At 56.7% G+C, this 136,202-nt stretch overlaps 2 protein-coding genes across 8 annotated transcripts; both read right to left on the bottom strand.

The window, feature by feature from the left end:
- Positions 1-10,318: 10,318 nt before the first annotated feature.
- Positions 10,319-71,480, bottom strand: CAMSAP1 (calmodulin regulated spectrin associated protein 1). 7 transcript variants are annotated; one of them, XM_048223205.2, is made up of 19 exons: positions 71,373-71,480; positions 71,065-71,224; positions 49,614-49,876; positions 48,430-48,591; positions 37,691-37,771; positions 36,663-36,695; positions 33,677-33,818; positions 25,588-25,727; positions 25,406-25,502; positions 23,286-23,460; positions 22,822-22,913; positions 22,243-22,327; positions 19,060-21,439; positions 18,092-18,228; positions 17,633-17,841; positions 17,445-17,550; positions 15,945-16,060; positions 15,436-15,554; positions 10,319-12,320 (listed from the first exon to the last, which is right to left on the bottom strand). In XM_048223205.2, the coding sequence occupies exons 2-19, from the start codon at positions 71,222-71,224 to the stop codon at positions 12,018-12,020; spliced, it is 4,800 nt and encodes a 1,599-aa protein (XP_048079162.1). In that variant the 5' UTR covers positions 71,373-71,480; the 3' UTR covers positions 10,319-12,017. The 7 variants fall into 7 exon arrangements, with proteins under 7 accessions (XP_048079162.1, XP_044245443.1, XP_026370114.1 ...); XM_044389508.3 differs by having other exon boundaries at positions 17,445-17,547; positions 71,373-71,479; XM_026514329.4 differs by lacking the exon at positions 36,663-36,695 and having other exon boundaries at positions 17,445-17,547; positions 71,373-71,479.
- Positions 71,481-88,754: 17,274 nt separating this feature from the next.
- UBAC1 (UBA domain containing 1) lies at positions 88,755-107,996 on the bottom strand. Its single transcript, XM_026514331.4, has 10 exons — positions 107,784-107,996; positions 104,167-104,287; positions 103,180-103,253; positions 99,823-99,930; positions 98,759-98,861; positions 98,344-98,452; positions 97,486-97,714; positions 93,977-94,063; positions 93,185-93,323; positions 88,755-89,331 (listed from the first exon to the last, which is right to left on the bottom strand). The coding sequence occupies exons 1-10, from the start codon at positions 107,919-107,921 to the stop codon at positions 89,216-89,218; spliced, it is 1,224 nt and encodes a 407-aa protein (XP_026370116.1). The 5' UTR covers positions 107,922-107,996; the 3' UTR covers positions 88,755-89,215.
- Between the last annotated feature and the right edge of the window lie 28,206 nt (positions 107,997-136,202).

The following is a 136,202-nucleotide window of genomic DNA, read 5'->3' on the forward strand; positions in this document are numbered from 1 at the left end:
CCTGGCCCAGAGCCTGGGGTCTTCGGGGTAGTAGCCACCTATGCTCGCAGCATCTGCAAGGGCCCCCGCCTGGAGGGGGTCGTGTGCACAGGCTCCCCCGCCGCACGGGCAGGTCCCTGGGGTCTCCGGGGCCCACAAGTGGACCCCTTCTTGAAGGGGCTCTTCAGACAGGGCTCCCCGGAGGTCTTCGGCGTGCCTGGCTCCCAGGCAGGGCTGCTCACAGCCGCCGGCACCGTGCCGCCAGGGTCCCTCTGGGGCTGCCTGGAGGACTGTCCACCATGCCACCCTCTTGTTGCCCTGAACCTTGTCCCGAGACGCTGCGGACTCCAGACTTGCTCTGGGCATCTGCCACAGCTCCCTCTTCCGTCCCATCTCAGGGTCCTGGCCCTTCAGGGCAGAAGGGGTCCCGGGGCGCTCATCACCCACCCTGAGCTCTGACGTGGCCCCAGTGGCTGGAGCCCAGCTGTCCTGCTGTCCATGTGGGCTCATGAGTCTTCCAAGGGGAGCTCCTTCCCCCAGCACCTCCTCTGAGAGCTGGCGCCGAGCCCTTGGGTCCCCAACAAAGGGAGCTGAGATGGACAAGAGGCACCAGGGGCCCCAAAGCCCCTCTCCAAGCCTGGAAGACGGGACCACAGCAGGCACCAAATTCAGGGCTGTCTTGTCCTTGGTCCCCAAATGCAAACCCAGAATCAGTGGATGAAGCTGCACGCTAAGTCTCTGGGGACTTGTGCGTGGGACGGCATTCCATTCGTAGACCCACGTGGGTGACGGAGCCTCCCCAGCTGAGCCCTGGCCACTGGCCTGCTTCCAAGTGTGTCCTAAGTGACCACAAGCATCCTGCGTGTTTCGTACTGGGCTTCTTCCCGGAGACTTCCTAGTCTTACTGCTCCGTGACCCCTTTGCACAATGCATTTCCTGACACGGTTACGCGTGGGTCCAGAAATGGTTCACCTGCTGGATTGTTACCAGCCACCGCTCTGGAGTCCAATACTCATTATCTGTTCATTTTTGCTTTTCTAAGATGACTTTCCTATTTCTACAAATAACCATTTGGGTTTTTCTTTTCCTACTTTTTAGTTGACCTTGAAAAAAAAAAAAAGCCAGTTACTTTATCAGCAAAATGAGTTGAGAATAGCAGAGAATCACAACTCAGGACGAGTGGCGTATGGTGAGCCAAAGGCCAGTCCGGCAGCAGCGGCCAGGAGAGGCTGCTTCGCCGCGTTCCCACAGGCCCCCCTCCTTCCGCCGGGGATGGAGAACCGGACGGACTCCTGTCACAACACGAGGGGAGACGCCGCTTTTAATGAGGTTTCCTTTGTTTACTTTCACGTCATACCTTATTTTTCTTCTCTTATTACGATGGCTCGGATGTCCAGTTAACGCCTTGGCTAGTCACGGTGACCGAAGGCAACCTGGCCTCCATCCTGACCCACACGGGGATTCCTCCTGCGTCAAATGTGGGGTTTACTGGAGGTCTCTGGCAGGTGTGGTCAAACTACAGAAGTTCTAACTGCAGAATCAATGGGGACGTCTTCAGTGTTAGCAACTGTTTTCACAGACAGTTTTTCTCTTTTATGCTATTAGTGTGGATTATGCCAAGACGTTTTCATGCCCGTGGAATGCGACTGAGCACGGTGTCCTAATCGTCAAAAATCACAGCTGGGCCCCCTCTACTACTTCAGCTCGGCTTCTGTATGTCTGTCCATTGGTAAAGCAGACCACAGTCTTACACTCTCGTGCTGCTTCTGGTCGGGCTCCGGTGTGCGGTCACGCTGGTTTCACCGACCAGCTGTGCTGTGTTTGGGTCTCTCATCAATGTCCGCTTTTCACACGCAGAATTTCTTCCTTCCACTTTCTATTATCTTAGCCTCCTTGGTGAAAGCTCGTTTTTTTCCATCTTTCTTAATTCTTAACAAAGACGCGTAAGACTGCAAACTCCCGCGGACGGTGCTGGGAGCACATACGCAGTGACATGCAAAAGGATTCGAGAGATTCCTGACGGGAGTGGCTGCTTTCCCAAATACCACGACCCATGAGCAGGCCACAGGCAGTAAGACCCGTGCAAGGTGGCGCAGAGACACAGGCAGCCGGCGCGTCTCTGACCGCTGCGAGGAGCGGCCAAGGCGCAGCAGCTTCCAGCACCACGAACAGATGCTCTCACCAGTTCTGGGGGGTCAGAAATGCAACCCAGGCCTCACGGGATAAGGTGAAGGGGTCAGCGGGCTTCACCCCTTTCGGGAGGCTCTAGGGGGAGGATCTGTGTCTTGCCTTTTCCGGATCCTGGAGGCCACCCATGTTCCTGAGCTCCTGGTCCCTTCGTCCACGGTCAAAGCCAGCCACATGGCACATTCCCACACCCCTCTTCTGTTGCCACAGCTCCAACTCTGATGCTTGGCTGCCTCCCTCTTGCACTTCGGAGGACCCCTGTGCCACCCTGGGCTCCATGGACAAGGAGGGTCACCTCCCATCTCAAGGCCAGCTGAGAAACAAGCCCAATTCCCTCTGCGGCCTTAACTCGTTCACCATCAACCAAGCACAGTCACACACGGGTTCTGGAGACGAGGCTGTGGACACCCGAGGGGTCGTCACTCTGCCTCCTACGTGCACCAGCAGGTTTGAAGAGACCACAGGAGCCACATCACAGCACAGGTGGGATGCTGGGGCAGAGGGGTACGCTCCAAAGGGCTCTGGGTCATCCGACCTCCGCAGGGAAATGCTACGGGGCTTCCACCTCACAGGTGGCCGTGACAGCCAGCTCCGGGTGCACAAGGGCCCAAACACAACAGCCCAGAACCCAGGCTTTACGCGTTCATTTCAAAAACACCTTCATAAACTCACGGCAGCTCTAATAAGAACAATGACAATTGGGCCAAATAAACCTGAATAACGTGTGTTTATCACGACACCAACAAAACCAAGGAAAATCACAGACCGGGCCGTTTATATTATCTTTTCTGTATTAGCTTTCAAAAATTTACCTTCTGTAAATTACTTAGAAAAAAGACAGACAACTCAGCAGAAAAAGGGGCAAAACACTTGAATAGACGTCTTACAAAAGAGGAAACTCAAAATGACCACCAAAGACACGGACACGTGCTCTCTTCCGCCGGGATCAGGGAAACGCTCGGTAAAAGCCCCAGAGATGTGTTCCAAACGCCAACTGCCATCAAAAAGCCACAATTCGGCAAATGTGCAGCTTCCGTCATTAAAGATTCCTATTTATTTTTAAAATTTCCATGAATCAGCAACAAGTACTACTCAGGGAAAGCAATCCACTCAAATGCGGCACAGAAAACGAGCCGGAGGCTCCCAGGAGAGGAAGCACGGGTGACCCACGCGCCTGGAAAGAAGGCTCCCCCGCGAGGGTTCCACGGCGAAACCGTCGGGGCGGCCCACGTGCCCTGAAGCCCGGATTCCCGGGGGGCCCCGTGAGCCTCCGAGCTGTGCTTGGGCGCCCAGAACGTGGAGACGCCGCCCTCCCCTCGACCTGCCCTGAGATGCCAGGGCTCCCAGGCGCGTCTCCTCTCCCCCCGCGCGGTCTGCTCGCAGGGTGCCCCCACCTGCTTCACAGGTCTGGGATGTACTCGCCACCTCTCCCCCAACAGCGGACTGGCACGGTCTTACTGGCGCATTTCTTTCCTGGAGACTCAAAGTAACGGTGCGTCTGGAAACCGTCTCCACAGCTCCACGAGGACAGGGCCCGCCACGCCCAGGACAGCATGAGCAGTGCCCGTCTGCGAGGGGAGGCGCGGCTCTCCACGCTCACCACCGCACCTGTGAGCTAGCCACGCATCTCCTACTTTCCACAAAACTGCGTTTTTAAAGAAACAAAAATCAAATTTAATTGTCTGGAAAGCAGGGATTGTTTTATTCAATGAATCCACTCCCAACCCAGGCAAGGAGAGTAATTCCACGTGGCGGGCGGAGCAGGCTCCGGGTGGCGGCAGGCCTGGCCGCCCCGGCCAGAGCTGCCCCCTTGCGAGAAGCCCACCTCCCCGGCTCACATCGTCTGTGCCCCCATCCTGAGCGACAGAGCTGCCACCTCTATGGGGCTTGTAAACAACGTCTGCATGTTTATCTGAAAGCAAAAAGTCAGGACTGCAGTGAACAACTGCTTATAAACGCTCATCTTCAAACACCACCGCCTCCAGCTCTTGATCTCCAAACACAGGACCCGGGCATCTCTGACGTGGCTGGCGGGGGAGCGCGCAGCGCGACGTCGGCCTTGAGCTCGGCATCCGCACACGGAGTTCGCGTGACGCTGCCATCTTCTAGAGAACGTCCTTCCCAGAAAGCTGTGACGTTGCTGAAGCCCTGGCTGCTGACACGGGAACATCACGTCCTCGCTCTCCTCCCTGCCCTCCGGCCCAGCTGACGATGGCTGTCGCCAGGCTTAAGGCCGACTAGGTCCGAGCCCGCAGCGGTCCGTGCGCGGAAGGCGACCAGAGCAGGCCCAGCCGCTCTAGAGTGCCGCCCCCTTGTCACCATTTACAGTCACTTGGGGCCTGGCCTGTTTCCCACCCCGGCCCTGCACAGAGGCCTTCTGGGTGCTGCTCCTGGAGGCCCACGTGCTCAGAAGGCCAGGCCGTCCAGCCACATCCCTCCTGCCACCCGTTACTGGGAGGTACACTGACTCTGTGGCTGTCTACTCCCACCCTGAAAACCCCCGTGACCTTCCTGTAAGGAAGACTCCAGGTAAGAAGGGCCCCCACCAAGGACACGCCCCAGGAGCATACATCCTTCCCTCCCTCCTTGTGGGACCGCCATCCACATCTGACCAAGGCGGTGGCTCTGCTCAGCCTCTGTCCGGGCTGCACGGGCCGTCCACGCTACGGTGCTCCGGTCCCCATGGAGTTCAGTGCGGTCCTCTTGGCCCCGTGCCTCCCCCAGCACCCAAGCACGCCCAGGGTCGCACGGGATTCCTCCCACAACCTTCCTCGCAACGCTTCAGTCCAGGAGCAGGAGCAAGGCCTCGGTGTCCCGGACCTGCACCCGAGGGGAAGCTTCCCCCACTTCTACCGAATGCCCATCTGGAGGCCGCCGCCCAGCCGGAGCGCGAACAGCGAGGGAAGATGTCCTCTGCGGTCCCTCCAGGAGCCTGTGCCCGCCCCAGGCCCCCTCGCCCGGCTCTTCGCTTCCCTGGCCTGGTCCGACCCTCGGGTCTTCGGACACTGCACTTCCCACCCAGAGGAGGAAGAGCCGGTGTGACCCTAAGGGAAGGACACCCCCGGGCAGTCTGCACTTAGCCCGTGACGGCCCACAGCCCCCGGGGTCCGCGTGTGCCCAAGCAACGCGCGCTCCTGGACCAGGAACTGACTGCCCGTTAAACTCAGGGGTGTTTGCCGGCTGCAGGAGCGTCTGACCTGAACAAACACACACACACAACAATGAAACACGGTGCCTTGCAACCCCGCCAATGGTCTCCGACCGCACTTCACCTTCACGTCACCCCAGCGCCGCGGCAGCGGGGACACAGCCGGTACTCGGACAGACAAGTTGACGATGGGTAACAGAACGTAGGAGCAAAATGGCCTAGGGAGAACTTTGCTGACAAGTATTGGGAACTTTTCATTTAAAAATCTTAAAAGGGGGGGGGGCGCCTGGGTGGCTCAATCGTTAAACGTCTGCCTTCGGCCCAGGGTGTGATCCCAGCGTTATGGGATCGAGCCCCACATCGGGCTCCTCCACTGGGAGCCTGCTTCTTCCTCTCCCACTCCCCCTGCTTGTGTTCCCTCTCTCGCTGGCTGTCTCTATCTCTGTCGAGTAAATTTTAAAAATCTTAAAAAAAAAAAAAAAAATCTTAAAAGGGGCGCCTGGGGGGCTCCATCGGTTGAGCGTCTGCCTTCGGTTCAGGTCATGATCCCGGGGTCCTGGGACTGAGTCCTGCGTCGGGCTCCCAGCTCAGCGGGGGGCCTGCTTCTCCCTCTGCCTCTCTCTCTTTCCCTCATGAATAAATAATCTTTTTAAAAAAATAAACAAAAATTTAAAAAAGAACTTTGTGGAAATTGGGCTGCACACTTGTGATTCATTTACTTTTCTGTAGGTATGTTCTGCTTCGGTTTAAAAAACAAACAAGGAGAAACAAAAGATAAAATGAATTTATGGGACTTCATCAAGATTAAAAGTTTCTGCACAGCCAAGGAAACAGTCAGAAAAACTAAGAGGCAGCCCACGGAATGGGAGAATATATTTGCAAATGACACTACAGATAAAGGACTGGTATCCAAGATCTACAAAGAACTTCTCAAACTCAATACACGAGAAACAAATAAATCATAAAATGGGCAGAAGATATGAACAGACACGTTTCCAATGAAGACATACAAATGGCTAACAGACACGTGAAAAAATGTTCAAAATCATTAGCCATCAGGGAAATTCAAATCAAAACCACACTGAGATACCACCTTACGCTAGTTAGAATGGCAAAAATAGACAAGACAAGAAACAACAATTGTTGGAGAGGATGTGGAGAAAGGGGATCCCTCCTACATTGTTGGTGGGAATGCAAGTTGGTACAGCCACTCTGGAAAACAGTGTGGAGGTCCCTTAAAAAGTTAAAAATTGAGCTACCCTATGATCCAGCCATTGCACTACTGGGTGTTTACCCCAAAGATACAGACGTAGTGAAGAGAAGGGCCATATGCACCCCAATGTTCACAGCAGCAATGTCCACAATAGCTAAATCGTGGAAGGAGCTGAGATGCCCTTCAACAGATGACTGGATTAAGAAGTTGTGGTCCATATATACAATGGAATATTACTCAGCTATCAGAAAGAACGAGTTCTCAACATTTGCTGCAACATGGACGGCACTGGAGGAGATAATGCTAAGTGAAATAAGTCAAGCAGAGAAAGACAACTATCATATGATTTCTCTCATCTACGGAACATAAGAACTAGGAAGATCAGTAAGGGAAGAAAGGGATAAAGAAAGGGGGGTAATCAGAAGGGGGAATGAAACATGAGAGACTATGGACTATGAGAAACAAACTGAGGACTTCAGAGGGGAGGGGGGTGGGGGAATGGGATAGACCGGTGATGGGTAGTAAGGAGGGCACGTATTGCATGGTGCAGTGGGTGTTACAAGCAACTAATGAATCATCGAACTTTACATCGGAAACCGGGGATGTACTGTATGGTGACTAACATAATATAAAATATCATTTTAAAAAAATAAATAAATAAATAAAATAAAAAAAACAAACAAGGACTGTTTTGTAATGAAACCAACAAAAATTGGAATAAAAAGGCAAAAAGTAAACTCTACCTCTTGCAAAACTCAAGACTAGAGTGTTTCATCAGCTCGACTGAAAATAACTGCTTGTCAACACAGCACATGCAGGCCCCTCGACGCCTCCCGTCGCGGCCTGGGGCCCCACCTGCCACTTAACCCACAGGTGAAGCAGCACCACGACCACCACGTGACTTCCTCTCGTGACGACGTAAGACAGCCCAGGACGATTCTGCGCCATTCATCCCAGAACAAGAGCTGAATGACACAAGATCGCCTCGTTCCTGGTACCGCGCGCGGGCTTTTCCCCACCTGGGCCTGCGGTGGCAGCCACGGCATCCTGAGAACACCACTGCCCGGGGCCTTGGCGTGGCACACACGTGCAGACCCACCCGTGGTGTGTTCCAGCAACCCCAACGCCGGCCAGCCGTGCCGAGGTCAGAGCCTTGACTCCCCGGGGCTGGCACCCCAGCGCCAGGTGGGCCGGGGGCGACCCGCGGAGAAGGCGTGGCAGTTTCCCGCCAGGACGGCCAATCCGCGGACGCCGCGTCCGTCAGCCTCGGCCCTCGTGGCAACACGCGGCAGCCTTCGCTTTTAGGGAAACAGTTTCATGCTGTTGCTGCTTCTCTGCAGCGGAAGCAGCCCAAGGTTTTCAACGCCAAGAAATGCTTCTGCCTGAAAACTGCATGCCTGTGTGTGGGGTTTGTTTTACTGTGGTTTTTACTACATTTCTTTGCTCTCTTACTCATTCCCATTAGAAATGGCTGTGGCGAGACAGTCCCCCTGCTATTCAGATCATTCAGAACAGGTAATGTGCTCTCTCTAAAGCAGCAAGGACCACGTGAGGTGGAGAGTGGGGACCATCGCTCTCTGCTGTCAGACGAACGAGTGCACGGATTTTCCCGGGACAGAGAGAAGCAGAGAGCAGGACAGGGACACGGAGACGCTCTTCAGACCAAGTGACTCCCCGAGATCTTAGGCCACGTCCACGGCTCGGGCTGCCATGTGCGACTGAAGACAGAACCCCCAGCACAAGTCCGCTGGTGACCGCGGGCTCAGAGGTGCCACCAAGGAGACCGCAGCCAGGCACCCCGAGCTGCCGAGGAACGATGCCACCCTGGGTACGAGCTGCTTCTCGGCCGGTGCTGGCAGACGCGAGCAGCAATGCAGCCGTGTCCCCTCCATGCGTGACACACTCTGACACAAAGATGTTCCAAGTCAAAGCCCACTCCACAAAAGTCACCACCGATCGTCAAAGGTGACCAAGCCAGTCTCGACCACATGCGTTCCAAAAGGCAAGTTCCTTTCAGGTCGACACCGTCCCCTCCAGAGGATAACCGCAGTCACAGCAGCAGAAGTACAACCCAGGCGTGACTTCGGAATGATTCTCCTCACCTCTGCCTCATTGAACAGCAGGCCTGGGGCCTCAATATCTGACCAGAGACGGCTCTGGAGCGGCGCACGGAGGACACAGATGGAGGGCCCCACGGGCAGACAGGCCGCCTGTGCGCGCGCACACATCCGTCATCTAGACGCCCGTGCACACGTGTGTACGGACACGAGAGAACTGTCGACGGAGGACTCCCTTGCTCGACTGTCATTCACCTTAAACAGCAACGCTCCGGGCTCCGGGCGCTCTACACCAAGACCCAGGACGCACGGCAACCCTCCGGGCTCCGGGCGCTCTACACCAAGACCCAGGACGCACGGCAACCCTCCAGGGTCCGGGCGCTCTACACCAAGACCCAGGACGCACGGCAACCCTCCGGGGTCCGGGCGCTCTACACCAAGACCCAGGACGCACGGCAACCCTCCGGGGTCCGGGCGCTCTACACCAAGACCCAGGACGCACAGCAACCCTCCAGGCTCCGGGCGCTCTACACCAAGACCCAGGACGCACGGCAACCCTCCGGGGTCCGGGCGCTCTACACCAAGACCCAGGACGCACGGCAACCCTCCGGGGTCCGGGCGCTCTACACCAAGACCCAGGACGCACGGCAACCCTCCGGGCTCCGGGCGCTCTACACCAAGACCCAGGACGCACGGCAACCCTCCAGGGTCCGGGCGCTCTACACCAAGACCCAGGACGCACGCGTCCTTCCATCATCTGGTTGACATAAACTCTGTGGCTAGGCGAGGGCGGCTTGACCTCACCCCGTCAGAATTCCAAGAGGCAATAAGAAGATGTGCCTTTCCATCATAAGAAATTTGCAACACGACACAAATACCGTAGGGGCTTCGGAAACCGAAGTGTTAATAAAGCTGTAACGCATCCCATAGAACTGAACGTTAATAAAGCTGTAACGCGTCCCACAGAGCTGAACTAGTTTGCCACATCAAGCCAGAAAGGACTAAAATCTCGAGCACAAGATGCATCCCACGTGTCTGAAATTTCTCATAGTAAGACAGTTCGCTACACCCAGCAATGCACAGAGAACCCACACACTCCTATCAGCCGATTCAGCGCACGCTGGCCTGCAGACAGGATATCGGAGATGTCCGCTGCCGGGGCGCCTGGGGGGCTCTGCCAGTGAAGCGTCTGCCTTCGGCTCAGGCCAGGATCCCAGGGTCCTGGGATCGAGCCTTCCATCAGGCTCCCTGCTCAGTGGGGAGCCTGCCTCTCCCTCTGCCTCTGCTCCCCCACTTGTGCTCTCTCTCTAATAAATAAAATCTTAAAAACAAAAAGTCAGCTGCTAAGTTAGAGCTTGTTGCATAACAGACACTGGAAGGACTGCATGAGGACCATGTCCGATATTCCGTATGTTGACTAATGACATCAAGAAAATCCAGAATTTACCCAGAAGTCTGGCAGGAACGTAATTTCCCAGCTCTCTGCCGGAAGCACCGGAGTCTGTCTGAAAAGTAATCACGTTCCACTGACGTCAAGAGGACCGTGTTCTCGGTCGGCAGACAAGCGGTCACACGCCAAGTCCACGAAGGAGGCAGTCAGAAAGCCTCCCCACTCCACGAGACGGAAGGACGCGATGTGTGCTGACACAACGGGAAGCTCCCTAAAGCAAGGAGCCGAGACAGCCGCCAACAGAGGGGCGCAACCCCTCGCCCATGTGATTAATAAAAAGCAAATTCGTTCACGACTTTATTACATTTTAGTGATTTCTTAAAATAAATAGAATAGAATATCAAACATACAGTGAGAAATAAAGCACACGAGTGAAAAGCACGGGGACAAGAAAGTCCACTCAGCACCCTTTAGCGCTCCGCTTCCAGAATCACGCGGCCCCCACTACTTACAGGACGAACTGCTAGCACAGGACTTACAAACTTGTGTGTCCTCGGGGCACGGAGCGTGGAGACGGGCGAAGCGGGAGGAGGGCCTACAGTCCTTCCCGTGTCTCGTGGCCGGTTCCCTCCGTCCTCAGATACAGACCTCACTTACCTTTATCTACCTGAAGTTAGGGAGCAGTGACGTTTTCCGGCTTTCTCTATGGATCTTTACGTTTCCTGCAGTTCGAGATAGATTCAAAGAATACTCCGAAGAAAACATGTGCAAAACTAACACAAGTGACCCCAGAATCTTCCGGCAGTCGGCTCAAATCAAGGCTCAGAGCAGCTGGTCAGTCACACGGCGTCCGCAGGACCGCAGCCCCATGGAGGCCAGGCGGGGCTGGGCGCACCTGTCTCCCGGGAGCATCTGGTCAGGAGAAGCGTCAACGACCATCTGGACCAACATGGGGAGAATCCAAAGCCGTTTCGCTCACTTGGAGTCCCAAAATAACTGCGGACAACCGCCTCATTGTTTCTACATACGCAACGGAACACAACGATCGATCTGAACAGAGCACCGCACGCTCGTGGGGCCTGCTGCTCTTCAGAGCAAGAATCGGACGGACAAGTCAGGATGTCCTAAAGCCACTAAAAAAACCGTCAGCTTAAGTGCATCACCTCTCCAGAGAAACATGCTCAGAGTGAGAAATATTCTACTTTACCAAAATCTGTCTTTATTAAAGTGAACAAATCATTAGGACTATCCAAAACTTCACGAGCGATGGCTGTGGTTTGCTCAGTTTGCCTATTTCCAGTCAGGCAGACGCCGGCTGACAGTACCGTTCGCCACTCTCATGATCGTGAGCCGGCAAGGAGCATCTCCACGTCTGTAAACGTCATCTTAGCAGAAGACAGACTTTGCAGATTTTCAGTGCTTTTAGTGAACTCGTATTTTCAGTAAACGTTTTCTGAGCAGCAAAGAACAAGAATTTTTTTCAGAAATCTCAGAACTGGATATAAACATTGGCAGTAGACACAATCAATAAATATCATACAATTTCTCAAATGAACAAGATTCCCCCAATTCAAATTCCTTTCCTAAAGACATTCAAACACCCTGACCCGAGACCGAGCCTCAGCCCTATCATCTCACGGGATTACAGCCGGCCAGCACGAGGGGGTGTCAGGTCACGTGCAAGAGGGGGTGGGGTAGGAGGTGAGAAAGCGAAGGAGATCACTTTCCATTCACACTGAAGGAGAACTTCAAGTAAAGGGATCCACGGCCTGGAGACCTCGCAACACGCGTACCCCTCGTCTGACCCTCTGCGGTCAGCAGCGGCCGCGGCATCCATGAGCCACTCAACGTGGGGCCGCCGCCGCCTCCTCGCTCCGCCCGGCCTCCTGTGTGTGCCAGGAGCCCAGGGAGGGTTTTCTGTGGTTCACTGGAAGCCTCTCTGGAAAAGGTCTGTGACTATGCACACTTCGTACCCAAACGGATGAAAATAATAAATATCGATCCCGTCCGCGCACCCTTCAGACTCGCCCGCCGGCGCCGGGGTCATTTACGAGTCTGGGTCTTCTTTGGCACCGCGGGCCGCTTGGGCTGCCACAAGTGGTTGTGAATAGTGAGCGCGTCCACACTGACGGACATGGTTTTGGCTGGGATCAGGTTAAACTGTTTTCGGTCTGAGCTGTATTTATACAGCTTGTCAATCATTTTCTTGGTGATGCTCTTTGGCCCCGTGCCCGTTAGTTTGTAGATCTCCTCCGTGTCGGGATAGTAGCAGTAAAGTGCTCTGAACTGGCAGCCGGCGTCCCGGAACAGTATGATGTAGTGATTGGCGTCACACTTCTCCAGCTCCTGTATCGAGGGAGTAAAGGAAAAAGAGACGAGGCCTTGAGAGTCGCGCCAACAGCCAGAGCCGCCAGCGCTCCACGGGCGCCGCCCGAGGCCGGCTGCCGCCTGGCCACCCGCTCTCAGGAAGGCCTACCCACAGCCCGGGGCTCCAGTCTTCCCACTCGGACAGTCGTGCAGCGGCACCTGCCACTGGGACTTAGGAATCTAGGTGTGTGAGAAAACAGGCTTCTGACATTGAGTGAAAAATCACACAGGACACCATGAGCCACCAGAGAAACGCAAATCAAAACCCACACTGGGACAGCACTCCCGCCCACAAGGAGGGCCACAACCTAGCAGGAAGACGACAGCGAGCGGGGCTGGGGGTGTGCAGAGACCAGAGCCCCCCACGCGGCCAGAGCGAACGGAAATCAGTCGGGCAGCTGCTCGGGACGTGAAGCAGTCACCCTGTGGCCCAGCGGTTCTTGTCTGAGGCAGGGACACGAGAGGGGCTGAAGCTTCCACACGAAACCTCGGACGTGAATGCTTACAGCAGCATTCTTCATCATCGTCAAAAAAGCAGAAAGCCAGACGTCCTTCAACTGGAAAACGGACCCACGAACTGGGGCACGGCCACACAACGGAGTAGGATGCGGCCATGGAAGGGGGTGAGGCGCTGACACGCGCCACACGGGGACGGGACAAACCCGTGATGCCGTGGGGCAGAAGACGGCCCCCCAAGGCCCCCCCAGCACGGCGTCTTCTTCACGGGACACGTCCAGGAGAAGCCCATCCAGAGACAGACGGCAGGATGGTGGGAGCCGGGGGCCGGAGGGAGGGCGGGGGCGTGGCTCATCGGGACAGTTTCTTTCTATGCTAGATTAGTGCTGACAGCCGTACTACTCTGCAAACAGATGGAAAACCGCCGGACCGACCCAGACGGGTTTGTGCGTGGGAACGACACCTGAGGGACGCGGTCACAGGCAGGAGCCCAAAGCAAGCAGCATCGTGGGTAGGCACTACAGTGTCCACTGTGCTGGGCTCTGGACTGCAGAACGTTTTCGTGCTGCAGCTCTAGTTGAACCGCCTGCCCCAGCACCTCTCCCCGCCAGGGGTCTGCGAGCCCAGCGCCCTCCCGCAGCGGCGGCCAGGCTCTGCCTTCACCCTCTTGGCCCAGCGTGCAACGGGCTTTCCCAGAGGCGGGTGACAGGCGTTCCTGTGACAGACTGCCAAGCAGACAGGGACCCAGCCGTCCTCCACAAAGCCAGGGATTTAAAAGATTTGTAAAAAATGTAAAACAAAGCCACTCTTCTAAGTATTTTTGCTTTAGAAAATATACTTATTTTTCATAAAAACATATTAGTTTGGTCAGAATATAATAAGCTTGTTATTAACTCCAATAAATTAACACGTAAATATATATTTTAAAAGATTAAGTGGGAAAACCAGAATCCAAAAGTGTATATAACACGGACTTCAACTAAATAAAAATTCTATTTAAACACGGAGCAAGACGCAAATAAACAGCACCTCGAGACACGGGCCTTCCTGCCCGCTCCACGCCCACAGCCCGTCCCAGTCACCGCCCTGCTTGCGTACCCCCGCTCCCACCCTCGCTCCCCTCACGTCTGTCCTCCGCCTGCAGTCCACAGGCCACTCGGAAGGCAGCCTGCTTCTGGGCCCCGCTCTGCCCACAGCAGTATCCACCACTTCGCTGAAAGCAAAGCTGGGTCCCTCCGCCGACAGAGGCCCTGCGGGCGCTGCCTCATGCCCTCTGACCTCCCCCGAGCTCCTCCAGCCCAGCGGCTCACCACCACATTGGTGCCCGTGCGTGCCACGCTCCCACCTGCCGGCAGCATCCTTCCCCGGGCCCTCATCCTGCCCTCCTCCAACTCCCCTGGGCTACTCATCACTTCCTCTCACACAGCACAGGCCACGCGTGGCACCACCAGCTGCTGTGAACAGTTTCATGGGGACAGAGCCACGCCCACTCGTCCATACACAGTCTGTGCCGGTTTTCAGGCCACAGCATCAGAGTGGAGCCCCATGGAGCAGGCACCGTTTCCCGTCTAGCCTCTCCCAGAAGCAGCCTGCAAACTCCTCTACCAGGGGACGCCTCACCCCCCAGAATGTCGGCTTCACAGCCCGGACCTCCAGGTTTGCTCCCTGACTGATCCCCAGCATCTAGACCAGCATGATGACACCGAGGGAGAGGCGTCCCCCGCCCCTGCATGACGCACAGAGCATCACCCACCCCGACACGGAGCGCCAGTCAGACGAAGGGCATGCAAGTCCTAACCTTGACCCTCCACCTCCAACGGCCTCGCAGACTGTCTTCGTGCCAAGACCACCATCGGCTCACCTTAAAGTGACCAAGGCCCAACAGCACTCTCGCAGCACGGCTGACCAGTGCCGCCCGCACGAAGACACCGGTCCGCGCAACAGAACCAAACAGGCGTGTTACCGCCCAACGTCCTTCCCTCCAGTGACCCGAGAGCTGAAACTGGAGCCAGGCCCGCCGTCGCGCTCCCCATCATCCCTCAGGACACCCCTGCCGACTCCTTCTTGTCTCCAGTGGACACCACCTCGGCCACGGGCGTCGGAGTGCGGAAGCCCCGGTCCCCCCGCCACCTGCAGTCACCCTGCCCTCGGCTACCCCGCCAAGGCTACCAGTTCTCGCCACTTGCTTAGCACCAGAGGGCCCTGCCGTAGACTCTAGCTCTGTCCCAAGTGCAACAGCCTTGAGTCTGGCTCGTCTGAAGCCTGCTCTTCCTCCCGCCATCCCTCCCCCTGCGCCACAGAGCGCCATACGGACGGCTCCCGTGCGAGTGCGCTCTCCCACACACCAACAACGGGGCCCGGGGCTACAGGGCAGCCAAGCCACACCAGGCGACAACCTGCACCTGTGAAGGATGAAGTGCTGCTTTAGGAAAAGCCCTTATTTCACAAACACTCTCATTCTGCATAAAAACTTAGTGGTTAAAAACACTGTGCACCGACTATATTTCACTTAAAGATAAAGAAAAAAATGTAATGCTGACATTTGATACTTGCCTCTAACATTGAACCCTTGTGAGGCTCGTTCACTTTCCCAGCCAGACAGCAGTGGGAGACAGCATGGTGAACATTTCATACTTGCCTCTAATATTGAAGTCTTGTGAGGCTCGTTCACTTTCCCAGCCAGACAGCAGTGAGAGACAGCGTTGTGGATGATGGGCTTGTTTGACTTGCTACTGGGCTCCTTAAAGAGCTTGGGACCTGTGAAAGCAGGCGACATTCACAAAATTACACTCGGGGGCACGCACACGCACAGCAAACCCCCGCTTCCCAGAGCCAAGCAGCAGCCAGGCTGGGTCAGCGAGGTCCATGCTTTTGAAAAGGGAAAGTAACAGCCACTTCAAATATGAAAGAACTCATTCCGAGTTATGACCTTTAGATAAACTGAGGAAAAGATCACAGTGGTTATTAGTTTATCCCCTTTCTAGTTTCACGGACTTGGATACATAAAAGACAAAACCAAGAAACAGTTCTAAGGTTCCCCATGCCAAGACGCACCGCTCAGCGTGGGACCACAGGGAAAGAATGGCACGTCGGCGGCCACGCGGGCAGAGACGCGCCTGAGACTTGCGCGGGGCGCGAGGCTGTTACCTGTGTACTCGGCCACGGAGGCGAGCGAGGACGCTGCAGACGCGGTTTCCCAGTCTCTGTCCGTGCTCCTGCTGGGGTTGCGGCTCAGCGTGGGCAAGGCTTCCAGTGACTCAACTCTGCCAATGGAGGGGGGTGACGGGGGCGGGGGTGGGGCTGGTCACGGGCACCCCCTCTCGCCCACGGCCCACGCCAGCTGGCTGAGCCCACCCTGACACCAGCCAGCCCACGCCATCGGGCAGGAAGGACTGTCCGCAGTGGAGGAGACCCGCGGCAACGCAGGGGAGCAACCCCATCTGTTCCACCCTCCACCCTCCAACCTGCAGAGCACAACTATAAACTCTGGGCAAAATACAAAAGTCAGACACCTCGGGTACAACAGAGTGACAAAAGCAGACACCCTGGGGGGACATTGACCTCCATCAGAAGTCTGTTTGAGAGAGCCACCCCGATGGAGCGGGGAAGCAGCACTGGGTCCCTGCTGGCTCAGGAAGCTGCAGGACATAGTCTGGGACATCTGTGCTGCTGACACTCAAGAGACAAGACACACAAGGGAAGGAGGAAGGGAGGGAGGGGCTGAGTCCAAAACCCTGGGTCTCGACGACTCTCCAACCCCGGGGGGGCCTGAGGGCACCCCTCGGGGCAGTCTCCACGGAGCCCAGCAGAAGCCTGTGGTGGCAAAACGGCACGTGGCTGCTCCCAAGGGGGCCGACCAGCCCAGGTGACCGAGCGGTAGAACAAAACCCCAGCCGGGATCCAGAGCCCCTGACGTGGACCCTGCGCAAGGCCCCGGAGACAGGAAGCCACCAGCCACGTGAAGAGGGAGGACCATGTGGCCACGGCCACAGGATGCCACACACAGTAAAGGACAAAGGACACACAGGGGCCAACAACATATGACGAAGGGACAAGGCCATCGGTGGTGGTACCAACGAGGTTCCCAGCGCATCCTCCCAAATTACTGTCGAGTCACAAGGGAAGTTTTCCCGTGCCACAGAAAACACCATCTCACACAGGCCGAGGAAGCACAACACACCTGCTGGCTGCAGCGCCAAACACCAGCACCAGAGACGTGCGGGCTGACCCGCACCCGGGCCAAGACCCAGCGAGGGGCGGTCACCACAGGAACCACAGCCAGGTGACGGAAGACACAGGGCAGAGGACCGGTCTTGACTAAGCAGGCCCACAATTCAGTGCCATGCATGGTCCTGAGCGGGGTCCTAGGCCCTCAAGGACACTATAGGACAGCTGACGACAAGAGTGTAGACTAGAGGCCCCACCGAGGCGCCGTCTGGGAACTGTGGGTATTTAAGGACGCGTCCTCGCTCACAGGAAAGACAAAGCCCTGCACCGGAGGCTCCGGAGCCAGAGGGCTCCACGGCTCCGATGCAGCCTGGGGGACACGGGACGGGGCAGACACGAGTCCCCGGGAAATCACCCCAGAATCACAGCACACAACCTGCCCCCCGCGTTCGCCCCCCACGCCCCCCGCGCCCCCCTTACCGCTGGGAAGGCGTGCCCCCTGAGTGCACACTCTCGGGCTCGGTGGTCGCCGCAGAGGCCAGGGACAGGCTGGAGCCCGACTGGGCCCGGCTCAGGTGGTCCGCTGCTGAGAGAAGAGAGCTGCCGCGAGGCCCGCCTCGGCCACCCCACCGCAGCATGCGGCCGCCCCGCACGCCCCGCCTGCTTACGGGTTGAGGAGCACTTGGTCCCTGAATCGCTGCAGGACTCTTCGCGATGGACGGACTTGGGCCGCGGCTTCTTCGGCTTGGCTTTCGGCTTCCCCAGCCCCTGCTCCTCTAGAATCTGCTGCTGCTTCCTGCGCAGGTACTCCTGCTTGATGAGCTCCCGCCGCGCCTTCTCCTCCTCCTTCCGGATCCGCTCCTCCTCGGCTTTCCGCCTGCGGGACACGCGCGCCACTCAGACGCACTCGGCGGGGCTCCGAGGGCCGGCGGCCACCGCGCCCCGCTCCCCGCACGGCGGTGTGGCCCCAGGACCGTCGCGAGAACTGAAGGGGATGAGCCCAGAAGTGCGTAAACCAGAGCCCGGCGCAGCCCAGCCCAGCAGGGCGGGGGGATGGGGCCGGGGGACGCCAAGGGGGACCTGACCGTGGGAGCGGGAGGGCCGGGCGGGGGCAGAAGCCAGGTTACCGGGCCTCGTCTCTCTTGAGCTCCACCTCCGCCTCCAGCTGCTGCTTCCGCACACGCGCCTCCTCGGCCTTGCGCTGCTGCTTCAGGAGGAAGGCCGCCCGCTTCTTGGCGAGCTCGTCCTCCGCCTTCTGCTCATCCTGCAAGCAGGCGGCGCGCGTCACCCCGCAGGCCGCCGCCCCGACGCCCCGCAGTCCCCGGGAGCAGACCTGCACGCGCCGACGCCGGGCTCCTGCACAGTCCACACGTGTTTTCACCTTTTTCGTGGAGGATGAGGCCGTCCTCACAGATACTAGAATTCTGGGGAACACAACCAGGCCACCCAGAAACCAGCCCCACCCGTCACCTTCCTTTCTGCAGGTCTCCCACCGCGTCCCGTTTACCTCAGTGTCCACACGGGAGCGGACCCCTGGACTGATACTCACTCGCTTACGTTTTTAGAGCGTTAAGCACCAAATAAAGCGTGCTTGCTTATCGGAGGAGACAGGCCCTACGCTCTACACCCTGACGGAGGAAAGCTCCCACAACCTGTCTCCCCCTCCTACCTAAGAAAACACTACAAGAAAGGCACAGAGACCAACAGGAAGCTTCCTCAGAGACGCCCTCCCGCCCAGCCGCTCTCACAGGCTCGGCAAACCTTGCCCTGGAGGCCGGATCCAGCCCACCCCCACCCCCCAGCTGGCCGCTTCTGCGGAGCCCGCGAGCGAAGAACATTTATGTTTACTGAACGGTCAGAAAACCATCAAAAAGAAATACCACACTTCTGACCTGTGACAATTACATGGAATTCCCATTTCGGGCCCAGCACTGAAGCTTCACGGGCACACGGCCACGCTCGCTCCAACAGGCAGTGCCCGTGGGTACTTCCGGCGGGGTTGGGTCCCGAGTGCAAGCTTCTAACACACCTGCACAAGCAAGGGCAAGAGACGACCCCTGACACCCACCCAACACGGCCGCCAGCGGCAATTTACCTTGAAGAAGAAGCCGACCCCCGGCTTCTGATCGCCTTCGCTGGTGAGATCCACCGAGCTCTGGGGGCCCTCCGTCTCTCCGTCCTCGTCAGGGGCCTTCAGGTCCGAGAGGTCCACCTCGATGAGACTGGCCTTGCTCCTTGGGGGCTCATCCGCAGGGACGTTCTCCTTCCCCGAGATCGCCGGGGAGCCGAGCCCCGCCTCCTTCACACTGCTCTCCAGAACTTCTTTGAGGCTCATCTGTTCTGACAGGATGTTTGCATCTTTGGAAGAGGATAAGACAAATGTCCGCTGGTTGCTTTCATCGTGGAGCCTGTAGCTGTCGAACAAGCACTTGTCATGAGGGTCGTTTCCAGGCTCTGCAACACCGTCCCAGCCCGGGTCGGAGGGGGTCCGAGGGGGGAAGGCCCGTAAGTGAGGGAGGGTCTCCACACTGGGCGTCGGGGTCTTGCTTCGGGAGGAAGCCTGCTGTCTGTCTTTGGGCACCTTCAGCTCAGCTGGTCTCCCTGAGCGGGAATTCCGACCCTGCCCAAGACGCGCAGGTCTGCGGTGCCCCGTCGTCCCGGGGGGAGAGAGCGGCTCCACAAAGTGGATGGCCGCCCTGACCTTCTGGTCCGGGGCGTTCTGCTTCGTGCCCGGGGCCGGGGCCGCGGGGGGCTTCATGAGCAGCTGCTCCTGCTGCTGCGAGATCCTCAGGATGGCCTGCTGCAGCGTGCTGATGGTCTCGTTCAGCTTCTCGATGGACAGGTCACACTCGCTCACGTCCACCGCCTCGCCCGCGTCCTCCAGCAGGGCGGCGGAAAGCGCTCTGCTCTTCTCCAGCTCGTGCAGGGCGGGGGCTTTCGCTCTGTGCTGCTGCAGGAGCACCAGGCCCTCCGCGTCCGCGTCTGGAGACGGCAGGACGCCTTCCCGCCCCTCCTCCTTCAGGAGAAGCTCCTCCGCTCTGCAACCCCCACCCTCCAAGTCCTCCCCGTTGTGCTGAGTGTAGTCTCCCGCCGAGTGGTCCGCCTTCCGCGGCTGGGGGGTGCCGTCAGCCTTCCCCTTCTTGACCACGTGCAGGAAGGCGGCCTTGCCCAGCTTCAGTCGCTGCCGGGCCGACAGAGCCTCCATCTTCTTCTTCTGCGCCTCGATGGCCCTGCGCTTCTCCTCCAGCTGCATGTGCAGCTGCACGAGCTCGGAGGCCAGCAGGCTGGCGTGCTCCCTGCTCTGCCGGCTCGGGCTCTGCTCCCGCCTCTGCTTCCAGGTTGTCAGCGGGGCTGGGCAGCTCTCCGAGGCGTCGGGCGTGGTCTTCTGCGAGCTGCTGGTGCTGGACTTGGTCTCGCAGCTGCTGAGCCTCTGCAGCTTCCGCTCGGCGAAGCTGGTCATCTTCACGCTGCCGCTGGCCATGGACACGCTGCTGACCTGAGACACCGTGCTCAAACACGGGCTCGAGCGGCCGCTGGCGTCGTCCTTGTCCTCGTGCTCCTTCACCTTCATGTCCTCCTGCAGCTTGGCCGACTCTTCCTCGCCAACATACCTGGCCATCACCGCGGGGTGGTCCTCGCCCACGAAATCCTGCTCGGCTTCCTCCAGGTCTGCGACATCCGAGTCCGAGTCCTGCCTCAGGACAGCCCACGGCTCTGCGTCACGGGCACCGGGGCTCCTGGCACAGCTGACGCAGAGCCTGCCCTCAGTGTCCTCATCAGCTCTGGCTGTGTGAAGGAAGAAGCCATCGGCAGACTGTCCCTGAGGTAACAGATCGAAACCGCTGCTGGCTGGAAGCCCACCGCGGGCGTCCCCTGCCACCTGCGGCCCCGGCTCCGTGGGTCCGGGATCCACGCCCACGGGAAGTTCTGGACAGGAGATCGGGGTGAAAGTCCTGCTCAAGTCACGACCACTGTGACTGCTGGGCGCCCTCTTGCGCACCAGGGGCTGGTGACCCTCACTGGGCCTCTTGGACGTGAAGCTCCGTGGCCGCCCCTCTCCGCACTCTTCCTCCTTGGCAATCACCTGCTTCTCCTTGGCTGGCCTAAGCACAGCCGGCATCAATGGCTCCAAGAAGAAACTGTCAGGCTTACTTTCCAGGGTGTCTGCCAGTCTCTGGGGAGATCTGGCATTTGTCGGCAGGCCCCGATCACCACTATGGGGAGCCACATCCGTCCTAATGATGGCCACAAGCTCTTCATCCTCGTCCTCGATATCAACATTGTTCAGAAGGCTTTTCCCATCGGTCTTTAGCGCTGTGGGCTGTGGCTGGTTCTGCGGAGTCAGGTTAATGATATTGGAGGCCAAACTATCCTTGCTGATGGAGCGAGCCAGGCTGACGCTGTCACCGGAGCCGGGGTCCATGTCACAGCTGGATGCATGATGGAGAGCGAAGGGTGCCGGCTGAGATACAGGCCTGCAACGTAGGGAAAGAAGCCGCTGGACATGCCACCGTCTACAAGCGGTGATTCAAACACACTGAGTGACAAGACACTAGTGACGGAAAAAGAGTACAAATCTGAAGTCTAGGGGATTTAAGCAAACTCTCTCCCACAGCAGGGGACAACCAGAGACCAGTTTAAGTTCAGCAATTCTCAAATGTTTCAGTCCTGGGACCACTTTACACCCTTGAAAATCACTGAGGACCTCAATGGGTTTTTATTTATTATATATTTATCAATATGAAAATTTATCATAGTACTAGAAATTAAAACTGAGACATTTTGGGGCGCCTGGGTGGCTCAGCCGTTAAACGTCTGCGTTCGGCTCAGGTCATGATCCCAGGGTTCTGGATCGAGCCCTGCATCGGGCTCCCTGCCTGGCGGGAGGCCTGCTTCTCCCTCTCACACTCCCCTTGCTTGTGTTCCCTCTCTCGCTCTGTCAAATAAATCTTAAAAAAAAAAAAAAAAAAACCCGAGACATTTTAAAAACGATTAAAAATTACAATAAGAAACCACGTTCTGTGAAAAATGACCATATTTTCTAAAATAAAGAAGTTTATAATATGAAACACTTTTGTACTTGTCCCTGCTGTCCGCCCGGACTCCCACGTCTGACTCCGATTCAATGTGTCACCAAAGCGAGAAAAGCAGACAAGAGCCCGGCACGGTGAGGACGTGGCTCTGACTGCGGCGCCCGGGGACGGACCCCGGCGGGACAACCGCTAGGTCAGCCTGATGAGCGCTTCACACAGAAACGTCTCTGAGACACAGGCCTCACCTGTTCTTCTTCTCCGGCCACGCGACTGCTGCACCTCGTGGCCGCGCATCAACCCGGGTGAGAGAGCTGGACCGGTGTCTCTGATCTGCGTGAGGAAGCAGGATGCTCGGTGTTAAGCAACTCATTCCATAGCATCTGAAGTTCTTTCAACAGAATAACCATTTCTTAAGGAAATGCATCACAAGGCAGGACACCGGAACTGCCTGAGAAAAGCACATCCTCACAACAGTGCCGATTTCGATGCTCTCAGTAAGCAACACCTGACTCGGTCATTAGTCCAAACCAGGATATGAAACAGTCAGACTCCCAAGTAAACAGCAACACAGACGTTCTCGCTTAGGTACGACACAGCAATTTTCTGTACACTGCATATAGTTGATTACCTTTCAAAGATATTTTCGCTACAGAGACTGAAATTCTGAAGAACATCAATACAAATTAAAATTTACTCTACCACATTCTTCCTCACTAAAACAACTACATCACAGTAGGACATTCGACTTGAGAACGATCATTTTCATAAGCTGCAGGACGAAGACCAGAAGACGAAGGAGGACGAAGGGGAAACGGCGCTCTTACCGGGAGGGCCCTCCCCCTGCACGGCCTTCTGCTGTCTCTGTCTCAGAGGCAGTAAGGGATGTGACGGGCTAAAGGCAGAGGCCCCTTTCCCCCTAAATGGGAAAGAACGGGAGAGAGAATCACTGGCTTAGTCTGCAAGGTCAGGGGCAAATGCGCAATACGCAGAGCGTCCTGAATTCACAACTATCAAGGACAGAAGATTCACAGGGAAAAATTAAGTACAGAAACAAGCCAAGAGAGTGCCAAGAACTTCAAACCTGGGATCAATATCCCAAAACTGCAACTTGGGGATCAGTGACCTATGGTTACCCTCTGCCTGCCTGGGGGGTCCTGGGGGCAGAGGGCAAGGCGGAGGGAGGCCCTCCCGCTGCCAACCCCCAGCACCTTCTCCCTCACCCCTTCAGAAAGACACCGCAACTCAAACTGCGAAGCAACTGGAAAAGGGCGGCGGGACGGGGACTCACAGATGCTCGGGCTCATCGTGCACACGGTGCCTATGGCCGCCCTCGGCCGGCGGCTGCGCGGGGGACTGCGCGTCGGCTGGGCTTGCCGCTGCGGGGCTGCCCAGGAAGCTGCGCTTGGTGGCGTTGGAGATAGGAACGGGAGGCCGACTGCTCTTGTGGTGAGACACTGTTTTAGCTGCAGAAATGGCAATTTATAGAACTGTTCACATTACGTACAGGTACTTAAAACATCAGCAAGAAGCGCCTTAAAAAAAAAAAACCTGCAGCTTTTATAAGAACTAAAATACAATGCAACTTTTACTTGAACTTCACACGGGCTCGCGTGTGAAGGAGCCAGAGGCAGAGGCAGGCATACGCCTGGCAGGAGAGAGGCAGCACACAGCCCCGCAGAGGGTGCCGGTCCTCGAGGAGGCCAAGTGACCGCTTGGTGCCGTGTCCATTCTAGCAGGCCCACGGTGGCAGGACCAGCGAGTCCTGTAAGCAGACACACGTATCCTGCCGGGAGGCTCAGCCACACCAGTAGCCAGAAGTTCGCAGCACGCCCGGGCTGCGCAGCACCCACACCGCGAGCATCGGACCAGGGGCACACCCTACAGAAGAGAGGGGCCCGGGGGGGCCCCACTAGCCAGGCCACTTCCTACAGTGAGCTCACACGGACTCCCTTTCCCTGCACTGCTGCCTCCAAGCCTCCCTCCCGCTTTGTCTGAAAAACCACCCCCCATCCTTCGGAAGCCAGCTCTTCCAGGTCCGAGCACACGTCCCAACACCGAACGGTCACCCACGACACATCTTCCCATCAGCACCTCTAGCGCCAGCCCTGCTCCAGAGCTGATGCCCCACGCACGCTGCTGGGGGGGGAGGCTGAGACTCCTGCGGGAGCACAGCAAGGTCCGAGACACAGAGAAGGGTCACGTGCAGTGTGCAACCTCACAGGTCACGGTGGGAAGGAGAGCAAGTGAGGCAGGAACTAGGACGGGGCCCGGCGGGCAGAGGCAGAACAGGCTACGGGCCTCTCAGGCCAGAGGGGTCGCTACGGTTCTTGAGCTGGGGCAGCAGTGGGGAGGGGAGGGAACCGAACCCGCTTTCTTGCCCCAGCCCCGGCATTGCTCGACTGTCTTACGGTCAATCTGCTGGGGGTGTCTGTCAGCACTGTTGTCTTCAGTGTAAGTAGGCTAAGCACCTCTCCACCTGTATTGAGCGTCTGCAGTACTACTTTCTTGAACCATGTATTCAATTCTTTTGCTCATTTTTCTATTCTTTTTTCTTACTGAAATGCATGAGCTTTTTATATATTCCGGGTACCCACCGGGCACCAGGGACACGCTCCGGGTACCGGCTACACACCGGGCACCAGGGACACGCTCCGGGTACCGGCTACACACCGGGCACCAGGGACACGCTCCGGGTACCGGCTACACACCGGGCACCAGGGACACGCTCCGGGTACCGGCTACACACCGGGCACCAGGGACACGCTCCGGGTACCGGCTACACACCGGGCACCAGGGACACGCTCCGGGTACCAGGTATCTTTTGTACATGTTATAAGTATCTCCCCGCCTTGTGCCTAGTTTTCTTTTTTTTTAACTCTTTATCTTCTTTCAATGAAAAAAAATCTTAATTTTAATATGGCTAAGTTTCTAATTGTTTCCTTTCTGGCTTTTTAGATTCTTTACAAGGAATCACATAGACACGAAGATATCCTCTCATACTACCTTCTTACATCTTTGTGGATTCTCAAAGGCCAGCAGATTTATCCTACCCCGTGGTAAACAGATTTTTGCTTCCTCATGGACAAGAGTGGAGTTTATACTTCCCAACCAAGGAGGCTAAGCAGAACCCTCCAGAAGCTCTTCTCCAAATAAGCTAGGATTCTGATTGTGCAGGACAAGCACAGGCTCAGAGCGGAGAAGCTCTTCGAGTAACTGCTGTGGGCCACGAGGCAAAAGCAGCAGACAGGCAGCGAAGACAGCCACACAGGTGTCCGTGTTCCCAGAAGCAAGCACTTCCACACCGCCTTGTAGGGAAAGGCAGAGACCCCTGATGGGCGCCTTCTGAGCACCGTATCTGGCACCTCTCGGACAAAACCGCTATCAATTCCCAGAAGGTTTGTCACTCACCATCTTTCAGTTCCTGAACGTCCCTGGGCTGAACGAAATCTGGCTTAACGTTCTCGAACCACCAGAAGAGCTCGGCGATAAACACCATAACGTTCGGCTAAAAGAAAACAAAAACAAGGACACGGTAAGTAGCTTATTCATTAATGGGTTTAAAAAATGTGTCTTTAATAATTCCTGGTTACCTTCAACACTAAGGGAGCATACAGCATGTCTTCTAAGGTGAGATAGAAGCATTTGTTCAGATACTCGTTTGAGAACTCCCTCAGAAGCCGGATGTTGTACAGGCTGTCAGCCATCGACGTCACCTCCTTCAAGCATATATCTAACGAATAAACACAAAAGGACAATTCACATGAAGAAAGATACTCTGCTTTGTAAGCGTGTGTACACGCATGTATGTCTAACTCTGCCCTCAACACATCTTAAATGGAGGGAATGGTGGTATTTAAAAGGGTAGCATTAAGATTTAAACATCATAGCAGGGTCGCCGGGGTGGCTCAGTCGGTGAAGCATCTGCCTTCGGCTCAGCTCATGATCCCAGGGTCCTGGGATCGAGTCCCGCATCAGGCTCCCTGCTCAGCGGGGAGCCTGCTTCTCCCTCTCCTGCTCCCCCTACTTGTGCTCTCTCCCCCCGCCTCTCTGTCAAATAAATAAAATCTTTAAAAAAAGAAAAGAAAAATAAACATCATAGTAAACAAGTGACACTAGTACACTGAGGAAACACCCAAGAAAAGGATCTGAGAATCTCTAGGATCTGAATTTAACTGTTACCATCTAAAAAGCGTAACAGAAACTATTTGAGACTTGAGACTGGGGCTCCGAAACGGACAGCAGCACCACCCTGCAGTCTCTAAAAGGGCCTTGCTGCACAACACGGGTTAACGTTTTACCAAGTTTCCTTCACCAACTGGAAATCCTCTGCATGAAGTGATCTCTACTGGGGAGGCACAGGGGGACAGACCAGGAAATGTCAGGCTATCCAAGGAACACTACCAAATACTACTAATCACAAAAAAAAAAAAAAAAAAAATCAGGAGACAACACATAGCAGAAGTCTCCCTCCATGAAAGAGGTTGGGGACTGCCGGCCACTGGCATCTGGGGCGGGACAACTTCCCAGGTACTGCTTTGCAGGATGCCAGACCCTTCCAGCGGTCAACTCGTGCTTGGGCCTCAGGTCCCAGGAGTCCGACTGCTGGAGGGCGGGGGGAGGGGAGCCGGCTGCTCTGGGACGAACGCGGAAGGAGCTGCACTGGGCACTCACAGTACTTCTGCCTGCAAACTGCATACGTAAGAAAAGAATGCCAGAGGTAGAACTTATTTTAAAATAACTCTTTTTAAGAAGAAGCCACTGCCAAGAGTGTGGAAGCATGACAACTGAGATTTGCAGTGGTCACTGAGGAACCCGGGCTGCTGCCACGCCCACTGCCAACTCTGCAGAGAAACCTGTTCGAAGCTGAGGAACTTGCACGCTGACAGTGCTCAGAAACCCGTCCTTTAAATTCGGATAAGAAAACATTACAAAGATAAGGATCAGATTCCCGGGTGCCCTCTGTGCAGATGGAAGAAGTGGTAACATCATATCTTATCGGATTCAGATCTTTTCTTCCAGTGATAAAATACCACAGACAGTGTCGAAGCCCACCCGCACCCCCAAGGCAACGGCTCTCCTCCAGCTGCGGGACCCCCTCCCGCACGGGCTTCGGCGCTGCCACGAACGCAGTGTGTCCACCCACACGACACTGCTGACCTGGCTTTCTTTCATTTACATTCGTAACATGCTCTGCCTACCATTTTGGGCCTGTCTTTCCCCAATCTCAGGTTTACATTTCCAAGTGGGAGCAGACTTCAGTCCTCGGTGCGAACGGCTAGACGGCATCCTACAGTTCTCACCATTACACCGTGAGAACCACATTTGCGTGCGCGCCCTGCACCTGCAACACTCCGAGAAGGGGCTGGAGGGACCACGACCTACGCTCCGCACACCCGGCGGCCTGCTCGCGGCCCCCCCACCACCACCGCCTGGGCATTCGCAGGCCTCGGGGTTCCTGGCACCTGGACGGGTGTGAGATCCCCCTTCTTAAACGGCACCTCCCTGAGCACGGGCGTGCTGTCATTCTTGACTCCCTCTTCCACCAAAAGCCTGTTCTTTCTCTCTCTCTCCAGGCTGTTCATCTTTTTCTTACTCACTTGTACAAATTCTTTACTCATGATGGTTACGAAAGGATTGTGTGACGACCCTTGGTCAGTTTACGTTTGTTCCAAACATTTTTTCACGGTTATCATTTATCACTTCATTTTGTTCACACTGCTCCTTCGTCAGCACGCTGAATTTCAGTATGGTTAGATGAAATAATCTTTTCTATTGCTTGTGCATTTTTGTAATTTCAGTAATCCATCCCAACACTGATGTCCTAAAAATATTTTCCTGTCTTCTCCTCTCAAAATTCTTAAGTTTTGCTTTTCAGGAGCAGATCTTTCATCCAAGGCAGGGACGCCCACCTCAGGTGGACTGAGACCTCACAGCCTCCCGCAGACGGCCACTCGTCCACAGCGCCGTGAGCCTCACCGACACCAAGCCCCTAGAACACCGCCAGTCCAGCTCCTCCAGGCCACATGACTCTTTGGCCGATGTAAAGTTCAACAAAACGTGGTCTTTGTAGAGCCCAGTACCCACGCTCTTATTCTTCACAATTAACTTGCCTGACACCTGCGATCACCCACAACAGAAGAATGAACACGTGTTACAATCTGCTGGATAAAACAAGAGCCCGTGGGACCCTCCTGACAGAAATCAACATGTAAGTCAGCGGCAAGCACACACGCCACTCCCCCGCAGTGGCGGGCTAACGGACAAATAGGAAAGGCCAGAGAGAGAAAACCACAAATGGACGGGACCACCGGTAGGTCGAAGTCTGATGAGAAACAGGCTTTCAGTCTCAGAGCCCCTTCCCCAAATTACTAATTAATGAGAAAGCAAAACCGAGTGGTCTCAGCCTGGAGAAGCCCCGGGACACCTCCTGAACCAAATGACCCAGAGGGCCGCCAACACCAGCCCACCCTGGGGAGACACACCACTCTGGGGCATTCTTGCTAAAAACGGATGCCCTGAACCTCATTAGGAGGGTAAAATGGACAAATCCAAACAAGGGACATCCACAAACTAAAGGACCTGCTGTACTCTTTGAAAGGTCAAGGCCAAAAAAGGCAAGAAAGACTGGGAACCAGCTCCCGACGACAGGACACCACGAAGAGGGCTGACGGCTACCTCCGGTGAGTGGTGCGGGGCTCGAACCCCCGCTGGGAGCAACAGCGGACAGCGACGCTACGGGGACGACTGACAATGTCCTCGGACCCTGAGTCAGTGCTCTAGTGCCGCTAACTCCCAACGCTCGCTGTGATGAGAGAACGCCTCTGTCATTCTCAAGTGGTTCAGAGAGAAATCCAACATACACCCGACTACATGTAACGGGACGTGGGTAAAACTACAGCAGAAATTCCTTGTACGTCCTCTGTACATTTAAACATATCCAAATAAAATGCTGCAAAACAGTCATTTTGTCCCTTTGGCCTTCACTCTTCCAACTGAATTTTTCTGTTACTTTGTCCACTTCTGTAAAAATTCATTTATTGGACTGGCAAAAATGAAAGAAATCACAATTTTTATACTGATTCTCGGCATCTAAGAATATGGTTTAAAACTTCTTCCAAGGACTATAAACAGGTCCTCCTTTGTTCAGGACTCAGGGCAAGGTGCTCCTGGAGGCAGGGCAGGAGCGGGGCAGGACCCCAAGCCAGGACCCTAAGGGCAGGACCCCAAAGGCGAACCACAGCGGTGGGGCACGAACCGGCGGGCTCCCAGGGCGTCCATCACAAGTGGGCAGTGGCTTCGAACAGCCTGCGTTCTGCACATTTTGTACTTGTCCGGGGTAAGTTCTCCCGCCTTCCTGTCCTGTCTGTCCAGACAGAGCCTCTCAGTGTTCCACATCTTCTCTCCCATTGTCCACTTGGTTTTGAGCTCTGCTTTCTGGGAGAGCTCTTCAAAGTTGTCCTCCAGCACTTCAGCGAACTCTGAAATTTCAGCTGCCACGTCTTATTTCCAGAGCCCATCTGCGCGCAGTTACACCGCACACCCGCATTTGACACCGTCCTTCAGACGGTCTCCTCCAGCGCCCTGGCCACAGATCCACTGTCCCCCCTAATCTCCCGTGCTCTCTCCTGCCCTCCTGTATGGCCTCTGCTGACTCAGCTGGTGCCTTCCTCACATGTCGGGGGATTGGCGGCCACCCAGAGTCAAGGGTAAGGCAGCAGGAAGTAGGCTTTGCAGAGGGGTTGCGGGTGGCGGGCAGCGAGCAGCGGACGGCAGCCAGGGCTCTCTCAGAGGACCGCAGGAGGGCAGCAGCTGTGAGAGTTCTGCCCAAGGCCAGTTTCTGCAGAGAAGAATCCTCCCCCATTGTTTCTTTAGCACTGTATATCCGTTTATTTATTCAATGATATAAAAATTGTCATTATGCCATGAAATGAGATATAAAACACATGCTCACTTAAAAATTACTAATACAAAGAAATGCTGGTAAAAATTAAATGTCTTCAAACGCATTAATGTATTCCACTTGATATGATGACAGTAAGCAAGACTGGAGAGAAATTAGCGAAACTTTTTTTTAATATTTATTTTTGAGAGAGAGCGAGCGCACACGAGCGGGGCAGGGGGGGAGGCGGGAGGCACAGAGGGAGAAGCAGACTCCCCACTGAGCAGGGAGCCCAACACGGGGCTCATTCCCAGGATTCCGGGTTCATGATCTGAGCCGAAGGCAGACACTTCACCGACTGAGTCTGGTGCCCTAGCACAACTTTCTAAAGTACAGTCGACGTACAACATTACAGCAGTTTCGGGTGCAGAGCAGAGTGATTCAGCAATTAGACACATTATGAAATGCTCACCACGGTAAGTATGGTCGCCACCTGCCACCGCTCGGGGCTGTTGTGATACTGCTGACTGTATTCCCCGTGCTGTACGTCTCATCCCATGACTTTTTTTATAACTGGAGATCTGTACTCTTCATCCCCTTCATCCAGTTTGCCCACCCCCACCCCTGGCAACCACCAGTTTGTCCTCGATATTTATTTCTGTTTTGTTTTTTACCTTCCACACATAAGTGAAATTATACACTATTTATCTGCCTTATTTCACTTTGTGTGATACCCTTTAGGTCCATCCATGCGGTCGCAAAAGACTGGATGTCGTTCTTTTTATGGCAGCATAACACTCCATTGTGTGTGCGTACCGTGTCCCCTCTACTCATCGGTGAGTCCTTCCCCGGTCTGAATGTACGCGGACTGGCGCCGTGGAGCCAAGGAAGGAAGGAGGCTCCCTGCGACAGGCGAATGGAGAGGAGAAGCAGTCTCACCTTCCAGCAGGAAGGACTGTACACAAGGCCCAGCTCAGTGAGCTCCCTCGTACCCGCCCGTGCGTGAGACATCAGAGAGAGAGCTGACCGGCTCGGCTTCCCCCAAGAGCGGTCGCCCATCTCCTGAGGTGTATGGGGAGGAGGTCACCGCTGCCCGACGGAGGCGAAGGGACTGCACCCTCACTGCAGGCTGCGAGCACCCCCGCCAAGTCCCTGCGGTGTCCCACGTCCTGAACGCGTCTGTTCTGCTGCCTTTCTGGGATTCTAGACGAGCGAGCCAGCCTCCTTCCCGGGCTTGAGCTCCTCCGCTCTGCTCGTCACCACTCGCTCCTTAATTAGGTGCTTGCTGCTCAGAGTCCAGATGTGTCCTGCTTTCCTCCAAGATGGAATCTGCAATTCAGCTCCTTTGTGTCAGGGACTTCTGACTACAGAAGGAGAGGGAGAGCTACGCCTTGTTCTCCTCCTTTCAACTTTCTTTAGGCTTACTTCTTTCCAAATGCACTAAGTCAACCTAGCTCATTAATTTTCAAAAGTCCTCCTTTTCCAGAATGTGTCCTGAGGCCACAGGTCTGCCTTTCCCTGGCCCCTGCGGCTGCCCACCACAAGCTCTGGCGTGTGTGTCGTTCACTCGCTGTGCAAGTGTCTACCGAACACCAACTTGTCCTCGGCACGAGTGACAAGGGTGGGATGCGGCACTGAACAAAACAGACAGAAACGTGGGGAGCTCACATCAGAGAACCCCATCAGGAGAGCGACGTTGGTCCACAAATATTCCAAAGCATCCCCTTTGGTTTCTAAGCATTAAAGATTTTAGAGGTTTGGAGAAAGCTTTCTCATTTTACTGCATTGTGGGGAGAGTATCAATTCTCTGCAATCTGTTGAAGTTTCTTTTGGGGCCTTAATGAAGCTGATCTTTTACACAGGCTTCTGGGTCTGCTCATTTTAAAAGAGCATACTCCACAGCAGTCAGTGCGCTGGGCCAGGACTCTTGGCTTCGCGCCCGAATCCTCCATGGCCTTCCCCCACTCATGTCTGCACTTCATCAATCAGTTTCTGTGACTGAACCTGGGAGTGCGACTCTGTCCGTGCCTCCTGTACCTCTGTCACTTTTAAAACCCATGCTGACACGCCGCTGTCGGATGCAATGAGGCTCGCCACGGCCACGTCCCCCTGTGGCTCCACCTCCCCTGTCCTTGGGACTCCCTCCCGCTAGAAACTCGTTGTGTCCTAAGACCCCCAATGGACAGGCCAGAGGAGCAGGCCAGATACAAGTGAAGCAGTCTGCACTGTGAGCCAGAAGGCAGACCTGAGAACTATCTAGAACACAGAGGGCAGCAGGGACGGAAACACAAAATGAGGTCCTGAGGGCACGGGAAAGTTCCGGCACACACGGAACAATCCCGTTCCCCCATCTCTCTTAGGGTTCCCACCTCTTCTTTCTTGTCCTTCATCATTTTGAACATTCCGCGTTCTCATTCCAACATTCCTTTCCACTCATGCCAGGGTGCCAAACTTGCCTGCGTACCTGCCGGTTCTGCACGGCCGTTTCCCCACATGGTCCTGCTCTCCCACGGAGGTCGTCTTCAGCAGTGGGGTGGCTGTTCTCCACGGGTACACAGTGAGCCCTGGCTCCTGGAGGTGCCCCCCATCAGCAGACCTCCACTCTCCCTCCTGCCATGGCCCAAGGCTTCCACTAGTGCGGGACTCAGATGAGGAAGAACCTTCCCCTTGCCACGCGGGCAACACACACATCAACCCCTTCGCACCCATGATGCATCCGGGCAGCTCCATTTCCTTAAGAAAGATCTCCACCCCAGGCCCAGGGCCACGGGCATCCAACAAGTCTCCTCCATCTTTCCAAGGCCGGTACGTGGGCCTTTCCTAGTCCTTTCCTTGGTCTGGTCACCATGCTCCCAAACACACATGGCCCTGAGGCCAGACGAGCATGAGAGGCCCGATGGACCCCGGGGCGAACAGGTGTCAATTCGGGGTTTTCTCTCCAAGATAGAGACCCTCTCTGGAACCTGAGACTCTCCCTTTCTTTCAAGTTCAGCTATTGCTTTAGCTATAAAAACTACATAATCCAGCACTCTTGTGCTTGAGGCAGGACCAACTTCAGCTCCATCCCCTGGTGCCAGGGTCTCACACAAATGTTTCACAGGTAAGAGAGTCATTCAGGCGTGCTCCTGGCCTGTACCTGCCTCCCTCAGAAAGAAGGAAGGATGCTTAGCAAAACCTAAATCAGAATTCCTGTTCCCAAGGCCCCCGCAGACTTCCGCTGTTGTGCGGTCCACGGAGCCGTTCTTGTCTCCTTCCCCACCAGCGGGCTGTGAGCGCCTAAGAGACGCATTGGCCTGTCACCAGTACCATGCGTGCAGGAGTCGTTCATAAACGCATTCTGCACTTGCCCAACCCCAAACTAGGTTCTAGATGGTTTTGGTTCTGTTTATTAAGTAGGGCGTGGAGCCCAACGCAGGGCTTGAGCTCAGGACCCTGAGATCAAGACCTGAGCTGAGATGAAGAGGCGGATGCTAAACCGACTGAGCCACCCAGGCGTCCTGGTTCTAGATGTTTTAAACCAATTGTAGCAAGTCGGACAAAACCCTAACCATTCTGAAATGTAAGAAAAGTGACATATATTTAAGACTTCACCCAAATACTTTCAAAGTCCAATTTCTTCATTAGATAAAAATGCAGGTTAAGTATAAGCACATCATCCTTGTCTTTTTTTTATCTACACGCTACTATCCCAGCTGGGATCAGGACTCGGCCTGCTACTCCCCGGCTGTACACACGTCTGGACCCGGGTGCGTGGGGCGCTGAGGGGCTCAGGGCCGCTCCCGGGGGCACGCGACACTCACCGTCCAGCTTCATCTGCTCTGGGCAGTAGTAGTGGACCACGGCCAAGAGCGCGGCCCCGTCACTGCCGTCCCGCATCAAGTCCTCCAACACCGGGAAGTAGGGTGGCTGCCTTGTGGACGGGTGCTCTCGGCGGTAGCGTACCTGCAGTTGGTAAAAGGAAAACGGTCTACACACGAGATGCCTCCACGAGCACCGCTGTCACAGGCAGGCCGCTACATCAACAGCTAACGTAAAGCCTGCTGGGTGATGTTTACAACAACGGCAATCACACGGTAAAAGCTCAAACGTCGGGATGACACACTCTGCCTTGAACACACATGCCAAGATCCAGGGAACTGAGCGCCACGGCCACCTGGGGCGACAGCGACTAGCTGCGGAAGTGCCGGACTGTCCACTGTACGCGGCACACGAGAGGAGGCCGAATGCACGGCCACACTACCGAGAGCCGCACACTCCGAACAGATGAGAAACAAGTTAAAGGGCGAACAAGCGAAGGCTCGGAAGACCCGCCTTACTGCTCCTTTTCTCAGTATTATCAGCAGTAACTTCAGCCATTAAGAAAAGTACAAAACAACATTAATATATGCTTTGAGAAATTCCCCAAATCAGGGTAGACAAAATTTCCTAGAATACGTCAACCAGGCCCTCTAATAAATGCAACAAAGCATCAGGAAACAGAATGCAAGCAAGGTGCAATCTGAGACAAGTGGTTTGTCACGGTTTCCATACTTCTGCCTTTGGAGCAGAGGGTGTGTGCGGTGTTCCGAGCCACCCCCCGCCCCCCAGCGCGGCCCCCACCGCTGAATGTCAGGTGACGAGTGTACAGACACACAAGACACCAAGGGGAGGGGATCCACATGGGCGCCTGTCCCAAATGTCCTGCTGCGCGCTCGCTTAGTTTCTTCTGCATTAACGTTCACAATACAGCTGCCTCTTCTCCGGGGGAAGAAAATACGGGAGACAAACCGGAGAAAGAAAACCAGCAGTCCATACGAACGACTGTGGATTTCTGAGACCTATGCAGAGGGGTTCAGCCCAAAGAAAAACCATCGCTCAGCAATTGAGAATTTAAAGTCTGAATGAATATGCAGGCTGGGATCATCAATACTGGTACCCGGCATGACACACATCTAACACACTCGTTCAAGCAGGAATGGGATCCGTTTCATGTCCCTGAAGTCTGTGTTGACGGAGACTTTAACTTGTTTCTCAGGGCCCGCAGCAGCGGTTACGACGGGCGGCAGCGCACACGGCCCGCGGGGCAGGGGCCGGGGCTGCGGCATGCAGAGCGTGAGGACATGCGCCAGGCCAGGCTCGCACACACACGACACAGCACACACGGTGACTGACCACGGCATGCAGTCAGGCAATGGTCTCCACTGAAGATGGATGGCATGGGTTTAAAATCAGGGAAAACAACTGAACTGCAGGGTCCAGTCAGGTGTCTAAACCCTCAGGCTGCGGGGCACCACGGCGGAATGTCTAAGCCTGCCGGGCCCGACCACACCTTCCCGCGCTCGTCCTCACTCGCCGATCTGCTGGGCACTGGAGGCACAGCCCTGGCTACCAGTGTCTACAAGGGAACCCGAAGGGTCACTGCTCTGGTCACATCTTTCAGATTCTACGAGACTCTCTGCTGAGACTTGACTTCCCACAGGACAGCTCAATTTTTGACAATACCCTCACTAAATAACATACCTTAATATTTAGCTCTGTGGCCCTCAGGATTCAAGTGAAGAGATATGTAAATACTCATAACAAGGTTGTCCTCTTCTTTGGTACAAATACATCTCAAAGAGAAGCAAAATTATCCCCAAAGTTGGCCACAGGGCAGAATATATCACATGGAGCCACTGACCAGCTTACAGCCACGATTATTTCCCTTATGACAAAATTCTAAGGACTCTCTGGTCCGAATAATTCAGCTAAAGGAGCGGGCAGTGAGAGTCTGCAGAAAGTTGTGCCCCACAGCTCCACTCTAAAATGCACCACGGGGAGGGCCAAGTGCTTTTCCACCGGAACGGGGTAACAAACGGATTCTGCTTCCAGAATGCATCACCAACGGGAGCACAGCTAAAATTGGAGATTCAAATCACTACTTTCTAACTTTGTTCTTATGGGAAAATTCACACTGAATGTTAAGCTGGATTCCAGAAATCCTGTATCCCTGCTGATGGAGTTCAGGCCTCTGCCTGGCTGCCCCTTTCCCCGCCCCGGGGCGGGGGGGTGTTCTGCACACCCCAGGAGACGTCTCTGCAGAGGGAAGTCCTTCTCTGCCACACGAGCAGCCTTCCACGAGGCACGTTACCAGCATCCATCACGTGACATGTTACACTTACTAAGAGATGTCACGTTAAGTATCACCGTTAGGGAAGGTACTATCAGAAGGACAAACTGTCGAGAGTAACTTGGAAATCAGACTGTCCCTTCTGGTATCTGTTTAAGGCTAGAGATGGATCCTCTCATTTATGTTTATGTTCATCACATAAAGAAGTAAACAGGGGGCTCCTGGGCGGCTTAGTTGGTGAAGCGTCTGCCTTCAGCTCAGGTCATGATCCCGGGGTCCTGGGATCGAATCCCGCATCGGGCTCTCTGCTTCTCCCTCTGTTGCCCCTCCCCCGCTCATACTCGCTCTCTCTCTCTCCCCCTTCCCTCGCTTGCTTTAAATAAAATCTTAAATAAATAAAATAAAATTAAAATAAAATAAAATAAAATAGAAGTAAATAGGTGTCCATAAGAAGAAATACCAAACTCTCTCTGTAAAATTACCTAAGAAATTGGGCAAAACCAAACTGGATGTGGTCTACAAAAAGCCTATTGAGCCCGGAATCTGGACATTGCTCGTACTGTAGAAAAGCAGTAACAACATCAAAGAGGACATTTAAACACAAGAAACAGGCTTGAGTGTGAGCAGCTGTTTGATGGAAGCGAGTGACTGCAACGGACGGCTGTCGGATGCAGCTGGCGCGCGCGGAGTTCACTTACGGGCACTAACTTCCAGTACCACTTGGAGGGGGACTGCTCGGGAAGCAGGGGAGGAAGCAGGAGAGAGTGTCAGCAGACAGGCCACGGCTGGACCGCGTCCGACACTGTCACACAACATTCACGGGAGAGCCGGACGTCCTCTGAGAACTAAGGCCTGTCGGGCGCACATGACCTGGACACCCTCCTATCGTCACACGACTGAAGTGGACGGTCACAGGCACCGCCACAACACTAGCCTCTGCGGGAGCAAAGTACACCCCGGAAAGGGCACGGGCCGGGCACCACGAAGGACAGACGCCAACTGCAACTCGGAGAGGCGCTCCGTGCGTCGTCTGTGCCCATCTGAAGAACAAAGAGGCTCACAAAAGCCTGGCCCAGGGTGTGGTGCCCATGGCATCCCCAGAGGCCAGGAGCACATGGAGGAGGCAGAGGGATGCCGAGACCATAGACGTGACCGAGCCACATCGTACATGCGTTAAAGGGATGTGGATTCAGTCACACACCTGCTTAGCAAAAAAACACGATCACAGGGGAAGGAAAGGACAGAAATGAGCAGAAAGGATAAGGCGCCATCTGTGTCACTTCATAAGACACGTGACGTTATCTGCCTGAATTCCATGCAGGGTTTCAGAGATGCACCACCAGCCACCCTGGACCTCACGGGCAACAGAAGGGGTTCTCAAGGGCACCTTTGACAGTAGCAATTTTCTCCTCCACTGGTGAAATCTAGAAGCTAATTCCCAGGGAACGCTGTACGCCCCCCATTCTTGAGCTTCCGATACCTCCCAACATCTCCCTCACCTCCCGCGTGAAATACAAGCCCACCCCCCACCAGGGAGAAATGAGGAGCGCACTGGCACGCCCACCACCGAGGCCCTCGTGGAGCCAGTCTGCCAGGAGACCTCGGAGCCTCGCTCCGCTCTGAGGGGGTGCAAATAAAGAATAAGCAAGTAGTGAACACTGACACAATTTTTTAAAACTGGGAGCAACATTAACCAGATGCATTCCAGAATAAATGTACCCTTTACCTTTTGATGAGCTGGACTTTCCAATAACTGCTGTTTTAACTTAACTTCTTTCTCTGTTATCTCTCTCATTTTAAGATTTACCTGAAGTAGAAAAAAATGCATTAAAAGGGCAATGGCTTCCGTATGTTCACATCCACATCTTTGCTCCTCCACCTAGAGACCCCTCCTCGCTTGTTTGCGTTCCCTTAGACACAGGGATCATTTAGGCCAATAACACGTATGCAGGAATGTATGGATTCCACACGGCCGGCGCTCGATGTGGAGACCAAAGCTGGCCTGCTACTCCAGAAAATACTCTGTGCCTCTGCACACCACTGTGATGCTCGCCACCTCGCCACGGGGTCAGCGGGCCACGTCGCTGAACGCCTGGGGCGCACACAGAGTACTAGGTGTCACCATCAGCAAACGCCACTGCTGAGACCATGTGTCTGGACGGCCCGCTGTAGAGCCTAGCGGGGGGCTCATGTGTTCCCCACCCGTTCATACATGAACCAAATCAACTTTAATCATAAGATTTAACCGTACACCCTTTAACAATGAATACAACTTATTAGAAATTAGAGTATTCTCTCCTGAATGATTAACCCAAAGATAAAATCAAAATTGCGATTATAAAATAATACCATAGAGGGGCGCCTGGGTGGCTCAGTCAGTTGAGCTTCCAACTCTTGGTGTCGGCTGAGGTCATGATCTTGGGGTCCTGGGATCGAGCCCCAAGTCGGGCTCTAAGCTCAGCAGGGAGTCTGCTTGAGGATTCTCTCTCTCCCTTCCCTCAATCCCCCACCCCACCCCTGGCACACACGCACGTGCACGCACACACTCTCTCTCTCAAAATAAATAAATCTTTAAACAATAAATAAAATAAAATAAAATAAAATAAAATAAAATAAAATCATGGAGAAAAATACTCATCAATGCTTCAAGGGACATGATCAAAGCTATAATCGGATAAAAACACAGAACTGAATGTCTTATTAAACAAGAATACAGGGTGCCTGGGTGGCTCGGTTGGTGCAACGTCTGCCTTTGGCTCAGCTCCTGAGCCTCGAGTCCCGGGACCGAGCCCCACGTCAGGCTCCCTGCTCAGCGGGGAGTCTGCTTCTCCCTCTGCTCCTCACCCCATTCATGTTCTCTCTCTCCCTCTCTCTCTCTCAAATGAATCTTTAAAAAAACAAGAATACAGATAAATGAACTCATGCAAATCACATCAGGAAGGTAGAAAATTTGTTTTGAAAAGAAAAAGGTGGAAGAAAAATTAACACAGACGAATTTTAAAATAAATGAATGAGAATAGATGAACGGATGGCTAAGTAACAGTAAATACCATAAAATGTTAAATGTAAAATCTAAGTGTTGGGTACATGCGTGTTCTCCATATAGTTTTTCATGTTTACAATTTTTCGTAATAAAAAAATCTTTGGAAAATGTGTTTCTGTCATTCACTACACGGCTTTCTAGTATGGGGAGGATTTTACAATTAGACTGATGGTGGCATTAATGAGTGTCATGTTTGAGTCTGTTCATGAAGTGTGGGCTCACTGGGAAGACCCACACAGCTCCCCGTGACACCATGTTCCAAATGGCCCATGTATCAGTCACAGTCGTGGTGAGGAGCAGGACCAGGAAGGACACAAGAACCATAAGTGGACTTTAATATAACCACAGACAAAAGTCACTGACTTAATATTTGGAACATACAAAACAATTCTTATAACAATAAAAAGACAAAGAATCTGATGTCAAAATTGGCAGAGGATCTGAAGACACGTTTCCAGAGAAGACCTGCGAATGTCCGACACGCACGTGGAAATGAAAAGGGGCTCCCACCGTGGGATGATTCATGGGATGATTCGGACTGAAGCCATGAGACACCACTTCACTCCCTCGAGAACGGCTCAAATCGAAAAATCAGAAACCAAGTGCTCGTGAGGACGCGGGACGCTGGAAGCCGCAGACACCGCGGAAGAAACGTACGATGGTGCACCGTTCTTCAAGAAGGTAAACGCAGAGCTCCTGCGTGAGCAGCAGTTCCGTCCCCAAATACCCAAGAGACACGGACACACATCCACAAAATCTCATACACTCGTGACCCCAGCAGCACCGTCCGTGACAGCCAGAGAGGGCACGCACCCCGAATCCCCTCGGCTCGGGAGCACACAACGGAGACCCGCGCAGTCGTACGAGGGATAGAGCGCTGGGGCGAGCTACGACACGGGTGACGGGAGAACACGGGGCGCCGAGTGGAAGCAGCCAGACCCAGAAGGCTGCAGAGTATACGCTCCTGCTGGTACGAAATGCCCACGGTCAGCAAACCCGCAGAGACAGGAAGCAGGTCCACGGCAGTCGGGACGGGGGTCGGGCCGGGGAGTGATGCTGATGGGGACTTTCTTTCTGGACGTGATCAAACTGTTTGGAATTGATGAGGACAACTGTACAACCTTGCGAATATATTAAAAACCATGAAACTAATTCCATGGAACCATGGAATTAAAATAGTGAATTTTTTTTTTTTTAAAGATTTTATTTATTTATTCGACAGAGATAGAGACAGCCAGCGAGAGAGGGAACACAAGCAGGGGGAGTGGGAGAGGAAGAAGCAGGCTCCCAGCGGAGGAGCCTGATGTGGGGCTCGATCCCATAACGCCGGGATCACGCCCTGAGCCAAAGGCAGATGCTTAACCGCTGTGCCACCCAGGCGCCCCTAAAATAGTGAATTTTCTAATGTGAATTTTATCTCAAATTTTTTTTAAATTGGTAATAGTTTCAAATCCCATATCGTGCTTTAACCTTTGAGAAACGACTACTCGTCAAGTTTTGGTGTAGAATCAAGAGATGCGCGATGGACTTGCGGGAAGATGGCAGAGTAGGGGTTCCTGAGCCCCCCTCACCCACGGATACATGCAGGTATCATCCACATCATGTAAAAACCCAGAAAATGGCCCACAGACTAGCGGCGCGGACTCTCACAGCTCGCGGTAGAGAAGAGGCCGCGCCGACAGCGGAAGCAGCATGGCATTCTGTGACACGTCATCTCAAAAACATCCAACCCCCCCCCTCTTCCACACGAAGCCGGATTTCTTCACACACTTCAATACAAGCACACTCTGGCAAATTACATGCAAAAGCAAGGAAGAGAAGCCAGCTCTTCTTCCAGGAAGCCAGATGTTAAAGAAACGCACAAAACTGTAAAATATCACTTTTTCTTCCAAAAAATAGTTATTTTTCATAAAAATATATTATTTCTATTAGCTATTAGCATGACATTAGTTTACTGAACTTTTAAGCAAATCAAATGTTGATATTTTTTAATCCTTTAAAATACACGGCAATTTTTAGAAGTGTAATGGGGACCTGAGACCAAAAGTTTGAGAACTCTTTATCTATGTAAAAGAATGATGTGCAAAAACAAAGGATAAATATTCCCTATTTTCAATCACTTTAAAAGATATCTAGGGGAGCCTGCGTGACTCAGTCAACTGAGCGTCTGACTCTTGATTTCGGCTCAGGCCATGATCTCAGGGTCATGGCGGGAGTCTGCTTGGGATTCTCTCCCTCTCTCCCTCTGACACTCCACACCCTTGCTCACGCCCATGCTCGCTCTCCCTCAAATAAATAAATCTTTTAAAAAAATAATAATGATGAAAAAACAGAAGCCATCTAACTGTTGAAAGCAGAAGCACTATGTCTGAGAGTACAGTAAAGTGAATGAGAGCAGCATCACGGAGGCCGGGAAGGGAAACGATGTTCCTGACATCACTTGTGAAATGGTATCGCTTTATCTGAAGGCCAACTGTAAAGAACTAAAGATGCATATTGCAAACCCTAAACCAGCCCCCCAAAACCTACTGGATAAAACGGAGTACTAACAAACACCCAGCCCAAAATTAGCCATAAGAGAAGAAAGAAAAGGAAAAAATGAGATAAACAGAAAGTAGGTTATCAAACCCAGGCATCTCAATAATCACATTAAATGTAATTGATCTCAACACTTCAAGGATAAGTCAGATTCTCATTTTAAAGAGAAAAACAAGAGAGGGGTGCCTGGTTGGCTCAGTGGTGGAATCTGAGACCCTTGATCTTGGGGGATTGTGTGTTCGAGCCCCACATTGGGTGTAGAGATTCCTGAAACTAAAATCTTTAAAAAAAAGTAAAAAGAAAAGAAAGACAACAAGAGAGTAAAAAAGCAAAAATAAGAGAAAGGGAAAGGATACAGCCTAGGTACATTAGTGGTTAGAAAGCTGGAGCAGCTGTGCTACAGGAAATGAAGGAGCCCCTGGGGACAAGGACTAGCGCCTGTGAGAGACAAATTTTCATGATGACAAAAGGGTTATTAATGCATCCAGAAGATATAAAACTCCTAGAAATTGTAGATGTAACAGCAGACTGCAAACACCAACACAGGAGAGTAAAACCGATGGCGGACGCTGGAGACCTCAAGTCCCATCAGCGTGGCTGCAGGACAGGGCACCCACAGCCAGTTCACGCCCACACGCAGAGCACCCTGCCCAGCCCCGGCACAGCACGCACCGTGTTCAGGTGCACACGGGACACCCTACAAAGCCATGCAGTGGACTGCAGAACAAATCTCAATAGTCCGAGGGCTGAAATCAAGGACTATACTATCTGAGCACAACAGAATTAGAAACCAAAGCACTCAAAGAGATCTAGAATCACCTCCCCCAGCTGGGTGGAAACTAAACTACAAACTTCTAGATAACCCATGGAAAAAGTAGGACCGTGCAGGTAAAACTGAAAATGGTGCAACCAGAAGGACGAGCACCCCAGCATGCAAACGGGGGAGGCTCCTGCTCTGAGGAGCCAGCAGCTTGAAATGAAGAAAGGGCTGAAAGAACTCACTTTCTACCTTAAACTAGAAAGGAGAGAAAATTAAATTCAAAATAAATAGAAAAAATAATTAAAAGTTAAGATAAGTTAAACAGAAAATAGAAGAAATCAGTAAAAACCTAAAGCAGGTTTTTAGAAGATTAAGAAGATTGACAAACCAGACCAAACCAAGGAAAGAAAAAAAAGTGACAGAGCAAGAAACAAGAGGAGACATCACTACAGACATACGCACATTTAAAAGATAACAATGTAATTCCATCATTTAAGTAAAATTGAGAAATTCCTTGAAAGTCACAAGTCACCAAAACTGACACAGAATTATACAAAACCTAAAACTGGGCAAAATATTTAAACATGCACCTAACCAAAGAATATACACAAATGTCTTCAGCCGTTAGGGAAATGCAAACGAAAACCACCATAAGACAGCTCTACACAGCCACTCAAATGACTCCCACTAAGAGACAGACTACGCCGAGTGCTGGCAACGGTCCGGAGCAACCGGGGCTCCCTCACTAGTGGGAGCTTCAAAGGGTGTCATCACTTTGGAAGATACTCTGGCAGTTTTTCTAAGGTTCAATACGTCCTTGTTGCTGACCCGGCAATTCTACTCCTACATATGCTACTCAAAGAAATGAAAACCCATCTGCATGTAGACTCGTACACAAGTGTCCCTAGCAGCTTTATTCACAGGAAGACAGACACTGGGAACAACCGTAGCGTCCATCAACAGGGGAAAAGGGGAAACGTGCTCTGTTCATAGAACGGAATTCTCCTGAGTATAAAAAGAAAACCACTGACAGATGCACTAATATGGATCAATTTCAGAATCCTTTTACTCCGTGAAAGAACCCCGGCCACAAAATGAGCACATACACACGATCCATTTTTATCAAAACCTAGAAGAGGTAAAACTAACTTCCAGTGAAGAAAGGAGATCAGTAGTCATCTGGGCTGCAGGATTAACTGCAAAGGGACACAAAGGAACTTTTTTAGAGTGATGGAAATGTTACCTTGATTGTGAATGTTAAACAGATAGCCACTTGTCAAAACTCAAAGAACTGGACCCATTTATTGCATGCTAATCGATTATACAGCAGTGAAGCTGGGTTTTGTTTGTTTGTCGGGTGCGACTGGGTGGCTCAGTCGTTAGGCGTCTGCCTTCGGCTCAGGGCGTGATCCCGGCGTTCTGGGATCAAGCCCCACGTCAGGCTCCTCCACTGGAAGCCTGCTTCTTCCTCTCCCACTCCCCCTGCTTGTGGTCCCTCTCTAGCTAGCTCGCTCTCTCTCTCTCTCTGTCAAATAAATAAATAAAATCTTAAAAAAAAAAAAAAAAAAGACTAAGCAACCAGCTAGGCATCAAAAAAAATGTCAAAAGCCACAGCAAGATGGGTCCTGGTAAAACTCCAGAACTCTGGGGACACAGGACAGCTCAGTCACACACAGCAGAGAATCTGGAGAACAGCTCTGTGGTGAGTCCCAATCCCAGGGAGGGCAATTCCCCACCCCCCTCCAGAGTGCCTGATGATCCAGGGGAGGGAAAGGGGCTTGTTCAGGAGCTGGGAAACGCTGGCAAGGCTGCAGCCTTTCTGAGCATGCTGCCATGTCCAGACATGCTCCCAGCACAGAGGCTCCGGCTGAGAGCGAGGCAGGTGCGAGCTGACAGACAGGCAAGAGCCAATGTAGCAACCACTGAGCCACCTGGACTGGGCAGGACAGTCCCTAGAAGTGATGCAACACAGAAAAAAAACTCACACAGGTCGCCTGACAGGCCTGTGACTTCAGAGTGGCTGAAAGGGCTGACAGCATCCAGACACAGAGTCAAACACGGAAAGGAAGTGAACCCACAGAAATACCTTCCCAAATGAAAACAGGCCAGCGTGGCAGTGAGAAAAGCTTAAATCTGTACTCAAGTGTAGTCACCCAGCAGGAGTCTTGGGAACACTATCTACAACCACAGCTTCAAAGAAGATTCAGATATCTTATGAGGCATCGAAGATCGATGCAGGACAGAAAACTTTCCTACGTGAACTCTCAAGAGCCCAAAACTTATTAAACATGCAGCAGTTTTCAGTGGGGAGAAAACCCACCTGCAAAATGAAGGTGGGAAGGCTTTCAGGCCCAGCTGTGAGCCGTCAGGCGTCAGAGGACCCACAGCCACTGGAGTCCACGTAGGAAAGGCTTTGGGGAGCTCACACCTCATCACAGTTCAGGGAAAAACCCTCTGAGTGCAGAGAGCATGGGGGCACATCTCACCCTGCCTCAGAACTCACATCTGAGAGGAGCCTCACAAGCAGTGAGTGCCAGAAATCTGCTGAGTGAGCACACCCCTTATTTGCCACCTGCAAATCCACGCTGGAGAGAAACTGCATGAAAGCAGTGAGTGTGGGGGGAGCCCTTGGCCAGAGGTCACCGCTCAGTCAACATCAAAGCACACATGAGGGAAAACCTATCAATGTAAGAAACTTGTGTTCATAGGGAAATGCTAAAGAACTAGCAAAACATGGAAAAAACATTCAATAAAAATGTAACTATTGGGCAAGGACCAAAAAAAGGTCACAAAAAACTGAAGCAAGTATTAACTCCAGGAAAACCAAAGTGTGGCACGAGAAAAGGGTTGCGAGCTGTGAAAATGTTGTTCCTTGCCATAGTAATGTCACATCTGACCACAGATCCAACCACAGCAGGCCATGTGACCACAGGAGGCCTGCAGGGACCTGAGGGGAAGGTCACATGAGCTAATAGCAAATTAGAAGGCAACGCCTACCAGAGGCAGAGGCAGTGCCAGAAACAGAGTGCATTTCTTTACGATACCGGACAGCACATATGCACAGAGAAAAGTGATGCCGCTGGACCACATGAAGATCACCTTCCACACACCAGCCAGGGTCCAAGGTCAACCAAGGCAGCAATGACCACATGAAGATCACCTTCCACACACCAGCCAGGGTCCAAGGTCAACCAAGGCAGCAATGACCACATGAAGATCACCTTCCACACACCAGCCAGGGTCCAAGGTCAACCAAGGCAGCAATGACCACATGAAGATCACCTTCCACACACCAGCCAGGGTCCAAGGTCAACCAAGGCAGCAATGACCACATGAAGATCACCTTCCACACACCAGCCAGGGTCCAAGGTCAACCAAGGCAGCAATGACCACATGAAGATCACCTTCCACACACCAGCCAAGGTCCAAGGTCAACCAAGGCAGCAATAACCTGGAAAACCACACCTAAGACTATGGCACATGGAGGGGCGCCTGGGTGGCACAGCGGTTAAGCGTCTGCCTTCGGCTCAGGGCGTGATCCTGGCGTTCTGGGATCGAGCCCCACATCAGGCTCCTCCGCTATGAGCCTGCTTCTTCCTCTCCCACTCCCCGTGCTTGTGTTCCCTCTCTCGCTGGCTGTCTCTATCCCTGTCAAATAAATAAATGAAATCTTTAAAAAAAAAAAAAAAAAAAAAAAAAAAGACTATGGCACATGGAGAACACCCTTAATATACGAGAAACGTGATCGGGCAGGGGAGAAAAGGAATACACCCCACCCCCAAAGAAACATGATCAAAGATAACAAACAAGCACTTTACCAAAAAAAAAAAAAAAGGAAATAGCCAAACATATACTCTATTTTTAAACTCCGATTTGACCAATGAATGGAAAAATAAAAGTAAAAGGAGACACGATGTTTCACCTTTAAAACGGCAAGCTTTCTTTAGTAGTATCTAATTTATGGGAAGTCATGGGATAAGACACCTCCACAGACTCACAGTATGAAAAACAGTACAATCATAAGGTCAGAAATTTGGCAAAAACCAGTCTAAAGCCTTTAAAAATGAACCTCGGCTACACGGCAACCACTGCCCACCGGTTGTGTGTGGGAGGAACATGGCCGCCTATGGAGCCGGCACCTGGAGACAAGAGCAGGTGGGCAGCACAGCCGGCCCGAGACCCCATCCCCAGCCTGCCAGAGGCAAGCCTCGGCTTACGGCCCAGCAGCTGGAAGCACCTAATTGTGCTTTTAAGCCTATATATCACGTCCAAATGAATAAAAATGACGAGAATTTATATGAACACACTACGTTTCCAGGTGGTAAGATTACAGGGAATTTATATTTTGTTTGTTCATCATGTTTCCTACACTTTCTGTAAGGACTACGTCATTTCGTTCATAAGGGGAAAAATTCAATAAAAGTTATTAGAGAGAAAAAAAGTTAAAACTTGCACTTGGGCAGGGATGAAAGGTGTAACGTAGGGAATATGCTCAACCCCAGGGAGGCTATGTGGTGACGGACGGTAGCTACGTTTGTGGCACCCACGGCACGATGTACAGACTTGCCGAATCACTATGTTGTACACCTAAAACTAACACGGCACCGTATGTCAACGAAAAAAAGAAAAAGACCTGACCACAGTAAACTCATGTTGAGACTTACAGAAATATCACCCAAGAGCGCCTGCTTGAGAGTCTCTCTCTCCCTCTCCCTCTGTCCCTCACTACCTCCCTTCCTCTCTTAAAAAAAAAAAAAAAGGAAAGAAAGAGTCGCCCAAGGTTCAGTTGCCTATGGAAACACGCACCAGTCCCAAACATCATTCTTTAGCCAAGTTCTTGTGGGTGCTTCCCACATGCACGGGGACAAGTAAGACATGGTGTCCCCCACCAAGACACAACCTTCTGGACAATGGCCAGCTTCCAGGTTTAAAGCAGGATCCAGAGGGGCGCCTGGGTGGCACAGCGGTTAAGCGTCTGCCTTCGGCTCAGGGCGTGATCCCGGCGTTCTGGGATCGAGCCCCACGTCAGGCTTCTCCGCTATGAGCCTGCTTCTTCCTCTCCCACTCCCCCTGCTTGTGTTCCCTCTCTCGCTGGCTGTCTCTATCTCTGTCGAATAAATAAATAAATCTTTAAAAAAATAAAATAAAATAAAGCAGGATCCAGGGATTCCGGTGAACCCTGGAAAAGCCCCCTCCCTCACTGAGCAGAGATTTAAGGTCATCTGCCCCTATATTCGCTTCCCCTGACCCAATCTGGGTAGGAAACCAAGTAAACAACAGGGGTCTTAGCTAGAAGTCACAACACCACTTGACATAGGCCTTGCTTCTCACCATGGAAGCCCTTCCAAGGGAGCCGACACACACACCATGGCCTTTGCCTTGTTCTTCGACTACTTCCATGGCCACTGACTTTGACCTTGCCTCTTATTAAATAAAGCCTCACTTTACGAATACACGTGCCAGCTATGTAGCGAAATCATTTCAAATCCGCGGCACACTAACACAACTTCACAGCGCACTGCTCCGCCTTGTTTCCTCTGCTTCCTTAGCCAAGCGTCCCTCTCTGCACACCTTTTTGCAAATAAGGATGCTTAAAAACCAAAAAGTGTTGGTGAGGTAATCCTATAAATAATCGCATGCCACTAAAAATACTCTTTCTATACATTGTATAAAAGATTACGCTGTAAGCTTTTAAACTTAAAAAGAGAAAACAGCACTTAGGAAAATACCACTTTCCTTAATCTTATCAAAACACCTTGTGAAATCAAGCACTCCTTTAACGCACGGAGGTGCTGAGATACAACTCCACAGAACGTGACCATTCAAAGCCTGAGCGCACCCCGCTCCCCGCACCCCGCTCACACCCTCCCTCTTCATGTCTGGGAGCAGACCTGTTGGCTCTGTCTGCGCAGCAGCAGACGCGCTGCGGGACACAGCACTTTCACTTACTGCGTCCGTAGCCCCTCCAAGGGCAGGTTCTCAGCGTGACACACGAGGAGGGTGCCTCCCTTCCTCGGGGGGGAAAGCACCTGCCACCCAAGGAGCACCCCCACCCATTCACACTGCTCGGGGAGACAACCCACAGCCCCCTGTGCCCGTCCTGGCCACGGCTCCCGGCACTCACCTTGTTCACCCAGAACACCATGGCATCCTCGAGGTCGTAGGGAAGCTCTTTCGAGGCACTGAACGTGGAGAAGCGCTTGACGCTGGCCACCACCTTCTCAATGCTGATCATCTCCACGGTGTAGGCCATCATGAGGGCGTCCACCATCGCCATGTGGGCGCTCTGGACGCAGAGACAACAGTCAGCGTGGCCCAAACCCACCTCTCCTAGCAGCTTCAACACAGAGACCCTGCTCACAAACTCTGACCCAATTCCATTGTTTCAAGGTCGATATCTGCACGTTACCCGTCCCCAGGGTCCAGCCAACTCGGCACCCTGTGGTGTGGAGGGCTCCGTGCCTCCTTTCTCGTCTCCATGGCAACCTGGAGAGCCCCAAGGGTGGCATCTCTACTTCATGGCTGAGAGAAAAGGTACAGAGGGAAGAGATGTGCCTGAGGCTGCAGGACCGGGAACAGGTCCCCGGGTACCAGTCAGGAGCCCTGAACACGAAAATCACACCACATCTTTGCACCGTCTCGTCCCAGAACCTGAGGAACATCCTCTTGACTCACAACACATCATCGCAAAGCCCACGAGTGAAAAGCCACAGAATGCGAAATGCCAGTGAACAGGCAAAACAACAACGCGGGAGGCACCAAAACTCGCTGACCCAGAGTGGTCTAGAAAAGTCATATCAGTGGTGTGGCTTCCAGAGAAAAATGGGGAGAGGGAGAAAAAGGCACCTTTACTTCTTTACCTGGACACAAAAACACGATGTGCGTGAAACAATCTAACAGGATAGGCAACAACCACTTAGCATAACCCCTGCAAAAAATTTGCCTCCAAATGTTTTCATTAATATGCCTCAACTTAAGCTTGGCATCCACAGAGCACTGCCGATGCGGAAGAGAGCAGAGAGGAAGCGGCTCTTTTCCCCTTTCTCTGCAATCACAGGCACTGAAAGAGAGGCACAACAGCTCAGAACCTCATGGCAGACACAACCCCGGCCATCCTGTGGGACACTCATGCTCATGCCATCTGCGCCTCAAGTTTCAGGGCGACCTTGCCGCCCGCACGCCACCGAGCTGCAGAGGGACAGCTGGCAGCACGACAGGCCGGGGCGCCAGGCGGGCGCCCGTGGCCCTAGAAGCGGTCCCCGCTGGCGAGACACAGCCCCTGCCCCCGCAAACGTGCAGGAAACTCACCATCTTTATGGGCGCGTGGCTGAGGTCGGGATCCATCACAGGGGTGTCGTCGCTCTCCATCACGTAAATCCCTTTCCGGGACAGAGCCTGGATGACGGACTGGTGTCCCTGTAAGGCGGCCACCTGGTCCCCCTTCAGGATGAGGCTGCACACACGGCAGTAGAGCTCGCTGGACAGCAAGAGCTTGATGACAGGCGGCTTGATGTGCTCCTGCTCATACTGGTCAGTGTAAAAGGGGTCCCTGAGGTCCTCGGGGATGTTATCTGAGCCAAGGAAGAGATCACCACGTGAGCGTGACACGTCCACTCCAACTGCTAACAGAGGACTGAGCTGCCACTGACCACGATGGGTGACTCATCACATACTCGCACATCTCCCCCGGCAGAGGCAAACAAGCTGCTTACACCACCGGGGCGGGGGGGGGGGGGACGCGTGGGCAATGCACACCTTTCAGCAACTTCACCACCACAACCCCAAGGAGCAACCCTCCCTGACGGAGGGGAGCGGGAGGCAGGTGTGGGAGCCCAAAGTGGGTAGTGGAGCCAAGGCAACCAAGACTCAGCCAGACTAGGGGAGCAGGGCATCTGGTCACACCACGGGGGCCACAAGCAGCACCCAGGGCCACCCAGCACCTGGTCGCCCTGCAGGACGGCATGCAGCACACCCAACATAAGTGCTGGGGAGGGAGTCAAGTGCATCTTTTTTCTGACGTCCAGCTGGAGAGGACAGCAAGGCCGAACACCGGGGTCTTTAGAGAACGCCAGGCCTGCAGCCACCGTGGCAAAGCCAGGGCAGCGGCACCAGGCCTCCACCTGACTTCGGACCAGGAAGCATCAGTGCCACGCGAGCCGTGTCAATCAAGCATCACCACAGTTCCATCAAATCGAGACTTTTGTCCCCGCGTTACAGACGGGGAAGCAGAGGCACAGAGAGTACACCATGTGCTCAAGGTCACCAGCGGCAGAACCCAACCGTGCACGCACCCGATTCAGGGTCTACACCACCTCCCACACAAATACTCCCACCATCTGTGTACACTGGGGACACTCACTTTCTAAATGGCTGGCATGGCTTCCCCAATGGTGTCCCTCACACTTGCCCTCCAAGATGTCAACTGCTGTCCCCCAAGAGTGGGGGACACTCTGTACTCAAGTAGACTGGGAAACACTAAATTAAACAGAGTTAGGCTGATCTCTTCGGGTAGGGCCCGTAGACCGTTAACTCTCCAGCCCGGAGACTTCCCCCATGGTCAGGTTCTGGAACCATCCCCACCTGTGGAAGAGTTCAGACAGGCCTAGTCTCTCCAAAAAGGCCGGTGAAGGACACCCGTGCCACTCACTGCTGAGACCCGGGGCTGCCAGCACACCCTCTCCCTGCACGGTCCAGGCACCGCCTGAGGAAGAGGCCAGTGACCCCCAAAAGCACCCTCCGCCTCTTCCCCTGGCCCCTCACCCTCTTCAGCTACAGGCACTATTCTCAGAGCCCTGAATCGCTTCACTGTGGGTCTGGGGCTCCTCCGTGTTTCCCCACAGTCTCCTTAGCGCTTCACACCAGTTCTTACTTCTAACAACACTGCCGCCCTTTTGTTTTCAAGCACCGTGGTTCAAAGCTCAAAGCTCGGGGAGAGCACCACCGCAGCCCAGCAGGCACAGACGGCCAGGGCCAGAGGGACACACCCTTGCCTCGGGAACAAAGCAGCAAACGGCTTGTGAACAGACCCTGTCAGAGACTATCCTATTTTGAAATCAGCAGGAGTCCTGAAACACACAGATCATACCAATAATAAAAGAAGTGAGTCCCAGTACAAGACACAGTGGGACGATTTCTGCTTTCTTGGTAGGTGACGGTGACGCATGAGTGGGGGGCTAAGGGGAGGGACAGGAGCCGTCCCAGGCAGCAGAGAGCAGCCTGGAAGGACACACGTGGAGGACACAAGGCCTGGTCCCAAGAAGGATGGATGTCGGGAGAGGACACCGAGCCAGGGAGTCCATGGTCTGAGGACGCTTTCAGGGGGGAAAGACGCAAGCAAGGCTGACCTGGGCAGGGGCAGTCGGACCAGCCTCCACCCCAGTCCCCCGCCTCTCTCCGTGACTGCCCCACCTCCCTCCCCTCTGCTAGTTACCCACCATTTCTCCATACACTGGAAGGGGCACTTCCCACCTCAGGTGGCAGGTGACCTCAGTCATCTGCACATGCACATCCTGACCCCAGCCACTCCCCCGAACTCCTCCATCCCTCTGCCTCCTTGAGAGGGGCAGGTAGAGGCTGCTGGCCAGGGAGCCTCATCTGCCTGTAGGTGGACTCCACCTCCCCCACCAGCCCCTCCTGGGCTTCGTCTCAAGGTCAGCTGCTCAAACCAAGAGCTTCAGGGTCATCCAGTTCTCTTCCTGCCAACCCCCTGGCAACCCCGGCTGACTCTCCCTTTGAAATATATCCAGAAAATGACAGCCACTGCCACGCCACAGTCCCCCTAACCCCAGCTCCTCTCACCTCTCACTTAGGTACCTGATGGGCTCCCTCCAGGAGAGCAGAGGCCTGCAGGCCTCAGCAAAGAAAGGTTCCCCGGGGTCACAGCTCTGAGAGGAGGGGATGGGACACAGGCATGGTGGGGGGCTGGCCCTAGGAAGGACGGGAGTCCCAGGAACCCCGGAACCCAGCAAGGCTGGACAGAGCACCCACCCTGGCTCTGCAGCTGCCTTCCCTTTTCCAATCGACTGGGTGGAAAGGTTTTCCATGGGTGGCCCACTTAGTGGAAGCTTCAAAAATAACCAATACAAATCGATTCACATAAACCACTTTTTAATTACGTCTAACTGTGAACATGAGTCACACAACCGATTCACCTAAGCTGCAGATTCGGGACCCCGTGAGTTACGGGGAAATGACGCGTCCGCTCCAGGTAAACGCTCCGGACTCCCACGAAGGCCTCCTGCTGCCCGTCCCTGCCCAGGCACCAGCTTCCTACCCCCACCCTGAGCGAGGCCAGGCTCCCGCCCCTGCCCTCACTCGCCAGCAGAGCGGAGCGGAGCCAGCTACCCACAGCTGACCTCTGCTTCAGGGGGTCGACTCCTGCCGGGACTTCCTGGGCAGTTCTGAAATTTCCCCTCAGTTTTATTAAAGTCAACAACTATTTTAAACAAAAAACTCTGTCGACGCCTTGAACCTATTAAAGTGACTTATTCTTCCTTTCTTCTACAAACCAAAATCAGCTTGTCAGAATTATTCTTCTGTCTAGTCACTATTTACTGAGCACCTCCTGTGAGCCAAAAACGCACAGAAATGAGGGGAGTCCAATGAGGCAGAGCCCCCTCCCAGGGCAGAGCTCTTAGACTAAGAAGGCACCAGGCGACACGCACACAAGGCACGGGGCGCCACACAAATGGGGACGCGGTTGGGGATGGGGTGCTGTGGGGCGCAGACGAGCCACCGAGCCGGCACCGCGGGGCAGGAGGCGGCCAGGCTGCCTGCAGCCGTGGAGCAGGAAGAGGGGGGCAGGGACGACGACACATGAGGAACATGCGAGGGAATGACCCTGACGAGAGGATTCTGGGAACCTGCTGCTCGGAGCCACAGGAGCAGCGAGCTGCACAGGCCACTTCTACACTCGCCCGACAGACACTCGACGAGGTACCTGCCAGTACCCCGCACCAGGAGGGACTCGGGGCATCAGTGGGGGCCGTCAGGGACTGAGGCAGGCACAGGTGCTCTGACGGCCTGGAGTAACAGGTGGGACTGGCCCGGGGCGGGGCCGCTATCTGCCGGAGCCCCAAGGTGGTCAGAGGCCTGAGTGACGACGGGGGGCCGGCTGTGAACAGGGAGCACCGGGAGGGGCACGGACACCCAGGAGCCAGTGGCATCGGGGCTGTGGTACGACCCAGAAAGACAGATTTCCCACTCTGCCAACGAGATGCAGGACGGTGCCTTCTGTTAACACAGGAACCAGAAGCATGGAGGACAGTCAGGGGAGAAGGACACTCTATTTCAGGCATGACGTCTCTCAGGTGCCTGTGGGGCCCTCGCAGAGATCTCAGAAGAGGCAGAAGAACACAGAGATCAGAGCAGAAGAGAAAGGGGCCGGCTGGAGACATAGCCTGGAACCCTACTACGCATCAACCATCATCGCAGCCACGGGAGCGCACGGAGGGGCACACCCAGCGAACGGCCACGCATGGGGCAGGCCTGGGAAGAGACGCCAAACAGCGACGCGGAGAAGTGACCAGAGAAGGGGGTGCAACAGAAGGTGGGGTCGGAGAAAGAACATTTCAAAGCAGGAGTGATCGGTGAGACGAGACACAAGGAGCCCAGAAGGTGTCCGTGCATTTACAACCAGGAGGCAGTGCTGGCCTTGGGAAGAGCAGGGAGAGGAAGGTGAAGGACGAAGGGGCCGAGGAGAGGGCCAGCACCTCCTGCTGCTTTGAGGGAGGCAGCGGGGCCAACACGCGGCAGCAGGAGCAGGTGTAACCGACCGTGGAAGAAGAGCCAGTGGACCGAGGTCTGAGAGCGACAGGAGGGAGCGCCGCTGCTAGTGGTGGCAGCGGCCGTGTCTCCGGCTGAGAGGATGGACAGAAGGAAGGAAGAGGAAAGAAGGACGGAGGAAAGCGGGAAGGGTGAAGCAGCAGGTGAGTGTGAGGGCAGTGGCCACAAGCTGAAGGACCCCCATCAGACACCTGGAAAGCAGGAGGCTCCTGAGCGGGAGGGCAATGCCTGGCAATCAAGCAGGACTGCTGGCGGGGCCCCAACACGGGCCGAGTGCCAGAAGAGCACAGTCTGGGGGACAGCGGTGCCAGTGACACGGGCCTGCAGTGGCAGCGTGTACAATGTGGCTGGCTGGCGATGCAGGGCTAGGACCCTGCGGGTGCATGGGACACAAAGGCGGTATGAGGGATGGGAGGGTTCTGGCCAGCCTGCACCACAAAGGGAGGGCACTAAGTGCAGAAGGAAGTGGAGATGGACAGCAGGTGCGCAGGGGACAGAGGGTCAGAGCCCCCTACTACGGGGCCTCCCAGAGCCTCAGGCATGAAGAGGGCCTGTCCTCCCATCCCCCAGGTTGGGGCAAGTTCAGTCAAGGCAGGGATACAAGTCACGGTGCTGAGGGCAGAGCTGGAGCCCACGCGTCTCACGCACGTGTTAGCCGTCACTCTCATCCACACGACTGTCCAGAGGCTCCAGAGACTCATCAAAGAAGCGCCACCGCTGTCCGCCACACCGCGCTCCACCCTGCAGAACTGGCGCCACATCCCAAGAGACGCATCAAAGAAGCACCATCGCTGTCCGCCACACCGCGCTCCACCCTGCAGAACCGGCGCCATCCCTGCACCCAGAGCTGGGCAGGGGAGCCCGCCGCCAATCCCCCAAGACAGCCCCCCACTGAAGCCTGAGACCCCAACAGGCTCCAGCTGGGTCTAAGGACAGCAGAGACCACCACCCAGCTGCCAGCGACCAGCAGATCGCACCTCAATCTGGGGCTTTCAGCAACCCCGCGGTGCCCCACCCCAGCCCAGCCCATCTCCCACCACGTGTAGAAGCCCACACGTCAGCATTCGCACCACTGACTGAGAAGTGCCACTACTGAGGCTCCAGAGGTGGCTGTGCCCGTCTCCGTGAAGAAGAGCTACGACGCTTCTCACGGTGGGCACGCGCAAACAAGCCTCACAAATCATCATAAGGGCGGTAACCCTGGCCAGAGGCCTTCGCGTTCTGCCCACACCCAAGCCTACGCTGGGGACGTCAGACAGAAAAGAAAGAAAAACAGCTGTGCTGGGCAGAGCCCAGTGACTTTCCTGCCCTACGCCAGGCAAGCACCAATAACAAAGCCGTCACAACAGTCGCAGGGAACAGGACGCCCTGTGGGCTCTTCTCTGCCCCGCTTTGCTGAGGCAGGCTCAGCTGCAGGAAGCACAGACTCGTCTTCTGGCCCAGACCCTGGGAACCTGCCCCCACCCCCACCGGAAAGCAGGAGGGGGTGCTGGATAGCGAATCCTAAAATCTGTGTGTATGTCCCAGACGACCCGAGTCGCCCCTATGTGACACCAACGGGGATCGGCACAGCAATGACTGGAGAACTACACTGGGGCCCAGGTTTCACCGGGTGTCCCGTGGCCAGGCCAGAGCGGCCCAGAGGCTTTCAAGACTAAACCACCACTGAGCTAAGGCCTACGCAAGGCAGGTCATCGGGACTCAGTCTCAGCCTAACCGGGCTGGCTACCTGTTTAAAAAAAAATTCTCTAGATTTTAACAGGATCCAGAGTCTCTCACATGTAAGAGTCAGAATGTCCAAGATACAATCCAGATTTACTCCACGAAGAAAACAGAAGGAATCTACAACTGTTGGAGGAAAGGCAATCAACAGACCCCAACCCTGCGATGGCCCAAACGTCAGACTCATCTGAGAAGGACGTGACCAGTTTTTGTAAGCATGCTCTAAGAAGGAAGAGCAAACATTTTTTACATGAATAAAAAAACTAACACAAAACTCTTAGCAACTCCAGGAAAAAAGATGTCCCAGGATGGAGGGAAACCAAAGACCAGAGCAGAGGAGGGCCGGATGCTGGTGAAGATAAGAGTGGGCTGCAAACTTCACAGCACTCCTCCCCTGTGAGGTGGAGACACAGCGGCACTGGGCCAGCACACAGCGCTGCTGGGTACCACTGGGAAGCTATGGAAGCCAAACTCAGGTGGGAAGCTATCAACCTATCAACCCTCAGCACGCCCCTCCTCCTCCTCTTCACCTCCACCTCGAGGCCCAGAGTACAACTCGGAGAACAGCTCTCTTACCAAGGACGGTGCCGAGGGGAGGGGAGGGGTGGGGATCAACAGGAAGGGCCGAGCACAAACCCTAATGCCAGCGTCCTGGCAAGACCCTCCTCACTCACACCTCAGACTCCCCAGGAAGTGCTAGTCCCCCCCCCCAGAGAAGAGACAGCGCGTGTAGCTAACACCCCAGGGATTCCACCACAGGCACCAACAGCAGGACCAACGCGAAGGAGGTGCAGACTGAGTACCCATATCTGACAAGGGAAGATTCGTGGCCAAACGTGACCAAGCGCAGAGTCAGGATCTTTACACACCCGCGTGGAGAGCTGTCCAGCACCGATGAACAGCATGATCCAGACGGTACACAGAGAATTAACCACCTTCGAGGGTCACCTAGCTGACTGGAGGGCAAGATTGCTGGAACATGTTCCAGAGAGCCCGGGCTCCTGCAGCACGCTCACCGGACGGGGTGCTCCATCCTGTGTCCCAGGAGGACCTGTGCCTCCAGGGCAAGCATAAAGAGGGCAAGCCAGGGCGCCTGGGGGGCTCAGTCCATGAAGCATCTGCCTTCGGCTCAGGTCATGATCTCAGAGTCGTGGGATCGAGCCCCACATCGGGCTCCAAGCTCAGTGGGGAGTCTGCTTCTCTCCCTCTGCCCCTCCCCTCGACTTGCACATGTGCTCACTGGCGCTCTCTCTCTCACTCTCTCAAATAAACATAATCTTTAAACAAAAACAAAAAAAAAAGACGGTAAGCCACATTTCTGGCACCTTTCAAGTTATAAGGGCAAAACTTGCATTTACAGGGCCGGACGAAGACAGCAGGGAACCCTGGTAACCTCGCAGATACTCTCAGCTGGGAACCCCAAGGTCTGCACCCTAAGAATAGGCTTGACTGGGAAGCACAGCAGCCCCTGAAAGCACTCAGAGCCGCACGCTGGAGGGAGGGGTCAGGGGCTGGGGCCGCGTCTACAAACTCGAGTTCCTCCCAGAGGAAGGCGCCATCTCAGGCCTCTGATGATCCCTGCCATCTTCAGAGACCTCAGCCAGTCAGCACGAATGAAACTAAGCAGAGGAGCAAAACAATGGGACACCCTACATAAAGCCCGCAGACACAGCCAGCAAGAGAAGCAGGGTCCCAGGCCCGCGGTGCGGCCAGGCTGAAGGAGGGTCAGGACAGCCTTTCCCCACTGACCACCATGAACTCTGCACCAAACCAAAAGCAGCCACACGAGGATTCTAAACGCCAACAACAGCAGGCAACCATGGGAGCAGAAGCAAAGCCTGAAGAAGCAACACTTACGGGGTCCCCAGCTCTGTACCCACCTCCTCTCCTGCCTCTGACCCGAACGCAGCCCGACGCAGCACCACACGAAAGGCACACAGCCAAAATTCTGATGGAAACCGGGACCTTCCAGCCAGAGGACTGGGAAAAGGGCTCTGCAAGCTGGACAGAGGGAGGAATCCCGGGCTTTATTTCCCTTCTCTTCCAGCTTGCCCTGGTTACAGGAGGGTGGTGACAGTGCAGGCAGCCGGAACGCTGAGAGGGGACCGGCCTCCGTGGTCTGAAGACGTGAGACCACCTGTTGTTTCCGTCCTCACCGCACCGCCCCAGGCATGCAGAGCTGCACGATGATAGCACGGGCAGCTAGGACTCCATGTGAAGCCCTCTTTCTAGCCAGAGGAGAAGCGCTTCTTGGAGCCAGAAAGTGTAGAGGGAATCCAAGAAAGGAGAGAGCCGGGAAGGGGACCCCTAATTCCATGGATGAACCCACACAACCCTGAGCTACGTGCATGTGGAACAGACCCAAAGAACCAAACTGACCTTGAAACCAGTGCACACAAACGGCACAAGAGACCCATGGCCTGAACCTAAAGGTGTTCACTACCACCCAGCTACAAAACAAAGCACCAAAACATATCCGCAGGATCTGGAAGACTTTAGCAGTACCCAGAAAACCACCCCACAATGTAATATGCAAAATGTCCAAGACACAATCCATAATTAATCAACATATAAAAAACAGGAAAGGGGTACCTGGGGGGCTCAGCTGGCTGAGTACCTGACTTGGTCTCAGCTCGGGTCGTGATCTCAGGGTCATGGGATCAAGCTCCAGGATCCATGCTCAGCAGGAAGTCTGCTTGGGATTCTCTCTCCTTCTCCCTCTGCCCCTCCCCCCCACGCACTCTCACTTGCGCTCTCGCTCTCTCTCTAAAATACATAATATATCTTTTTTAAAAAATAAAAATAAAAAGCAGGAAAATGTGAGCAATTCTCTGGGAGAAAAAGTCAATCAACAGAAGCCAACCCTGAGATGACCCAGATGTCAAAATTATCAGACTTTAAAGCATGGATTATAACCAGGCTCCATGAGGTCAAGGTCACGACTCTTGAAATAAATGGGAAGATAAAAGTTCTCAGCAGAGAAATAAAATTAAAGAGAAAAAAAAGAACCAAAATTTGAGAACTGAACAATACAGTGTATTGACGAAACGTTCCCTGACCAGGGAGAATGAAGAGGACGGGGAGGTGGGTCAGCGAAGTGGAGACACATGCGTGAAATCATCGAGCTGAAGGCACAGACTGCAGAGAAGAGCCTCAGGGAGCATTGGGACGGCTTCAGAAGTCGAACGCCTGTGCTCCTGCACAAAAGAGACTGGTGCCCAAAAGCATCTCAAGAAGTCACCGCCGAAACCTCCCCGTACCTAGTGAGAGACACAGATTTACAGGCTTCGGAAGCCCAAAAAACCAAACAGAACTGACTGGAAGAAAACAGTGCCCGACACTTCCTAACCAAACTGCAAAGAAACAAAGACGAAGAGGAAGTAACAGGCTCTCGGGACCCATGGCTGAGCAATTAGCTACAGACCTCCCCTGACTATCCTTTAAAACAACGAAAGGAAAAAAGACAAGAGGAAGGGGCGCCTGGGCGGCTCAGTCGGTGAAGCGTCTGCCTTCGGCTCAGGTCATCATCCCAGGGTCCTGGGATCGAGTCCCGTGTCGGGCTCCCTGCTCAGGGGGATGCCTGCTTCTCCCTCTGCCTGCCGCTCCCCCTGCTGGTGCGCAGGCTCTCTCAAATAAATAAATAACTAAATTCTTTTAAAATAAAATAAAAATAAAAAATTTAAAAAAGACGAGGAAGCATTTTGGCAGAAACACAATTTGGAAATTACAAAAAAAGAACTTGGCAAATTAGAAAAATGACAAAGCAGAAGTTCTAGAACAGAAAAATACAGTAACTAAACTTCATTTCATAGACTGGACTGGTGAACAGCAGACCAGCCACCAAGGAGAACATACAGTCGAGAAGGTAAGTGGCAGGCCCTGCAAGTGTCACAGCAATGTGACTGGAGGCCCACAAAGGCAGGAGAGAAAACACGGGACAGAAACTATATTTCAACAAATAGGAATTTTCCCATACTTGTAAAGTTCATGAAACCCAGCAGAATAAAAAAGGAGATGTACACACCAAAGAACATCGTGGTAATACGGATGAAACTGAAAAACAAAGCAAAACTCAGAGCAGCCATGAGGGCCCTGTGGTCAAGGACAAGGTGGCACAGACTTGTCCCTCCCTGCTCCCCTCCACTAAGTGTAGCAACCATAAACCTTGGAAGTAAGTCAAAAGGCCACCACAGGAGAATCTGAAAGCTGCCCGAGGACGGCAAACTGTTTTGGGACCCCTAGACTAGAGGTACAGCACAGGCACAGGGCACCTCATACCCTTCCACCCGACAGAAGGTGGCCACACCTGGTTTTCTTGACTCTCAGCCTAGCAACAGAAGGCAAGCCAAGTGGGCTCGTTCCCACCCCACACTGACCGGGAGGCCTTCTACAGCGGGCCAGCCTGGCAGAACCAGTAGGGTTGGACAGGAAGGGCCGCTAATAAGCAATCTGAACACCTACTTCCACAAAGCCCCCAGCCCGGAAGTACTCTCTTTCCCCACCCTGCCTGAGACACACACCACCACCCCAACAGTTTGTGCAGGGGGACCCCACCACAACAAGCACCCGGTCTGGGAAAGGCTCTCTGTTCTCCAGAGGCTCCAGGCAGTCCCGCGCCAGGGAGCTCTTCTGCCTCCTCAAAGCAGCGCCAGCAGCGTCAGCAGGAGCCCCTGAGGCTGCAGACACACCAGGCACATGTCCCGGCACCACTGGGCTCCAAACGTTAGACTGTCATTGGCACCACGCTGCACAAAAGTAGGTCCGGGCCCGCGTGCTGCACCTGGCCCGGGAGGCTGCTGCTGCAGGAACTGTGAACGGGACCCAGAGGCTCCCAACACAATACGCAGAGTGACCAGAAAACGATGGAAAAGCACCACACCCAGAACCAGGAAAATCATGACTTAATGAGGAAAGACCAGCACCTGACACCAGCACCAAAGCGAGTGAATGTTGGAATTCTCTGACAAGGGCTTTAAAGAAACTATCGTAAGAGTGATTCCACAAGCAATTACCAATCCTCTTGAAACAAGAAAAATAGAAAATTTCAGCAAAGAGAAAGAAATTATAAAAGAACTGAATATAAAGCTGAGTACTAGAGCGACCAACTGCACCGGCTGGTCGGGCTCAACAGTGGACACGCGGAGCCTGCGGACAGAGAAACCAGTTCCCTGACCTGCACAGACAGAAAGCACGCTGAAGAAACACAAGTGGGGACGAACACGAGAGCCAACATTCGTGTCACTGGAGTCCCCGAAGTCACTGGAGTCCCCAAAAAGAGGGGACAGTGAGTGGGGCTGAAAGAGTATTAGAAGAAATCATGGCTGAAAACCTCCCAAATATGGCAAAAAATACAAATCCACAGGTTTCAAGAAACCGAGTGAACCCCAAATAACACAAACCCAAAGAAATCTACACTGAGACATATCATCACTAACTTCTGAAAATTAAAGACAAAGAAAATATTTGGAAGCAGCTGAAGAGAAACGCTGGGCCAAAACCAAGAGTCGGATGGATGCCCAACTGACTAAGCCAGCCAGGCACCCCTGAACAGAGGAAACCTTGAAAAAAATAATAATTTCCAGGATGCCTGGGTGGCTCGGCCAGTGAAGCATCTGCCTTCAGTTCAGGTCATGATCTCGGGGTCCTGGGATCAAAACCCACATCAGTCTCCTTGCTCAGCGGGGAGCCTGCTTCTCCCTTTCCCTCTGCCCCTCTCCTTGCTCTCGTGCTCTCTCAAATAAATAAATAAAATCTTTTTTTAAAAAGTTTTTACATATTAAAAAAAATTTTCTAGCAAACCGTAAATGATTGTCTAAAGGAAGTTCTCCAAATAGAAAGAAAATGATACAAGAGGGAATGCTGGAGGCTCAGGGAGGAAAAGTAACAGAGAGGTACAGACAATTTGTGTAAATACAATAGACTGTCCTACTCATGAGTTTTCTAAATTACATCTGGTGACAAACAAAAACCCCAACACCTTCAGATACTCATGACAATGGTATTTAACGGTAGAGAGAGCAAAAGGTGGAAAAAGGTTTTCCACACCTCACTCGGAATGGCAGAACAATACCAGTCAGCTGGTGTAACTCATACATACTGTGATACCCAGAGCAACTACTAAGAAAACAGTAGACACACACCCAAAAACAATATAAATAAATCAAGATGGAATCTTAAAGAGTAGTCCAGTAATCCACAGGAAGGCAGGAAATGAAAACAGGAACCAGAAACATAAAACACAATAAAATGTCAGACTTAAGCCTTAAATACCAACAATTACATTAAATATAAAAACTCTAAGTACACCAAATAAAAGACAAAGATTGGCAGAGTGGATTAAAAAAAAAAAAAAAAAAAAAAGCATGGGGTGCCTGGGTGGCTCAGTTGTTAAGCATCTGCCTTTGGCTCAGGTCATGATCCCAGGGTCCTGGGATCGAGCCCCGCATCGGGCTCCCCGCTCAGCAGAAAGCCTGCTTCTCCCTCTCCCACTCCCCCTGCTTGTGTTCCCTCTCTTCCGGTCTCACTGTCAAATAAATAAAATCTTTAAAAAAAAAAAAAAAGTAATACAACTATCTGCTGTTTACAAGAAACTCCCCTCGAACTTGATGGCTTAAGTAGGCTGAAAATAAAGGGATAAAAAAAGCTATACCAGGAAAACACTGTTATCAAACAAATGCAGGAACAGCTATAACAGTATCTGATAAAAGAAAAAGAAAACTACTAAGGACAAAAAGCTATGTTACATAACAGTAAGAGGGTCAACCCATCAGGAAGACCTTACAATCCTAAATGTGAATGCATCAAACTACAGAGCCTCAGGACAGGAGAGAAAACGCAGAGAGCTGAGAAAAGAAACAGACAAGGGCGCAAGTACAGTTCTGGGCTCCAACACCCCTGTCAGCCACTGAGAGCTGCTACACAGAAATTACCGAGGACAGAGATCTGCACACCACCACCAACCAAAAGAACCCAGCTGTACGTGTGGACACTCCGCCCAACAACAGAAGACACATCTCCTCCAGTGCCCACGGAACATTCCCCAAAAAGACCTTATCCTGGCAATAAAATAAACTCTAACAAGTTTTAGAGAACAGAAACCCTACAGAGTATTACCTCACCACAACAGAACCACACAAGAAATAATAACTAAAAAACAGGAAAATCGTGGAAATTACAGTCGTAAACAAAATAATTCAGGGTCAAAGAGAACCATCGGAGGAAATAAACTTCATAGAACTGAATGAAAATGAAAATACAACATACCAAACGTATCTGGGACGTAGCAAAGGCAGTACCAAGTGGAAAATTGATAGCACCAAGAGCTTAGGCTCGAAAACAAAAAGGGATTAATAATCTAAGTACCTACCCCAGGAAACTAGAAAAAGAGCAAACTAACCCCAAGGCAAGCAGAAGGGAGGGAGGCAGGTGTGGCTATAAAAGGCAACAGAACATAAGAGGTCTTTGTGGGAACGGAATGTTCTATATCTACCTTATACAATGTCAATATCCTGGCTGTGACACCAAACTACGGTTTTGCAAGAAGCTACCACGGAGAGACTGGGGAAAGGGTGCCCAAGACCTCTCTGTGTAATTTCTTACTAATGCCATGTTAACATACAATTATCTCAAAATAAAAGATTAATTTTTTAAAACATTGGCCAAAGACCTGAAACCACTTAACGACAACAACAAAAAGATTCACATGGCCAATAAGCATAATAGAAAACGCTCATCACCGTGAGTCATCAGGGAAATGCATACCCAAACCACGGGAGACGGCACAACCTGTATGACTGAGTGACTAAAATTAAAAAGACTGACAACGCCATGCGCTGGCAAGGGTGCAGATCAACTAGAACTCTCATGCTTTGCCGGTGGAAACAGAAAGGGGACACGCCGACCTTGGAAACCGGCGGGGCAGTTAAGCACACTCACGTGACCCAGCAAGTCCACGGCCAGGTGTCCCCCAAGACGACGGAAATGGAGGTCCACACACAGCTGAGTCCGTGAGTGCTCACAGCGGCGTTCCCCGCGGCAGGCCGAAGTCCCAGCAGCCACGCAGGAGCAAGTGGGCAGCCAGGCAACGGAGCCCCCCCCCGGCCCCGCCACGCAGGGAGTAGCTGAGGTGTGGGGAGAGGCACCTGAGGCTGGAGAGAAACCAAGCTCATCCACAGCCCCTGGAGCACATCGGTGAGGCGCTGGGCCGGGACCCGCTGGAAGGGCCCGCTCAGAGCCCTGGAGACAGCCCGTGGAGAGGGCTCACCTTGACCGTGCTCAGACCCCTCTAACTACACTCCTGGAACGTGTGCGCTCCGCTGTACGAAGGATGTAAGTGTCCCTCCACAAAGCTGATTCTCCCAAAGGTCAGAACGAAAACTCTTCACTGCACACCTGCCAAGTGACGGGCACTACCCTACCCTACAGGGAGTTCTCTGAGAGGCACAGGTTTCAAACGTCTCTTCCCTCCTCAGAAAGCTTCAACAGCTCCCCAGTTCACACACGACAAATCCCCACCCTGCCAACCACTAGCCACTCAAGGCGCTCCAAACCTGGCCCCAGGCACTTCTCCCAGCGCACCCTCGCCTTCCCGCCACGCCGCAGCTCCCTGCCCCCAGTGCCCGCGCCACCCCCAGCTGCAAGGCTGGTCGGCCCCTGGGCAGGAAGATGCCCACATTCTACCCGCCTCTTCATCCTGGCTTCTGTCTGTGCCCTTACCTCCGCCCGGTTCTTACCCACCTAAGCCACAAACTTCAGACTCACTTACTTGAATGGAACATTCTGGATTCCCTCAGGAGAGTTTCGCCCTCCCCTTACCTGCTCTGCCCCAGCACTTGTTCCTTTCCCAGGCTCCCGTCTCCTCGGCCTTGCATCACAGGTGTCTGAGTGTGCGGCCGGGTCGGGCACTACCTGCGCCCCGAGAGGCCTGTCAAGCACCCCAGAGTTCACAGCACATGCTCACTGAACTGACGGAAGTCTAATTTTGTGTGAGTGAGTCTGAAGTGAGTAGAGGGCAGTCAGCGAGGAGCACGGAAGTGAACTGGTTAGCACGCACAGTATAAAGAGCTCAGCCAGACGGAGGACTCAGAAAGAGAAGCTTACAGGTGAGTTTCTGCCATGAAAGCAGAAAAGCTCTGTAGAATGAGGCCTGAATATTCCCATCAAGGGAGCCTGTGCAGGCCCACCTCCCACCCCGACATCAGTCAAGCCCGTCTTGGGGGCTCTGCTTTCCTAACACCTGCGGCTCATCCGCTCTGTCACCCCCACTGCAGACCAACTAGGCGAGGCCTTGGCACATCAACCGAAATGACAGCAGCTCTGCTACGGACTCAGTGTGCACCCTCCCAAACTCACAGACTGACAGCCAGTCCCAAGGTGAAGGAGTGAGGAGCTGAGGAGGCTAACAGGGTGGAGCCCTCACGAGTGGGATTAGTGCCCTTAGAAGAAGGTTCCAGAGAGCTCCCCCGCCCCTGCTGCCCCATCGAGGAGACAGCCATCCCCAAGCCAGGAAGCAGCCTCACCAGGACGCCGACGCTGCCGGCACCAGGATCCTGGACTTGCAGCCTCCAGAGCTGGGGGGACAGATGTCATCCAGGCTACGGAACGTTGTCGTGGCAGCCGAAACGCCCTGAGACATGATCCCGGTATTCCACCTGACTACAGCCTCTGCCCACTCCAACCTGCTAGAACAATCTTGCCAGGCTCTGTCTCTCATCACACCACTCCCCCTACACAAAAACCTTTGCAGGCACACACCATGAAGAAATCCCTAGCCAGCTTGGAACACCACAGAACATCTGGTCCAGACCGTTTCCGAACTAATCACTACTGTTCCAGTCCACAAATCCTGTCATGAGGTTACTCGACTCAGTGTTGAGCACTTCTTCCCCCGCACATGACACAGCCCAATGCCCTCCCCTCTACCCCTGGAGGGGCTACCCACACCCTACCCATCCTTCAGAGCCTCTGACCCACGCAGCCTCCCCACTGCGCCCTGCAGCCCATCCCCACCCGGCAGCCCCCCGTCTGCCTCCAGACAGCTATGGCACTGCCGCCACGCTGCACTCGTTCGTGTCCCTTCGCACACTGGACGGTTCACGTGGACTTGGAGCCAGTGGGAAGACCTCGTCCCATAAGCGACGCCTTGCGCGACGTCGTGTGCACAACGATGACGCACACAGCAGCTGCGTGGGTATCGCTGGCTCCATCCTGGCCACGCTCACATCAGATGAAAGAGGAACGCTGCCTGAGCTGTTCAACAGTTCAACTAGGAAGTAAAAAGAACACGGTACACATATGGTACCACGGCCACAGAAACAGATCCACCGCAGGAGCAGCGAGGAGCCAGCGGGGGGCTAAACGTAGCACAAAGGAGAAACACCAGGGGATTTCCGGGCGAATACGTGAGGAAGTTTAACACGCTGCAGCATGAGGGCCGCCAACTGTCTTGGGGGTCGCTCCAATTTAAAGGATCGGGACAGTATGAACTGAAAGATGGACGTCCGTTCTCCAGTTAACGTTTATCTGCTGGCATCAGGACAGGAAAGACAATGTGTGTAAACTGCTACAGCTTCAGAAACACAAACTCATCCACGTTATGGCCACGAAGACAGAACACAGATCGTATCTCTACGTACTTCAACATGAAAGCAGGAAAGCTCTGTAGAATGAGGCCTGAATATTCCCGTCAAGGGAGCCTGTGCAGGCCCACCTCCCACCCCGACATCAGTCAAGCCCGTCTTGGGGGCTCTGCTTTCCTAACACCTGCTCCAAGAGGTTTCCAACTCGAGCATCCATTGGACAAGTAGCTGAGCACAGCAAACAGGGCATCCACCGGGACAACCATGACCCTGACATCACAGACCCCAGACAGTCCTCAGCGCACCCAAGCAGAGGGAAGGTCGTGCCACAGGCCAAGCAGTGGCCCCTTCAGTATCTAGAAAACCTGGCAGGTGCATCCACACTGCCCTGTCACCTTCATCTCTGAAGCCCCCAAATCTCTTGCCAAGAACAAATGACTACTAAGAAATACAATCAAGGGGCGCCTGCACGGCTCAGGTGGTGAAGCGTCTGCCTTCGTCTCAGGTCATGATCCTGGGGTTCTGGGATCAAACCTCGTGTTGGGCTCCCTGCTTCTCCCTCTCCCTCTGCAGTTCCCCCTGCTTGTGCTCTGTCTCTCTCTCTCTCAAATAGTCTTTAAAAAAAATTTTTTTATATATAAAAAAAAAATACAACCTGAACTCATAAACCAGGAATCTGAGTGAATCACCAGGTAAAAAAATGACTATTTGCTTGCAAAGGTGGACCTCCGCACTAAGACTCATACCGGCCCTATTCCCCCAGCAGCCCGGGGACGATAGCAGCAGCCGGCTCCGTTTCCAGTCCTGGGGCCTGGAGACGGGTTCCAAGTACACAGTTCATTTTCACCAAAGGTCACTGACAAAGCGAGGTGGTGACCCCTGGGGATGACAACAAGGAGATGTTGCTCCTAATATCCATAAGCAGCCAGTGCAGGCTATCCCTGCGGTCTGTGTAACGAGACCCCGGCAACGGCTCCACTGCAGAGACCCGAAACGGCCAGAAGGACTTCCCATCCCGATCTGTTGTCTGATCACTCCAACGCGAGAGTGAGAGGGCAAGAGTGTCGATCCCTCCCCAAGGGTGGGCTCTACAGGCCCCGTGGGCTCTCTCCAACCCGGGGAGCTGCCCTGGCGGCCCCTCCGGGCCTGCCCGGCTCAGGCAGCTTAGCCCTGGCCATGGAGTGCTGAGGTGTGGTCAGTGTCAGCCTGGTTTCCAGGGCTCCTCAGACGGGAAAATCACCACCACTCGGCCACATAGCAACAAGTCTGCAAACAGCTGAGTGCCTTCTAGTACTTTCCCTGGTTGTTGTTTCAACATTGTCCTTGGGAGAGAACAAAAATTATACCGTCCCACTATCCCCTGCAACCAAGGCCTAGAAACCTTTAAGTTTCTAAGGTCATGGGCTTAAATCAAAGCCAGGAATGCAGTAACCCCTTACGGCACTCTGCTCTGTAAACAAATGGCACTTCAGCTCGCTCCTTTTTTACAAATTTGTTACAACTTTCATCCAAAAAAGACATCACAAAATATTCCAGCTAAGCAGGTTCTACTTTTGTTTTCTTGCTATTTTTTTTTTAAGATTTTATTTATTTGACAGAGAGAGAGAGCGTGCACGCGTGCGCACACACGGGCAGCAGCAGAGGGAGAGGGAGAAGCAGGCTCCTCGTTGAGCAGGGAGCCTGACACGGGACTCAGTCCCCGGAGCCTGGGATCATGACCTGAGCTGAAGGCAGACGCCTCACCCACTGAACCACCCAGGTGTCCCCTTTTTTTTTTTTTTTTTTTTTTTTAAGTAAGCTCTAGGCCCAAGGTGGGTCTTGAACTCACAGCTCAGATATCAAGAGCCGCATGCCAGCCGGGCACCCAGGTTCTACTCTTTTCTTGCAGATACTTCTAAATGAACAACCTTTAGCATATGCAATATATTATCTCTGAGAAAATAATGAAGCCACTGTCAATGAAACAACAGCCACCCCAAAGATGGGGGGGCAAAGCAAGTACAAGGTGGCCCCCAGCTCTTGGCGGCAGCAAGCTGGAGGAGCCTTTCGGTATCACCACACGCCACCACCAGGCCTGGCCCAGGGAAACTCTCCGGAGCCTCCCCATCTACTACAAACAGCAGACAGTGACCCAGGGGGACACCGAGAGTCCCAAAAGGCAAACACAGAACATAAAGGCAGCCTCAGAGCACCTCGCCCTAGTGTGTCTGCATGTTTTCCATTCCTGCACAGTTTCAATTAGCTACTTAATGACAACTGTAACAAGTAAAATATTGAAGGCACTTTCACCATCATACCCTCCCAACACTGACTCACCACTGAAGTTGCAGACTGAAAGAACCATGTCTAATTAACTGTAAACTAAACTGGAGAGATACAGGGAAATGTCCCAAAGAAGAAACAAAGAACAGGCCCCTGGATTAGGAGAATTTGGGGGCGGGGGGGGGGGCAGGAATCTAAACTATCCTACCAAAATCCACCCCCCTCCACCTTTCTGCTCTCCTGAAAGACCAGACCGTGTGCTGGGTAGCAGCAGTCTCCCACCCAGGCTGTGACCGCCACACCAATGACCTACACGAAATCACTCCAAGCTGAGCCAAGGTGAGTCTTCTGGATTACGTGAATTAGGATCTCCCAAATTTGTAAATTTAAAGGGACTCTCAACTAGAAAAAAAGTCTGTTCCCCTTCTGAATCAACATACAGAATGGAAAAGCCTTCTTGTTCAGCAAAACTGAATGAAAACCAGACCTCCTAAACTCAGCGTTTGCCGAGCGCACCACTGCGACGGGAGAGTGACCGAGTAACCGACAGGCAATGTGCAGTCCAGTCTTAGATCCTCGGACAGCATCTACTCTCCTTCAGCTCCTGCTCACGTTCTGCTCTATAAATACCCACCCTGGATAATTTCAAAACTGTAAGGCCTATTTTAATATGAGTCTTTGAATTAATTACCTGATGAGTCAACAAGTATTAAAGAGAGATCTGGTACTGGAAATAAAACTAGACCAACCCTGAGAAACGCACATTCATTTCCAGATAGCTGACAAATCCCACACTGATCGCCAAAGCCAAACACAACAAGATAAACATGCATTTGCTTTGCTAAAGAAATTGGAAAGCAAGCAACGAGAGGGCTTTTAAAAAGTATTTGTGTCTATATAGAATTCAATACCAGAACCGTAGTCATTTCCATACATAAAATCTTAAAATTACATATGAGAGTGAAACCCTGCACGTATGCCCCAGGAGCCGTACCCAAGAATACACTGTGCTTCTGAGCAAAGAACTGGAGCCTGGCCAGTGCCCACGCACGGCGAACGGGCCTCCAGTGAAATACTACACAGCCGTGGAAAAGCAAGAAGTCTGGACGAAGCTAGGAAGCTCCAAGAACGTCACATGAAGGAAAGCCGTCTCAGAAGACGACAACGCTAGGACAGGTGGCAGAACAGGTAAGACTAAGTGTCGCGGGTTAGCGATACACACTAACATGGTGACCCGCAAAGAAAAGCCAGCCAACAGCCCACTAGAGGCATGAGGCCGGCCACCAGCAAAGCCGCAAAGGTCCACCACGCTCACGGGCTTTTCCTTAACCTGACTGCAAGGTACTGAATGGCCGCTCTGGGTATTCCTCTTTGCATCTCTCTCTCAAGTCCTGTACAGTTTTTACCGACCCCATGCTTTCCCTAAAATCATGTAAATTCACGTGTGCGGCGGTGTTCCCCCACCACACTCCACAGAAACCGCAAAGGCTTCAGTGCAGCTATATACGAACACTGCAAAACTGAACGCTGCAAAATCAAGGACAACGCGCTGCTTGCATGCTATTCAACCAACTTAAAATAAGGCGACGCACGGAGGCTGTGATTGCAGGCGTGTTTATCCTCATGACTAACTGAGCCTCCCCCACCGCACAGGCCACTCCAACTGGTGCGATCCTGTCACAGGGCCACCCTGCTCGGGGGCTGTTCACACCGGGTCCACCAAGCTCGTCTCCAAAGGGCGCTCTCCCCACTTGGGTGCCGCTCTACAAACAGGGATGTCTGCACCAGAGTAAAAGCCATTTTAAAAGAGCCTTCAAATAAAAAGGCAGATCACACAGTATTAGCTCTTCAGTGTGTACCCAAAACAAAAGCCCCAGATATTACTAACGCCATGACGAGAATCACTTGGTCTGTAAAATTCTGAGAGCTGGAAATAGGAGCGTCTTAATCCACTAAGCACATTAGGGCCTAACAAACTGGATTCAATAACAAGGTTACCTAGTTCTTCAAAACGGGAATTAACCAAAGGTAAGGATGCTCGTTAAGCACAATCCGTTTGAAACACAATTTCTCGTTGGGGAATTCCGCGTGTGAGGTTCCGAGCGCATCCCGAGCGCTGGGCGTCCAGGGCTTGCCCCCGCACTTAAGCCCCGCACCCACCCCTGGGCAGCGACCGACCGGCAGCGACCGACGCGCCGACTCCTCGCGGCACCTGCCGGAGGACCCCCGCCCGCGCCCCCGCCCCCGCCCCGCGCGCCCCCGCCCGCGACCGGCCGGCTCCGGAGGCCACCCGCGCGGCGCCGTGCGGCCCGGGACCCCGCGCACAAAGGCGGTCCCGGACCCCGGCCCCCCGCCCCGCCCCGGACTCCGGACCCCGACCCCCGGACCCCCGCCCCGGCCCCGCCCCGACCCACCTATGCCGTAGGCCTTGGCGCAGATCCACTGCAGGTTGGCCGCGATCTTGGCGCGGGCCGAGTCGTAGCGGTCCAGGGGCACGATGTCCACGGCGCCGTCGGGCGCGGCCTCCATCCTCCTCCAGCCCTCCCCGGCCGGGCAGCCGCCCGCGTCCACCATCTGCACACAAAAAGCCCGCTGCAGCGCGGGCGGCGCCCGGCCTCCGCCGCAACAAAGGCGCCGCGCCCCTCGCCGCGCCGGGACCCGCGAGGGGGCCGGGCCCGCGAGCACCGCCGCCCCCGGGAGGCCGCCCCCGCCCCGGCCTCACCTCACAGCCGCCGCCGCCGCCGCCGCCGCGGGTGCTGCTGCTGCATGCTGCGGGGCCGCGCCGGGAGGCCGGGGCGCCGGGAGGCCCGGAGGCCCGGAGGCCCGGAGGCCGGGGAGGCGGCGAGGCGAGGGGCGCGGGCCGGGCCGCGGGCCGGGGCGGGGGGCGCGTGCGCGGGCCGGGGGCGGGGACGGCGGTGGCGGTGGCGGCGGCCTCTGAGGAGGCGGCCAACCGGCGGGAGCGCGCGCGACGCCGAGGCCTTGCGCACGCGCGCTGGGTGCAGCCCGCTGCTCCGCCGCCCCGCCCCCCGGCCCGCGCTCGCCCCGCCCCTCACCGCACGCGCAATGGGAGCAGTCCACCTCCCGGCCCGCGCTCGCCCCGCCCCTCGCCGCACGCGCAGTGGGCCAGTCCGAGGCCCCGCCCCTCTCCGCCAGCGCCGGGCGCGGGGTCGCGCGGAGCGGGCGGGCGCGGGCCGGCAGGAAGGCAGGCCCCAGCGGGTCCCGCAGCAGCCCTTTGTCTGGGCCGCGCCTCCTCCGCCTCGGTCCCAGGTCCTCCGCCCTGGAGGTCCCAGCCGCCGCCCGACGGGCCGACTGCCACCTCGGGAGGACGACACCCCCCCCACCAGGGCAGCCCCGGTGGCCCCCCCTTCCAGAGAGCGCCGCTGCAGCCGGGGCCGCCCCGCCCACAACCGCGGGGCCCGGACCCCAGGGACCCCGAGCCCGCTGGGGGCGCCCCTGCCGCCCTCGGGAGACAGCGTGTGTGCCCTGTGGTCCCCCACGGACCCCCAGAGACCCGGGGCCCTCGGACAGGGAAGGCCGCCACCCTACACCATAACGAGTTCCCCGCAGTCACTGCACAAGCACGCGGCAGAGAGCCCTGGGCTAGGTTCCCCGGGCGGCCGGCAGGGGCAGGGGCAGCCAGGGACGAACGCGCGGGGGCATCGGAGCCTGCAGGGAGTGAGGGCAGGCTGGGGCGTCCGGGGAAGCGCCGCCTGGGCAGGGGCGCGGCAGTGCGGGGCCATGAGCGACAGGGAAGCCACTGAGTCCAGAGCTCTGGAGGGAGAGACACCGCTAGGAAAGGGGGTTTGGGGTCGGGGGGTGGTGGCAGGCCAGCACAGTAAGCTCTGACCTCCGAGATGGGGAGCCATAGGGGGACTTGGAGCACAGCGGAGGTGGGGGGGGGGTTGGTGACTAATCCTGCGGAGGTCAGGGAACAGGTGGTGGGCAGGGCAGGGAAGGCAGCAGGGAGCCCATGCCCTGACACAGGATGTGGAGTGGGGGAGAAGGAACAGGGGTCAAGAGTGACTCCAAGGGTTTCAGTATTGATCTTGTATCCTGCTACGGTGATGAAGGCATTATTAGTTCCAACCGTGTTTCAGTTGATCCCTAAGGATTTTCTGTATAGAAGATGATGACAACTGTGGACACAAATACTCCTACCTCTTACTTTTCAATCTGGACGTCAGTTTATTTCTCACCGTTCGTTACCCGATGTCCCTGGCCACAGCTCCAATACTCCGTGCAGTAGAGACAGCAGAGTAGAGGTCCTTGTCTTGTTTCTGCTAAGGAGAAAAGCATCCAGTCTCCCACTGTCAAGTACTATGTTAAATGGGGGTTTTCCGTGCTTATCAGGTTGAGGAAGTTCCCCACTATTACTATTTTGCTGAATGTTGTACCATGAAAGGGTGTTAGGTTTTGTCCAATGCCTTTTTGTGATTATTGAGATGATGGTGTAAGGTCTTTTATTCGTTCTATTAATGTGGTATTGATTGATTTTCAGATATTGAACCAGCCTTGCATTCCTGAGATAAATCCCACCTGATCATAGTTTATAATTTTTTTTTCAAGTGTAGCAAAATGTTTTGGGGGGTTGTTTGTGTTTTGTTTTGTTTCACTGAGATGTAGTTGACATGTAAGACTGTGTAAGGTGTGCACCATGATGACTTGGGACGTCTATAGTATACAGTACGTAGAGTACTTATATGTAGGTATATATGTAGATCACCACAGTCCAGTCAGTCTACACCCGTCACCGCACCTGGTTACCTCCTCTGTGTGTGTGTGTGTGTGTGTGTGTGTGTGTGTGTGGTGAGAACATTTAGCATTCACTCAGCAACCTTCAAGGATACAATACAGTACTGAATAGCCAGCGTACTGTACATTACATCCCCAGAACTTACCTTAAAACTTTCAGTTTATACCTTTGACAGAAGTCTTCCCGTTTCCCCCACCTCCCATCCCCTGCAAACCACGGATCTACTCTCTGTTTCTATGAGTTTGGGTTTTGGATCCCATATGGATGTGAGATCGTACAGTATCTGTCTTTGTCTGTGTGGTTTATTTCACATAGCAAGTGCCCTGGAGGTTCATTCATGTTCACAAATGACAAGACTTCCTTTTTTATGGCTGTATTCATACATTTCATTCAAATACGTGAGATACATGTGCACGTATAAATAGACCATCACATTTTCTTTACCCTTAATCCACTGATGGACACTCAGGTTGTTTCCATGTCTTGGCTAGTGTGAAAAATGCTATAATGAACATGGGGGTGCAGAGGTCTCTTTGAGAGAGTGATTTTATGTCCTTCAGATACATACCCAGAAGTGGGATTGCTGGGTCATATGACAGTTCTGGTTTTAATTTTTTTTTTTTTTAACTTTCTGAAGAACCTCCATCCTGTTTTCCACAGTGGCTGCACCAGCTTGCATTCCCACCATCAGTGTGTGAGGTTCCCCCTTCCCCACATCCTCACCAGCACTCGTTATCTCTTGCATTTTTTACTGTAGCCATTCTGACAGGTGTGTGATGATATCTCCATGGTTTGGGTTTGCATGTCCCTGATGATGAGAGATGCTGAGGACCTTTCGTGTACTTGTCACTTTTATGTCCTCTTAGGATAAAATGTCTGTTTGGATCCTTTGCCAATTTTTAAATTGGATTGTTTGGGAGTTTCTTCCATTTTTTTGGAAGAGTTTGAGAAAGATTGGTGTTAATTCTTAAAATGTTTGGTAGAAATCACCAGTAAAACCCTCTGGTCCTGAGCTTTTCTCTGTTGGGAGATTTTTGATGACTTATTCTGTCTCCTTAGTCAGTATCGGTATATTCAGTGTTTCTATTCATGATTCAGGTTTGGTAGGCTATACATTTCCAGGAATATATTCATTTCCTATAAGTTATCCAGTTTGCCATGTAAATGTCCATAGTAGTCTCTTATGATCCTTTGTATTTCTGTGGCGTCTCTTATGATGTCTCTCCTCTTTCATTATACTTTTGTTTATTTGAGTCCTTTTTTTCTTGGTTAGTCTAGCAAAAGGTTTGTCAATTTTGTTTATCTTTTCAAAACAGCAGCTTCCAGTTTCCTTAATTTCTTTTTCCTATTGTTTTTCTAGTCCCTATTTCATTTATCTCTGCTCTAATCACCTTTATTCTTTCCTTCTGCTTATGTTGGGCTTAGTTTGTTCTTCTTGTATTTCCCTGAGGGGTAAAGTTAGGGTGTTTATTTGAGATGTCTCTTTTTTTCTAAACGTAGGCATTTATCTCTATAAACTTCCCTCAGAACTGCTCTTGCCCCATCCCACAAATTTTGGTATGTTGTGTTTTGTTTGTCTCAAGATACTTTCTGATTTCTTTTTTGATTTCCTCTTTGACCCGTTAGTGTTCAGATGTGTTTTAATTTCAATGTATTTGTAAATTTTCTGCTCGTCCTCCTGGTTTTTTTTAAATTTGTTTATTTATTTCAGTGGGGGGGGGTGCAGAGGTACGGAGAATCTCAAGCAGATTCTGCACTGAATGCAGAGCCTGATACAGGGCTCAATCTGATGACTGTGAGATCACTACCCTAGCCGAAACCAAGAGTCAGGCGCTCAACCTGTCCTCCTGTTACTGATTTCTGCTTTCGTATCATGGTGGTCGATAGGATTTCAGTCTCCTTCAGTTTGTTCAGACTTGCTTTCTGGCCTAGCATATGCTATGTCCTGGAGAGCGCTCCATGTGCCCTTGGGAAGAACTGCGTCCTGCTGCTGCTGGATGGAGTGTTCTCTGTGTGTCTGTTAGGTCCGTTTGGCCCGCAGTGTTGTTCAAATGCGCTGTTTCCTTACCAGCTCTTTCTCCGGACATTCTATCCAATGCTGAGGGTGGGGTATTAAAGTCCCCTCCTATGATTGTAGGTCTGTTTTTCCCTTCGCTTCTGCTAATGTCTTTTCCAAATATTTAGGTGCTCCCACGTTGGGTGCTATATATTTACAATTGTTATACCTTTTTGATGAATTGGGCCCTTTAGCACGATACAGTGACCTTCTTTGTGCCTCGTGACCAGTTTTGACTGACCGTCTCTCTTATCTGATGCAAGCATAGCGGCTCTGGCTGTCATTGGGCATCTGTGTGCAGGGCATGTCTGCGCACATCCTCTCAGCCTATGTGTGTCCTTAGAACGATGGGACTCACTGATGGGCAAGATATTGTTGGATCCTGTTTTTAATCCATTCAGCCAGGATATGTCTTTTGACTGAAAAATTTAACCCATTTACATTTAAAATAACTACTAAATAGAGGGACTCAGAATTGCCACTTTGCTCACTGTTTTGTATTACTCTGCTCTTTTGCTCCTCCCCTGCTGTCTCCTCTTGTGGCTTATCTCTTGCAGTGGTGTCCTCTAAGTCCTTTCTCTTTTATGCAGATGTAGGAGTCTATTTTTTTTAAGTAAGCTCCACACCCAACATGGGCTTGAACTCATGACCCCAAGATCAAGAGTCATACACTCCACCGACCAAGCCAGCCAGGCTCCCCATACCAGTCTAGTTTAAGGTGACAACAACTTACCTTCGGTCACATGCAAGAGCTCTGCACCGTTACTTCTCCCCCTCATTTTACGCCACTGACATCACGCTTTCCACCTTTCCACCTTGTGCGTCCATTTACAAATTATCATAGCTGTTGTTAGTTTTAATAGTCCTGCCTCATCTTTTAAGTGTTACACTGGAGACAGGAGGGATTTACACGCCATTACAGTGTTGGCGTGTTCTGAATTTGACTGTGCATTTATCTTACTAGTGAGGTTTATACTTCGTTTTTATGTTGTCACTTAGCATCCTTTCATCTCCACTGAGGAACTCCCTTTAGCCTGTCCTGTAAGGTGGGTTTAGTGGTGATGAACTCCCTTGGCTTCTGTTCGGCTCTGAAGGACTTTGGTGTGTGTTGGAGGACGGGGGGAGCACACACCTCTTCCAGGCCATAAAGGCTGGTTCGGGCCAGTAAACACCTTCCTCTGTCCTTGCTCAGGATGCTGGGATCACCTCTGGTGTTGCAGTCATTTGGGGAGGAGCTGGCTTAGAGGCTGGTGCCAGGGCTGCTGTGGGATCCATGGATGCAGGCTTGTCACCAAGGCGTGGGTCCTTCTGGTCCCTGGGGGACACAGCCGCCTTCAGCCAGGACCTTGTTTGGTAGGTGCTGGGCCTGCCGCTGGGCCCTCAGAGAGCAACTGTTACCCAAACCTGAGTTTGCCTCTTGGTGGGCTGCAAGCCAAAACACACAACCAAGTCAAACAACAGGAAAAGGAAGGGTTTACTTGCAGCAAGTCAAGGATCCTTCCCCGAGCAGTATCTCCCCAGACCACGAATCGGGGAAGTTGTAAGCAAAGGTGTGTGCATAGTCCCCCTCGCACAGTGGGGAACACGGCATGGAACCGGGGCAGAAGTTCTCTCAAGGTGTCCAGGTCGGAGTCCCAAGCCCGCAGGGGATCCGAGTCATCAGAGGGGTTCAGATCCCGAGAAGTCAGCTCAAGCGTGCATTGGGTCAGTTTTCCATTTTGAATATGATTAGGCTGTTTCCTGGCCTGATGGTGACTGTTTGTCCTTTTCATAAAATGCCCGGGGGCTAAAATGACATGTCAAGAAACTACATCTGTCGGTCTTTCCCCAGGGGACCCTAACTCTCTGCTTACGTTACCAGGTGCACAGACCGGTGTCACTCCAACCAGATCCCTGGGATGGGGAAATGCCATCCTCTGGCCAGGTCACTGGAGGGGCCCCAGACTGTGGCTGACCAAGTCCCAGCTGCTCCAGGGCACACAGGCACGGCTGAGGTCTGCAGACCGGGCTTTGGAGGCACAACTACGTGTGTCTCCCGCCAGGCTCCTAGGCGGCCTGGGCTGCTCCCTGACCAGGGTTGGAGGGGCTGGAGCTGAGGGTAGGGCTTGTTCAGAATCTCTGGGGGCGCAGATGGGAGTGTGTCCTGCCGTGTGTCTCTGTGCCGGTGGGACAGCTCGCGGACTGTGGCTGGGAGGGGCTGGGGCCGGTCACAGGCCACTTCAGTACCCACAGCCGGGGCGAGGTCTGTGTCCCATTACCAAGGCACAGCTGGGCTAACTCCTGCCAGGGCCCTTGGCATATGGTGCTGCCGGCTGGACCAGTGCCAGATGGGGCTGCTCCAGGGGCTGCAGCCGGGACCTCTCTGGGCAGGTCCGCCGCGTGGGTACGAGCCTGCCTTCCCCAGGCTCCTCAGTCTGGGGCTGCACCAGATCCCACAGCCCCCACAAAGGCACTTCCGCCTGCGAACGGACGCCCCACCACAGCCACTCAGCGGGGACAGGCGGGGGGCGTCTGACCTGGCCATCTTGCGGCCAGCCCTCCCGGGGGCGCTTAACCACCACGACCTCGGGGCTTTTGTGTCTGTGTTCACGAGATGCTGGCTCAGGGTCGTGGTGTCTCCGTCTGGTTTGGTATCAGCGTAACGATGGCCTCATAAACTGAGTTGGAATTGTTCCCTCCTCTTGTCTTTTTTGGAAAGTGTATGCAGAACTGGTGTCCGTTCCTCCGTAGGCGTCGGATGGGGTGAGTGTCCACGCCTGAGCCCAGGCTTCTCTCCGTCGCTGCCGTGTGAGAGTTCTCCCTGCTGGGGCGCCTGACGGGCTCAGCCGGGGGAGTCTACGACTCTTGATCTCAGGGTTGTGAGTTCAAGCCCCATGTTGGGGGTAGAGATGACTTAAAACCTTGGGGCGCCTGGATGGCTCAGTCGGTGAGGCATCTGACTCTTGATTTCTGCTCAGGTCATGATCTCGGGCTCGTGAGATCGAGCCCCATGTGGGGCCGTGTGCTGGGCATGGAGCCTTCTTGGGAGTCTCTCTCATTCTGCCCCTACCCCCCAAAGGAAAATAATAAAATCTTAAAAAAAAAAAAAAAAAAAGAATTCTCCCTCTTCTCTTGTTCAGGGTCCACTCAGATTGTCTGTTTCTTCTTCAGTTGGTTTCAGCGGTTTGTGTCAAGCCATCTCAGCTCAAGGAACTCTGTCCTAAGAATTCTAAAGGCCGGCTTACCCTGCCCCAAGATGGCAAAGGCCAGGGCACGGCTCACGGCAGAAGAAGCAGGACCTGGGGTAGCTTGGGACACATTAAATTCAGGATGCCCGTTGGACCCCATATGATAGGAGATGCCACCACAGGGAGGGCACCGCCAGCGGTGAAAAAGGGGCGCTATGGGGAGAAGAGGCCCCCAGAGGACCATGGCCTCAGGCAGCGGGCAGCCTGGGTCCTGTATGTGGGCCTGGTGGTCGGGGTGCAGGCACCAGGAGAGGGAGCCGCCCAGGGGCCCCGAAGGAGAGCCATGTAGGGTCCCCGGACAAGCAGACTGTGATATGGCAGGGGCAAAGCGAACACAGCTCTGCTGCCAACAGTCCAGGAGAACCGGAGTGGTGACCCCAGGCAGGCGTGCGCGCCCCGCGGTGCCTTTGTTTCCACGGCAGGAGAGGCCACGGCCTGTGGGTGTGGACACGCCAGAACTGGTGCCGCACAGGGGAGTCCGATGACGTCCTCGCACTCTGGGCGGGAGAAAGGGCATGGCCAGGGCACCGGAGGGGGCCTGGTCCCCTGCTCGGGGCGGGAGGGAGGCACTGCCCAGCTGTGTAGGTGGGTGGGCGTGGGGAGGGGTTGCAGATGGCACGCCGGCCAGGCAGCCCCGAGGGGCTTCCCCTCGCGGGCAGCCGACTGATGGTGCAGGTGCGTTACCCCCAGTGAGCGCGCAGGGAGCCGCTGGGCATGACAGCACGTGTGGGTACAAGGGGGGCAGAGCAGAGGAGGGCACAGCACGGGGGTGACGGGGGTCCTGGACCGCGGCCCCGGGGAGCTGGCGACGTCAGAGCGGAGAACACAGAAAGGCTCCACCGGGTGGTTAGGCTGGCTCAGCGTCATTACCGCGACATTCCAGAAGGATCGGTGCCTCGCCACTTGATGGTTTGGTTTATTTTTGGAAAATTCCTTTGTATGAAGGAGCCCCTGGCACAGGCTAGACAAGCACTGCCTGGTTGCCCAAAACCTGACTTAATTGTAAATATGTGACTGGTTTTATTTGTCAGGGGCCATCCAAACTCGAAGACGATGTTAGGAGTTGCTTCCCACTGACTGTCCCCACGGGGGCTCTGGCGGGAGGATGGGGGGGACCCAGAGAGAGAGCCAAGGTGAGGTTCCACTTCCTAGGTCGGGGAGTGGCACCCCGTCCTCCCCATGGCCCCCCTGCTCAGAGTGTGAGCCTTGGCCCCTCAAAAGTCCACCAAGGACACAAGGAGGCAAATCATCCCCAGCAGCAGGCAGTCTCGGGCTGGTTCCTCCACCCCCACCAGGTGCCGTCCACCTGCTCCCGGGTCCTGCTCCCCGCTCCAGGCAGCCCCCCAGAAACAAGATGACCGTCCTCAGGCCTCTGCCGGCTTTCATCTATTTTTATGCCAGTTTTCCACCAAAGGCTTTTGCAAGCCCCAGGTTCTCCTTGCTTTTCCTTGCTTACGCGGATTCTCCGGGTGCCCGCGGCTGGTGGGGTTTCAGCTCCGGTGGCCTGGCCCCAGCAGCACCCACATGGTGGCCAGAACCTGCAGGTAGAGGCGGCGATCACCCTATGCTGAGTCCCTGCAGGCACGATCCGAAGAAAAGGCAAATTTAACCTTCTCATTTACTTGGCAGCTGTCTCTTCTTTATGGAAATTTTTAAATGACATGTTTCTATTTTCAGTTTTGATTCCATTAAAATCCGGCATATTTCGGTCTTTCTAGAATATCAACAGCCAGCAAGTCTCACGGAAACATGAGGTGTGTTGGATCCCCGATGGCTGGCTCCGGCCCTCGCGCTCATCACAGCCTGGCAGACTGTCCCTCCGCGGTCTGGCCCACTGGCTCACCCGCACGTTCCCATCCCGTATCCCGGAACGAAGATTTTGTTATAAAAGAAAAAAGTATTTTTACCAGGGCAAAATAGGCCAACCTCTTGTCTGGAAATAAAAAATTGAGAATAGGCCAAAATAAAGCAGAACCCTGGGAGGGCTGCATGAGCGGACGTGCTTAGGCGGGTTGCAGGCGGAGAGAAACAGCCTCGGAGCCGGATCACAGCGGTGTGCGGCCCACCTGCTGACTCCGGGCTTGTCACGGGCGAGGCACCAGGGGCCCAGCGCGCGGCCCGCGGCGGAGCGATCCTCCGTGTGTTCAGACACCAAAGCCTTGACCCGTCCTTTGATGGAGCCCCGAGCAAGGCCTCGCGGCCACCTGCACACAGCTGCCACTCAGCGAGCCCTCGGCACCCACGGCCGAGCACCCTCACCCAGCCGTCCACAGAGGAGGTGGCGGCCTGTGGGGTGCATTTATCTGCTGCCCCCCCCCACCACGTGCTCCTAGATGCACCCCGAGGGTCAGGTTGAGTACAGGGCAGTTTAGCCTAAAACCGACAGGCCGTGCTGTGTCCCCAGGAGTCCTCACCAGTGAAATGGTGCAGGGGGCTCAACCAACCCCCCAAGGCACCCACGCCCGAGGCCCCAGGGCCTCTGGATGTGCCGCCTGACACGGCAAGAGGGACGGGCCGATGGCACTGGGTCACGGACCTCGAGATGGAGATTGTCCTGGATTTCCCACATGGGCCTGGTCACAGGGCTCCTGTGTAGGCTGGGTGTGTGTCCCCCCCAAAGTCATGGGTAGAAACCTACCCCCGCCCAAGGTGAAGGTGTTAGGTCGCCTTTGGAAGGGGAGGAGGTCGCGGGGTGGAGCTGCAGGAAGGGACCCCAGAGGCTCCCTCGCCTCTCCTGCCGCATGAGGACACGGCGGGAAGTCGCGTCTGTGAACCCGGGAGCGGCCTCACCGGACACAGCCTCTGTGGGCGCCGGGATCTTGGACCAGCACCCCCCCAGCTGTGGTTGCAGGCCCGTCGGTGGAGCTCCCCTACAGCCGCCAGGGCGGACCAGGGCCTGTCGTCATAAAGGGGAGGCAGGAGGGTCAGAGTCAGAGGAAGAAGACGTGAGGAAGGAAGCAGAGGTCGGAGAAAATCCCATGGGAGGCGCCATGGGCCTTGAACGTGGGTGCGAGGCTGCTAGGAGCTGAAAAGGCAAGGAAGCCGCCCTCCCTGGAGCCCCGGGAGGCACCAGCCCGTGGCACCTGCACCGTGGCCCGTGACACAGGACCACAAACCGGTGCAGCTGAAGCCACCACGTCAGGGCCGTTTCGTCCCAGCAGCCCTGGACACCCGCCCGCCAGGTAACCAACTTCCCACTTTTCCCCAATGCGCTCAGGATGGCCTGGCCGCCCAGCCCTACAGGGGACACAGGGGCCTCCCACCCGGGCTCGCCATCCACCGCAGCGGCCCCCTGCCCAGCCGCCCCAGCCCAGCGGGGCCCCTGCTCAGGGCTGGGCTTCCTGGCCCCTTAGGTCGCCCACGACAGACACATGTGACCTGCTCCCACGAGGGGTGCAGGATAATTGTAATTCCCAGGTGTGATGTGGGCACACAGCTCCTAGAACCCTTGGATTTAGGGGTGACCGGAGCACGCTCTGTGGGCTAACGAGGTGCGTGGCGTGCGCCTAGAGCTTCAGGCCGGGAGTGGGCTGGACCGGGCGCAGTAAGGGGGCGCACCGCTCGGCCCCGCCCCACCGCGGGCGGGAGAGGAGACAGAGTCCAGCGCCACAGCCGGTGACGCCATCCACGCTGGGAGGGTGGCACGCCCCAGCTGCTCAGGACCCCTCCCAGACCTCAGCCCCCCGCCTCCCCCTCGGGCTGCCCATCATACCCATTCAACGGGGGATGGTAAGTGTTTTTCGGAGTTTTGTTCTAGCAAACTGAAGTGGAGGGTTGTGGGGACCCTGGCGTCTGAAAGGGGGAGTCCTGTGGGGTAATTCTGGGTGTCTGGACTTCATTGAACTGAATTGTAGGAAATCCCGCTGGTGTCTGCGAGCCGGAGACCAGGCTGTTTGGGGAAACAACGCTGGGACTGGGAGTCAGAAGTGTTTGAGTAAAACAGATGGACGGGGGTGCCTGGCGGGCTCAGTTGGTGGAGTGCGCGACTCTGGGTCTCAGGGTCGTGAGTTCGAACCCCACTTTGGGGGCAGAGATGACTTAAAAATAATAAAAATCTTTTTTTTTAAGATTTTATTTGAGAGCACGCGCACAAGAGAGCAAGCGAGTGATAGTGATTGGGGGCAGGGGCAGAGGGAGAAGCAGGCTCCCCGCGGAGCAGGGAGCCCGACAGACACGGAGCTCCATCCCAGGACCCCAGGACCATGACCTGAGCTGAAGGCAGACGCTTCACTGACTGAGCTGCCCAGACGCCCCAAAAGTAATAAAAATCTTTTTAAAAAACCAGACAGCCAGCGCACAGGCAAGCTCTGACACGTGCTGGGATGGGAAACCCGTCGTGTCTACCCTCACTGGCTTGGGACGGAAGCGTGACCTTTCCCAAACCAAGGACCCGGCATTAGTGGTCCACTATTCCCAAGTCAGATCTGGCACCCACTGACCACAACACCCCGACATTCAGCCCAATGCCCCCCACCTGGCCTTCCCTTCATCACTGCTCCCCCAAAGGTAAAATGCTAATTCAATTTGAACTTCATTAATTGAACTCATTAAAATCTGATTCCCCCCTTGAGAGAGAAACCCGAGGAGAGATGTGTGGGCAGGCAGGCTGTCAGGCCACAGACACTCAAGAGTGACAAGTTTCTGCCGCCCTCCCCCAGGGACAATAGCGTCCCAGGAGAAGGAGGGCTTGAGGGCACGTGGGGGCTGCCTGGGGTGGGCAGACGTGGGCCACGCACACAGGTGTCCACACACGTCTGCCCTGTGGCTGGACGGCCAGCTGGGATCTGGTCACGGCTTGTCCCTACCAAGGGGGGCACACGGTCCTTACTGCTCCTCCATCGTGCGGAACCCCTCCTCAGAGGACGCAGCGTCCAGGAGGGACCTCATGACCCAGAAGCTCTGGGGCAGGGGTTGCGGGTCAGTGGCCGTCATTGTGCACATGACTGATTGCGGCCTCTCCCCAGCCCCGTCCATCCGTCCTGGCTGGCCACACATAGCTGGTGCCCAGCAAACCGGGAGAGAGCACTTGTCCCTCCGGGGAGCAGGGCCCCGGCTATGACCAACAGGGCCCTTGCAGACGCCATCCCACGCCGAGAGCGTACATTTTAAGGCCACAAACTTCATCTTGCACCATTTCAAAAGTGCGAAGTACGTACTTCTTGGGGATTTATAAATGAGTCACTTTCCCCCTTTCACCGTGGAGACCTGGGCTCCAACACTTGGCTTTGACTCGGCTCTTGCCAGGGGTAAAATTCATAACGGGAATTGCCACTGGGGTCACGAAAGGCCAGGGGAACCGGAGGCTCCAAGAGGTCACATTTTGTCACAAGAAGGCACCTTGCGAGTGTCGTGAACACAGCCGCTCCCGTGACACTGAGCCCCCGCACGCCCTCCAGGCTGTGCGCGGGGCAGATGGAGGAGACAGCCCCACAAACCCGTGCTCGTTCCACAGCGCATCTCATCTCTCCGGGTCTGGAGCTGAAGTCCGAGGCCGGCTCCTGCTGAGCCCAGAGGGACAATCTGTCCCAGCCTCTCCCCCTCGGCTGCCTCGGCTCGCCGAAGCGCGGCTAGCTCTGCCCCCCTCTCCGTGCGCCCACCACCCACCACCATGTGTCCACCTCCGCACCGCCCGTACGGATTGGGGCCACCCGGTGACCTCGTTCTCCCCCACCCCCTGTGAAAGCCCCGTCTCCAGATGCAGGTTTGTCCGAGGTGCTGGGGGTGAGGGCAGCAACATGCCTTCTCTGAGGACACAACTCAACCCCGAGCAGTTGCCTGCGTGTGTGAGGAGTCTCAGAGCAGGTGGGCCCACGGTTCCACCGGTCACCCCTGACGTCTCCGTCCCTCACCCCTGAGCTCATGTCTCTGAGAGCCGAGAGCGCCTGCCAGATGGGAGTGCCTGGGGCCACGAGACAGGGCCTGAGCCCCGCATCCCAGGTCTTGCCCCTGGCTTGTCGCCCATCAGGCATCCAGGACCGCTGCGTGCTAGAGGTGTGACATCACGCGCTGCACCCTGGAGAGAACGGCCACGCCTCCCTCCGCCCACAAGAAGCTCCGGTCTGCTCCTCGTCCCTCGCGGCCGTCTGCAGTCGCTCTTCGCTCTCTCCCTGGGCCCACGTGGGCTCCTGGGGACAGCTGAGCCCAGGACACCGGCCCAGGCGTGCACACGTTTCCCGGAGCACCTCTCCAACCGCCACAGGCTCCCAGCACCAGGCCGCCCGGCCTCGTGCCGCACCGTCACCAGGTCTGCAAGAGGGCAACAAGGCGGACAGTTGCGGGCCACAGAGCCACACACCGGCCCTGGTTCCAGCCAGTGGTCGGAGGGCACACCTTGCAGTGGTCAGGGCCGACCCTTCCTAAGGTCGAAGACTTGACCTGGGACGTGTCCTTGCCCGGACGACCCCCAGGCATTCACAAGAGAGCTGGGCGGAACTGCTCCTCCTGCGCGATCTCCGAAATTCCGGAGGCAAGTGCCCTTGAGGGGGACGCACTCTCCACACGCACCCGTCGAACCTACCTCTGATCGGAGCACACACTCCCCACTTCTCTGGGGCCCACAGTGGACTTAGCATCGCCGCTCAGTTCCCAGAGGAACACAGTGTGCGGCGAGGGCCACTCCGGGGGACGATCCAATGGCCCGTGGACCCCAAGCCCTGCATTATCTGCTTGCACTCGGGAAGGACACAGATGACGACGGGAGGCGACCGGGAACGGGCCCGGGGCCTGAGCGCTGCTGGCAGTGTCCATACTCCTGGTCCGAACGAAGGAAAAACTGGGGGGCAGCCTTGCGGGGAGCCGCTGGGGTGTGTGTTGGGGGCGGGTGGCAGCCTCCCTCCCCAGCTTGTCCTTGCTTTCTCCCGTCCTAGCAGCAGACGCGCTCAGAAGGCCAGCACCCAATGTCCTGGCCGGAGACTCACCCGGGCTCCCACTCGGGCTCCAACTGCGACTCCTGAGGCTGGTTTACAGGCCACGCTTTGCAGACACGTGGCACGGGGAGCGCACGCACCCACCAGTAAACATCAAGCGTCAGCATCTTCCACAGCCCGCACAAAGGAGTTACGAAGAGCATGGGTGGGGGGGGGAGGCGCGTGGGCGCCCGGCAGGTGGAGAGGAACCCACCCCGCTCCCGCGGTCTCTCCTCGCACAGGCTGCAGGCCCTGCGCCCGGGCCCTCCGAAAACGTGTGGTGTCTCGTCCACTCGGTGCCCCCACGGCTTCCCTTGGCCCAGCAGGCATCACGCGGCTGAGGCCCTCTCAGCATCGTCTACACCTGGAGGCCAGCTCCGCCCGGACCACACCAGTTTTCGCGCTGTCTTAGCTCTCGTGGCATCGCCTGGAACACGGCGACCGAGCCAGTCAAGGGGAGACAGCACTTTGCAGTATCTGGAACATTCTCGAGAGCCCCAGGATTCAGGTCACAAATCCCCGTTGGCTTTGGTCTGCTGTCCTGAGTGCGCGGCCATCGAGGGCAGAGTGACAACTTGCAGGGGTAGGAACCTGCGGCGTGCCTGCTACGACGGCCGCGCCTGAGAATCTGCGTGTACAGTTTATCCAGATCGCCGTCTTTACTTCTCACATTACTTTCCAAACCAGGCGAGTGATTAGGTTGTATCTTCTCCAGGTATCCCCAGGGTATTCGTCATAGAGGCGGCAGGAGTCCGGCCGGCGGCGAGCAGACTCCCCAGCACCAGCAGCGTGGCCGCCCGGGGACGGGAGAGGGGACGGAACTGTTTGGCCACGGCCCCCCTCGGACAGAAACCTCCACCGCCAGCCGCCCCCTGAACCGCAGGCCTAGTCTGCAGGAGCGCCCCCCAGGCACGTTTCCCGCCCGCCGTGCTGTGCCCGAGACCGGTGTGAGGCTCCCATGAAGACGGACCACGGGGAGGCCGCTCCGCTGAGCCAGCCCCGGGTCTGCACAGAAAGCCACGCACACGCACACGGGACGCGCCACAAGGCCCTCCTGCAGGCGAGTCGGGGCCTGCTCGCCGGTTTCACTGCAGGTTCTACTCGGTCACTCGGGGTGCAGCGCCCCGGGGCCCACGGCACAGGTCCCCAAGCGGAGAGAAACCTCACAGGAGCCAGAGCCCGGGCAGATCCATGGCTCCCCGGGAGACAGCACCAAACGCCACGCTGCCACCTGACCTGAAACCACCAAGTGACGCGGGAACGGTGCCTGGAGGAGGGCTGGCCGTCCAGCGGTGTTAAGGGTACAAGATTTCTTCAGCCACTCTGGCGGTCGGAGAACAGGCTCTACTCTGTACGGATGCACTTTCCTTCCTGAAGAATCTCTGCACCGTGGAAGGAAAGGCACGCTCAGTGAGCCCGAGGCCCCCGTGAGGCAGTCCACGCACGCCCACCGGACACGCCGGCCCCGGGATGTTGCCGTCAGTCAGTTCCGTGGAGCCTGAGAAACACAGAGCCCCGTGGCCGAGCCACAGCTCTTGCTGGGAGCAGGGCCACCCTGCAGAGCACCAAGAAAAACAAAGACACAGGGGCGCCTGGGTGGCTCAGTTGTTGGGCGTCTGCCTTCGGCTCAGTTCATGATCCCAGCGTCCTGGGATGGAGCCCTGCATCGGGCTCCCTGCTTGGTGAGGAGCCTGCTTCTTCCTCTCCAACTCCCCACTGCTTGTGTTCCCTTTCTCACTGTCTCTCACTGTCAAATACATAAATAAAATCTTTTAAAAAAAAGAAAAAAGAAAAACAAAGACACAAAACCTAGTAAGAGCCCGGAGCCGATCCCCGGCACTCTGTCCTGTACGGCGGGGGAACGGTGGAGAATGTCTCAATGTGAGCCTCAGACGACGGGCGAGTCACGACCTTCAAAAATGACTTACTATTTCTGTCCAGAAGTTTCAAGTCTGAATCTAAAGAACTGTAAGAAAACCCAGATCTATGGAAAGAAACATTTTCTTAAAACACCTGTGCTCTGCTGGGGTCGGGGGGCGGGGGGAGCTGGGCTGAGGCTCCCTGGTAGCGAGGAGGCCCCCCTGCAGCGAGGCCCCCCCAGCCTGCATCTGCCCACACAGCCGACAGCGGAGCACACCAAGGGGGGGCGCAGGTAAGTGGGGGCTGCTTCAGCAGAGAAGTTCCAGAAAGCATCTGAGAGCTGCTTTAAGCAATGAATAATGAGCAGAGTTGGAAAAAAAGGGAAGCTATAACCTATTTTCTCATTTTGCAACATGAGTAACATTTTTTTTTTTTAAAGATTTATTTATTGGAGCGCCTGGGTGGCTCAGTCGTTAGGCGTCTGCCTTCGGCTCAGGGCGTGATCCCGGCGTTTTGGGATCGAGCCCCGCATCAGGCTCCTCTGCTGTGAGCCTGCTTCTTCCTCTCACACTCCCCCTGCTTGTGTTCCCTCTCTCGCTGGCTGTCTCTATCTCTGTCGAATAAATAAAATCTTAAAAAAAAAAAAGATTTATTTATTATTTTAGAGCAAGAGCAGGAGAGAGCATGCGAGTGCGGGGAGCGCGAGGGCGAGGGCGAGACTCTCCAGCAGACTTCCCGCTGAGCGCAGAGCCCAATGCGGGGCTCCATCCCAGGACCCTGAGATCACGACCTGAGCTGAAATCAGGAGCCGGACGTTCAACCGACCAAGCCACCCAGGCGCCCTCCAAGTAATGTTTAAAAAGGAAACAGCGGGGGTGCCTGGGTGGCACAGCGGTTAAGTGTCTGCCTTAGGCTCAGGGTGTGATCCCGGCGTTCTGGGATCGAGCCCCACATCAGGCTCCTCCGCTAGGAGCCTGCTTCTTCCTCTCCCACTCCCCCTGCGTGTGTTCCCTCTCCCGCTGGCTGTCTCTCTCTCTGTCAAATAAATAAATAAAATCTTAAAAAAAAAAAAAAAAAAAGGAAACGGCGGTAGAGGCTGACGGCTGGCACCCCGGTTCTGCCACGGGAGGCGTGGGGGCGTCGCCCGGCTGCAACCGCGGAGCCCCCCTCAGCTCGAGTGGGAACGGGCACTCTGCCCACAGACTGTGCACACAACAGCCAACGTGCCCGGCGGAGCGGCGAGCGCGCTTTGTCAAGAGCGCAGACAGGTTCTTCTCTGGCGGTACAGTGATACTAAGACAGACGATAGGAAAAAGGGAATTTATTTATTAAAGAAAAATCATCTGTGACTTCCTCTACTTAAGTTAGTACTGACGTTAACACTTTGGGTTCAAACATGCCTTCTTCCAAGGAGCAAGCAGCGCCTACGGGTCGGGTCAAGGAGCGTTCCCAGAGCCCAGAGGGCCCTGTGGGGGGAGGGGAGCCCTCCCGGAGCCGCCACCGCGTCTGTAAACACTGTCGGAGGCTGGACGCGGCCGTGCACACCACCATCACACAGGGTTTCAAGCAGATCAAAGCGTGAGAAGGGCCCCCGTGCCCTGACGACCCAGGGCGGCCACGGAGGGCGGGGTCCAGCGAGGCCCCTCCAGCCCCGCCCTCCCCCCCCCCAGCCCGCGGCACCCAGGGGTCGCCACGCTCTTCTGCAACTGGCTGGGGTAGGAAGAGGGCCTCGGCGGGAGCAGCACAGCGGAGCTGCCGCATGGCCTACGTGCGGTTCAGGGTCTGGAAGATCCTGGAGATCTGCAGCATGACCGGCCCCGTCTCCGGGTCGTTCATCCACTGGGTGCTGTTCAGCGGGTTTTCCAGCATGTCCTCAAACGCTGCGGGGAAAAGAGAGCGCTGCCGGCTGAGACACGGCTCCTCCGCACCGTCAAGAACCTGGCAGTCACCGTCCTAACAGGGCGAGCCCTGCGCCGCGGGGGCCACGCACAAATCCCTCAACGACCGCCCGCAGTGTCACTATCACACTCGTGCAGCCGCAGTCAGAAGACCGCGTCCCCAGCGCGAGCGGGCGGCCGTGGCCTGGGCACTTGCTGGCACACAGATTCTGGAAAGCGATTTGGCAGCGGCTATCTTAAATCTTAAAAATAGTCACAGCCTATGAGTCAGAATTCCTGCTTCCAATCCCACCCTGGCAGAATCACCAGATGCAGAAAAGACAGAAAGACATGGCTGCAAATTTAACGATATCTGACTGGGAAAATCAGAACGTTCAGTCTTAAGAAAATGATTTTAAAAAACATAACTGAGGGGCTCCCAGATGGCTCAGTCGGTGGAACAGGCGACTCATGACCTCGGGGTCGTAAGCCCAAGCCCCATGTTTGCTGTGGAGACGGCTTAAAAGTAAAATCTTAATAAGTCAGTGAGCAAACAAATAAAAAATGCAAATGTAACCGAGCGATTCCACAACATAAAACGAATCGTCTGAACAGTTCTACAAAACCATTTCCCCCAGAAACAGCGGTGTGAGTTCCCGGGCCGCAGGGCTGGGGCGGCTGGAAGTGCCCGGCGGCCAGCACGGAGCCAGCACGGAGCCGCCCCACGCGCACGGGCCTCAGGGAGCTGCTTCCTCCAGGACTTGGCAGCTCTTCGGGGTCACGTGGGACCGTGGCTTAGCAGGAAAGGGGGATGTCATCGCATCTAGGACTGACAGCCCTCCCAGCCCTTAATGCAATCCCTGGGGGCCCTCCTGACTGAAACCTCTGAAAACCAGTAAGAATAGCAGGCAGAGAAGCCGGAAGAAGAGCAGGGCGCCCAGGAGAACGAGAGGTAACATGGGCGGCGCGGGGGTCCAGGGAGGGAAGGAGCCCGCGTCCGCGCCCTCCCAGTGCTCAGGCAGCAGTCCCGGGAGGAAAGGGCTGAACAAAACCGCGAACCAGGCAGTCTGCGAGGGACCACACGGAAGGGTGTCTGCGTGAGGAAGGACGGTCTTCCACAGGACTTACACTTGGGAATTTCAGGAAGACAATGATTCAGAACCAAAAGGCAAAGTCTGCACGTGTGACATGCGAAGAGCTCCTGGCCAAGCTTGAAGGCTGAGGCCACGACCCAAGCAGGCAGCAGATGCTCGAGGCCCCACGGGGACGCGAGGCCAGTGGCCAGCACACGCAGTGCAGGGGATGAGCGCAGCAGGCCCGAGTGGAGCGGGCAGGGGGCGCGCCAGCCGCTGCCACGGGGGCCCCGCTGCCGCGTGCCGGTCCTGCTGCCCTTGGGAAGGCGAGCTGCACCAGGAGCAGAAGTCCAACGAGGGCGTCACAGCGGCCGGCCCCAGGCCACAGGGAAGAGCGGTCTGCGCGACTACGAACAGGGAACAGCCTGAGGCCTCTGTACTGAATCAAAGGCCTGCACCCGCTAAACTCCTGTCTCACACAGCACGGCCAGGGTGCCTACGGGCACCCCCAGCTTAAGCGTCAGACTCTTGGTTTCAGCTCAGGTCGCGATCTCAGGGTCATGAGATCAAGCCCCGTGTAGGGCTCCGTGCTCAGCAGGGAGTCCACACAGGTTTTCTCTCCCCCACTACCCCGCCTCCTGCGCGCACACTCCATGTGTCTCTCTCTCTAAAATGGCTAAATCTTTAAAAAAATAATAATAAAACGGCAAGGCCAGGAGAACATACACCACAGGCTACGCACACGGAGCACACCGGGACGGCACACAGGCCTGCAGACACTTCCGAAGGAAACCCACCGGGGGGGATGGGACCAAAGAAGCCCTCCGCCGGCTTCTGCACGCTCTCCTGCTCGTCCCAGATGAACCACGGCGAGCGCTTTATCTCAAGTGAAAACGGTTACCTCACTCTCGATAAAAAGGTGTGCGCGCGAGCCAGAGCCCCTTGAGGCGTGGGGGCCTCGTGGCCACAGGACACCCCCAGGGGCAGGCGGAGCGCCTGGGCACGAGAGCCACAGGCCGCAGCCCCGCCAGCCGCCAGCCGGGCGGCCCCTGCTCTGCCCGGTTCCAGAAATGTGAGCAAACGCGACACGACAGGGCCGTCCCAGAAGATGGGGAAAGACATTCAGTAAAACTCCACGTCTGTCATGATGGACTCCCCGGGTCTAACCAAGTGTCTTGGAGAAGAGACAAAATGAAGCCGGCAGCCGAGGGCACTCCCTGGGGACAAGCGTTAAAAGAAGGCGACCTAAGGCGGCCCGTTCCTTCCTCCCGTCGGGCCCACAGGCAGCAGGGGAGCCAGGGTTCCGAGCGAGGGGCCCGGGCGCCCCGCACAGAGCAGGAAAATACACGCACACACGCGCCACCGAAGCCCGAACCTGGGACCAGGAGCCAGGCTCCCTGCCCGCACGGCACATGCTTGGGGAGGCTGCGGGCTTAGATGAGGAAAGCAGAACTGACAAAACTCCTAGGAACAAAGGAGAACGTCTTCCTCGCCTCGAGCTCAGAGGGCTTGCTCAGATGAAACACACACACTTTCAACTACGTTAAAATACATCACAGTGGGTCACAAAAACGCCAGAAATGGGAAAACGATATTCGAGATACAAATAAACTGATAAAGGATCAGTGTCCGGCACATGTGACGAACTTTGTGACTAAGAAAAATGATCCAAAGAAAACGAGGCCAAAAGACGGGCCTTTCAGAGCTGAGGTCCTAGCATGGCTGAAGCTTCTGGAAGGGGCTGGGCCTCACAGCTGCGGGAAAGGGCCAAGCTCACAGACACCTGTGCCCGCCTGGGCGCCAGCTGCCCTCACCAGGTGTCCTGGGAGCCACGGGGGCGGTGCACACGGCTGCGGGCCCGGCGCACCCCTGTGGCCCCACCCAGGCCCAGGGACGGCAGAGCGCCCAAAGCAGCGCAGCACACGAGGGAAAGCGCGAGTCCCGCCAGACGGCAGAGCAGGGACACGCCCCGTGGCACAGTCACACTCTGTGGCACAGTCATGCTGGGACGCAGAAGCCCGCCCAGCACCCACCCTGCCACCAAGGACAGGGGCTCTGGTGACAGACACAGGCGGCACCACCCCCCAGGAGCCCGGGCGACGATGAAGGCTCGCTCCCAGGGCTGGAGGGACAGCGATGCAGCAGGGGAGGTGCCCAGAGGACCCACAGGGCCTGGAACACGCCAGGCTGTTTTAATACCATCTTTGTTTTTTCTTTTAAAGATTTTATTCACTTAGCTGACAGCACACAGGCAGGGGGAGCGGCAGGCAGGGGCAGAGGGAGAAGCAGACTCCCGGCTGAGCAGGGAGCCTGACGTGGGGCTCGATCCCAGGACCGTGGGATCCTGACCTGAGCTGAAGGCAGACGCTTCACCGACGGAGCCCCCCAGGCGCCCCTTTAATATCGTCTTAGCCACACTGCTAGATGTGCGGTTATTAGTCTTACTGTTATTCTTAAAGTTACAAAAATCACACACACTCCTGTACATATGTTGTGTTTCACAGACTAAACGGGGGCCAAAGAAGTCCCTCACAACAGGAAGAGCAAAGGCAAACACCTGCGCACACGGTCCTGGCCTGCTGGGTGCTGCCCACGCTCGCCTGGACCTGGACCAGCCACTCTAACCGGTTCCAGAGCACGTCCGGAGCCATCACGCAGGAGGCCACCACAGCACGAGCAGAGCCTGACTCAGGCAGGAGTCACGGACAGGGGCGGACACCTCGCCATCCCTCGGTGACATCTGTGGGGTGCGGCAGGGCCCGCCCCTGGGGAAGCCCACGTACCTAGTAACGTTTTCGGGTTGGTCAGGCCCAGCTGCACCACCGGGTTATCCAGGATGGCCTGGAAGAGAGGGCTGTCGGGGTCGATGCCCTTGTCTAGCTCCTCAGGGGACGGCTTCCGGTCTCCCAGCAGCCACTCACACTGCAAATGCAAGAGCCACACCCGTGAGTCCCTCCTGACCCCCTACCAGCACCAGCTGACCCCAGGCTGCTGCCGGGGGGGGGGGGGGGGCACACCCAGGGGGCTCTGACATCAGGAAGGAAAAGCGACACCGGTCTAGCCGATCCCCGCACCGAGGTTCAGGCAAATGGCTGAGACTTGTCGGTGCTTGGTCACTAAACAGGGGTGAGGCAGGACCCACCCAGAGCATTGGGAGGAAAATGAAGAAATGCACAGCACCCCGGGCTGCGTCCCCAGGAAGTCCCGTGGGCCCGGTGCCGGTGAGCCCGGGGCCAGCTGATGCGCAGCCGTGGCGCCCGTGTCCCCGAAGCACAGTGCCCCCCAGCCCGTCACCATGCCCTCCCTGGGCAGCTGTCTGTCAGGATCCATGTCAGGGCCTGTTCAACAAGCTTAAACAAACCACACACTCACCCACAGAACACGTACTTTTTTAGAAGGACAAAGAGCCTGCAAAACATTTCATACCATCGGACTATCTACTGTCTTGTTTCACTTGGAAAGCCAACGGCAGAGCGCCTGAGGAGGGAGCCACACATACAGACGGGGAGGGGAGGGGAGGGGAGGGGGGGGGAGGGGAGGGTGGCTGGCGCACGGACACGTGGCCTGGTACTCACGGCGGCGTTCTGCTGGTTGTTGTTCACTCGGAGGGCGTCTATCACTTCCTTCTCGTCGAAGCCCATCTCCATCAGGGAAATGACAGCCTGAAGGAGAACGCACAGACCACTCAGGGCCGCGCCTCGGGAGCCGGGCGTGTCCCGCGCACTTGGGCCACGTTTCACGCGCCACCCTCGCGGGGGGCTGACGAGATCGGCCCGCCACGTTCTAGTGCACAACTGCGCCTCCCTACGGCTTCACGGAACCGCTCCGTGTCTTCTGAGCAACAGACGGACCGCAGCCAGGCCGAGTCCGCGTAGCTGCAGATCGCGCTCGGAAGCTTGCTTCCCAACGTGCCACGGGCAGGCCCCACCAACGGCAGACCCCTTTAGGTTGGTCTCCACGTTTGGACAAAACGGTCTCCCCAACCACACGTGAGCTCGTTGCGGACGGCCTTGTTACCCAGAATCAAAGGTATTAGGGAGAGGCGTGTGAGCACACTCGATTTAAGTGAAAACCAAACTGGTCACACTGATATTAATTTGTGAAGAAAAAGGGTGGGGTGGTTTTCTTCAGAATTTATCCTTAAAAAACAACTCTATAAAATTAATTTTAAACATCTCACCATTTAATAAGATTTAAGCTGTAAGTATGAACATTTGGTGATTCTTGGAGGGAACAATGACCCAACGTTCAGTGTTTTGGGGGTGGGGGAAATGTACATTTTCAGGACAAAAATCACATAGGACAGTATGTCCTCACTTTACTCTTGACTTCTTTAAAAATCTTTTTTATGGGGCACCTGGGTGGCGCAGTCGTTAGGCGTCTGCCTTCGGCTCAGGGCGTGGTCCTGGAGTCCTGGGATCGAGCCCCACATCAGGCTCCTCCACCGGGAGCCTGCTTCTCCCTCTCCCACTCCCCCTGCTTGTGTTCCCTCTCTCACTGGCTGTCTCTGTCAAATAAATAAATAAAATCTTAAAAAAAAAAAATCTTTTTTATTATTATTTATTTGAGAGACAGAGCACGCATGAGCAGAGGGAGAAGCAGACTCCCTGCTGGCAGGGAGCCCCACTCAGGACTCGCTCCCAGGACCCTGGGATCACAACCCGAGCCAAAGGCAGACACCCAACCAACTGAGCCACCCAGGAGTCCCTATTTTGACTTTTACACAATTTTTAAGAGCTTATTTTGAAAAAAAAAAGGGGGGGAGTGTAAGCTTTTATCAAGTTAATTCTTTAAAGATCAAATCGCACTTTTGAATGAGGCCCCTGTCTTCTTCCTGTTTGACCCTCCCACCTTAACTGCTCTGCTTCTGCCAGGCACCCGGGTGTCGGTGTAACCCGCAGAGCCCCGCCCACTCTCCGGCCACGGAGTGCCACACCTCTGCGGGCGGGGCTCAGCCTGAGCTGGACTGTCGGGTGTCCCGAAGAGCCCCCGACAGGAAGGAAGTCGGCTGCGGGTGGAGGCCAGGACGGGGGCTCACGAGGCAGCCTCTCCTACGACGAGCCACGTTGTGTGCTTTCCTGAACCAGCTCGTACCCCCAGGCGTGGGGGCTCCAGCCACGCATGCCGGGAGAAGGACCCATGTGCCACAGTCTGACACCCAAGTCACAAAAAATCGCCAGGAACCTCCCACTAATCCAAGGATAGAGTGGCCTCCCCGTGACTGTCAGTAAAAACGAGCTTCTCCCCTCACTCCCACCTCAGCGTGGGGAAGCGATGCCCTAGGACTACTGCACAGTGGCCGCAAGGACGCACCCCCTCCTTCCTGCCAGGGGTCCATGCACTCACTCCTGCCCCGCCCACTGCACTTCGCTGTCCCCCCACCGCTGGCGCTGCCGTGCGGGGGGGGGACGGGCACAACAGCAAAAAGCCTGTTTTGGTCTCAGGTACGAGCCCTGCTCTTGGATCCTGGCTTCCTGGGACCACGTGAATACTCATGTCCCTACGGACTCTTCTCTCGAATGGTGTAAGACCCAAGGGTGGGAGAGTGTGACAGCCTTTTATAGCAGTATTCACAGAACCTCTACCACAAAGAGGCCACGGGAGGGCCCGGCACAGGTGCCCATCTCAGGAGAAGAGCGCATCGAGACAGCTGAAGTGGCACCCATATGACAGGGCTGAGCCGTGGCGGCCCTGACCAGGGTGACACGGGAGCACCCTCAGGGGAAGCCTGGAGCCCCGTGGCAGAGCACAAAGTGCCCTCCAAGAGTGGGCTGCCCATCCCACAGGGCTCAACCCAGCACATAGATCGGTCTCTAGAAACACAGGCTCCAGGGGCGCCTGGGTGGCACAGCGGTCAAGCATCTGCCTTCGGCTCGGCGTGATCCTAGCGTTGTGGGATCGAGCCCCACATCAGGCTCCTCTGCCATGAGCCTGCTTCTTCCTCGCCCACTCCCCCTGCTTGTGTTCCCTCTCTCTCTGGCTGTCTCTATCTCTGTCGAATGAATAAATAAAATCTTTAAAAAAAAATAAAAAATAAAATAAAAAAAAAAAAGAAACACAGGCTCCAGCTCAGCAGAAACTTCCAGATGCACAGCTGAGCTCACCAGAGAACAAACAGCAGCAGCAAACTCGCCTGACGCAGGGGCCAGGAGCCGTCAGCAGGGCCTGCGGGCTGGGGTCTAGTGGCCACACCCAGATGGGACTCGGGCCTTGGGTCCTTACGAGGTGAGGAGTTGTAGCTTCAGACCAGGACCCTGCAAAGGGTCTGCACCCCCAGAGGGACGAGGAGCTGGAAAAGCAGGGGCCCCTGTGCGGGGAAGCATCAACCCCAGAGCCACGGCCTATACTGCACGGTGGCCCAGGGGCCCTGCCTGGGTGGCTAACATGACATCTGGGCCTGGCGGCAGGTGCCACTCAGCCCAAGGAAACAGCCTCAGAATCACCCACGGTGGGCATCCCACAGCCCAGCCACGTGGGATTCCCACAAAACAAGCCCACAGGTGAGCTGTGGTAAGCCATCTGATAATACTGCGCCCAGGGCAGAATCAGGAGAACGTGTGGACTCTGAGACCGAACACCTGGAGCTCACGGATCTATAACCTGAAAGAAAACCGCAGGCTGAAAGCAGAGAAAACATCGCAGAGGAAACCAAGGGCCTAGTAAAAGAACGGAACAGTGGAGAACAGAGCGCCGAGAAGCCTCAAGCACAGGATGAGGGCAAAGGAGCAGCCATAAACCCCAGACCAGTGTCGGCGCCCGGACACGGCCAGAGCCGTCCGGCCCCAGGGCCCCAGATCCTGCCTACACCACGGTCACCACACGGCCAGAGCCTGATGGCCAGAGCCTGACCGAGCCCACAGTGCGCCAACAGTGGCAACACGGATGGGATCCTGTTGTGAGCTTTCAGATGACACACGTGTCAGCCAACTATTCGGAGGAAAAACACCCACACCTGGATTCATGTGAGGGCAACTTAAAGCTGAATTTAGGCCTGTCTATAAGCCCCTCACCCAGCTTTACTCTCTCCAGGGCCAGGCCCGGCTCTAGCTCCCTCACCCGGCTACCCCCAGGCCCCGGAACATACCCGAGCGTCAGCCCGGAACTCCCTTTTCCTCCGGATCTTCTTGAAGATCTCCGTGAGCTCATCTCTGGGCTCCTCGTCTCCCGTGCTAGTCCCAGCAGCCTCAGTGGCAGCCTCAGGGGCGGCCTCGGCCTGCACCCCTCCTGGAGAGGCCTGACCCGGAAGAGGGGTGTCAATGGTCGGGTCTTCCGCATGCTCGATTAGCCACTCCATGGCCTGAGGTACCGACATGCTGAAAGGTAACAGGAGACTCTTTCCAGCACTCCCGGGCCGGTCAGAGGGCCTCCAGCCTCCCTGACATCCCCAGGCAAAGCCTCTCTGGTGGCCCTCGTCGTGAGAATATCAGTACAGACGGGTGTGAAACTCTGGGCCCTGCCCCAAACACCCCCAAAGCCCCGGCCAGAGCACAGAAACCCAAGTTGTAAGACTGGGGACCAAACTCATGGGGTACACATGAGAATCTAGGTCCAAGACAAAAAGGAGCATAGCCCACAGACCGTCCTCTGGCAACAAGTCGGTTGCTTCGAATCCAAGCATAGACACAGAAGCGAGTGGCTGCGGCCAGGCAAGCCCCAGAGGCTGCCAGAGGGCACACCGCACGCACCTCCAGCCGCCACGTCCCCAACCTGCGCGGGCTCCGATGTGCTGCTTGCACAGTGGCCCTGGGAGGACCCGCAGGGCCACTGTCTGAAGACACGTTGAGGTGCCCCACCAAGTCACTTCCGGGACGTGTGTTTAACGCCTCTCTTTAAAAACCTACATCTACTATAACGACTCAATCTAAGATTTTGAGACGGAGGACGTCACCCCAGGGGAGCCCCACAGCGTCAGCAGCAAGGGGAGGAGGTGGCCCGGACATACTGGTTCAGCCGAAGGGCCTTGGCGGCCCTACTCTCCGGGAAGCCCATCTCCGTGAGCTGCCGCAGGGCGGCCTCGTCCACTCTCCCATCCTCCTCCTCATCGAGCATCGCTGCGGGCAAGAGACGGGGCCACCTGTGAGGGCCAGGCAGTGCGAGGGCTGCCTCCCACCCCGGAGCCCGAGGGCCCCCCCGCACGCCAAACCCCCTAAGTCTCAGCAGACTGACAGGAACCCTCAGCCGGCAGGCTGGACAGGAGCCCGAGGCAACAGAAAGCCCGAACACGGCACGTTCTGTTTTCCCAGTAGTGACGCAGGGGTCATGAGCAGTGTGGATGGGGACCGTGCGGGCTGACACAGCCCCTGAGACGGCACGCGGCGGTCTGAACGCAGGACCCCGCCAACCTGGGGCGCGCATACCATTCGCCTTCTTGAACAGTTCTACCGCATCCGGGTTCAGCGCTAACAGCTTCTGCGCGACCTCGATGAGGGACACCAGGATCTTCCGGAGTTCCGTCTGGAACTGCAGAGAAAGAAAACCGGGCTCTGACTTCTCCAGGTGCCCAAGAGCCCTGCCTGGATGTGTGACCACACTCCTGGGCCCTGCAACTCCGCATGTACGCGTCCAAACCCTGCCGCTCCTGGGGGGAGGAGAGCCTCGCTGGCACAACGGGCTGTGCGAATGGCTTCTCGGCCGGTGACACCGAGAAGCACCTGGAGACACTGCTCGGCCCTTTGGCCAACGTAGAAAGCACCAGCCCGCGATGTAAGAGATCAGCCTGACTGGATGGGCTTCCCAGACCCGGGCCTCGGATTCTCACCTGGCCAGAGGCCGGCCGGCACAGTGGTGTTGGCTGCAGCCAACTGGCCCCTACCGAGGAGGAAGGCTGCTGGGAATGCGATTGGAAACCCCGACGGATGGGTCCCTGGTCCCACGGGTGAGATAGGGGTTGCTGCCCCTCCTTCCCACAACAGGCCTCAGACAGCACGTGAGAGACACTGCATGGGCCAATCCCGCACGCAGCCTGGGGACGTGTGTCAGAGCCCGATGCTGTCTGCTGCTACGACGAGCAGGGCTCGTGGCAGCACTCTCGGATTAGGTGGCCACGCTGTCCCAGCCCTGCAGAGTGGGCATACCCCCAGCTCACGGCCGGCCCACAGGACACTGGACACACTCTGCTTTTTTAGCTTAGAATGTTCCAACCCAAAATAACTAAGAGTCCAGACTTCTAGCTACAAGTTTTTGCCAAACTTAGAGCAAAACTCTAATATTCGCCCAGTAGGATCGGTCTTCTCAATCCTGCCTTCCGATGTCTTTTAAAACTTTTTGTTTTGAGATAATTTTAGGTCTACAGAGAAGTTGCAAAAATGTACGCAGAGCTCCGTCCGCCCTTTCCCCCCGCATCCCAAAGTACCATCAAGAGGCTATGCGGCCCCCACACAGGCATGATGAGCCCGCAGCACGGCCCACAGCGAGCACTCACGTCTCTGATGTTGGTCTGGACCTCGGCCCGGTCCATGTTGTGGGAGGGCAAGTTGGCCGTTGCTCGGAAGATAGCATCTCTATCTGGGGCTTTCTGGTCTTGTTTTTTCTACACAGAAAAGTAATCAGAAAGTCAGAAATGAATGAGAGCAGTGAAAGACAAGACGATGTAAGCTGAACACACAGAACTCGAACAGGGGATCGCTCTCTGTTGGCAGCAGAGGGTCCCTGCGGGATCGGTGCTCATTCAGGACACAACTCCTGCCTGTCATGAGCAGGGCAACAGGGCAGGAGAGAAGCCAGACACGGTCCCTTGTGGCCACAGAGAGACCATCACACGTGAGCTGCGGCTATGCCGGGGCCAAGAATGCGCACTCATCCCTCCTGCTTCTGGAACCCCTGCGGCAACAGCACATCTGTATTAGACAGTAAAGACTCCCAAGACAAAGAGAATGAGAGAGATGGAGACCATTCTTCCAAAACAGAAAACAGAGAGGGGTCAGCAGAGCACACAGAGCAGAAGCCTGACCCAAAACATGGCCTGGCCAACTCCAGGCCAACAGCAGAGCCCAAAGGAAGCGCACCGGGCTGGGAGTGAGCAGCTGGGGCCAAGAACAGTGCTCCTCTACCCCCTTGCTCAGCCAGCAACCACCGGAGGGGGCAGACTTGGGGAGCCCCCAAGCCAGGGAGCCTGGGCTCAGCAGCAGGAAAAGGAGGTACCACGTTAATCCTTGACAATAAGATCCAGCATCACCCCCACTAGCAGCTTCGAGGACCCTGAGCAGGAGACGCACCACTGTGGGGAGGGGGGGCACGGGGCTGGGTCTGCCCCACAGGGAAGCCCAGCGGCAGGCACCAAGCAGAGACAGCAGCTGGTGAGCTCCCCCCCCCCGCCCCAGTGCCTCTTACTGAGAAGGCAGCCAAGGAGGGCCAGGGGCGTGCGGAAAGCCCCCAACACGAAAGACAGAGACCAAAATGAGAAGTAGAAAAGTAAAAACCACCCACGCAAACCATGAACTCTCAGAGCTCTTGAGAGCCCCCCTAGTCGCGCAGAGACCCCGGAACGAGTGCGGGAAGAGCGGCGGAGCATGCACAGAAGACAGGTCGGAGCTGACCAGCGCCAGCCACGCGGACACCCTGGAAACGGGGACCAACACTGTCACCGCGCACGCAAGCGCGTGGCGCTCACCAACAGCCACTCGGTGCTGGAGCGCAGGCTTCAAGAGGACCCTCCCCTTCTAGATGCTAGAGGAAGCCGGGCTCCACCAGACCAAGGGAACAAGTCAACAGCAAGATACTGGATTCCGCAGGCAGAATTCGAAGATGGCCCTAAGACCCCACTCCTGGCAATCACACCTGCACGATCCCAGAGCCCGGGAGCAGGATGGCTGCACCCTGGGCTGAGGTCACGCTGTGGCACAGCCAACTTGAAGAAAAGGAAATGACCCGCCTGGGGAGGCCTGACCTACTCAGGCAAGCCCTGAAAAAGGACGGGGCTCTTTCTGTCGCTGGCTCTGGAGATGCACGGGACCACGTGGCAAGGAAGAGTGGCGGGCCCCATGCGCTGAAAGTGCCCCGGCTGACAGCGTGAGGAAACAGGACCTCAGCCCTTCAGCCTCAGGCACTGCCAACCACCGGAAGAACCTGAAGCAGAGCCTTCCCCAGAGCCTCCACGGAGGAACGCAGAGCAGCCGCACCCTGGTCTGAACCCAGAGCCTGAGTAGAGGGCCCAGCCGAGCCCACCCAGACGGCCGACCTACAGCCCGCAAGCTGTGTGCGGTTTTAGGCTGGTGTGTCCGATGTACCGTGACAGCTGGCCACAGGAAGGGTCCAGATACACAAGGTTCAGAAGCTCTAACACAGGGATGAGGCAGGAAGGCCGGGCTGCATGACAGGCCTGAGGCCCCTGAGGCAGATGGATTTGGTCGGGAGGAGCTGAGGGATGTCTCCGGGACAGCAGGGACTGGCAGACGGCCTCGTACAGGGGACCCTGCTTTCAGAGGGATTTATCAATGCCAGCAAAGAACTTCAAAAATTAGCAGTAAGCCTACAGAAAACAAATAGACAACGTAATTATTAACTCCAGGAGAAAGGGTAAATGATCTCAGTACCCTTTGCTCCTAACAGAAAACAGCGCGTGCTCACTAACACTGATGGAAACCCTGAGATCTTCAACCAGCGCCAGGATCTAACACTCCAAACATCAAGGAGCCAAAGAATCGAAAACTGATATTCTAAGAAATAACCAATTCTGCGTATGGTTTTGAAATCAGAAAAAGAATTACGGAAGGAATGGTTGACAGAGCTACAAGAGGTCGCCTTTAGGGCGCGTGACACAGGTGGAGAAGGATGCTGACCTTTATTAAGAGACCAGTAACGTTATCTGACTTCAAAATACATATTACTTTCACTTAAAATTAACACTAATTCACAAAAACTAACATTAACGTCTTACAACGTTTCACTTCGCAAATATGTGCACAGATAAGAAGACGTGCCAAGTGAGGTCCCCGGTGTGCTGCGAGGCAGCCAGAGCTGCCAGGGCAGTGGGAACCCAGTCATCAGCACTGGTCACCCACAGCCAACACTGTAACCTGAGAACCGCGGTCTGCGTGGGCGGCTCTCAGGGTGGGGCAGGGCAGGCCCAGATCTGTCTCCTGGAGATGGGGTGAGCCACTGGTCCGTGTGCAAGCTGGCGCTGGCCAGGTGTGGCCACAGATAAGGGCACGCGAAGCCCAAGGCACTCCTCCTGGGCCGCCTGACCCACAGGAGGCCCTCAGATAGCTCGTTCCACAAGCAGGTGCAGGGCCCAGCCCAAGGAGTCTGGCCTCCTTTCTCGGGGTGAGCGCTCTCCCCAGCATTTCAAAACATGAATAAGAAACTCTACCCCCTGAGAAGAAAAGGAAAACTGTGAAATTAGTGTGGCTGCCCCTTTAAAACGGCACCACTTTGCACCTGGGCGCAGGCGTGAGGGGACCCCCGGCCTTTCACCGTGCACACACCCGCACTCCGGGGAGAGGTACTGCGCCACTCACCACCCCTTCCCCGCGCACCTTCTCCCCGTCCTGCGGCTGCAGGCCTCGCCCGACGAGAGGCAGACCCGGCAGCACCTCGGAATTACACCCTCCCAGAGAACGTGCCGGACGTACAGCCCGGGAAGCACGGCGTGGAGGCCTCCCTGTGCGCCGGCCCCTGACCAGCATCCAGGAGGGGCTCAGCCACGACAGGAGGCCCCCTGACTGTTGACTGTCGGCCCTGCTGGGTCTGGGAACAACCCGTGCCCAGAACGTGTCTTCCTCATAGGCCGGAGGGCGGGAGACTCTAACAAAGCCTTCCCGTCCCGCCCTTCGAAGCTCACCTTCTCTTCTGCCGAGACGTCAGCCATCGTCGGAGGCGGCGTGGGGGCGCGCTTCTTTACCAACAGCAGCACATCTAGGAGACAAAGACGCCCCTCCGGCTGGTTACCGCGCTCCTCCATGACATGGCGAAATGGGCGCGAGAGGGCCCAAGGTCAGAGCAGCGGGGGGCCCCCCAGCAGCTGCCCAAGCCGAGAGCCCACGCAAGCCCATGCTGCCCGCCTTCCTGCCCGCGAACAGCTTCTGGGGTGCGGCAGGAACCCCGCCGTGGGTCACACTGGTGGCCGGTGGCCCGGGAGGCATACACAGCACAGCCCAGAAAACCGTGCAAAAAACAGGTGGAAATCTTGCAAAATGTCCTCATTTCAATGGGCTGTTTCCTGAGGTTGGAGAGCTGGCCTCCGCCCTCCGAGCTAAGCACCTGGCGCGTGGTGAGGCCGTGTGCACGAGGTTGGCCCGCTCCCACCCGGCTGTGGACTTGACCTCCGCGCTCGGTGGAGGCCTGTCAACGGTACTTTCAAAAGAGATTGTTTAAGAGAATCCCAAAACTAAAGTCATCCTTTGGACGACAAATGGAAAACCCAAGGTCTCTCCCCAGCGCTCCAGACACTAACGGTAGCAGGTAAATGGACGTGCATGGAGTCAGTGTCTCCCTAGCCCGTCGGACACCACGGCCGTGACTGCACTTTGCAGCCCCTGCGGCAGCTCCGGAGGCCCCAGTCTCGCTGACACAGGATTAAAAATAAAGCGCACATCTGGCTTCTCGGACGGATGCTGTGTGTCCAACTTCGGTTTGTGCTGTTTTTCACAAACAGCCCATAATGCGCACTTTGTTTTAACAAAGGAAGAATAAAACCCTTGTAGCTGACCCAGTTTCCCTGCTCAGCCCCAGCCTGGAACACAGACTTGGACGCCGCGGACGCCTTTACCTCTCGCTCCCCCGCCCCCAGCTGCACCACGCTCCCGCCACTGCCCCGAGGGGCCCCTACCTTGGTCTTGGATGTTCTCTTCCAGGATTGTTTTGGCATCATTCAGCACCCTCTCCGAAGCAGCGTGTATCAGTTTGTGATGGGTCACACTTTTGGGGTCTTCTAAGCTCCCATGGGCACACTGAGGGGAAAAATCATTTATTTCAAGACAAAATAAATCATAACACTAATGATAGTAGGACCTGACACCGCAAGCCACAGCAGGCATTTCCTGGTTACTAGCTAGAAAACTGAGGCACAGATGAGGTCAAAGAATGTCCACGAATGGTGGAAGTCGAACAAAACGCACCTCTGAGCCCCTCAGGCAGCGATCTGTCCACCAACCCACTAAGCGCTCCTGAAACAGGTTCACATGAAACACCCTGCTGGTAAGTAGTGGCACCCTGAATCGCTTCCTTAGTCTGGAAAGATCTGGAGAGTCACTCTAAAATGAAAATAGCAGGTCCACTGTTCCCTGAAAACCTAAAGATCAAAGTATGATCTGTGCACTTTTTCTCTCTTCCAGTTACGCGAAGGGGCTGAGAGACAACAGAGAGAAGCTAGTCCACAGAGCCAGAAACAGGGGCCTGACTGCTTCAACGCCCGCACAAGCCCGAGAGGAGAGCAGCCGGCCTCCGCTCGGCCCTTGGCTCGCCAAGCGGCCACCACACCGACCCTGAAGCCAGCTGCTGGAGCCGCTGACAGGGCCCCTCCTGGGCATTCACAGGAGGCGGACTGGCACTCGGTTACAGCTCACTGGCCAGGGCCCCAGAACCCCAGAACGCAGCAGTGGGGTGGGGGGCACTGATGTCCAGGCCGGAGGGAGTTGCAGTGACACCCAGGACATGAAGGCTTCGGGGGGCTGTCGCACATTCACATAAACTGGCAAGGCTGAAGGGGGCGAAGGTGGAACCCAGCCCATAGGAAGACATACTCCTACCACTCAGGACAGCAGACACCACCCCCTCACTCGTCTTGAATTCGACACTGGCTCTGCTCCCAGAAATACTGGGTGTGCTTCTGCTAATTCTGAAATTTGCAGGCTCGTGGATTTGACAAGTTCAGGATACAGTCTATGAAACACAATTTTCCAAAACAATCCTCATACGGCTCCTGCAACAGCGGTACTCTGCAGCCGACGGCGTGCCAGGAGCACAACACAGGCGTGAGTCATCGCACCGCGCGCCATGACTTCATTCTGGTGCTTTGTTCTCAGCACAAGCAGTCTGAGCAAGCTGAGAGGTGGCAGCAAAACAGCCCCAGAAAAGCCCGTCGCCCGGGCACTGCCCCCTCCCCAGAAGAGCCAAGAGGGGGCTCCTCCTATACCTGATGTCCTGTGTCGCCCGAGACACACCGTCATGTGATCTAAGAAACGTTAACAGCTCACAGTGCCCAGGTTGGACGTCTGCCTTCAGCTCAGGTCATGATTCTGGGGTCATGGGATTGAGCCCCGCATCCGGCTCCCTGCTCAAGGGGAGCCTGCTTCTCCCTCTGCCCCTCCTCCCCGCTTGTGCGCTCTCTCTCAAATAAATAAAATCTTAAAAAAAAAAAGAAAGAAAGAAACAGTAACACCCGCACGAACAGGTACCATGTTATGTAGTGACAATTTCACGAAAGATCTCAATCAATATAAAAACCCAAAAAGAGAAAAGCAAGTGTGGCAATCCATCTCTCTAAGAGTTCTGATAATAATACCCCTCAATGAGAAAGCAACACACTCCCAACAGGACCGTGGGGACGGGTGAGACACCCACACTGTCCCCTTCACGGAGGAAGGAAAAAGTCACGCCAGCTTGAGCGCGCACCAGGGGCAAAGTGGGAAGGAAGGACGGAAGCTCAGCACACGCGGAGCCTCACTGCCTGCAGCAACAGGACATTCAGGGAACGGTTTCCAGGGTGACATTCGAGTACACAACTTGAGAATTCTTTTCTAACTAGTGCGTTCTGGCTGGCTCGGGAGGCAGCGCGCCCTGCCTACAGAACAGGACCGGCTCCGAGATGGGAATACTTTCTGACGACTCAGCTCTCGGGGCCCGTGATTTATGCCGCTCCTCCACACCTGGAGAGACTGCAGAGTGGAATAAAATCTCAATTTAAAGTAGGAGAGTGCCAGAAAAATCCCAAACGACACACCTCAATCCCGACTGGAATACTAACTATCAGGTACATAATAATTAGCATCTTATTCAAATTGGCTGCCTAACGAAGCCCAAGTTCATTAGCAAGCATCTGTGGATCCGTCACAGTTCTCATTTCCTATTCCCCGTCATAAAATAACGTTATGATAGCTACGTAAATTAGTGAGTTAAGCTAAATGCCATCCCCATTTACCCCCTGACTTCTCCCTGCCTCACTCAGCAGGTGGCATGCCACGTCCATGCGGTTCTGGACTGACAATCCATTTCACGTATTCCATTAATTCACACATTTGTTTGGGGCCACTGGGAGCCTGGCCCTGGACATGTGAATACAGGCTCAACCCTTGAGGAGCTCCTGTCCTTGGTGGGTTGCGGGGTGGGGGTGGGGGGACAGCAACAGAAGGACGACGACACAGCAACTCAGAGAGGTTTTTGTTCAAATGCACACCGCTAGACGAACACCCGTGTCCGGCTCTAACAGCCTGGATGCTCGGGGAGCCCCCAGCCTGCTGGCTGAGTGCCGTCCTGGGGCTTCCTACATAGCGAAAGCCCCAAAGAAGAAAGGACTGTACACCTGCCCGAGTGGTGAGCCCGGAGCCCCCTCCTCCTCCATGTTTAGTTACTGACATCCAGCATGTTCCAGAAGAGGGCTCACTCGGGAACCAGAGTGCTCTCTGGCCTGCCATGGACAGTTATAGAACAACCCCAAAGAGCCATACTCACAAGGGAGTCAGGTACCTCTGGGGGTAGTTACCACCATATCCTGGAGTTCGCCCGGACGAAAACATGCCATTCACCACGTGGGAACCCGCACTAAAAGGCTAAGCTACATTCTGACAAGAAAACACTCCATCGTGCCAAGGCTAGTTTCCTTCGGTAGCCAGAGTCAAACGGGCGTCTCAGCCTGTCCGCGGTGGGAAGTTCACAGAGAGAAAGCCATCCAGGACTCATTCCAGAAGTTACAACCCAAGGAACTAACCATACAAGGACTATTTCACGTGAATAAACCGTACAAAGTGGCTCTCCCAGCGAGGAGACCCCTCCCCTGGCCCTACCCACGAGTCAGTGTAAAGGCCACCGGGAAGCGGAGGCTCAGGGACCAGTCTGGCCTCGCCCTAGCTGGGTGGCATGAGCGGCCAGAGCCGGGCCTTGGCCCACAGGCCGGCCCTCGGGGAAGGGAAGGCACCTCTCCACGGTGGGTCCCTCCTTCCCCGGGCAATGCTTCCCGGCTCTCGAGAGCCTGACCCCACGGGCAAGCGAGCACAGCTGCTGGGAAACCACGAGGCCCTGGCACGCGCGGCGACTTCGCGTCTCCTGCCTCAGTTTCCCCGCCCGCCCCCTAGCTCCTCGGGCTGCTGCAGGAGTTCAACGACAGGAGCTCGGCCCAGGGCCGGCCCGGGGAGGACGTCTGGAAGGTGTCGGGGAAGCGGGAGGTCGGGAAGCGGGGCGGCCAAGGAAGGAGGCGGGAGGGGGCAGGCCTACGGTCGCGGCCGGCCTTACGTGCTTGAGGCAGCGCTCCTTGAGCTTCTCCACCGACGTGTCCTCCGCCGCCTCCTCCAGCCACTCGGCGCCGTCGGACGCGCAGATGTGCAGCCGCAGCACCTTGCCCGCGAAGATCTTCTCCTCCTGCACGAACATCGCGCCGCCGCCGCCCGGCCTGCGCCCGCCGCCCGGGCCGTGAAGGTCACCGGGGCGGGGCCAGGCCGCCCGCGCGCTCGCTCGCTGGCCGCCGCCGCCCCGCCCCGGCTCCCCTCGGCCGACCGCCCGTCACTTGCCGCGGGCCCAGCGGTCGCCTCCCTCCCGCCGCCGGGCCGCCGGGGGCGCGCTGTCTCCGCCGCGACGGAAGTGCGTCACACAGCGCGCGCCCGGAGCATGCCGGGAGATGTGGTTCTCCAGCTGTCTTGGCCCACCCGCCGCCGCGCCGGAAGTGCGTCACAGGGAGCGCCCGGGACATGCCGGGATCTGTAGTTCTCTCGCTGCTCCATCCATCCCGCACCTGCCTGCGCTTTGCCGTTCAGGCCACTGCCACGCGTGACCATTGAGTTTGGTGGTTCATTCTGAGTTGGGCTCTAAGTGTAAAATACACAGCAGATCTCCAAGACTTCGCGGGGAAAAGCAATGAAAAATACGCGATGTTGTCTTTATACTGATTACATTTTTTTAAAGATTTTATTTATTTGACAGAGCGAGAGAGAGCGAGAGAGAGAGAGAGAGAGAGAGAGAGCATGAGTAGGGGGCAGGGATAGAGGGAAAGGGAGAAGCAGACTCCCCATTGAGCAGGGAGCCCCATGCGGAACTCGGTCCCAGGACCCTGAGATGACGACCTGAGCTGAAGGCAGATGCTTCATGGACTGAGCCACCCAGGCGCCCCTGTATTGATTACATCTTGAAATAACAGTGTGAGTGTACTGGGTTAAGTAAGGTGTGTTGAAATTGATTTCCCCTGCTTCTTTTCACTGCTTAAAGAGGTGCCTACAAGGAAAATTTAATTGCACGTGTGGCAGCTATCCCGTTTCTTTTGGACCGCACTGCTCTGGGGCAATTTCTCGAAGTTGGTCCCCAGCCCCGCAGCAGCACCTGCGAACTTGTTAGGAATGCGGGTCCCCCCACTTCACCTAAGCCTCCTGCGTCAGAGGCTCCGGGTGCGGCCCTCAGCTCAGGTGGCAGAACTGCTAGCAGACACCTGTAGCACCCGTCCGGGGGACTCTGCACGCACTTCCTGTAAGGATGACGGTTGTGGAAGCGGCCCTTTGTGCCAGACCTAGACCAGGTGACTGATCTGCAGCCACTCACTCCTCTCATTCATCCAAAACTCCTTTCCTGAGCAGAGACAAACACCTCACGGCTCCCTCTCTAGGAGGCTGGCGGTCTACATGGGAAAGCGGTCCCAGCGTCTGTCCCCTTCGGGTGTTTCCTATCCCCAAGCTGCTTTGTACCCATGTCCTCGCTCTCCGCTAGAATCATTCTGACCATGTCCAAATTTCATTTGTCCAGTCTGGTGTTTAGTAATTGCTTCCATGAGTCAGACCCTCCACTACTCACTGAGCACACAGAGATGATTAGGGTCGGAGACCGGAATTCTGCCCTGGGAAGAGGCATCCCAGTGCAGGAGCTGACGGTTATGCAGACATGGTCTTACGGGACAGAAGGACCCCTGGGCAAGCAGAGCAAGAGAGGAGGGGTGCAGCAGGGGCGTTTATGGGGCCCAGTGACATAGGAGGGCTGAGGATGAGAAGTGGAGAATAATGGAGCAGTGGCATGTGGGAAGGAGGGGGAGTATCTCAGCACGGCTGGGAGACTGTGGCAGCAAGGGGAGGGGGAAGCTGGAGGCGCCCAGTGGGGCTAGGACACAGGAAGCTGCACTACAGCAAGGGGACCTCACCGGAGGCCGTGGGAGCAGCGGTGCGGGTGGTGGGGGTAGGGAGGAGGACAGGAGCCAGCCTGGACACAGGAGAGAGCCAGGAAGCTGCTGTGTCCTTCCAGAGGGCGAGGCGAAGGCCCTGAACCAAGACAGTGGCGACAGTGGCTTGTGGGCAGGAGAGGCGAGCCGGGCTCGGAAATGCGTCTCATGCAGGGCCGGTGTGGGTGAGAGCAGAATCAAGGATGCCTTGAGCACCTCCAGCATGGGTGACGCCGTGCACAGCGGAGCCGCCGCCTGAGGGAGGGGGAGAAGGTAGCGTGGGAAGGATTTTGAGTTCTGCTCTGCATGTGCAGGGGTGTCCGAGGGGACCGGGCCAGAAGGCAGTTGAATGCAGAGCTGTTTCCTCTTCTAGGTGAGGATTAGGACACACGTGGACACGCAGAGGGAGGACGTGCCACCCAGCTTTGGGGAGTGGTCAGCGGCTGCCCCTGCTGCTTTGCAGGGTCACAGCTCCTCTGGTGGCTGAGCTATGGGGTGTAAAGACCCAGCCTCTGCCGCTGTGCCGGAGCTCCCCACCAGCCTGGCCCGCTGAGCTTCTCCCTGTGCCTAACCCCTGCCCCCCCGACCCAACAGATGCTGGTCCCTAAAGCACATTGTACACCTGACTCATCACAGCCTCTGCTTGCCAAGAGCTCGGCCTGGTGCACCTGCCCCGCACCCCAGCATGTGTTTAATTAGTACCTACTGTGTGCTGGATGCTGCTTTAGGTGCGGAAGTGCAACAAGAATAAGGTGGCCGCCCACTCTGGGATGTGCTCTCAGGAAGAAGAGCCAGTTAGTCTGAACGTGGCCGCCCCGGGGCCTAACGGGGAGTCATCACGAGCCGAGGGTTTCTCTGAATGCGGCAAAGCCATCCTTGGCTCCCGTCCCAGCACCGAGAGTGCCCGGGAAGAGCCCGAGCTGCCCGGGGTGGTGCCAAGGAAATGACCTCCCTGCCCATGGTGCCCCCACCCACTCTGACTCCTGCCCGGACGCAACTCCTGGGCCCCGAGCAGGCAGTGGCTAGCCATAAAGGCTGGAGAGGGTCTCCTGGCTAAGGGGACCCTAAGTCTGACCGAGAGGGGCGTCCACCCTGGCCCTGCTGACCCGCAGGGCAGCGCACCCTGCGGGACCTGAAGCCTCCAACAGCGGCTGCCCAGCGGTGCCTCTGGATGGCCACTAGAGGGCGAGGGCGAGCCGTGGTCCTGCAGGCTCGCGGGTGACTGGCAGGCAGGGCCCACCTGGAGTCCTCTCAGAGACCCAGCTGGGAGCCCGGTTGGCTGGTGCCCGAATCTGAGGGCACAGCAGTTCGGCCAGCACCCCTCTGCAAGGGTAATGGGAACGGGCCATAAAGGATGACTAAGAGTTCTTGTCCAGACAGCAAGAGGAAGGAGGAGTTGGTGGAGGGGGAAACTGAGGCACCCAACAAGAAGCAACAACCCTGTCACCCCTGTGGGTGCCCTGGGGAGCCCAGTTTGAAAAGCACAGCTCTGGGCCAACACCCTGCAGTGGGAGACCCAGGCCCAGAGAGAGGAATGGCGGGCACCTGCTCATTTATCCTGTTCACGCAAATCCTGCTCCCGACGCCAGCTGCCCATGTCTGGGGGGCTCCTGGTTCCCAGGATGCAGCCCCACGCTCAGCTGCCCTCCATCCAGCACCACCCCCCAAGGTCACCAAGTGTGGGAGAGTCCTGCAAAGCAGGGGGCTTCCAACACCAGGAATCTACTCTCACCCAGCTCTGGAGGCCACGGGTGTGGGCCGGGTTGGTCCCCTCTGCGGGGGAGGGTCTGTCCCCGGCCCGCTGCTGGCGCCCCTTGGCATGGAGACGCGATGGGCCAGTTACTGCCCCGTATTCCCTGGGCCTGTGTCCCGAGTCTCTCCTCGTCTTAGAGGACACCTGTCACGGGATGCAGGGCCCACCCTAAATCCAGGATGACCTCATCTCCAGATCCTTAACTGATCACATCTGCAAAGACCCTGTGGCCAAGTGAAGCCATGCTGAGGTCCTGGGCGGGCGTGGGCTTGGGGGTACCCTACTCAAGCCCCGGCCAAGAGGTCACAGGCACCGACCATGCAGGGCGTGTGCAAGCCAGCCGCCCCCCGCCCCCAAGGAGCCGAGGCCTGGGAGCGGGCAGATAGGAGTGGTCCCAAGGTTAATTAATTATTACATTAAAAATTCGCCCGTTAGGGGCCCCGCAAACAGGAAAAGTATTAATCACTCGTTTCCTCAGAGTGACAAGTGCATTTCCCTAAATTCCTATGCTGCTGACTTAACTGAATGCTAATCTCCCGGCTGCTGCCGTCCGTGAAGTCACAGCTCATGAATATTCCAGTGTCACAATTTGCTTTTTAAAAGGACAGACTTATTATTTCATTTTTAAGCTTGCTGTCACGAATAGTAATTTTCCAGGCCCAGAAATAATGAAATGGCAGTGACTTTCCGATCCTCCAGACGGTCCCCGGGAACCAGTCCCCGCCCTATAGGGGACCGGGTGGGGGTGCCGGGCCTCCCCACCATGTGGTCCAGACACACAGTGAGCCCACGGGAGCATCCCTGAGCGAGCAGCGAGTGGGCTGCACCCCTGTCCTTCCCCCGCGCTCTTCAGTTCGTAAGCCGGTGTACCCCTGGCTCCTGACATCCTGCAGCCCCTCTGTACGCCTGGGGCCACAACAGTGTCACCAGCTGTGAGCCGGCCCAGGAGCTAGACAGAGGCCAGTTCAAATCCTGATGCGCAGGGATCCCAGGCAAGTTGCTCTGGGCCTCCACTGCTCACCTGTGAAATGGGTCTTCAGCCAGGATTTGACCCAGGCTCACCCAGCGCCAGAGCCGGTGTTCTAAGCCCCTTGCTTCGGCCTCAGGTCTGGAGACAGAGTACCAGGACCCACGGCCCCGACGTTCGGATCTTCGATTTCCATGGAGCAGGAATGATGGCACCCCGGGGCAGGCGGAGGAGGGGTACCACCCAGCGGCGTCCCTAGGAGCATCTTCCCGGTGTGATCTCTACCACCAGATGCAATTACAGGCCATTCCAAGGGCCCAAAAAACCGCAGCCATTCACTAAATACATGTGTAAGTAGAAATTCAGATGCCATGGCTCCCTTCCACCATTGCTCGTATGGGAAGGAACTCCTTTTCAGAGATGGGCTGTTGGTAGGTGGGAAGCTCCTTGGACCCCATCCGTCCCCTGAGCCTCGGTGCCCTCTTCAGTGCTGGGCCCCTGCCCCCAGCCTGTCACCAGACAGAGCCTAAAGGCCCCCGCCACGGCTGTCCCGCAGACTGAGGGGGAACCTCCTCAGCATGGCCTCCCGTCAGCCCCCAAGGGGGACCAGCCCCACACCCCCCAGGCCTGCCTCCCCACCCACCTGGGCTTCCTCACGCTCTGCACCCACAGAGCCCCCGCCCCAGCTTGTACTGCCCCCCCACGACTCCCGAGACTCCACTCAAGCATCCCTCTGCTGCAAAGCCCACCCTGGCTGCCCCTACCAGGCGTGAGTCCCCCTGCACCCGAGCTCAGGCCTTTCTGTTTCCCTGTCTTCACTTCTGCGTCTCCCTCCTCACTGGCAGCGCTCACTGTTTCCTGGACCCCAGCCCCAATACAGTGCTCGTGGGAGAGCAGGCAGTCGGCCAGGTTCTTGTTTGTTTTGAACGAGTGAAGAATGAATGAATGAATGAACAAGTCACTCTGGGCCTCAGTTGCTCAACTGTGAAATGGGGGAGGGCTGCGACACAGGTTTACTTGGAAATAAATAGGCACTGGCAAGGTGTGACCCCCGAGAACTCCTCTCAGAGCATCACATCATGTCTCACTTTTCCAGAACACAGCTACAGAGGGTGTGTCCAACCTGGGGTCTTGACCTCCAGGGGCCCACGGTGCCCTCTGCTGACAGCTGAGGTGCCGTCATGGGGCCCCAGGGATGGGATTGACGCAGAAAGTGGACATCTTATGGGGCTGGACGCTTCTCCTCCCCAGAGGACCCAGCCAGCCAGCGCCGAAGCGTGCTCCGATGGGCGGGCAGCGCTGAGCACGCAGAAGGCATCACCCACCCCCGGTGAAAGCCACTGATCGGACCAGGCAGCTTTACCGTAACTGGACGTCTTTGTCCCTGGGATCTTGTCACAGAGAATCTGAGTGGCCAGGGCCTCCAGGGGCTTCATTTCCGGAAGACTGTGTGCTCTTTGCTGAAATGGCATTTGTGGAACATGGGGTGATTTTTCACAGGGACGCCATTGGCGCTGGGGCGGAGGGGCTGGGGGGACAGAGCTGCTCACCCGGGAGTGCTGTTTCCAGTCCTGGACGGGGGCATACATGCACACCCCTTGCCCCCGGAACAAGAACGGCACAGAAGCCTCTCCCAGGGGCTGGGGCCACGCCACCGCAGGGGACAATGTTGGTGTCAGGAGCTCTCAGGCCAGCCTCACACAAGAGAAGCAGGCAGGCCTTCTCTGTCCCCTGTCCCGGCTTCATCTGCACCTGCCTGTCTGGTTCCAGGAAGCCTCCGGGGCGCTGGGCAGAGAGTCAAGAGACCTTTCGAGGGCCAGAGGCTTCCTGAGGTCATGCACAGTCATTACAGAGCAGGATGGGACCCAGGCCCCCGAGAGCCTTTCCCAGCTGGGGTGGTCCTCAGGGGCACAGCCTCAGGCAGGACTGCCCCCCCGCCCTTGCTGGAGAAGCCCTGCAGAGCCCGAGGTGCAAGGTTCTTGGGAAACGTCACCAAACACCTGCCCTCATTGCCAGAGCAAGGGGCAGGTGGGCAGATGTCAGGAAGGGCCCAGCATCTCCTGCACCCAGACCCCCAGTCCGGGTGCGGCCGTGTCTCTCTCCGAGGTGCTGAAACACTGCCCCGGCTCAGGCCACTCCACTGACCGGCGTCATCCCGTCCGTCCTGTCCGTGGACTCCTGTCCAGCCCCTCCACCCACCCTGTTCACCATCCTCATCTGCTCATTTTTTATTTTTTAAAATTGTGGTAAAATATACATAACATAACATGCACTATTTTCACCGTTTTTAAGCGCACAGTCCAGGGCCGTCAAGCACGTTCACACTGTCGTGCAGCCGTCCCTCGTCCGTCCCTAGCACATGACATTCATCTTCCGAGAATGAGCCTCTTGTCCCCATTAACCATTGACCCGTCCCCCACTCCAGGCGCCCCGCCGCATCTGTGGGTCCGACTCCTCTGGGGTCTCCTGGGGGTCGACCCTTCAGGACCGGTCCCTCGGTGCGGGGCTGATCTCACTGGGCACCGTGTCCTCCAAGCTCATCCACGTTGTAGCAAGTGTCGGGATTCCTTCCTTTCCAAGGCTGAATCACATTCCACATGTGGACGGACCGCATTTTGTTTACCCATCCATCCGTCACTGGACTCTTGGGTTGTGTCTACTTTCTGGCTGTTTTGAATAACGTTGCTATGAACATGGCCCACAAATACCTTCTCGAAACCTGCTTCACTTCTTCCGGGGATGTACCCAGAGATGGGAGGGCTGGGTCGGATGCTGGATCTATGTTCAGTTTTTGGAGGACCCCCCATTCTTCTTCCACGGCGGCCACAGCACTCTGCTTCGGTGCCCACAGCACGCAAGGGCTTCCAGTCTCCACACCCTGGCTGACACTGTTGTCTTCTGGGTTTGATGGCAGCCCCAATGGGTCCATCCTTCTATTCTTTTCCTCCTGCTGTTTTTTTGCTTTGCTTCAGCTTGTGCGGAGTTTTCCAGGGGCAGGCATGATGGTTGAGAGCACGGTTCTGGAGCCAAACCGACCCCAGCCTGCTGTCAGAAGAAAGGAGGGAAGGCCCGTAAGGGGCCAGCAAAGTGCAAACAAGGGAACACGGCAGCTCTCTCTATTGTCAGCATGACCTGGGCTGGGCTGTGTGTTTAGGGAGGACTTTCACGCAGAGGATGGCTCACACGGGTGACCCAGCCACCGGGAAGCCATGGAGGGGGCTCCACCCTGGCCGCCCCCCTCTGAAAACAGCACCTCTGGGGGTGCGGGGTGGGGTGGCTGCAGCCCCAGAGCACCTCCTTTGCCTGCTCTGGGCGGGCCTCCTCAGCGATGATCTAACGCTTCCCAGTTCTGAGATAATGACCTCTGAACGTGCACAGAAGAGCTGCTGTCTGGGCGCCCCCGAGGCAGGAAGCATCCAGCACCGATTCTGGGAACACGAGCCATTTAAGTGACTGCCTTGCTGAATATTTCATGATTTACATTAATGGCTTTCTGGTGTTTTTCATAACAAAACTGTCCACATTATGATGGGTTAAAATGTGGTTATCCCGGCCACTCTCCCTCCGCACACCCTCTCAAAGCGCCGGCCAACATCCCTCTGTCTACCCGTCTCCTCCCCAAGAGCCCACAGGCCCCTGAGCCCGCATGTCCTAACCCAGGCTCCCCTCCTCCAGGACCCGTGGTCCTGCTCGCAGCAGGGGCTCAGACACCGAGATGCACCCCACAAGCTGACCCGGGGTCTGGGGCTGAAGGGATCCACACAGACCCCCGTCACATGCTCCCTGAGAGCACCTGGCACCCCCAGGAATACACCTTTGTAATTAAAGCGCACAGTTTATCAGATTTCCTGAGTTTTTACCTAAGTCCCTTACCTGCCCAGGTCCCATCGCGGACCCGCCTTGCAGGCAGCTGTCTGCTGTGGGGGCTGCTTCGGGCCTGGACAGTTGTTCAGACGTTCCTCGTTTTTGATGACCTTGATGACTGTGGGGAGCACAGGACAGCGGTTTCGTGGAATGGCCCTTGGCTGGGAGTTGTCTGACATGTTCCTCATGACGGGACCGGGATGGGGGTTTGGGGAGACCCCAGAGCTGAGGCATCCTTCTCAGAGCACGTGTCAGGTGCACACCATCTGGCAATAGGCCAGACGGTGACCTTGGTGACCTGGGTGGCCAGCAGAGGCGCGGTGGGCAGGGCTTGCCGCAGCGCCCATGCCCGTCTCTCTGCTCGGAGGCCTGTCTCCCCTCCTGCTCCGTATGCCAGCGTGGACTGTGCAGATTTACGCCGCACTTTGGCTTAGAGTGTGACACGACCCCCCGTGTTGGTCACTCTGTTCCTGTTTGGGCCCCTTGAGGCTCTTCCAGGTTGGCGTCTGTGTCCCTTTGACACGCTCCCTCAGTGTTGGTCTGTTATGCCCCCCCCAGACACTTCTTTAAATATATGTTTTTAATTGTGGTAAAGGACATAAAACATAAAATTGACCATCTTAGCGTTTTCAAGGGCACAGTTTGGGGGTGCCAGACACACTCCCTCCGTCCCCAGGATGCACCACCTTCTGTCCCCACTGAACAGGGACCGCTCCCTTCCCCCAGGCCTACATGGCTGCCGCAGCTCAGCACAGGTGCTACCGAGGGGGCTGGGCCTCAACTTGGGGGGGGCAACAACAGGGAGAGTCCTGCCCCCCACCCTGGGGCGGGGGTGGGGAGGGCACAGGCAGGGCCAGGGTGCCCAGCCAGCCCTGGGGCTCAGGGGCTCTGGAGGCCTCCGCCATGGCCTCAGGCCCACGTGCTCTGCAGGCTCAACCCACAGGACCCACAGTGTCCTGGGGTGACGGGAATACTTCAAGACTCCTGTTCCAACATCCCCGAAAACAGAACCGTCGAGAGCTCCTTAGAGGTGCCAGGAAAATACACTGTCAGCAGGATGCGAAGGAAACAAAATTAATTTCTTCCAAGCAACGCATGGCCTTTTCTAGCGAGGTCTAACCACAGGGGCTTGCTGGCTCCTCTCCCACCTCCGAGAGAGCCCTGGGTCACCCCAACACTCAGCAGCTGACACCTCAGACACCCGGGCCCAGCTCCGTAGGCATAGTGTCCAGATTGGGAGAAACGGAGGTCCCCCAGGTTCCAGCCTGAGGACAGGCTGTGAGGTGGTCGGAAAAGCCCTCACTCTGCAGGCGGGGGAGGGCCGGGTGGGGGGTCAGGACTCGGAGCGGCCTCCCTGGAGGAGGTGTGGGGGGGTGACAGCTGGCCCCCACAGCACGGGGGAAGGTGGTCCTGAGGTTACACAGCCGCCCGCCCCCCGTGCATTCCCATCAGGGCCTCTGGGAAACTGAGGCTCGTGGATGAGATGACCTGCACGGTTCACCCCAGAACCTCCCTGCAGATCCTGGGATTCTGTGGCCTGCACCGTGGCTTTCCCACCCTCGGGGGTCCTGGGGCTCAGCCCAGCCCGGGTACCTGGTCCTAGAGTGGGGAAAGGGAGGCTGGCTGCCTTGGGGATTGAGGGAGCTCCCAGGGACCTCACAAATCCCTCCTCCTCCCGTTGGGTTTGTGCAACCGCCGGAAGCATTAATGCCAGGGACGCCCAATTGTAAATGAGTCAGGAACCAGCAGGCTCAGCACATGGGCCTCTCGTCAGCCGGCTGGGGACCTGGCACGCAGCCCAGGTGGCAACAGTCTGTCTCAACTGGGGGCCACGTGGAACCCTCTAGGGACAGAGTATCGGCCCGTCCTCGTCTTGTCCCTGTGCAGAGAGCCAGGAGGCCTGGCCCACCCATGCCCCACTCAGCCCCAGGACACCCGAGTAGCATTCTGCTTTCAGGGGTAAGGATGGACAGTCCCACCCTGGTCACACGGCCACCAGGTAGTGGAGGCAGGACATGCACATCCCTCGGCCCTTCTGCACCCTGGGCCCCAGTCTATAGGGCAATAGAGCCAGGCTGGCGCAGGGACGTGCCAGGCTGCGGTGAAGGGGGGGTGGAGATTCAGGAAGGCACAGGGGACAGAGTGCAGGTGACCTCGGTCCCCCATCTGCTGCAGCGGGCACCTACCTGGCTGTGCTTGGCCCCCGTCACTGATGTGATCACCACCCCACCCCGGGGGAACAGGCCCCAAGAGATGGAAACACGGAGGCACAGAGAGTGGTGGTGGCTGCTTGCACCCCCACGCAACCTCCCATTCCCCCAATAGGACCGAGACTTTTAGGGAGGTGGCAGGATGTGGAGGGGTCTCCACTTCAAGTCATCCAATTCTGCTGTGACTGGGGGCCTTCCTAGGACGGTCACAGGGCTCGGGGTGGGGGTGGCCATGGGGAGGCCCCAGTCCCCCTCCGTCCCCGCACCCCCCCGTAGCCCCCTCTCCCAACTCCCTCCCCCACCCCTCCCCCTCCCGCAGCTACCCCTCCCCCAGCCCCCTCTCCCACCCCTCCCCCTCCTGCAGCCACCCCTCTCCCAGCCCCTCCCCACCCCCTCCTGCATCACACACACACACACACACACACACACACACACACACCCGCTGGCCTGGACGTGGTGGCATTGAGGGCGGCACACATGCTGCGTTCAGATCAGTCCCTGCCGAGGAGGTGGTGGGAACACGGCGTTCCCTTGGTGCCTGGCCAGCCGGCCTGTCTGCCCTCCCTCTTTCATGCAGGCACTTCCCACAGAGGCAGCGAAGTTCCTGGACACACACTGTCCCCGGCCCAGGCCCTGAGGAGGCCTTGGCCGCCTGTAAGCAAAGGCGGTGGGTCCCACCTGTTCTGGACCAGGGTGCCAGGAGCCCTGCAGAGCTTACACCTGCCCACGGCTGACCCACCCGGGCTGGACTGGGCGGTGGTTCCAGCCATGCCTCCTTCCTCTGGGTCGGGGCAGCCCCAGGCTCAGGCCTGACCAGGTTCAAGGCTCGCTCTGCCCCTTCTCCACCTCAAAGATTGTCTTGAGGACACGTGCAGCTTTGAAGGTCACGCGCTGAGTCCTGGCGTGTGGCCGTCCCCGGGGGGAGATTCCTAAGTGTCCTATGGTTGCTCCTCCCAGCACAGGGCCCACAGGGAGCTGGAGGCATGACATCCTCCCTGGGTAGTCATGCCGGTTCTGCAGCCTGGCATTCGGGGACTAGTCCATCTGCTCCTTCCCACCATGCACCTCCCTGCTCTACCCCCTGCCCGTGCGCTGCCCCCTCCAGGCTGGTCCCCTCCCTGGCCTGGCTCATGCTGGACACGTGGCCCTCTCCAGAGCTCCTCCTCCATGAAGCCTTCCCAGACTGCTCCTCCAGCAACCCCTGGTCAAGGTGGACCTGGGGTGTCCTTCCGGGGATCGAGGGACAGGGCTCCTTAACCACGGCTCACCCACTCTCACTAGGACCTCCAGGAGCCCTGCCAGGCCAGAAGGTGGGTGTAGAGGTTGGGGCTTGTCGGAGGCCTCCGGACCTGCCTGACAGAGTCAGGACCCGACCTGAGCCTCCCACAGGCCCTGAACGTGCAGCCGGTGGAGAATTCGGGGGTTGGAGATTAGAGAGCCTCCGGCGGAGCCTGCCAAGGGCCTGGAGGTGAGGGGCCACGGGTCCTCGGCATTCACAGGTCAGGTTGGTAAGCACGGGGGTGCGGTGGCCTGGACTGCGAAGGGGGCAGCGGTGGCTATATCTCGCTGCACGGAGTGTGGGTAACAGTGTCCTTAGCGGTCGCAGCAAAACCACACGCACTATGCCCTCCACTGAGCATCAGCTGGCCCCCCGGCCACACCCCCGGGGCCACCGGAACCCCCCTCCAGCCTGGGAGACGCTTGGAGTCCCCAGGGCCCCAGGCCCAGCCACCCACCCCTCATAGACACACCCCAGAGCTGGGACAGGCCGAGACCCCATCCAAGAGCAGACAGCCTCCAGGACCACCCAGAGGGGTCCCCACTATTATGCTGCTGTCAGAGCCTGAGAGGCCTGAGGCAGTGTTGACCAACCCCAGCAGGAACAGTCGAATCACAGAGTGGTGGAGGGAAGATGGGGGGCAGCTGGGGGCCAAGGGACCCTCCTTTCTCTCATGCTGCCAGAGGACACCACCTCCTACGGCCTCCCGGGTAGGTGACCGTCCCGGCTCTGGGGTGGGTCCACGGTGGGGCTGGAAGAATTTTCCCAGCTGTGACCCCAGCCCCGTCACCCTTGTGTCCCCCCACCATGGCGAGAGGACAGGCAGACTCACCCCAGGCCACCCAGGGAGGAGCCCGCCAGGGCTGGCACCTTGTCTTCCCCGCCCCCGAGACCAGGAGCCCCGCTGCAGCGACCCTGGCTGCCCCCAGCCCTCAGAACCGGCCCCCGAGGCTCCGTGGCCCTGAACACCTGAGTGTTGCCCAGCCCACGCCACTCCCGGAGCCGCCGGTGTGGGAGAGAGGGGTCGTGTGTCCCAGCTGGTGCCCGTGCGTGATACCAGGGCGGTAATTCCTAATTAAATAGAACAGAAAACTGGGGACTGCGGAGTGATTGCCTAAACCGTTGGATCCTGAGGAGCAATTATGTGCCAATCGCGGCACATCCGCACGGCCATAAAGCAGGGACAGAAGGGAGCCTGGCGGGGAGTGTGGAAACCTTCTTCTCTGGGACTGCGCGCTCACAAAGGGGCTGCTTCCTGGAGAGCTAGCGGAGGGGAAGGGCGCTCCGGGCCTGATTTATCTGCACAAGCGCTTTGTAGTGCTTGAGATTAATACAAATATTTAATAAAGAATCAAGATGGTTTATCTGTAATGCAAAGAGAATCACATTGCCTATATTTTTATGACTGAAAAATTGGAAACAGGAAGAAATAATGATGTAAGCCACTGTATAAATGACAAAAATACCCATTCTGGTTATGTGCCCGCTCTACAGTCTCGCTCTACCCTATAAACATAATCTATCCGCATGCCTCTTTCGGCGGATTCCAGAGTCTGCTCTGTGTTGCGGAGTTTAATATCACCCTGTTCTCAACAGCACAGGGAAGTGATTAAATAAGAAATAAATTTGGCTGTCACTGCATTTAAAATCAAATCAAGGATCATTTGTTACCCCAAATGAACCAGTTCTCCTTCCCTGCCCGTAAGTAGGCCGCTGTTTGCCGAACCATTTAGAAATGTATATATAGTCAACCCGGCACATAATGGCTTGTACGATAATATGATCTTTATGGGGCTGCGGCGCAGAGCCGCCGGCGGAACCATAAACAGCGCGCGGCTTTTTTAATTTAAAGTTATAGGTATGAGACTTCGCACACCCGTCTCCGATCCATCGGAGTCTTGTTGGCGGAAGCCCACGGCATGACGTGGAGGCTGTGGTCCCGGGGCCCCTTCCACTCCTGCCACCTGCCCCTGGAGGGAGGAGGGGCTGAAGAGGGACGGAGGGTGCCCGTCCCAATGGCATGCCCCCCCTCCCCCGCCCCGGGCAGCAGGGCCCGGAGGAGGAGACGGGGAGCTGACCCAAAGTGGCTGACTCTCTCACCCGGAGAGGGCATCTGTGGCTGGAGCGCCCGGCGGTGGCTGAGAAGCAGGGCGGGTGGAGGGACCAGGAGCAGGGATCCCAGGCTGGCCCTGGGATGGCCGGTCCACAGCGGCTTCCTGAGATGGGGCTCAGGGAGAAGGTAGGGCCCCAGAGGTGACATTTACGAAGTCTCAACAGGGTTTCATACTTAAGGGGGTCGAGTTGCAGAAAATGCACTAGCCCCTCACCCTGGCCCTCTGGGACCAGACAGTCCAGGGAAGAAGCCCGTGGAGGTGACTGCAGCACTCGCCGGGGGGCGGGGGCAGGGGGCAGGGGCAGGCATCCCTTTCTCCCCTGCCACCGCCCACCCCCACCCCTGCCCAGGGGAAAGTCAAGCACAGAGCCTGCAGGGGGAATGCTGGGGGGATGGCAAGGGGTGCCCAGGGCTGGAGAGAGTCCCATGTGTCCTCTCCCCTGGCCCCCAGGGCTGTGGTTGGAGGAGGGTCCCCTGCCCCAGCCAATGCTGGCGGCCAGTAAGTGCAGGAGACACCTGGCAATCGCACCTAGTGGGGAGACTGAGGCCCAGCGAGAGGCAGGAGTGCTGGTCTCAGGGTCAGACTGGACTGGAGCAAAGCTGGCCTGGCCAGCTATGAGTCTGAGCCCCACTCAGTGCCCTGACTTCGGAGTCCCCCTCCACCCCGGAATGCGGGGCCGCTGGGAGGAAGCACATTAGCTGAGCTGGGTCCAGGGCCTGGAGCCGGGACAGAGGTGCCTCGACCCAGGCCTTGACAGAGGTCCCAGCCCCAGCTCTGACCTCTCATCGCCGCTCCAGGCAGCCCTCACCTCTGACCCCACTGCAGGCTGAGCCCCCTTCTGAACACTCCCCCGTCCCCGTGTCCAAGGAGCTGCTGGACGTGCAGGCCCGGGGCCCTGTGCAGCCCACGCCCTTGCCCGTCCCCCCGGGGGGACATGGCCTGCAGGGCTGGACGCGGGTGAGCGGCTCTGCGGGGTGGTCTGGCGACGTCCGCAGAGCGTCCACGGCTGCTTGCCAAGTATACTCAGGTTAACGTCGCCACCTTGTTAAGGCTCGCTGGGCTAAAACCTGCGATATAAACGCAGACGTTAATCGCCCCGACTCCCGCAGCGTCTTCTGTTGCTCCTGAAAGGAAATACGGTTAATAACCATGATTTAAAGTCAATTCTTGTTAGAAGATTATGTTTGACCAAATGCCTTTTGTTAGCTCATTATTTCACATTTTCTTCTCCCTCAAAAAAATCTTCTGCGTATACGTTGGTCCTAATTTATAAATGCCCAGAGGAATATGGATTATGCCTGGGGCTGTCCGTGCAGGCAGGGGCCGGGCTGGGTGGACATGGCTCCCGCCCAGCAAGGTGCAGGGCGGCCCCCCTGGCGGGCTCAGGGCCTGCAGGCCCCCGGGCAGCTCCTTCCTTCATCACAGGGAATGCACGGGGGTGCAGGGGTCTTCTGCTCTTCCCGCCGCTGGGGACTCACTGTCAGCCCGAGGGGGCCCTCCTCCTCCAACCGGGTGCCCCTTGGAGCCCTTGGGGACGGTGAGGCATGACCCTTCGGTGATCTCTGTGATGAGAAGCCCCATCGTCTGGCCTGGGGTGGAGAGTAGAGACCAGCCTGTCTCCTCCAGGACCTGAGCACCTCTGGGCCTTGCGTCCTCCCCCAGGAACACCAGTGCGCACACCCTCTCCCCGGGTGGGAGTGAGGGGCTTTGCGACTGCCCCATGCTGGACACCCGAGCCGTGGGCCTCAGGGCCTCACAAGCCCCTGGAACCTCAGAGGCTGCTCCCCAGTGCCTGGCTCACAGACCAGGGTCTCAAGAGGCAGAGGACCAGACACAGGTGGGGAGGGACCCCGGGGACCAGGCCACTGGCTGTGGTCTAGCACATTGCCCCGCCGCCCACAATTCAGCAGGACCTCTCTCTGTCCCTTAGCCACAGGAGACAGGGGATCATCAGCCCCTTCCGGAAGGTGGAGAAACGGAGGCTCAGGTGGGGGCTCCTAACCGAAGACCCCCAGCCTGGGGAGCCCCCTTCAGCACTCCATAGTCACACACGTGTGTGTGCACAGGTGCCGGGGGCACCGCACTCCGGGAGCCCCTGAGCCTGAGGCCAGCCCGGCGTCCAGGTGCCTGCAGCTCTCCCTGGCCCCCTCTGCCCGGCAGCCCCCAAATGCAGCAAGAAAGTCCCAGCACACCTCTGCGCCCCTGGGGTGTCTGCAAAGAAAGCCCAGGCTGAGGGTCTGCCAGCCTGAGAGGGGCACGTGCCGCAGGCGGAGGGGCCAAGCTCCTCCCAGCCCTGCCTCAGGCAGGTTGATCTTTGTTGCCTGGAGGACAACAATTCACTCTCTGACAATAATCAGGACGAACAGACACTTAATTATGAGGCCATGAGACAGCACGATTATTAATTTTGAATTGCGCAACCCGGTCCTAAAGGCTGAGCATGGAGCGTTAGTGTGGACGCTCCTTGGGGCCTGGGAGCAGTCGGAGGCTGGGGGGTTCCAGGCACCAGAACGGGGGGAGGTTTCCAGGCAGCCCCAAACCTCTCCTTCCAGCCAGAGGAGTCTGGGCCGCAGGAGAGGGGTGGGGCCTGGGCTCTGGTCACCCCCAAAGGCTGCCCTGCCAGCATGCCCCAGGCTTAACCCTGGTGAGACCGAGCCAGCCCCTCACACCCACAGGGGGCCTATCCTGCTGTTGGTGCCATGCAGGCCTCCTTCCCGAAGGGTCCAGCTCCGCCGAGAAGGCCCTTCAGCCAGGGCGGGTGTCGGCAGAAGGGAAGCAGGGGGACTTGGGCACTGGCACGAGGCTGACCTCAGGAGGTGGCCCGTCCCCCAAACCTTGGGGACACTTGTTCCATCCTAGAGCTTCTCATCTCTCCCACACCCCCGTCTCCCCGGAGTTCTGTAATTCTTCCTACGGCATCTCCCAGCCTTGGGGTTCCCCATCCCCCAGGTCTGCAGAGGCTGCCCTGGGGATGTGGCTGGGGGACAAGTGGGGGCCGGAGCCCCGTCGTGAGGCTGCAAGACCCGGAGCGCAGCAGGGGACAGCCCTCCCCGGCCACCGACGAGGAGCCCGGTGCCAGGCCAGGCAGCCTGTGCGAGCCGACTGCCAGCCAAGCTGTCGGCTGGTGGCGCTTGGCAGGCTGCGCGCGGAGCGGGAAGGGATGTTTGCAGACTGCCGCCGACAGCTTCCCAGCCGAAGCCTCGCTGGTTAAACAGAAGAAGTGAGCAGTGCCCACGGGCAGATCCCGACGGGCAGAAGGCAGGCAAGGCGGAGATGCAGGGGGCGTATCTCCCAGGGGCTGGGATGCTGGGGGGGCCTCCCCGCGTACCCGTCCACCCCTGGCAGCCTGGCCTGGGCTCTGGTGCCAGGCTGGCGTCCAGACCCCCGAGGCTCTTCCCCTTCCCAACTCTGTGGACCGTCAGTGTGGCCACCCTCCAGGCTGCAGGGTGCTGGGCACCTGGAGATCAGGGGGAGGGGCCTTAGACCCCTGCTGGCGGTCTCTTCCCTATCCGTGATCCCAGGTGGGCTGCCATGTGGGCTGAGCTGACCAACCTCATCTGGGAAGGAGTGTAGGGCAACGTCTCTGGCCTCCCAGCCTCTGTCCCGGCACCACTCTGTACGGAAGCCCACATCACGCTGCTGCCCACTTGTCTCCCACGGAGGGGGCGGGCATCTCCCTGAGTGTTCGAGCCAATGTGTGTGTGTGTGTGTGTGTGTGTCCAGCCATGGAGGGGCTCTGCCACCTCCAGACAGCCCAGGACCCGGGGAGCCCGTCTGGGCACAGGCCTCATCATGCAGCGGGGTCTCGGTGTGTGGGGGGGGATGGGGGGCATTGCGGGGAGAGCCCATGAGGCTCCACAGGCTGGCAGGAGGGTGAGGGGACTCCAGTGGGGGGTGGGAGATGCAGTGGGGCAGAGGAGGGAGCAGAGAGAGATGGGAAGGGATGGGGGCCCTGGGCTTCCTCCTGGCCTCTCTTCCTGGCCTCAGTTTCCTAATCTGCAAGCTGCGTCAGCAGGGGCCCCTCCTGGGCAGGTTTCCCCTGTGGCCCAATGTCCTCATTCTCAGGAGGGCCAGTGCTGGGTGGTCCCAGCCTTCCCCGTGCCCCACCCCAGGTCCCTGTAGGCCTGGAGGAAACCGAATCCCGCAGCTCACAGCTCGAAGCTCGGGGGAACTGTGACCCCAGCAGGAGGTGCAGAGCTCTGGGGAGGTGGCCACTTCGGGGAGAGCTGGGGAGCTCCGTAGGAGATGGGTCCCCACACGCAGGACAGGTGCTGTGGGTTACTGGGAGGTGTCCTGGGTCCGAGCCCCTGGCTCCCTCCAAGCACAGAGCAAGAGCTCAAGGCCCAGCTGCTGGGATTATCAGTCGACGTAATGATTTTGTAATTTTGAAAAAACACAATCAAATCATAGACTGAGCAACAGCTTAGTAGAGTAAGTAGTGTTGCCTAATACCCTGACCTTGATCATGGGGTGGCGCAGAGCGGGGTCCAAAGAGCCCAGTGCCAGGGCCGGTTCTGGTGGAGCCAGGCAGCCCCTCCGTCCCCTTCCCCTTCCCCCTCCCCTGCCTGAAGGTCAGACCCCACATAGGCAGCCCCGTCCTAGTTGGTCCTCCCAGCGACCCAGAGACGTCACATGCTGACCCCTGTCCTCCTCCCAATTTGGGGGTGCTCCGATGTGTCGGGGACCTCTCTTCCCTGGGCATCTTGCTGGAAGCAGAGCCCTCCTCTCCTTCCCCTGCATTTTCGTGAGCAGGCAGGGTGGGGGGCAGGGTGAGGGGCAGGTCCCCCAATCCTGCTGGGCTCTCCTGGGCCCCTCCTGCCATCTCTCCTTGGACTCTCGGGGTCCCCCACTGTCCCCTAAGAAAAGCAGGTAGGGTGGCTTCTGCTGCCCTCACCAGAAACCAGATCTCTCACGTGGGTACCGTCCCCCCTTTACAAATGAGGAAACAGATGCTCAAAAGGCCAGTCCTTGCTCCATGGTCAGTAGGGTGCCCCCAGAGCAGTGCTGTGCCCACCCCAGGGCTAGACAGGGGCAGACAAGGTCTTGATCTCAAGCCCTGTAAAGCCGTGCGGAGAGCCATTAACAAGTACCCTTAGCTACCAGCTGGGGTGCGACTCTTGCCCCTCCCAGGAGGCTGCCCCAGCAAGGGATACCAGAGCCTGGGCTGTAGGCTCAGTGGGGCAGCCAGGACAAAAGGGAAGGGTGGCCTTGGCAGAGGGACTGGCTTGCGCAAAGGTCCTGTGGCTGAGACTGAGAGAAGGCCAATGGTTCAGAGCCCAGGGAGCCAGGGCCAGAGCAGGGCAAGGAGCCGGGGGCGGGGGGGGGGGGGTGCCAGATAAAATACAGAACGCCCAGTTACTTTTGAATTTCAAATAAATAATGATTTTTTTAAAGTATAAGCATGCCCCCAAATTGCATGGAACATATTAAAAATTATTTGTGCGTGAAATTCAGATTTAATTAGGTTATGGGTTCTTATTTGATAAATCTGGCCGCTTTAGCCAGGGATGACAGACCCTTGGGAGCACGCACCGGGCTGCAGGGTGGACCGCATGCCCAAATCTTGCCCTTGCCTGGAGAGGTCCTGCCGGGTAGACACCAGGGGGCAGCTACCTTCCTCCTGACCCTCCCACTCCATCACTGCTTGTCCTTTCTTGGAGGTGACAAAGGGGTGAGCGTTGAGCCAATCATCCCCCTTCACGGAGGGAACGCGAGGCTGACCTTCGTCCCCGGAGGCCTGAAGGCTGCACTGACCCCCGGCCCCCACCCAGCCGCACCGGGCAGCTACGGGACTACAGGCCGGGGGTCAGACTCCTCCTGGCCAGGCCGCCCGCAGAGGCCCCAGGCTCTCCCTGAAGCAGGTGATAAACGTCCAGGGTTAGGGTCAAAGGGATTGAGTATCAATAGCACGGCCAGCCTCCAGTTACGGGAACTGTAGTGAGGGGTGCTCATCTGCTCTGGGGGGAAGCTGGTTTCCCGCAATCTGGAGACCAGAGGAACCTCCACTTCTGTCTCGGGAGGGACAAAGTGACCAGATTTACTGCGGCCACAGAAGCTCACCAGGCACTCAGCAGCTTCTAGCCCCTGGCGTGAGGGGAAGTGGCGGCCCGCTGGCGACTGACTGGGGGGTAGCCTCCTCCCGGAATCACCCCTTCCCCAGCTCTTCCGCCCCCACTGGGTGGGCGGAGGGGACAGCCTGGGGAGCCAGTGCTGGGAGGAACGGGACAAGGCCAGGAAGCGTCCCCCACCCACTGCCCGCTCAGCAGAGCTCCGGGGCTCCCCTCCCAGGCCGGCCTCTGCCCCGCCTCCAGGCAGCCACCTACGCTGGGTGCCCCCCAATCCCTCTCTCATGCAGGACTCCATGCTGTCCTCCAGGACAGCCTGCAGGGACCGGGCTCTGGACACTAAAGGTCGGGGCAGGGCAGGTGCCCAGGGAGGCTGGGACGGAGAAGCCACACCCGCTCCCCCTGGGCACTCACGCGCAATCCAGCGATTAATGCGGTAAGTGCTTGGATCTCAATAACCAAAGAATAATCAATGGGTCTTTAATTTCCATACAATAACTGTCTTATTAAATCTAAATTTAATGTGCTTCTAGAATCCTTAATTCAAAGTGTTACTGCGCGCACCATCTGCTGCACCAAATACAAATGCAGGGAGCACATGACTCCGAGCCCCCAGAAGCACAGTTCCGGGATTCACAGGCACAGCTGCGGCTCCTGCTCCCCCCCACCGCCCCCTCCCCCCTCCCCCCGCCCGGGGCTCTCTCCCGGGGAGCACAACCCCAGAACCAGCCCGGAGTCTGACGGGAGACAGGGGTGTCTGAGCCTGGCATTCAAGGCCGCAGGAGATCCCCTCTCTCCAGGGCTGGGCCCCCCGGCCGGCTCTGGGCACCCCATCTTTGCTCCGGCCGTGCCTCTGCCTTGACATCCTTCGGCACCGGCTCTGGGGCACCCCCAGCAGGAAGCCTTTCCTGGCCCTCAACTGCTGCCCAGAGAGCCTTGGACCCTCGGCTGCCTCCCTCCCTGGACACATGCCAGGGTGTCCGACAAACACATCGTGGGTGCCTGTGGGCCCACTGCCTCAGCAGGTGACCCTCACGACAGCCCATCCTGGACACTGGACTCAGGGAAGCATGCTGGCTTCTCCTCCACGCCTCTGTGTGGCTAGGGGCCGCTCACAGGACCTCTCTGAAAGGGGACAAGATGGGTGACAGGCCTGGGGGGGATGGAGCACCTTTCTCCCACAGTCTGGAGGGGTTGGGGTTTGTGAATTGGTGGCTGACCTCGGGGGTGGGTGGGGACATCCTGGGGGGCATTGGGACGGGGACTCTCCTGGCTCTTTGATCCCGTCGCTTGGCCTGCGGGATGGATGACTTGCCCTCTACCCCTCTGGCCTTGTCGCCTCCCCTCCCTTCCCCAGGTTTCTGGAAGTTCCTTGGAAGCCCCTCCTGACCCAGGTCACTCCTGGCCTGGAAGGGGTCAGGGAGCCCCTTCTGGGACCAGAGTGTCCAAGCCGGCTCTGTGCTCCGCCGTGCTCCCTCCTGCGCCCCTGGTCCCCCGGCTCCGCCCTGCGGCTAACAGCGTCCACTGCCCCTGCGTGGGCCAGGCTTCTGCCTCTAGCCGCCTGCTCGGGCAGGGTCGGCACCTCTGGCTGGAGTGGACTTTCACTCGAAGACCTCTCGGCACAGACATGGGCTCGACGAGCGCAGAGCCACACCTCACCTCTGCCGGGACCCCGCCCTCCCGCGCCTGTCTGCTCTCAGCGCTCAGCCCCAGCGGCCGGCGGGTCCCCCACCGGCAAGCCCACCCTGGTGACGTGGGCCCCTCGCACCGAGCCCCTGTTCGGGACGGTGTCCAGTGGAGGGCGATGCCCGGCCTGAGGCAGCTCCACCGCCCACCGGCCATGAGGAGTTACTTTTAAAATTGTGGCAAAATGCACAAAAGATAAAATTTACAATTTTAACCATTATAAACCGTACAATCCAGTGGCCTCATGTACTTTCCTAATGATGCTGTGCAGCAAACCCCACTAGCCAGTTTCAGCGCGTTTCCCCCCAGCGGAACCGTGAGTCCCTTCAGCCCCCCCCCGCCCCCCCGGCTGCCCCCACCGCTCTGCTTCCCGTCTGTGCAGCTGCCTGTCCCTGGCGGTTGGTGTAAGTGGAGTCACACGGTGCGTGCCGTCCTGTGTGTGGCTTCTCTCACTCAGCATCGCGTCTTCCAGGTTCATCCACGTGGCCTCGTGAGTCCGCAATTCTCTCCTTTCTCTGGGCGGGGCGCTCCGTCACCGGGTGGACCCGTTTTGGTCACCCCCCACCCCCCGCCGTCTGTGGATGGCCACGTGGGCAGTTTCTACTTTCTGGCCCTTGTGAATGGTGCCGCCGTGAAGGACGGAGGACAGAGTTTTGTCTCGACATCGGCCGGCAGTTCGTTGGGGCCGACACGGTGGAGCACCGTCGAGGGGTCGCCCGGCAGGCCCGCCAGCAGAGAGGCAGGAGCCAGCGTCCGCAGCCTCCGGGTGACCCGTCTGTTACATGGAGCCCGGCACCGCGTTCTCCGGCACGTGAGGAGGCCAGGGGATGGCCCCCAAGGCTCCAAGATCGGCAGCCCCCGTTCCCCAGCGCCGGCCACGCGCCACTCAGTCTGGTGCACATAGTTGGTGCTCTATAAATACCAAATGGAGAGACGATGTCCGATTTCCGTGCCACCCCGGTAAGGTAGACATGGTTATTTCACAAACTCTCGCACAGGTTAAGTGCCTTGGAAAGCCTCCCAGCCAGAGGGTGGAGCTGGGACCCTGTCGCAAGCCTGTCTGGCTCCCGAGAGCAGGGCCGCAGTGCACAGGCATGCAGGGGGCTCACTGCACAAGCGCCCCTGGCAGAGGGGATGAAGGGGGCTGTCCAGGTCCCATTCTGTGCCCCCACATCATGCACCCAGGAGCTGCCTTTGCCCAGGGCACCTTGTGGGGACCGGCGCAGAGGTGCTGAGCGTCTGGGAGTGTCCTGCCAGAGGCCCACGCCGTGCCAGGCCTGCCTGGGGAGCCCTGGGGCTGGCCTCTGGTGTGTGTAGGCGACAGCGTGCGTCTGCCTCCCCGACCGGACCTGCAAGTGCCTGGACCCTGGAGCTCTCTGCTAGGGAGATCACCAGGAGAATGCACTTCAGAGAGGCACCCGCCTGCCCTAGGGGTGAAGGCTGAGGGTCAGACCCTTCCCCTCCCTGCCTTCAGCAGAGGAGGACTGGAGGCGAGGTCACTGTGCCCTTGCTCCCGTAATGTGCTGCAGGCATGATGGACATTGTCCCTCCTTCCTTGACAGCTTCCAGGTGGGCATTACTGCTCCCTTTACAGAGGAGGAGACTGAGGTTCAGAGAGGCCAGGGAAAGGCTCATGGAACGTAAGCCCTGGCCACACAGGACCTGTCCCCACTCAATCCCCCTTGTCTCTCAGATCATTTGCTCTGGCTGCTGGACCCAGTTTTTCCTGGATTCTTGGTACAGAATCCCCCACTGGCATCCTTCAGGGGTCCAAGTGTATGCGGGCTGGGGAACTGGGTTCTTGCCCTGCCTGAGCAGAACCCGCCTGGCCAGCAGTGTGGACGCATAAGCATGGCCCCTTTATGGCAGCCAGATCCCATTTGATGGAGGGGAAAACTGAGGCCCAGAGGAGCTAAGTACACGCCAAGGCCAAGGAGGGAGAAAGCAGCAGGGAGCTCTCTACGCTGCCCGCCCTGAGTGCTCCCAGGGCGCCCACATCCCAAGCCACGGCCCCTCCTGCTTGGGCCCCTCAACACAGGGGCGTCCTCTGAAAGTCCCATGTCTGCGGAGCTGGCTTCTGCCTGGATCACAGCCTCGGTCCTCACGGTAATCGACTGCTCCCTAATCAAATTGATTTCCATCCCAGTGAGTCCTGCCGCCGCCTGCATTCCAGGAGCGGTATTTTGAGCGCAGACATATAATCAAACGGCAAAAAGCAGAGGGCACAGAGGGCCTCTCTGCCAGTCGAATAAAAGCTAAATGGCCTGAGCTTTTAGGCCTAATCACTGATGCATTCCCACTTGGGGTGGGTCTCCAGCAAAGCCCATCCGCTCAAGGCTGGGCTTTTCTGAACATTGTGGCATCGGGTCCTAATTTCCCTCCCAGCCATGCGTGCCTTGCCAGTCCTGCTCTGCCCGGCTGGTGCGGCCTGATGGTTCCCTTCCAACCGAAGTCCAGCGTCCCCTGCGGGAGGGGCTCTGCCGCTCAGTCCTGGACACGCTTTCGGGCTGGCACTGAGCAGTGCACGTCCTCCTGGCATGTGTCCTGGGACTGGAGTCCCATGGGGGCTGAAGTCAGGGCGCAAGTCCGCCCTCCAGCCCAGGCTGGCTCTAGGTCTGCACGCAGCCCTGGCCTGGGGAGGCTCTGGTGCGTGGGGTCCTGCAGCCCAGCCCGGGGCCTGTGTGGAGACAGAGGCCACGCACCCCTGCAGCCAGTCCCTGAGCCCAGAGGGACCCTTTCCAGCCCCCGCAGGGCCTCCAGGTGGTGAGTCCAGGTTTGCCCACCTCCCCTCCCCTCTCCTCTCCTACCCCATTTCCTCACCCCATGTCCTCAGACAAAGAGCGGGGTCTTCCTTTTCACCCCCACTTCGTGGGCAGTGAGAGAAGCAGCCAGTCCAAGCCCGGAGCCCCTTCCTGAGGTCTGGAGTCTGTCCTGGCCCGGAGGCCATCCCTCTCTGCCCCAAGCTCCGCACCCCAATCCCCCTCCATATGACCCCGGTCCCCCATCTGTGCGGTGCGGGTGCCCTGCCCGAAGCGAGAGCTGGGAGCACCTGCCCGTCTCCACAGCTCCAGGCCCTGCGCATCAGCCCTCAGGGCTACCGCCCACGGCTGGTGGCTGGGGCTCCGCGGGCTCCTGTCGGGGCGGGGCTCCGCGGGGCCGGGGCCGGGGCGGGGTTCTGCGGGGTGGGCGGGGCGGGGCTGTGCGACGGGGCCACGCCCCCGCTGGCCTTGGCCTCCGCAGGCCATAGGGCCGCCCCGTGTAATGGGGAGGGTGGCCACGGGTGATGGCCTCCCCATGAGGGACCCGGGAGCCTTGTGGGCGGGGGCTCCTGGAAGCGATGGGGGGTCCTGCGGCCTCTGACCCCTGTCCCCTGTCCTACCAGAGGGCGGTCTCAGGGCAGTGATCCCCTCAAAGTATCATCCAGACCACAGTTACTCCCTGCCGACCCTTGGCCCAAGCTCCAAGAACCTTGACCCCAGGAGCTGAAGCCAGAAGAGGGGAAGGCTCCAGTGTGGGTCACAGCTGACACAGAGCTGCCCCAGACCCGGCCCGTCACCCAGCCCACCCTCAGCAGGAATCTTGGTCTGGTTTCCCAAACGGCATTCGAGGCCCACTGACAGCCAGGCGGCTGAGGGCGGATGCCCCACCCCCACCCTCGTGCCGGGCTGAGTTCCCTTTCCTGTCTCTGTGGGATGGAGGAGCTGTGGCTGGGGTGCCTCTGCGGAAGGCCCCGTCTCCGTGCAGACCGCGAGGGAGTCTGGATACGGCGACCTTGGTTTGTCCGTCCATCCCGCGGATGCTTCCACCTCTGTAGCTCCTTAGGGCCGCACCTGCCTTCCCTCTGGGGCCTCTGCCTGCGAAAGAGCCCTGGGGCCCCTGTGCCCTGCAGCCTCTGCGGGCTGGAGCCCCTCGGGCGAGAGCTGGGCTGAGCCAGGCTGCCTGCCCCTCCCCCGCTCTGCCAACCCCAGGGGCTGCGCACGCGGGTGCCTTCCGCTCCGGGCCCCTCATCCCCTGACAGGCAGCCCGAGCTGAGCCACCTGTGCTCTCTCCCCTCCCTCAAGGAGCCCGGCCGGCTCTCCCAGCGGGACAGGCCTGTGCCCCATTCTTTCCCTCCTCAGAGGAAGGGCCGAGGGCTCCCCGTGGCGGGGGCGAGCCTCAGGCAATCCACGTCCTGGTCTGACCAGTGAGGCAGACGGGCAGGTGGCACCTGGTGGCACCCGCCTCTCTGCCAGCCCTGGCGGAGCCCATCCAACCTGCCAATGTGGGGATGGTCACCCTCAGGGCAGGGTCACTGAGGTCACCGCCTCGCGGGGACTCGATTCAAATCCTGGCTCTGCCACCTTCTGGCTATGACCGGGAGACCTCTTAAACACGTCCAAGCCTCAGTTTCCCTACCTGAAAAATGGGGCTATGACCACATCACCTCACAGGGGGTGTTGGGGCTTCAGCGAGGTCTACGTGAGCGATGGGCCAGCAGAGGTCAGCAGGGTCAACTCACCCCCAGGGAGGCCCGAGCTAAGGTGCTGTGCCGTCTCCAGTACCAGGACCGGTGTGTTCCCACCCCCCCTCCCCAGCCCCCCTCGGGTCCCCCACGTGGGGTCCTGGCTGTTTCTGTGTTCTATGTTTTTGTGGCCAAAGCAGTTCCTCACCAGAGGCGTGAGCCCAGCCTTTCAGGCAGGTGGTGCGGCCTCGGGGTCTGAGCCCAAAGGCCCCAGAGGCGTTGCAGTCTGGAGGCCAAAGCCAAGGTCCAGAGACGGGCAGACGCGTGCCAGGCTCACAGTTCACGGCCCTAAGCTAGACCTCAAACCCGGGTCTCCTCCGGGCTACAGTCCCTCCCCTGCCACATCACTGGGGGGCCGAGGACTGGGGGTCCAGGGAGCGGCCCGGCCGATGGATGAAGGAATGGGAGAGTTGAGTAGCCAGGGTCCACGGGGCTGCCAATTCCCTCAGGGCAGGAAATACCCTTCTAGCCGCAAGCTGCTTCCAGGCCTCCGTGGGCCTAGGGGAAGGCGGGGGCTCAGGAAACAGCTCAGCATGGAGACTCAGACCACCAAGTCTGTGGGGCCTGTGGAGGTCACGTTCCCCACCCCTGCCTTATGCGCTGTCCCTGGGGGGCTGCCCAAGGGCCTGTTATTTGAACACCTAGCCGCTAGGGGTGACCGTCCTCCCCTCCTGCCCAACTGCAGCCCCCCAGCTGGGGGCCATGACTGCTTCCTTGGGGGTGAACTTCTGCCCCCCGCCCTACCCCAGCAGAAGGGCTGGCCAAGGGCCTGAGCAGAGTGAGGGCCACAGAGCTGGATGCCCGGGGGAGGGGGGGTGGCTTACGAGCAGGTGTGGCCCGACTGGGGTGCCAGCATGGGGCCCCCTGGAACCTCCCATACCAGGTGCTCAGTGCTGCTGGCGGAGCCCTTTTCCAGAACCTGCCCCACATAGGGAAGCCAGAGGGGCACACATGGCTGGTTCCTTGCCGGGTCGCTTCTGTTCTTAACTGATAGAGCTGGGCGACAGCCGCACACCTGCACCAGCCCATCCCTCATGTAAGGGGGAACTGAGGCAGGAGCCGGCCAGCCCCAGGCCATGCACCCAGCCCAGGCCACTCAGGCTCAGTCCCCGCCTGGCTGGTCCCGGTCAAGACTTTGCTCTTCCCAGCCCCCGATGGCCAGCCCTGGAGAAACAGGCTGCCTTTCCTGGAAATCAGGGCCTCCACACGCCCCCGCCCCTCGAGGCAATGCCATCCATCTCCCAGCTCCGCGGTCTGTCTGGAGCAGTTAGTCAATTATGGGGCCCAGGGGGCTGGAAGCAGCTTCTGCTCAGTGAGCCCTGCCTCTCCAGTGTGAGTTATATGTGTGGGTGGGGGGGGATCCGGACGATACCCCCCGCGCCAGCACTGCCTGGGCCAGAATGTTGCCCACTTGGCTCCCCCACCCTCCCTGCCACCTCTCTCGTAGGCCCCCTCGTTACAAACCTGCGGCTGAACCCAGTCCCTACGAGGGGGGCCAGGGAGTTCTGGGTGGGGACCTAGGATCACAGCAGCCTTCACATCCCCGGCCCACCCGGAACGCGCCCTCGGACTGATGGCCGCCCTCGGAATGTTGGAGGCCGCCTCGAGGTGGCTCAGAGGGGAAGAACGGACGGGGCAGAGGTCCCTTCCAGCCTGCCCTCACGGTGGCATTTCCCCTGAGGCCACCGGGTGCATCCCCTCCCCCACCTTACAGGCCCCTGGGCCCCGCCCAGCCCCAGCCCCAGCCCTCAGCACTGGCCACAGACACCCGAGGGGAGCCCAAGAAGCAGCACCCAGGGGGATGGCGTCGTGCCCCCCCAGACACACAGGCAGCCGGGCCTCTGTAAACCCTACTGTCACCTCCTGCTCGTCCCCTGTGCTGTCCCCTGTGTGTGTGTGGGGGGGACAAAATGTCTCAGAGCTGGGTGCATCTAAGCACCCCATCCCTTCTCCCCAGCCCCACCTTCCCTTCCTGACCCAGGGCCCCAACCTACTGCCCACTTGCCCACTGTTCTCCTTTCCTTCCCGATGGAGATCCCCCAGTGGTCCCTGGATAAGTGTCTGTGTCCACTTCCCAGGA

The sequence above is a fragment of the Ursus arctos genome, unplaced genomic scaffold, assembly GCF_023065955.2.
Source record: "Ursus arctos isolate Adak ecotype North America unplaced genomic scaffold, UrsArc2.0 scaffold_18, whole genome shotgun sequence".
NCBI classification, from domain to species: Eukaryota; Metazoa; Chordata; class Mammalia; order Carnivora; family Ursidae; genus Ursus; species Ursus arctos.

What these genes read in the sequence shown, in the direction of transcription:
- UBAC1 (XM_026514331.4), bottom strand. Translation starts at nt 107,921, where the DNA reads ATGTTCGTGCAGGAGGAGAAGATCTTCGCGGGCAAGGTGCTGCGGCTG. An exon ending in ACGTCTCGGCAGAAGAGAAG is followed by an intron (nt 99,931 to 103,179) that starts GTGAGCTTCGAA and finishes TTTTCTGTGTAG; the next exon opens with AAAAAACAAGACCAGAAAGC. An exon ending in CAACCCGAAAACGTTACTAG is followed by an intron (nt 89,332 to 93,184) that starts GTACGTGGGCTT and finishes TTTTCCCCGCAG; the next exon opens with CGTTTGAGGACATGCTGGAA.
- CAMSAP1 (XM_048223205.2), bottom strand. Translation starts at nt 71,224, where the DNA reads ATGGTGGACGCGGGCGGCTGCCCGGCCGGGGAGGGCTGGAGGAGGATG. An exon ending in GCCACGCGCCCATAAAGATG is followed by an intron (nt 48,592 to 49,613) that starts GTGAGTTTCCTG and finishes CTCTGCGTCCAG; the next exon opens with AGCGCCCACATGGCGATGGT. An exon ending in AAAGTCCAGCTCATCAAAAG is followed by an intron (nt 36,696 to 37,690) that starts GTAAAGGGTACA and finishes CTTCCCGAGCAG; the next exon opens with TCCCCCTCCAAGTGGTACTG.